Here is a 143374-nt window from a genome sequence, read left to right as displayed (position 1 = left end):
TGTTGAATTTAACAGAATATTTTTAAAAATGTGTAAGTGGTGTGGTATCAATTGCCAATGAATGTCCATCACATTAAATGATCATAGAATAAGGTAGATTTGGTAATTATTTTTGTCCGACAGTATAAAGGACTGAACTTTTATTGTTTGAGGGGTAGAGGACCTGATATCAAGCTTGAAAAAATGTTAATAAAAAATATGATACATCATAAATTACGCTTAAAATTAGTAAATATCAGCAGAATATCAGCGTAATATAATATAGAGACACATTTTATTAGCATTTCATTTTCTCAATTTTTTTAATCATAAGACAATAAGAGAGTGTAAAAATTTTGACTTTTTTATTAGGCTGCTTTATAACTCTGGGACCAGCAGGCATGTTCACGAAGCTGTATTAGGACTATGGTGTGTCCTAAGTACATCTTAGGATACGTCTTAGTCTTAAGTCTGTTTCTCAAAGCTCTCCTAAATTTAGGAAACGTCATAACTTTGTCCTAACTTTAGGACAACACCTACCTTGTCCTAAGACCATCCTAAAGCTATAAAATCACGTTTTTAGGGATATTGGGATGTTGTGAAGCCTTTTCTTAAGACCGGTAGAATAAAGCAATATTTTCCACAGTTCCAGCATTTTCGACAAACTTCAAATTCCTTATCCGGGAGGGGGGGGGGGGGGGCATAGTCAATTATTCTATCATGTATGTTCATTTTAACAAAATGATGTGGAGGGGGACCCCGAACTCTCACCACTTCCCCGTTGCTACATGTACATGCCTGCCTTGGAGCTGACAAATTAAGATTTTTTTTTCGCAAATACTATAACTGTTTGACGAATGAAAGTTATTCACTTATTTTTTTATATACATTGTACACTAAATGAGTTACATTCACTGTTTTGATTATAATAATTTTTGATAACAATTATTTAAATGTCCTTTGCTATAAAAAGTAAATTTACATCGGATTACATATACCATGCGTAATCATTCCTAATGTTTATCACTTTATTAAAAAAAAAATCTTTAAAAGATTTGTTATGTTGAATGAACTGTATTTATATATTTTCGAGATATATTAAAACTTATTTCTTATTTAATATGTTCGTGTATTCTATATATCGCAGATTAAAGGAAAATTGGTTGTGTTTGTACGAGTACAGTGTTTCCTCATGTAACGTTTCAAATTCTATGAAAATCGCGTGTTTATGTATCACATTTACTTGAATGACAAGATTCTAAAAATGTTAATTATGAAATGACAATACACACGTGTTGTTTACATAATTATCTGCTTGTAAGCCAATTCTGTCCTGATACATATTTTCTTTTTTTTTTTTTAAAAGAACAGTTATTTGAATTTTTTGGGCCTTGTAATATTTTTTATTTTAATATTTTTTTAGGGGTGGGGGGGGGGGGGGGTGGGGTGGGGGTTCATTTAAAGAAAAACAAACTAATTTGTTAGTGGTAACTGATATATATTTAGGTAAATGTAAAATTATTAAAATGCATACATTAAAATTACTGGTTTTAGGCCTTTTGTGTTAACTACCGAGACGTACAATTTTCTCTGGCAAAATGTTTAATGATTCATCCCTACATAAGTCTCTCAAATTCGATCTGAATGAATAAGAATGGTTGTATAAGGTTAGGATATCCTAACTTAAGATGTTCCTAAGTAACCGTCGAGCTACATCTTAAGACGTGTCCTAAGTTGATCTTAGGATGTTCCTAACTTTTTTCCTAAGTCATATCTTAGGAACACACTTAGGTCATATCTTAGGAAAGTTTCGTGAACATGCCTGCAGGTCTTCTTATGATGGGTTAAAATTAAATAACATCCCAAATAACAATCCCACAAAAACAAGTTATGATATCTTTATTAATATTTGGGATAACTTTTTTATACCGGTAGTTTATGTTTATATTCATATGTGGTTTTCGCAGGTTGAGATCCCCGGGGGAAAGGGTAACCTAACACCTCATTTTTCCTTTACAACCATATTTAAATTTTTAAAAAAGGTACAAACTTTAATTTTTTCCAAGAGGAGATCAACTGCTAATAGAGAGGTAGGGAGTAGACCTCTCTATTAATTTCAGATGTACTTACTGTGTTACATTCTCAAGAACTTAAAAAACCCCGGCCCCCTCCCCGTCATTTCAAGATTCCATGAAGTCTAACCTTAACATCTAAAGGGTAGTTTTTAGATGGCCAGTGAAATGTACACGTATAGAAATGTGATGTCTATTGCAACAGACTCCGATGATAACGATGAAAAATTGCACGAGGCATTCCTAGTGAATTCCGAATTATTTCAACATAGAAAGAATAATCTTAGCGTGACCAGGCTACGCTCAGGTCATACCCCATTATAAATTAAATCTTTGTAAGAAATCAGTTCTCGTTTTTGTGGATTTTTTCGAGTAAAATATGATAATCTGTGAATGAGATTATCTTGGAAAATTTCCCCTTCATCTATTTTAATTGTACTTCTATCACAAGTTTGTATATTTTGATTAAAATTTCGTCCAAATGTGCTGCTTAATTATATCGGGACAGGAAATAGCAGTTTATAGACTAGATACAAGTCTCCATCAAACTTCAATATGTGATTTAGTGAATAACACTAACAAGATGGGGCAATTTTTGTGCAATTAAAAGCATTCAATATCATAACACATATTAAATTAACAACACTCACAGCATTTCTCAATACTTACACATGTAGCCTGAACTTGAACTTGTATAGCTATGTCAACATTCTGATTAGTTTACCTTCTCTACAGAAGAGCGCAACAGGGGAGACAATTCTAACAGTAGAAATGAAATGCTAATTTTTTTTAATTAAAAGCAAAATAGGGTGGGTTTTTTCATGTTTAATTACAAATATTGACTTCAGTGGATTAAAATCGCTTGTAAAATAAAATTTCAAAAACCAACAAATTTTTATTTTATTTGAAAATGGGATGTTTTTGTTAATTTATTACCTTTTAGTCCTTGAGAGTCCAAAGATGGATTTTATATATTTGTAACAATACATCAAACAGTTTCTTATTAACACAAAATTTCAAAACATAATGTGCCATTTTCTGAGAAATTCTTTCTGAAAAATTGACAAAAATGTATAATTATCATTTCTTGGCATCCTGCCAACATTTACACCCTTAGGACGTCATGGTGTAAATAGATATATGGAAAAAAATATGCAACGATTAAAGGTTTGAACTTCCTCTTTAAGAATATAGTCTTATTTTTTTCAAACATTGTTTATACATTTTGAAATTAATAACTGAATTTGACAATTTTAATCTTAACTTTTCTGGATTTTAGAGGCTAATTAACCAGAATGCAATACTGGCCGTTACTATAAATAGAAACATCCAGTGCAAAAACAAACATCATATATCTGACTCTAGATGGGTATCCTTCTAAATCTATGATAAAATTTTGTTCAGTCTTGACACTTGCTGCCGCAGCTTTTTTCCATATTTGCATGGTTTTCTCGTAGACATGCTCTTAATAACACATTTCTCCATGAACATAAATAAACATACGCTATCTATCTAACGCATGTACTTTAACCAATTTCTATAGAATTTCCGTTATGATACTATCAGCAAATTAGAAATTCAATTCGAGAATTTGTGATTTATGCATATTTTTTTCAAAGTGCGTAAAGAGTCTCGATACTAAAAAATGTTGATATACCTTCTTAACGCACTTTGAAAAGAATTTTCAAAGTGAGTTTACTTGGTCCAAAATTTAACTCACTTTGAATTTTTTTTTCAAAGTGCGTTAATTTAACCACAAATTTAATTTTTTAAAGTTCGTTGCCACAGTGCACGCACGGGTCAAATGTCTAGTGTACTTGTTGAACTATACATGTAGAATACCGGTATATTTTAATTTGTCGTTATTGATTTCTGTCGTATGAACACTATTTTCTGTCCTTATTACTAGTTTATTATGATATACATTAAAACAAAATTTAAAATATTCACTTCATGAACAGTTCCAGTATAATTATTTATCGGCTTACCCATCATTCGCCTTTGTCAGAAAGCTTGTGATTTTTTTTATAATATCCGGAAAAGACATGTACTTCAACCCTCAACATAATATAGCTGGTTAAACCTGTCAAAGAAAACATTTCTTTCATATTCATAGAAAATGAACGATGAGCTCATAGGCGTCGGAACCGGGGGGGGGGGGGGGCATAATAACCAAAGACCATTTGTTTGGTCAAGATTTTTTATCAGTCTAGCCCTCCCCCCCCCCCCCCCCCGACTTTTAATTTGCATCCGACGCCACTGGAGCCTAATACCTTTATCCTGTACCAAGCCAGCAATGGTTAGTTCTTGCTTGTTTTTGATGTCTGTTTTCTGTGCAAAAATGTAAATAAATTACTAGAATATTTCGTTCTTATCGCTATCTCGGAAATGTAATGCTTGTCTGTGGTGAACGTGTCGGGTTTTGTTCTGTCCCGGGTATATGGTATTCGGTCATGACATTAATTATTGATACTATATGTAATTGTCTAACTTGTACTAATATTTTAAGTACTAAAACTTACACGTAAATAGCCCCCCAAAAATTGTTCAGTTTATTTTACTCAAAACCACATAGAATATATATATTTAACATTGGGTAAATGAACAGAAATAGCATATTACATTGTGCATACAATATCATTGTGAGTGTCAAAAAAGTATGTGTGTTGAGCAAACAATTGAATTAGCTTTTGTAATAAGATACACATTTTTTTGAATGTCGCATATTCATTTGATGTCATAATTTCACAAATTTTTGTACTATTATAAAGGAGAAGAACAGTTAACTGAAATCCTTAGCTAAAAATTTAACTCACGACGTATTAAGACCGCGCGGAATATTAACTGGCAAGATTTGAAATATACAGCGTACGTCAATTTCACTTGTTGTAGTCAAAACATTTGAAATGGGCGGGAACAAATTGACACGGACGTCTGAGAAAACATTGGATCGAAACTGTACATGTAGTTAGAGGAAATGTATTTTCAATCCACCTCAGCATTTCTAACTTGCTATATACATGTTAGTTAAAGCGATCGAAAACATTATATTTAGTATCAGCAAAGTGATTAAAAAAATTATTTCACCAAATAAGTATATATAATCAGCAAATATAATACGCAAGGCAAGGCTTTGTCCGGTGACTTCAGAGAATCAGTCGTCACAAGTCTGAAATCAAGTGGAGCCATAGCTGAAACGGGGTTTATTCACAGAGAACAATCAAAGTTCCCATTTATAAGTTTAAAATTATATCCAATAATAGAATCTATAAAATGTTTCATAAATGAAGTCATCGGACAATGCTTTGCCCTGCGTATTGTATCTCCGAATTGGTATCTTTTCACATTTGCTGATTATTTGTTAGAAATGCCGAGGTGGATTGAAAATACATTTCCTATAAATACAGTTTCGATCCAATGTTTTCTCAGACGTCCGTGTCAATTTGTTCCCGCCTATTTCAAATGTTTTGACTGTAACAAGTGAAACTGACGTAAGCTGTATATTTCCTATCTTGCCATTTAATGTTCCGCGGTCTTAAATGCCTTACATATATAATACATTGTAAAATGAAATGAAATTCATTACCAGTTTTGTAACAATAACATAAGTTACAATACCGTTCACTTATTTGAACACTGCTTCTCCTGCTTTCTCCAACAGGAAGGTGGTTATTTGTAGTTCAAAATTTTACTTATATTTTTCCTAATTTACTTGGCAACTGTAATAAATAGCGTTCAAATTCAAAACAGAAATTTAAATGTTTTTAAATAAATTCTGTCTATAGTCCCTTTATAGACGATTCTTGAATATCATATACACACAAGTTATAATTCAAATTTACAATTTTAAAAAAATTGACCCCTATTGTGGTCCTATCCTACCCCTGGGGATCAGGATTTGAGCAAACTTGCTCCACACATACATACAAGCTACAGTTTCCCTAGCAACTTGGTTTTTGAGAAGAAGATTTTGTAGATTTTTTCCCTATATATTCCAATATAAGAATTCGACCCCCCCCCCCCCCATTGTGGACCCAGTCTATCCCCAGAATCGTGATTTAAACAAACTTGATTTTACACTACCAACGCATGCTTCCACATAAATTTTAGTTTTTCTGAATAATTTTTGAGAAGATTTTTAAAAAAATATCAACAATATTCAATAGTTCTTAATTACCCCCCCCCCCCTTTTAAAAGAGGGCGTGATTGTTCATTTTAACAAACTTGGATCCCCTTTCCCCAATAATGCTTCAAGGTAGGTCTATTTGAAATCGGCCCATGCAGTAGTTCTGGAGAAGTCAAAAATGTAAAAAAAAAGTTTACAGCTAGACGGGATGACAGACGGACGGACGCTGGACAAAAAGTGATTATAAAGCTCATTTGAGCTTTCAGCTCAAGTGAGCTAAAAATTAAAATCATCCAGGAAAAGGCGGCTTATAAATTTCCTCGGATGGTGTTTGAACTTTGCGTAAATCTACTGACCCGATTTATTTATTTATTTTTTATTTTTTTTTTTTTTTGGGGGGGGGGGGGGTTAATTGATGAACATAAAGTTTACTTTTAAGTTCTATGATCAATAATTTAGCAAGGGATTTCCGGGTATTTCGGGGCACTAATTCGATCATCGATATCTACAAGCATTTCAAACGAAAAATTATTAAGAAGTATTTTTTCCTTTGTTAACATATATTTGTGCTCCCGTTTTAGACGGAGGCTGTTCAACAGCCTCCGTATATTGTGATTGTCTTGCCCGTGACGTCAAATAATGAGGATTCCTTATGCACCATCTAGCGGTGGACGAAATAATGAATAATTATGAGATTCGATGAATAAACATGGTGTGCTTCTTTGTCTCTGTCCTATATCGTTCGCATATTATCAATTAAATTCCCGCGGAGACGTATCTCTCTTTACCCAAAAGTGATTTGGGAAGTCAGTGTATCTTACAAGCTGATAAGAGTGTCGCACGTGAAAAAAAAATAGATAGAATTGACAAAAAAATCTTTTATATGATGCAAACAATAGCCATAATGAAACTGGTACCATATAACTGAACTTGAGTTCTCTGCAAATTCAAAATAAATAGCAAAATAAAGTACATGTGTTTATTGTGTCCATAGTCATAAAGAACGAGAGAGAGAGAGAGAGAGAGAGAGAGAGAGAGAGAGAGAGAGAGAGAGAGAGAGAGAGAGAGAGAGAGAGTTTTAAATCAAATATCACGAACAGTGTATAATACTTCATTGTTAAGTATGCATCCCTTCTCTTTATTTGAATCTAAACATCACAAACAGCGTAGAATACATGTACTTCATTGTTATACATACTTTTTTTTCTCTTTGCTAGAAATCAAACATCACAAACAGTGTTCGTAGAGTACCTACATACTCCATTGCTAGGCATGCTTCCTTTCTCTTTACTTGAAATCAAACATCACAAACAGTGTAGAATACTTTATTTTTAGGCATACTTCTGTTCTCCTTACTTGAAATGAAAACTATTAAAACGAAACTTTTTTCCCGTTTCTTGGAAGGAACACGTGGTGCACCTCGCGCGTTGATTTGATTAACAGGGGTAACACGTGGACTCGGGCTGAAACTGCATGCTGGATTAAATCACATTGTACTATATTCTTTTGTGGATACTAATTTTATGAATATATAATATAAGTACTAGTATATTTCAAATGAATGTACGTAAAATTACGCCTTAAACGCTTTCTCTCTCTCTCTCTCTCTCACACACACACACACACACACACACACACACACATTCATGTGTACGGTGTCAAACGGGGACAGGTGTTGGAGGTTACCTAATTGGGGACTTCTTTAATTTTCATGTTATTCTACAGCAGAGCCAAAAAACGTCTTTCTAAACGGTTTCCTATCAACAATTTAAGTAGAATGTATTGCTTTTCCTACATTTAAGCCACGCACTTTTTGCAACGCAAACGGGGACAGTTCTTCACACTCATTAATATTCACACATTTGTTTTATCGTCTCGTCCAAACGGGGACACAATTGAACTGCGTTTTAAAAATAATAAAATTCCGATTTTAGTAAACGTCTTCCTTTCAATATTTTATTCGATTCTGCAATTTAAAAAAATCACCAGAAAAAAGGTGTTATATCCAGTTTAAAGAAGAAAAAACTGGAAATCTTGCACATAATATACCAATAATATATACATCAATAATCTATGAATAAATATGAAATGTGCATCTTGGTCACAAAAGGGCTTATTTGCAAGTCGTAACTCCGATAGAGGAAGGTGCCCCTTTCAATATTGTAAAACAAAGTATGTGTAAACACTGAAATTATCAGAAGATAAAATTAAATCCTTAATTACGCTAGTTCGTTTATTTTTATTAAAAAAAAAGTGTGCGACTTTCAAAAGTAAATAAATCGGCTTGTTTATAACAGTACGACCCCAAAAGTAAAACTAAAAAGGAAACTTATGGAACTGATCAAATTCTGTCCTCTTGATTTTCTCCCCCCAAAAAACAAAAATGTTATTGTACATACACTCCGAAGGATTTTGATTCATATAAGTTGAGTCGCCCCGTGAAGATACCTTTGCTCATAAGGTAATATTAGATATACATCTACACATTAATTTTACATTGTAGCAGAACGTAAAATGGAACGTTTCGTTATATTTTGTAATAGATTGCATTTTAAATCCAAAATTATATAAAAAAATTTGAAGCCTTTAAAGTATTTTCGTGTTGCTAATGTATAAAACCAATCTTGAGCGTACATCTTCTTGGGAAGATACCCGCCGAATTAATATTTCTAGTTTGAATACGAATACGAAACGTACATATATAGCCGAGGTAAAATGCTGATTTCACGCTATATAAAAGGGCTATCCTCATTGCTGTGACTCCTTGAAACAAAATTAATTTAATCTTAACTTTTAGAGTCAGACATTTTCCTGAAAACTGCAATTCCGATTTTTGTTCCAAAGATGCATATTTTTGAAAAATCTAACTTTTGGAAAAAATCATAACTGAAATCTAATCTGTTAAATTTCCCCGTAATAAATCTTGTCTATATTAGTAGTTAGAGTAGGTTGTAAACGCATCTGACTTTTTTGATTAGGTTCGAATCCCGGAACAGTTGAAATTTTTAATTGAATAAATCTTATGCTGGCTCTTCAAAACCATCAGAGTTGTAATCACATGTTTCTATAGTATCTAGGTAAACGCCTAGTCCAGATAAAAAGGAAGAACGTATTTGTACATATTTTCATACAACATATTGCTTCATCACCAAATCATACTTTTTTAATAATTTGTTTGCTTTTAGCAGCCTGTACATGTTCCTTTGAAATCGGCATACCCGGTCATCTCATACACATGGGAAAAAAACTTTTTACATTGCTGCGTACATCGTATTGAAATTCCTTGTCCATTTGAAAACTTTCTTCTGACATTCTTAAATTATCTAATAAAGAAATATGCATATTAAAACTTTCATATCCATTTTTCAATATATCATGTCAGTGCGTACTATCTATAAATCCAATATAAATTTAAATATATGCATGTACCATTATCAAATGTCCTACAATTGCTGTAAAATTTACGTTTACATTGTTGAACAGTTACAAATATAATCATGGAGGTGTTTCATTAACACGGTAATTGAAATAAAAACCAAAACCTCATCCAAAGCAATACCAATATCTTCCATCTTAATGGGGCATGGTAACGGTTTTGGTCAAATTTTTTTTTTCTGTTTTTAATATCTACAATGCTTTAGAAATGCATTTCTAGTAAACAAATGAAATCTGAGGGTCAGTCGTAGAGTTATAAGCAAGATACATTGTTGAGAATTCTTTGTAATGTGAACAAGGCTCGTGTCCTGTTTTCCTTTAAATAGTTTTAATATACTAGTAAAAATCTTTTTCAAGCTGATTTGTCTATCTTCTTATTCATTTAAAGCATAAATAAACAGTTCCTAACGTTTAACCCATTCATTCTAGGTCTAAAACTGGAATTGCCCCTTCATTCAAAATGTAAACAAATGCTTTGTTTTCGCTTACAACTCAAGGAATGACACTCAAATTTTGGTTGCCCATACAAAGTACTCAACACGAAAGCACTGTAAACATTAAAATCGGAAGAAGATGGGGGGATAAGATGGCGCAACTGCCCATTTGGTTTAGTCGTAAAATACAATTTCAAATCTAACATTTTTTAAATTAAATATATTTGATATGTTATAATACAAGTTTACCAAAAGGTAATTTCCGACTATATTTAGTTTGAAATATTTCAAAAAACGATAAGAATAAAATAAAACCTTAGGTTTTGGTGGTATCGAACCAACAAACTAAAAACCCATGTTCTATAAAGTTATCTAATGTCTGGTGCTCTAACCACTGTGCCATTTTATTCACAACAAAGTGCGATGTCTAAATGCTATATGAGACGCTGACCACGAATTTACGGACTTGTATTATTTTTTTTAAAACGTTCAGTTGTTGGACTACAAAACGATATTAATTTTTTAAAGTATAGTGGGTCATCTCTCCACATTTTTGTTGATTAGAATAGGTTTAAATTCCATTAAACCGCATTTAGAATATGACAAAAATAAGGAGCTCAGATCCACTCTATGAAAGAAAAGGCATTGAAGTTATAAAAATTACACTATTTGGAGGTTTTTGACACGCATACGCCAGTTTAAACCTATTGCAAGTATTTAAAATATTTGAGGGTTACAAACCGATGTTACGTTAAATATACATTGTTTTTTAATTAATTTTTAAAAAAGTATCAGATTTAATGATATTTTAATTTAGCAGTATCTAATCATTCCTCATATAGGCATTTTACACGCCTTATTCACCCATCTTCTTTTTTTATACCAAAATCGTGACCAGGCCCTTTTAAATCCCCTATGCGAGTTGAAGAATTTTAGCGTTGCAAAACAAGACTTATAGCCTTATTATTAGAAACACAGAATGTACATCAAGAGAAGAAATAGTTCAGGTCCTTATTTTTTTCTTCACATATAATGCAGCGAAACTAAAGAAGAATCAAAACACTGAAAAAAAGTATCAATACATTTTATTATGAAAATTATTGACATGCATTTATTTAACCTGATTCAATACAAATAGAAACGCAATGCTATCGACAGACAACATCTGCGAAAAAATAATTTGACACTCCACCTCTTTCATTTACCAAAATATAAAATCTCTTCTATGTCATTGTCGAGGATTAAAGTTGCTTTCTAAAGTAAACAATAGTTTAGACATTTTGGCTACTTGAAGGGACTCTTCAGGTAGTCTGTAATATTCTCTATGGGTTCTTATATCATGACCAAGAAAGTTGGCTAGGATGTCCAACTCATTGTCTTTTAAATTCAATATTTGAGACAGGGTTGCTATATGCTTCTTTAACTTTGGTGATCTTAGTAATTCCGGATGTTTTGCCCCACATTTGAGAGAACACTCTCTTAGGACATCACAGCCTCGGATGGACGTTCATATGGGTTGTCTGTGCGTACGCCAACATTGTCTCTTGTCTCTAAAAGGACATTGATGCTTATATTGACTTTGCTTGTTAAAAGAATTGGGACCGTTCTTCCTATTTTTTTTTTATGGTGGTTTTTCTTGCCCGCCTTTGACATGACAAGTGGAAAGACATCCGACCCACTGTCCGAGTCTGAGGAGGATGGAATGAAATCCTCATTAAAGGAATCATCATTGATGTCAGATTCATTCTCTGAAAAAAAACATATTTACAATATATTTCATAACATATCCTTTTTACTGTACACAGGGAAATATTCAACCCCGTTTTTTTTTTTTGCCTCTTTCAAACTCATTGTCCGTGCTGTACAAATTCCAGTGTCTCAAATTATCTCTCTTTCAAAACAAATCTTTAATTATCTAGCTTTGGACCAATCAACCAAATGGGACATAATAGCCTGTTTGAATTACAATATTCCATTTGTTTTTTTTTTTATTTTGCTAAAATATGTTAAACAAGAGACCCATGGGGCTTCATCGCTCACCTGAGCAACAATGGGCGTTTAAAGGATATTGTGCCATATGTGCCATCAGTAGAATAACAAAAAATAAATACCATAAAGTATCCAAATTTTACACTTATTTTTGCATACACTTAATCTTTGACATTGTATCTTTATGAAATACCATTTTACCGCAAGAAGATCCTATGCAAGATATTAAACTACAGTACACTGTTAACTTCCAATTCCCTTTATTTTAGTTCTGCCCCCCCCCCCCCCCCCTACACACACACTTTATAAAGTGATCAAAATATGAGAGCATATAGGTACATTTTCTTCTTCAACTTCTTACTAGTTATTGTATTTTATTTTAAAAAAATCCTATATGTTAAAGAAGAAAATTGTACCTCAATGCACTCAAATAATTTATTTGGTCTTCCTCATCATAAACGATTGTTGTTTACCAGGCGTAAACTCATGTGACATTTAAAACGCTACTCACTTAAGTGATAAATACGAGAATGAAAAATGTTGTTACGTAATATGTCGAAGAGCTATTCTAATCAATGTATTGACAGGCATATCACTCTATTTTACTAAGGCTCATCCATTATTTTCATCTTTATTTTAAAACAACAAATGGCTACAAACCAAGAAGAATTTCCGCTGTGATATTTTCTTAAGAACAGTGATAATGCATTTAATAACCCAATAACAATATTGTGTAAGAACTATGGGAGCTGTTTAAGAATTGTCGTTTTAATTTAATCGTGTCTGGAATCCTATCAATATTGGTCTAAATCTCATATAACTTATCGTATAAGAAGGGGTCCAGAAAGAAGTTACAGCATATATCATCCTTTTAATTATTCTGTAGAAGTCTTTAATATTTAGCAAACCATTTCTAATGATCAACCAAGATTTTAACGTCAATCGTAGGATTATAAGCAAGATAAAGCACTCACAATTCTGTTAGGTTGGAGTAATGTTTTTGTTCACATGAGTTTATTACATTCAACTTCAGATTTTTAAACTTGGTATTTCCTTTTCAGCATTTAAAATGTAAACGAACAAAAGCATCAGCTCTGTGTGCAAACATAGATTTGTGAGCAAAGCTCTATATCTTGCTTATAACTGGAAACTTGACACTCAAATATGGTTAATAAATCAGGTGAGCTAAAAAGGGGGGTACATTTTGCACACACATTTCACATTGCACAATAGGGGACCCTCATTACATGAAGATGACAGATAGCCCCCTGAGTTGACGTTGATCATAGATGTTATCACACTCCCACGGAAATAACCAAATCTATTTTATATACATACTGTATTCCTACTGTATAAACCTGCCACAGCATACTTACCAATATTATCACCTTCTTCTGTGCATTCTTCCTTGTCATCATCTTTTTCGCCCGACTCTGTGCTACATGTAAGCATATCCGTCATACTGTTCGCTACAAGTCACAAAATAAGTTACATGTAGTTGAGTTATTAACTTCACTATGTTCTGCAATACACTGTAAAATCAAGCCTGATCTAGGTCTTGTTTATTTCTATACACACCTAAATCAACAGGTGTCTGTTTGTCTTTCCTCCTGTGGTTAGAAGTGGCCATCTCTTTTGAGGAGGAGGAGGAGAGAGAGAGGAAGATGAAGACGAGGAGTCATTCTTTCCAGCTCATCCCTGTCATCGTCGTTGTTTCACTGAAATTCAATCATTAAGTTTGAAATCATTACATCTTATAAGCATATTGTGTATGAATTATGTTATCAAATGACAAGACCTGTATTTATATGTATCATTAAAGAACAGGCGTTTTGAGTGTACGTATTTTGCATGGTACAATTGGTGACATTTTGTGTACACATTTTAGATAAAAGAGCATTTGGGACATTTTGTGTACATATTTTATCATGGTACAATTGGGGACATTTTGTGTACACATTTCACATGGCACAATAGGGGACACTCATTACATGAAGATGACAGATAGCACCCTGAGTTGACGTTAATTATCAATGTTAACAAACTCCTACGTAAAAAATGAAATCTATTTCATATAGACACTGTATCCTACTGTATAAACCTACCGCACAAAATATCGCCAATTGTAACATATTAATTTTGTACACAAAATGCCCGTTGTTGATTGATAACCCACCACACTACACTAATTAAACAATCAATCAACAAAGGGCATTTTGTGTACACCTTTAACATGGTACATTTGGGACTCTTTGTGTATACATTTTACAGTGTACAATTGGGGACATTTTGTGTACACATTTCACATGGCACAATAGGGGACACTCATTACATGAAGATGACAGATAGCACAAAAGATAAAACAGCATTCAGGACATTTTGTGTACTCATTTTACAGGGTACAATTGGGGACATTTTGTGTACACATTTCACATGACACAATAAGGGACAATCATAACATGAAGATGACAGATAGCAACAAAGATAAAACAGCATTCAGGACATTTTGTGTACTCATTTTACAGGGTACAATTGGGGACATTTTGTGTACACATTTCACATGACACAATAAGGGACACTCATTACATGAAGATGACAGATAGCACAAAAGATAAAACAGCATTCAGGACATTTTGTGTATACATTTTACAGTGTACAATTGGGGACATTTTGTGTACACGTCATTTCACATGGCACAATAGGGGACACTCATTACATGAAGATGACAGATAGCACAAAAGATAAAACAGTGTACAATTGGGGACATTTTGTGTACACGTCATTTCACATGGCACAATAGGGGACACTCATTACATGAAGATGACAGATAGCACAAAAGATAAAACAGCATTCGAGATATTTTGTGTACACATTTCACATGGCACAATAGGGGACACTCATTAAATGAAGATGACAGATAGCACCCTGAGTTGACGTTAATTATCAATGTTAACAAACTCCTATGTAAAAAATGAAATTTATTTCCAATAGACACTGTATCCTACTGTATAAACCTACCGCACAAAATATCGCCAATTGTAACATATAAATTTTGTACACAAAATGCCCGTTGTTGATTGATAACCCACCACACTACACTAATTAAACAATCAATCAACAAAAGGCATTTTGTGTACACCTTTAACATGGTACATTTGGGACTCTTTGTGTATACATTTTACAGTGTACAATTGGGGACATTTTGTGTACACATTTCACATGGCACAATAGGGGACACTCATTACATGAAGATGACAGATAGCACAAAAGATAAAACAGCATTCAGGACATTTTGTGTACTCATTTTACAGGGTACAATTGGGGACATTTTGTGTACACATTTCACATGACACAATAAGGGACAATCATTACATGAAGATGACAGATAGCACAAAAGATAAAACAGCATTCAGGACATTTTGTGTACTCATTTTACAGGGTACAATTGGGGACATTTTGTGTACACATTTCACATGACACAATAAGGGACACTCATTACATGAAGATGACAGATAGCACAAAAGATAAAACACCATTCGGGACATTTTGTGTACACATTTTACAGGGTACAAGTGGGGACATTTTGTGTACACATTTCACATGGCACAATAGGGAACACTCATTACTTGAAGATGACAGATAGCCCCCTGAGTTGACGTTGATCATCAATGTTATCACACTCCTACGTAAATAATGAAATCCATTTCATATACACACTTTATTCCTACAGTATAAACCTGCCACAGCATACTTACCAATATTATCACCTTCTTCTGTGCATTCTTCCTTGTCATCATCTTTTTCGCCCGACTCTGTGCTACATGTAAGCATATCCGTCATACTGTTCGCTACAAGTCACAAAATAAGTTACATGTAGTTGAGTTATTAACTTCACTATGTTCTGCAATACACTGTAAAATCAAGCCTGATCTAGGTCTTGTTTATTTCTATACACACCTAAATCAACAGGTGTCTGTTTGTCTTTCCTCCTGTGGTTAGTAGTGGCCATCTCTTTTGAGGAGGAGGAGAAGGAGGAGAGAGGAAGAGGAAGACGAGGAGTCATTTTTGCCAGATCTTCCCTGTCGTCGTCGTCGTCGTTGTTTCACTGAAATTCAATCATCGAGTTTGAAATCATTACATCTTATGAGCATATTGTGTATCAATTATGTTATCAAATGACAGAACCTGTATTTATTTGTATCATTAAAGAACAGGCATTTTGTGTGTACATATTTTCCATGGTACAATTGGTAATATTTTGTGTACACATTTTAGACAAAACAGCATTTGGGACATTTTGTGTACACATTTTGTCATGGTACAATTGGGGACATTTTGTGTACACATTTCACATGGCACAATAGGGGACACTTATTACATGAAGATGACAGATAGCACCCTAAGTTGACGTTAATTATCAATGTTAACAAACTCCTACGTAAAAAATGAAATCTATTTCATATAGACACTGTATCCTACTGTATAAACCTACCGCACAAAATATCGCCAATTGTACCGTGCAAATTTTGTACACAAAATGCCCGTTGTTGATTGATAACCCACCACACTATACTAAATAAACAATCAATCAACAAAAGGCATTTTGTGTATACCTTTAACATGGTACATTTGGGACTCTTTGTGTATACATTTTACAGTGTACAATTGGGGACATTTTGTGTACACATTTCACATGGCACAATAGGGGACACTAATTACTTGAAGATGACAGTTAGCACAAAAGATAAAACAGCATTTGGGACATTTTGTGTACACATTTTACAGGGTACAATTGGGGACATTTTGTGCACACATTTCACATGACACAATAAGGGACACTCATTACATGAAGATGACAGATAGCACAAAAGATAAAACAGCATTTGGGACATTTTGTGTATACATTTTACAGGGTACAATTGGGGACATTTTGTGTACACATTTCACATGGCACAATAGGGGACACTCATTAAATGAAGATGACAGATAGCACCCTGAGTTGACGTTAATTATCAATGTTAACAAACTCCTACATAAAAAATGAAATCTATTTCATATAGACACTGTATCTTACTGTATAAACCTACCGCACAAAATATCGCCAATTGTACCATGCAAATTTTGTACACAAAATGCCCGTTGTTGATTGATTACCCACCACATTATACTAATTAAACAATCAATCAACAAAAGGCATTTTGTGTACACCTTTAACATGGTACATTTGGGACTCTTTGTGTATACATTTTACAGTGTACAATTGGGGACATTTTGTGTACACATTTCACATGGCACAATAGGGGACACACATTACATGAAGATGACAGATAGCACAAAAGATAAAACAGCATTCGGGACATTTTGTGTATACATTTTACAGGGTACAATTGGGGACATTTTGTGTGCACATTTCACATGGCACAATAGGGGACACTCATTACATGAAGATGACAGATAGCACAAAAGATAAAACACCATTCGGGACATTTTGTGTATGCATTTTACAGGGTACAATTGGGGACATTTTGTGTACACATTTCATATGGCACAATAGGGGACACTCATTACATGAAGATGACAGATACTAGTAGCACAAAAGATAAAACAGCATTCGGGACATTTTGTTTACACATTTTACAGGGTACAATTGGGGACATTTTGTGTACACATTTCACATAACACATTAGGGGACACTCAATATATGAAGATGACAGATAGCACAAAAGATAAAACACCATTCGGGACATTTTGCGTATACATTTTACAGGGTACAATTGGGGACATTTTGTGTACACATTTCACATGACACAATAAGGGACACTCATTACATGAAGATGACAGATAGCACAAAAGATAAAACAGCATTCGGGACATTTTGTGTATACATTTTACAGGGTACAATTGGGGACATTTTGTGTACACATTTCACATTGCACAATAGGGGACCCTCATTACATGAAGATGACAGATAGCCCCCTGAGTTGACGTTGATCATCAATGTTATCACACTCCAACGTAAATAATGAAATCCATTTCAATTACACACTGTATTCCTACTGTATAAACCTGCCACAGCATACCTACCAATATTATCACCTTCTTCTGTGCATTCTTCCTTGTCATCATCTTTTTCGCCCGACTCTGTGCTACACGTAAGCATATCCGTCATACTGTTCGCTACAAGTCACAAAATAAGTTACATGTAGTTGAGTTATTAACTTCACTATGTTCTGCAATACACTGTAAAATCAAGCCTGATCTAGGTCTTGTTTATTTCTATACACACCTAAATCAACAGGTGTCTGTTTGTCTTTCCTCCTGTGGTTAGTAGTGGCTATCTCTTTTGAGGAGGAGGAGAAGGAGGAGAGAGGAAGAGGAAGACGAGGAGTCATTTTTGCCAGATCTTCCCTGTCGTCGTCGTCGTCGTTGTTTCACTGAAATTCACTCATCAAGTTTGAAATCATTACATCTTATGAGCATATTGTGTATCAATTATGTTATCAAATGACAGAACCTGTATTTATTTGTATCATTAAAGAACAGGCATTTTGTGAGTACATATTTTCCATGGTACAATTGGTGATATTTTGTGTACACATTTTAGATAAAACAGCATTTGGGACATTTTGTGTACACATTTTGTCATGGTACAATTGGGGACATTTTGTGTACACATTTCACATGGCACAATAGGGGACACTCATTACTTGAAGATGACAGATAGCACAAAAGATAAAACAGCATTCGGGACATTTTGTTTACACATTTTACAGGGTACAATTGGGGACATTTTGTGTACACATTTCACATGACACAATAAGGGACACTCATTACATGAAGATGACAGATAGCACAAAAGATAAAACAGCATTTGGGACATTTTGTGTACACATTTTACAGGGTTTAATTGGGGACATTTTGTGTACACATTTCACATGGCACAATAGGGGACACTCATTAAATGAAGATGACAGATAGCACCCTGAGTTGACGTTAATTATCAATGTTAACAAACTCCTACATAAAAAATGAAATCTATTTCATATAGACACTGTACTTACTGTATAAACCTACCGCACAAAATATCGCCAATTGTACCATGCAAATTTTGTACACAAAATGCCCGTTGTTGATTGATTACCCACCACATTATACTAAATAAACAATCAATCAACAAAGGGCATATTGTGTATACCTTTAACATGGTACATTTGGGACTCTTTGTGTATACATTTTACAGTGTACAATTGGGGACATTTTGTGTACACATTTCACATGGCACAATAGGGGACACTAATTACTTGAAGATGACAGTTAGCACAAAAGATAAAACAGCATTTGGGACATTTTGTGTATACATTTTACAGGGTACAATTGGGGACATTTTGTGTGCACATTTCACATGGCACAATAGGGGACACTCATTACATGAAGATGACAGATAGCACAAAAGATAAAACACCATTCGGGACATTTTGTGTATGCATTTTACAGGGTACAATTGGGGACATTTTGTGTACACATTTCACATGGCACAATAGGGAACACTCATTACATGAAGATGACAGATACTAGTAGCACAAAAGATAAAACAGCATTCGGGACATTTTGTTTACACATTTTACAGGGTACAATTGGGGACATTTTGTGTACACATTTCACATGGCACATTAGGGGACACTCAATATATGAAGATGACAGATAGCACAAAAGATAAAACACCATTCGGGACATTTTGCGTATACATTTTACAGGGTACAATTGGGAACATTTTGTGTACACGTTTCGCATGACACAATAAGGGACACTCATTACATGAAGATGACAGATAGCCCCCTGAGTTGACGTTGATCATCAATGTTATCACACTCCTACGTAAATAATGAAATCCATTTCATATACACACTGTATTCCTACTGTATAAACCTGCCACAGCATACTTACAAATATTATCACCTTCTTCTGTGCATTCTTCCTTGTCATCATCTTTTTCGCCCGACTCTGTGCTACACGTAAGCATATCCGTCATACTGTTCGCTATAAGTCACAAAATAAGTTACATGTAGTTGAGTTATTAACTTCACTATGTTCTGCAATACACAGTAAAATCAAGCCTGATCTAGGTCTTGTTTATTTCTATACACACCTAAATCAACAGGTGTCTGTTTGTCTTTCCTCCTGTGGTTAGTAGTGGCTATCTCTTTTGAGGAGGAGGAGAAGGAGGAGAGAGGAAGACGAGGAGTCATTTTTGCCAGATCTTCCCTGTCGTCGTCGTCATCGTTGTTTCACTGAAATTCAATCATCAAGTTTGAAATCATTACATCTTATGAGCATATTGTGTATCAATTATTTTATCAAATGACAGAACCTGTATTTATTTGTATCATTAAAGAACAGGCATTTTGTGTGTACATATTTTCCATGGTACAATTGGTGATATTTTGTGTACACATTTTAGACAAAACAGCATTTGGGACATTTTGTGTACACATTTTGTCATGGTACAATTGGGGACATTTTGTGTACACATTTCACATGGCACAATAGGGGACACTCATTACTTGAAGATGACAGATAGCACCCTAAGTTGACGTTAATTATCAATGTTAACAAACTCCTACGTAAAAAATGAAATCTATTTCATATAGACACTGTATCCTACTGTATAAACCTACCGCACAAAATATCGCCAATTGTACCGTGCAAATTTTGTACACAAAATGCCCGTTGTTGATTGATAACCCACCACACCATACTAAATAAACAATCAATCAACAAAGGGCATTTTGTGTACACCTTTAACATGGTAAATTTGGGACTCTTTGCGTATACATTTTACAGTGTACAATTGGGGACATTTTGTGTACACATTTCACATGGCACAATAGGGGACACTAATTACTTGAAGATGACAGATAGCACAAAAGATAAAACAGCATTTGGGACATTTTGTGTACACATTTTACAGGGTACAATTGGGGACATTTTGTGTACACATTTCACATGACACAATAAGGGACACTCATTACATGAAGATGACAGATAGCACAAAAGATAAAACAGCATTCGGGACATTTTGTGTATACATTTTACAGGGTACAATTGGGGACATTTTGTGTACACATTTCACATGGCACAATAGGGGACACTCATTAAATGAAGATGACAGATAGCACCCTGAGTTGACGTTAATTATCAATGTTAACAAACTCCTACATAAAAAATGAAATCTATTTCATATAGACACTGTATCTTACTGTATAAACCTACCGCACAAAATATCGCCAATTGTACCATGCAAATTTTGTACACAAAATGCCCGTTGTTGATTGATTACCCACCACATTATACTAAATAAACAATCAATCAACAAAAGGCATTTTGTGTACACCTTTAACATGGTACATTTGGGACTCTTTGTGTATACATTTTACAGTGTACAATTGGGGACATTTTGTGTACACATTTCACATGGCACAATAGGGGACACACATTACATGAAGATGACAGATAGCACAAAAGATAAAACAGCATTCGGGACATTTTGTGTATACATTTTACAGGGTACAATTGGGGACATTTTGTGTACACATTTCACATGGCACAATAGGGGACACTCATTACATGAAGATGACAGATAGCACAAAAGATAAAACACCATTCGGGACATTTTGTGTATGCATTTTACAGGGTACAATTGGGGACATTTTGTGTACACATTTCATATGGCACAATAGGGGACACTCATTACATGAAGATGACAGATACTAGTAGCACAAAAGATAAAACAGCATTCGGGACATTTTGTTTACACATTTTACAGGGTACAATTGGGGACATTTTGTGTACACATTTCACATGGCACATTAGGGGACACTCAATATATGAAGATGACAGATAGCACAAAAGATAAAACACCATTCGGGACATTTTGCGTATACATTTTACAGGGTACAATTGGGGACATTTTGTGTACACATTTCACATGACACAATAAGGGACACTCATTACATGAAGATGACAGATAGCACAAAAGATAAAACACCATTCGGGACATTCTGTGTATACATTTTACAGGGTACAATTGGGGACATTTTGTGTACACATTTCACATTGCACAATAGGGGACCCTCATTACATGAAGATGACAGATAGCCCCCTGAGTTGACGTTGATCATCAATGTTATCACACTCCTACGTAAATAATGAAATCCATTTCATATACACACTGTATTCCTACTGTATAAACCTGCCACAGCATACTTACCAATATTATCACCTTCTTCTGTGCATTCTTCCTTGTCATCATCTTTTTCGCCCGACTCTGTGCTACACGTAAGCATTTCCGTCATACTGTTCGCTACAAGTCACAAAATAAGTTACATGTAGTTGAGTTATTAACTTCACTATGTTCTGCAATACACTGTAAAATCAAGCCTGATCTAGGTCTTGTTTATTTCTATACACACCTAAATCAACAGGTGTCTGTTTGTCTTTCCTCCTGTGGTTAGTAGTGGCTATCTCTTTTGAGGAGGAGGAGAAGGAGGAGAGAGGAAGACGAGGAGTCATTTTTGCCAGATCTTCCCTGTCGTCGTCGTCGTTTCACTGAAATTCAATCATCAAGTTTGAAATCATTACATCTTATGAGCATATTGTGTATCAATTATGTTATCAAATGACAGAACCTGTATTTATTTGTATCATTAAAGAACAGGCATTTTGTGTGTACATATTTTCCATGGTACAATTGGTGATATTTTGTGTACACATTTTAGATAAAACAGCATTTGGGACATTTTGTGTACACATTTTGTCATGGTACAATTGGGGACATTTTGTGTACACATTTCACATGGCACAATAGGGGACACTCATTACTTGAAGATGACAGATAGCACAAAAGATAAAACAGCATTTGGGACATTTTGTGTACACATTTTACAGGGTACAATTGGGGACATTTTGTGCACACATTTTACATGACACAATAAGGGACACTCATTACATGAAGATGACAGATAGCACAAAAGATAAAACAGCATTTGGGACATTTTGTGTACACATTTTACAGGGTACAATTGGGGACATTTTGTGTACACATTTCACATGGCACAATAGGGGACACTCATTAAATGAAGATGACAGATAGCACCCTGAGTTGACGTTAATTATCAATGTTAACCAACTCCTACATAAAAAATGAAATCTATTTCATATAGACACTGTATCTTACTGTATAAACCTACCGCACAAAATATAGCCAATTGTACGATGCAAATTTTGTACACAAAATGCCCGTTGTTGATTGATTACCCACCACATTATACTAAATAAACAATCAATCAACAAAGGGCATTTTGTGTACACCTTTAACATGGTACATTTGGGACTCTTTGTGTATACATTTTACAGTGTACAATTGGGGACATTTTGTGTACACATTTCACATGGCACAATAGGGGACACACATTACATGAAGATGACAGATAGCACAAAAGATAAAACAGCATTCGGGACATTTTGTGTATACATTTTACAGGGTACAATTGGGGACATTTTGTGTACACATTTCACATGGCACAATAGGGGACACTCATTACATGAAGATGACAGATAGCACAAAAGATAAAACACCATTCGGGACATTTTGTGTATCTATTTTACAGGGTACAATTGGGGACATTTTGTGTACACATTTCACATGACACAATAAGGGACACTCATTACATGAAGATGACAGATAGCACAAAAGATAAAACACCATTCGGGACATTTTGTGTATACATTTTACAGGGTACAATTGGGGACATTTTGTGTACACATTTCACATTGCACAATAGGGGACCCTCATTACATGAAGATGACAGATAGCCCCCTGAGTTGACGTTGATCATCAATGTTATCACACTCCTACGTAAATAATGAAATCCATTTCATATACACACTGTATTCCTACTGTATAAACCTGCCACAGCATACTTACCAATATTATCACCTTCTTCTGTGCATTCTTCCTTGTCATCATCTTTTTCGCTCGATTCTGTGCTACACGTAAGCATATCCGTCATACTGTTCGCTACAAGTCACAAAATAAGTTACATGTAGTTGAGTTATTAACTTCACTATGTTCTGCAATACACTGTAAAATCAAGCCTGATCTAGGTCTTGTTTATTTCTATACACACCTAAATCAACAGGTGTCTGTTTGTCTTTCCTCCTGTGGTTAGTAGTGGCTATCTCTTTTGAGGAGGAGGAGAAGGAGGAGAGAGGAAGAGGAAGACGAGGAGTCATTTTTGCCAGATCTTCCCTGTCGTCGTCGTCGTCGTTGTTTCACTGAAATTCAATCATCAAGTTTGAAATCATTACATCTTATGAGCATATTGTGTATCAATTATGTTATCAATTGACAGAACCTGTATTTATTTGTATCATTAAAGAACTGGCATTTTGTGTGTACATATTTTCCATGGTACGATTGTTGACATTTTCTGTACACATTTTAGATAAAACTGTAACGTTATCCATACATGCCGATTAGATACTGACACTGCTGAATGGTATAAAATGAAAAACACTTTTAATATCTCTCCTGACTATTAAGCTGGTCTAAAGAAAACACAAAAATGATATTATATATCAGATACTTCCCCTGCCAGCGATGAGAGCATTAGTTCAATATCTACAACACATGGAAACATACATCCATTTTGAATCAAACTGTTTGAGTTACACTGATTTGAAAAGAGTAACTGCAACAAGCATATTTGTGACCAACATTTTGAATAAATTTTCCATCGGATAAAACGGAAATGAACAATTTTCCATCATAAATCCTTTTAAAAAAGTTTTGAGTTGGCAGTAAAGCCTAGGGTCGGTCGGGAAAGCGGAAAAAAACCATTTTTTTAAAGCCTTTAGTTAATATGTTTTACGGTGCTACCGTTCTGGCGAACGCAGCAAGAATTGCACATACCTTGCATCACTGTCAACTTAATATAGTTTTATTTAGGAATCAACGAACGTCAAAGGATTTTTGAGAGAGTATTGCTCTACAATAAGTATGCCAAAGGTACTAATTTTAATGGTTATGATACATACAGCGCAACCCCCTACCCCGAAAGAGAGAGAGAGAGCCCGGTTCCTGTTTGTAGGTGTGTAATTTCCCACAAATTTGATGGTCTGACTATATGCAATATCTACATAATTTTTTTTAATTTTTATATTTTTTCATTTTATTCTTTTTTATTTAGTTCAAAATATCCTATTGTTTATTTCCTCCCTACTCATATATACTTACCAGTTACCTGCCTACTGTACACATGGTACATGCATGCACAATTGGCTTAAAAATGGATCGATATGACAGCAAAGTATGGCTCTTGCTAGTATATATACATAAAATCTCTATATTAAAAAAAAAATTAAAAACAAATCATATGTCAATGAGGCAGGTATCGCAGTACTGAAATAGCCAGTACAGATGTTTGATCCACCTCTAAATTTATCGCGGGAAATGTAGCGCGAGTGCACTGTGACGTCATCCATGACTTTGTTCGTCTTTGTTTACGTTTATTGACTCAATACGGAGGTATGGAAGCATGTAACAAATCTTTTGAATCTCGCCAAAGCATATGCGGTACTCAAAACGTGTCTTCAAACTTTAAGTCACTGTAAATTACGAGTTAAAAGTCGGCCATTTTTGGCAGAGCACCACGGGTGAAAACATTAGAGAGCATTATGGGACGTAGACAAAAAATTTTGTTTGATGAACTATAGTTTTAGCTCGTTCTTTTTCCCGCGCACACTGGTTCTTAGAGCTCGCTTCGCTCGCTCGCCGGCGAGCTGCGCTCGCTATAAATACAAGTATAACAAGATGTAATTATAATCTGGAACGATTACTGTTGATTGGCAACTAATCACGATGGTTTTAATTTCACTATGTTCACAATTTATCATATTTTCGCCAAATCAGACCCATTGTAAATATCAATATAAGCTTTTTAAAATGTGTTAATTAATGCTTATACTTTGATCAACTGGTTTTCTTGGAGAGTGAAATTAAAACAATCGTCATTGGTACTTTTTGAGAAATGATCAAATCGTTAAATTCTAACACCGTGGAATTAAAACAACTTACAGTATAAAGTCTCCCACACATGTATACAAGGCTATCATTGGGGGTATAGGGATGACCCACATGGGTCAACCCCTTAACAAAAGGAACAAGAATATGTATAGATTAAGGGTGGGGATCTCAACCGTTTTCAAGTATTTGGGCAGTTCCTGTTCGAGGGGAGTCAGGACCATCCCCGGGGCTCATGAACTACATACCATTTGATGCCCCTTGACCCAAGGAACAAGAATAAATATGTTTTAGAGTTGGAATCTCAATTGTTTTCAAGATATTTGGTCATTTTCTGTTTCAGTCCATCAAACTCTCATGAATGTAAATAGTGTATTTACCTTAACTGGTGGCCCACCACTTTTATCCAACCCAATCTTCAGCTAGCAAACAAAAAAGGGAAAACAATTGAGCATTAATAAGTTTGTAACAGATTATTTAAGATGCATTACTAATTATATCTCTCCCTCACTCTTCCAAAACACCAACATTTTAATACTTTTAGTTGTAGATCTAGGGCAAAAACTTTCTTTCTCTCTCTCCTACTCTCTCTTTCTCACCTGGTTAATTTGCTAATTATTATGCAATTTTGTTCTCTCTCTCTCTTTCTTTCTCTCTCTCTCTGGGATGGCAACTGCTAACCAGTTAACCGATTAATCGGTTGGAGCGATAAGTTCAGCAAGTACCTAATACATTTCAACATGATGCTTTTATTTATTATTATGCAACACACAGATGTGGTCAGATGATTAGGATAAGTCTCTGGTCGTACAATTTTTCATCCAAAATTTAATTCATTTCAAATAAAAATGTAGTTCATTGGTTTTCTCTCATCATTTTTGATTTGGAATTGAGATTTTTCTTTCAAAAACAAAATCTATTTAATTTTGATGTGAAAAGGTGAAAATATTATTGCTGGCACCAGTGTTTTTAAAATCATCAAACAACTAGCTAGACACTTGTGGCTGATAGCCAATAAAAGTCTTCAGCCCTGTAAAAATTCCACCAGCCGAAAGAAAATAGTCGACATTTGTTAATTTTTTTCATTTGCAAGTAATTAATAAAAACATTCAAAAATCTGTTTTTCAATTTTGTTTCATCATAGACTTGTTGTTTTTGGTTGTAAAGTTATTTTCCACTAATCTCAGCAAGATTCATCAAAACTGAATAAAATTTCTAAAAAGTCTCTTCCGAATCTCCGACCGTGGAAATGAATTAAAAAATAAGCAAGTTCATATTTTGTGGGAATTAAACCACCTAACGGTAGGAAAGTAACATTTTATGTTGATAGGGAATTAAAATGATGTTCAAAGTAAAAAGTTGATTTAATTCAGCATATTGCTATCGTAAAATTGGCCGAAGTTGGGGCAAATTTAACCAAATCGCTGTTCGTCGCACTGGTCTGACATTCATAAGACGTACATGTATGTAAAAAAATATCAGTCTCGACGTATCTCGCTGAGATTACCCTACATTATTCTGTAGCATGACTTGAGACTCTACCTCCCCATGCTCATGTCAAGCATAGTCTACGTGAATTAAACGCTTGTTTTGACTGTTATTAAATGACCACACAAGGAAAGCGATAGTGTGACAAGAATCAGTTAAAAATTCTCAAAACTCTGATCCCGATATTATATACACTTGGCTTAAAAAATATCTATGTCCAGTTGGGCGCTCGTATAAACAAATTTGTTCACCCGTGCCAAAAGTTATGCGTCTCGGGTGGTCAGGCGGACGGTTTTTTCAAACACTGCTGGTACAAACTTCTGTAGTTTTCATGGATATGCTGAGATCAAAATATAAAAGCAACCAATAATTGTTGCATGTTATTTAATTTCTTTAGCAAGGTCAAAAACAGTGATTCATTATGATGTGCTTCCTGCATAAAATGAGCATAAATTTTGCTCAGGACACATTAAATCATTATATGTGCATCTCAAAAGTCGCATTAAATTTAGAAATACATATACACATTTTCCGGCTAAGAAATTCCAGATCATCGATTGTTCCTTTCTTAACCTTCTTACTAGACGTCCGAAATGTCCGAATAAAAAAAAACACACTACAAAAGCCGAAATCTTATTGGCCAACACTTAGTGATTAATCAGTTAGGTTCAATGATACAAAATATGAACTTGTGGGATATAGGCCTAGTCACGGGCCCTGGAAGTTATTGTAAATATATTGAATGTGCATGTATGAAAAATTACTTTTTTATACATGCAATATGAAGTTATTGTAAATATATTGAATGTGCATGTATAAAAAAGTACTTTTTTATACATGCACATGCAATATATTTACAATAACTTACAGGGCCCGTGGGCCTAGTAGTCAAAATGGGATATAAATTTAAGGTATAAAAAATTTAATGGATTTTTTTTTATTATTTAATAATTCATATTGTAAAGAGGGATGATCTCGCTTCAGTGAGACTATCTCTCCATAGGAGAGGTGTTTCCAAAATGTCCTAAATCAAACTAGTTCTACAGTACTCATAAAACCATTTAGGAAATAAAAAATCTTATCACTTACAGCACGTTTAACGCGTTTTCCTCTTGACAAATCAAAGTTATATAGGCGCCATTTTGTTCGAACTTCCTCAAGCCAGTCAGTCAGTCAAGGTACATGTAGGCCTAGTAAGGTAAAGGAATGCCTTGGCCACATTCTCCAGAATAATTCATCAAACTCGAAACATATTGAATAATCCTTCACGATTTAATTCAATTTGATAAGACATCACCATTCAGCTGCTCATCCGCCGCTTCCTACCCGAGGGGAGAGTTTTAATGTCCTGATAAGTACCCTGATGACCTTATGGTGTGTATTTTGTAAAAAAAAAAAAACAAACAAAAAAACAAAAAAACACGACGATTTGTGCAATAAAATAAGAAAAATATTTCGACGTATCTATACGGGTAATACTATTTTCTATCAGAAACACACAAAAAATAAATTGTAAATCCCTACAAATAATTTTACAGAGCATTTTAATTTTTTTAGGGGTAGGCCTATAATGTCCTGATTTTTGGTATAATGACCTATAATAAGTTTTAAAAGTTTATAACTATGGATTTTTAGGCACAAAAAACATTGCCTACATTGAAAATAAGCCATTTATGAAAGAGTTTACTTTTAAATCTCAGTTAATTAATCAATTTAATTCAGTCAATTAACTTTTAACCATCTCTCTCTCTCTCTCTCTCTCTCTCTCTCTCTCTCTCTCTCTCTCTCTCTCCTGCGTTCATCCGTTAATTGTTAAATAATTACATTAACTCTATCAGTGTCAAACACGAATATAAGCTGAAACCATCCCCAGTGCCTTTCTGATATGTATATTTCTAAAGCTACACCTAATTACTTTGATGTTCTATTTTTTTTTGTTACAGTTAAAGCGTTTGATAAACATTAATTTACATTCTATCACATCACAGTCAGAAGAAATTTCACGAGAATTAAGAACAGTAAATATAATGTTCATTTACCAACCACCTAAAGCTATAGAAAATGTTCCAGTATGTAAAATATACATTTTACATGTGATAAAATTAGTTCAAAAACGGTGCTACCTGTAGGTTTTTGGGGTGATTTCCGAATATTATAAAATTGCTACATTTCGACAGTGGCCAATTGACATTATTTTCCGGTACTTGATACATACAGGTATGTGTATGTGAGGCAATGTTGTTTGGATGTGGAGAGGGGGTGTATTGAAATATGGTGCGATGTGTATTCTCGGGAGCAAGGGGTAGGTGAGATGTTGGCAAAAAACGCAGTGGATGACAGAAGTTTAGTAGTTATCTCATGCACTATCTAACAAATTATTAAGTGATTTTTTAAATAAAGTTATAACGAGTATTTAAGTGTCTATAATGCATGGATAAATTTTTCAAGTAATAGGAATACCTAGCATGCGGGGGCTGTAAGAAAAGTTCGCGGACACATGATTTACAGAAAAATTACTGTGTACTTTGAAGAATGACGTATATTTTAATAAATGATTATCATTTGAAAAAAAAGTGTGCAAAAATTCATGATTTCAGATTTTTTTTTCTTCAAAATATACAGTGGTTTTTACTTTGCTAGACGACGGTCTATTATTTGGAATATATGTATTTTTTCGAAACTGCATCTTAAGCGGGTGCAGAAATGCCACCTTGGTGCAAGCATAATTATCCAGCACAGTGTTATGAATTAGATTTACGGAGCACAATTTCATGTTTCCAAGACGTCAGGAAACGTCAAACAACTGGCAACCTATCACTCTTTTCCAAAGTAAAAACTTTTCTATGGTGTTCCGATGGGGCCACTTCGACCTTCGCGCTTTCACCTTTAGGTCGAAGATGCGAGAGTGCGAAGTTGCGAAGGCGAAAGTGCGAGAATGCGACGGCGAAGGAGCGAAAGTGCGAAGATGCGACGGCGAAGCGCGAAGTTTCGATGGCGAAAGTGCGAAGGTGCGAAGGCGAAGGAGCGATACTACTATCGCTCTTTCGCCTTCGCAACTTTGCACTCTCGCCTTCGCAACTTCGCACTTTCGCCTTCGCCTTTTTTTTATAGCATTCAGAAAGTCTCAGTCGATTACATAGAATTTGATGCAGGCACCGTACTCGCCAATGTTTTCCGATTAATCCATGATATTATTGGTACGCATGCACTAGGCCATTGTGCTTACAATGAATATTTATAACTATTTTAATGTGTATGTGACATATATGTTTATACCAGTGCTGGTTATGCATAATCATTACACTCCACATAAAATGTAATGTCCGCCATAATGTATACATATGCACTTCCAGACTCCTGTCACTTACCAGCTGTCTGTTTACCGTGGACCAAACACAATATTATTCTAATTTCATTATGCGACACTCCTTGCTCATGTATGGATCTAGAGGGGGAGAAGGGCCCCCAGGAAAATTCAATATTAATAACTTCACACATGCAGTAAAGGAAGAGAGGTTCCGGATCCCATCCCCCGGAAAATTTAATTTTATCAATTATATATAATTAAAACTCTCCAAAATATGCCACACCCCCCACCCCGGCAAATTTAATTATCCATCGACCCCCCCCCCCCCCCAAAGAAAAAGTTATGGATCTGCGAAGGCTGTTGAAAATAAATTCTAAAAAGTTCATCGTCTGCCTCAGATGTCCTTTTGTACAGCTAAAATTGTCTTTAAGCGATAGAGAGCTCCACAATTATAAAAAGGCGAAGGCGAAAGTGCGAAGATGCGAAGGCGAAGGTGCGAAGTAGCGATGGCGAAGGTGCGATAATGGTATCACTTCTTCGCCTTCGCAATTTCGCACTTTCGCCTTCGCATCTTCGCACTTTCGCCTTCGCATCTTCGCACTTTCGCTCCTTCGCCGTCGCACCTTCGCACCTTCGCCGTCGCAACTTCGCAGTCTCGCACCTCGACCTAAAGGCGAAAGTGCGAAGGTCGAAGTGGCCCCATCGGAAAACCTTTCAGTTCCACACACTTTTCATGTCTTTTAACTATGGTGTTCCGATGGGGCCACTTCGACCTTCGCACTTTCGCCTTTAGGTCGAGGTGCGAGACTGCGAAGTTGCGACGGCGAAGGTGCGACGGCGAAGGAGCGAAAGTGCGAAGATGCGACGGCGAAGCGCGAAGATGCGAAGGCGAAAGTGCGAAGGTGCGAAGGCGAAGGAGCGATACTACTATCGCTCCCTCGCCTTCGCAACTTTGCACTCTCGCCTTCGCAACTTCGCACTTTCGCCTTCGCCTTTTTTATAGCATTCAGAAAGTCTCGGTCGATTACATAGACTTTGATGCAGGTACCGTACTCGCCAAGGTTTTCCGATTAATCCATGATATTATTGGTACGCATGCACTAGGCCATTGTGCTTACAATGAATATTTATAATTATTTTAATGTGTATGTGACATATATGTTTACCAGTGCTGGTTATGCATAATCATTACACTCCACATAAAATGTAATGTCCGCCATAATGTATACATATGCACTTCCAGACTCCTGTCACTTACCAGCTGTCTGTTTACCGTGGACCAAACACACTATTATTCTAATTTCATTATGCGACACTCCTTGCTCATGTATGGATCTAGAGGGGGAGAAGGGCCCCCAGGAAAATTCAATATTAATAACTTCACACATGCAGTAAAGGAAGAGAGGTTCCGGATCCCATCCCCCGGAAAATTTAATTTTATCAATTATATATAATTAAAACTCTCCAAAATATGCCACACCCCCCACCCCGGCAAATTTAATTATCCATCGACCCCCCCCCCCCAAGAAAAAGTTATGGATCTGCGAAGGCTGTTGAAAATAAATTCTAAAAAGTTCATCGTCTGCCTCAGATGTCCTTTTGTACAGCTAAAATTGTCTTTAAGCGATAGAGAGCTCCACAATTATAAAAAGGCGAAGGCGAAAGTGCGAAGATGCGAAGATGCGAAGGCGAAGGTGCGAAGTTGCGATGGCGAAGGTGCGATAATGGTATCACTTCTTCGCCTTCGCAATTTCGCACTTTCGCCTTCGCATCTTCGCGCTTCGCCGTCGCATCTTCGCACTTTCGCTCCTTCGCCGTCGCACCTTCGCACCTTCGCCGTCGCAACTTCGCAGTCTCGCACCTCGACCTAAAGGCGAAAGTGCGAAGGTCGAAGTGGCCCCATCGGAAAACCTTTCAGTTCCACACACTTTTCATGTCTTTTAACTATGGTGTTCCGATGGGGCCACTTCGACCTTCGCACTTTCGCCTTTAGGTCGAGGTGCGAGACTGCGAAGTTGCGACGGCGAAGGTGCGACGGCGAAGGAGCGAAAGTGCGAAGATGCGACGGCGAAGCGCGAAGATGCGAAGGCGAAAGTGCGAAGGTGCGAAGGCGAAGGAGCGATACTACTATCGCTCCCTCGCCTTCGCAACTTTGCACTCTCGCCTTCGCAACTTCGCACTTTCGCCTTCGCCTTTTTTATAGCATTCAGAAAGTCTCGGTCGATTACATAGACTTTGATGCAGGTACCGTACTCGCCAAGGTTTTCCGATTAATCCATGATATCATTGGTACGCATGCGCTAAGCCATTGTGCTTACTATGAATGTTTATAAATATTTTAATGTGTATATGTGACATTTATGTTTAGCAGTGCTGGCTATGCCTAATCGTTAAATACTCCATATAAAATGTAATGTCCGCCATAATGTATACATATGCACTTTAGACTCCTGTCAATTACCAGCTGTCTGTTTACCGTAGATCAAACACAGTAACATTCTAATTACATTATGCGACACTCCTAGCTGATATATGGATCTAGAGGTGGAGAGGGGGTCCGCCCCCCCCCCCGGAAAATTCAATACTAATAACTTCACACATGCAGTAAAGGGGGAGAGAGGGTCCGGATCTCAACCCCCCCCCCCCCCCTTCAGGAAAATGTAATTTTATTAATTATACATAATAAAATCTAAGATGTCTCGGAACCCTCCCCCATCCTTAACAAATATAATTATTTATCGACCCCACCCCCTAGAAAAAGTAATGGATCTGCGAAGGCGGTTGAAAATAAATTCTAAAAAGTTTATCGTCTGCCTCAGATGTCCTTTTATACAGCTGAAATTGTCCTAAAACGATAGAGAGCTCCACAATTATAACAAGAGGCCCATGGGGCCACATCGCTCACCTGAGCAACAATGGGCGTTCAAAAGATATTGTGCCATATGGTCCCTCGGTAGAAAAACAAAAAATAAATATTGTAAAGTATTCGAATTTTACACTTTTTTTGTATACATGTAATCTTTGACATTGTACCTTCATGAAATACTATTTTTTACCAGAATAAGAAAATTCTACGCAAGATATAAAACTAAACATTTGGTAGAGGTATACTGTTAAGTTGTTAACTTCCAAATCCCTATATTTTCGTTCTGCCCCCCCCCCCCCCCCACTTTGTAAAGCGATCAAAATATATGAGTGCATATAGTTACATTTTTTTCATCAACTACTCACTACTTACTAGTTATTGTTTTAAAAAAAATAATAGTTATTGTTTTTTATTTTAAAAACCCTACATGTATAGATGTGAAGAAGAAAATTGTACCTCAATGTGCTCAATTTCTCAAATTAAAAACATTCAAAAATTTTATTTGTCTTCTCCATTACAATTAAATGACTGTTATTTACTTCGCGTACAAACCAGGATAATTTTCCGCCGTGATATTCTTTGGAATAGCGATAATTACTTTATCCCCGCAACAGAAATGTGTCAGAAATATGGAAACTGTTTTAAAGATGTCGTTTTTATTTACTCGTGTCTGAAAAACTATCAAAATTGATGTAGATTTCACATTATTTATTGTATAAAGAGAGGGAGAGTAGATATATACAGAATACTGTGGAATCATTAAATTTCGTGGGGGCCAATTTTCGTGGATGACTTAAATTTTACAGATTCGTGGGGACGTAATTTCGTGTTTTCATGTATATCTACAAAAGGGAATATGACTTTATTACCCTAATTCATCAATTCGTGAAGGATGTTATTTCGTGGATGAGAGGTACCCAAGAATTCCACGAAAAATGAGCCACCACGAAATCTAATGATTTCACAGTATCATTATTTTATTTTGTTTGTACAAGTATTTAACATATTCTAATTCATAGAGATTTTCTAATGTTCAACCAAAATTTCAGCGTCAATTGTAGAATTATAAGCAAGATACAGAGCTCACAGTTCGCCTAGGTTTGATTCATATTTTGTTCACATGAGTTTATTACATTCAGCTTATGATTTTTAACTTGGTATTTCCTATTCAGCATTTAAAATGGAAAAAAAGAATGGCCTAAGATTTTATATTCTTTTATTCACTCAATACCAGTTCACTGGTATTTGAGGTTCAAAATCAGTTTATACAAATGTACACAAACACAGTGAAGGATCACATGTACAGTAGGAGTAATAATGACGAAAAAATGTTAAGTTTACAATACAATAAGATGTTAAAGTTGGTTTCTGAACGAACAGACTTTGAAAATTTTCTCAATAAATATTGACAAATTTTTTATTTTTTTAATCTTTAGTTTTTAAGATCTGTGTACAAACATAGAATTGTGAGCAAATCTCTGTATCTTGCTTATAATTTGAAGCTTAACACTCAAATATGGTTAGTTATTAGAAATTGAAAACAATTAAACACAAGAAACATTCACTATAACAAATAAAGAACACAATTTATTTTTTCGAAATGAATCATATAGATACATGTATATACCTACATATTTCCGTCAGCAATGTCAAACTTTATTTAAATTGAATAAACTCGAGAAAATGCCGAGCATCGCAACAAAACCTATTGCATTAATCTACCATTACGCAAAAGATAATGCCGATCGAATTACCGGTAGAATGAATTGTATTTCATTATTTTTTAATACATCAGATTTTGCTTAATTTGCGCAGGTAAACAGTTAACTGTTTGATTTACCAAAGTCTCTGTTTGATTTGATACGTAAAAATCACGAAATAATACAGACGATTGTTCCCAGGTTACAAGCAGAAATAATGAAAACGAAACGAAAATCGGAACAAGCTAACACCAACGTCATGTGTGAAAACTGTCAACGCATTGAAATATTTAGCCTCAATTTACTTCACAAAATCGGCAACGATATATTTTGCATGTTTCAAAAATTTCCCTTCATACGCGAACTGTTGCACAACAAGCAAATTCATCATAGTCAGATCGACCCTTTTTCTTATAATGTCATGGCTGCTTTAAACAAAGAACCTCGTTTTAGATGTATGGAATACGAGTCTAGGTAAAATGGGTATGCAAACCCGGGCCGTGGCAAAATAAAAGCCAAGGCAGACCGACAATCGTCAATTCCAAATACGCATTATTTTGCAGCAATATTTACAGCGAATACAAATATACTAGTCCATCAAATATCCTGATATTTTAATGAGATTGGCAGATTAATATCTGCCAATCTTTGTTTTGCCCAGACAAAGTCTTGCCTACCCATTTTACCGGATGCCGGATTACCGGATGCCGAGCCCGAAGCTATTAAAATGATTGAAACACCCATTTCCTTTATTATTATTTTCGTAATAACTCAAATTTGACACAGAATTAGCACTTAATTTTTGCAATTTATATTTTCCTTCCCATAAGGATAATTTATGCTAAACTACGTTGAATTGGAATCAGTAGTTCTTGAGAAGAAGATTTTTAAAAATGCACCCCCCTTTTTCTACAGTTTCAAGGTTTTCTCCGCTTTGAATACAGATCGGACTTTTATTTTTGCAATTTATATTCGCCCTCACATAAGGATGCTTTGTGCCAAATTTGGTTGAAATTGGATAAGCAGTTTTAGAGAAGAAGTTCAAAATGTAAAAAGTTTACAGACGGACAGACAGACGGACAGACAGACGGACGACGGACAAAATGTGATCAGAATAGCTCACTTGAGCTTTCAGCTCAGGTGAGCTAAAAAGGCGAAGGCGAAAGTGCGAAGATGCGAAGGCGGGAGTGCGAAGATGTGAAGGCGAGAGTGCGAAGATGCGAAGGCGATAGTGCAATAGTAGTATCGCGTCTTCGCCTTCGCAACTTCGCACTTTCGCCTTCGCATCCTCGCGCTTCGCCGTCGCATCTTCGCACTTTCGCTTCTCCGCCGTCGCACCTTCGCACTTTCACCGTCGCAACTTCGCACTCTCGCACCTCGACCTAAAGGCGAAAGTGCGAAGGTCGAAGTGGCCCCATCGGAACACCATATTTAACCCATTTATAAAAAGTATCTTCATACCAAGGTATGTCAAGTTTTTGTATATACATGTATAATGTCTTTTGTGGTATATCGTAGATTATTTAGGTCCAAAAATCTCTGTCCACGCAGTTTTGACTTAATTAGATAAGGAAATTACTTAATAAGCAAAATCCATAGGTGCAAGATCCGGGATGTATAGGAAGTCCGTTCATCATCAAAAATATCAGTCCTTCAATCTGCAACCTCTGATGTCATTTGTTTCAAGTTGTAAATTTTTACCGGGTGGCAGTAAATACAAAATATACATGACTGTGGGCCATCTCCAGCAGCTTCTAAGAACCTTCTGGTCTCCATAAGAGATTTTCCTGCGTGCACGCAAAAGTTAATGACGACCCGGTGCTCCAAAATGTACATTGATATTAAAGTTTTTAACACTATTTCCTAGCGTTGATCGTCCATATTTGGCGATAAAGCAGTCAGAAATGCTTCAATTGAATTATTGCATTGACGTTTATAAGTTATTTTAATGTGATATGAAATATCGTGCATTTTTTTGCACTTAAACGATAAATGCGTACAAAATATAAAATGGTTATGAAAAAAAAGACATGCTCCGTGAAGCATATCTAATCACAATAATTAAGCAGTATATTTTTTTTACGGTGCGTTTAAAAAAAGCATTACATATTAATTAGAAAATAAGTCAAGTTTAAATCTGAAGAGTTTCGCTGGTGTCATGCAAAAAGCCCGATCACAATCGAACTTGTCCGCGAACAACCCTCGTATATGTACTATCCATCTTAATAACTTGTTTCAGTTACTGAATGGAAAAAAAGGTTTGCTGTAATTTTCAAGTTTCAGCAATGTGTGTGTAATTCGATGAATCCATTGATCACATTTATTCTCTCGTTATTTACAAAGTACACAGGTAACTTCAGTTTAACAGATATCCAAACCATCAAAAAAGGTTGAATATGCATATTATGCTTAAATACACGGAGAGAGAGAGAGAGAGAGAGAGAGAGAGAGAGAGATCCTCAATTAACAACAAAGGGTATCGTATATCCCTCTCCTTTTTAAGTTTGGGATACCCCTTGTACATATTAGGATGCTTTCATTTAACTGGCCGAGTATACACGAGAGCTACTGTTAGCGTTTTTATACTAACAACAATACACAAGGGGTGTAATATGTTAAACAATCTTCTAGATGACCATGTATCGACTGTCGACCCTTTTTTTACTCCTTATTCTATAGTGATATTGATAGTTGATCCCTTCTGTTTGCTTGGACCCCCCTTGGATAGATTAGAATGAGCGTTTAACAGTTCCGTTATACTTAAAGCACACAAATGTTATCTTATTTACCAGTTAATCAAACATTTTCAAATGTCATGTATGATTTCTTTAAAAGTCCAACGATACGACGACTAAGCTAATTTTATTGATCTCTAAATACTATTTTTTATGATATGGTACATATCATTTACCATATATATATATATATATATATATATATATATATATATATATATATATATATATATATATATATATATATATATATATATATATATATATATATATATATATATATATATTTTCATTCATGCTTTACACATTCATAATATATCTCTATCTGAAGGTTATTTAATTCTAAATGAATGAAATATGACGTGCACATGAACATACATATAATAATAGATAATTAAAGCTGTAACTCTAAAATTCAAATGCATTACTTTATTCTTTTTGGATTTGGAGTTGGGATAATTTGAATTTTTGTTTTAATAGCATGCTAAATGCAATTGAATGCTTATTGATAATGTCATTATTTTCAATTGAATCTATCTATAGAAAAATATTAAATATTTTGTTAATTTAATAATCAATTGACAAGCTAATTAAAGAGGTCACGTTCCTTCTGTAAACCGATGTCTAAATAATATACCCGAGCTACTGGTAAATTTCAACAACTTTTTAACACTAATAATAAAAAAATTGTTGATTAATCTGTGTAAATTCATTAAAGTTATATTTGAGAGAGTTAGCTCTTAAGGTTAATTGCCAATCATACTTTTTTCCTTTTTCTTTTTTTTCACTTTTGTATTGTCACTTCAATGCAATCAATGTATGTTTTATATGTATTATTGTTCAAATTTTTTGTGATTTTTCTCAAAACTGTAATTCATGCAATTCAGAGAATAAAGAAATTGTCATTGGTACATGATCATGATTGTTTGCGTCTCGGTTAATAATTGTTGGTAAATATGTTATCAACATGCGTGTCATATAATATTTTGAACCCCACGATATATTGAACCCGGGTTCAAAATATTGATGCGTGTTTTTGTCTGGAGGGGGGTGAAAAGACCCGAGCTTGATTTTCGTCGTAAATAAATCGAAAGTAGAATTTTGAGGTGTGGATCTCGGAGTCGGTTAACGACAATTAGGGGAAGTAAAGTCCAAAAACAATGACTGATGCATTTTACACCTGTATTTCTGTGTTGAGATTTTTTTTCGTGTCGTTTACTATTGTGTTTGACTGTTTTATTTCAACAGGATTGATAAATTCATTATAAATGTATAAATAACGAAATCAGTAACACGTAAATTTATTCGGTAAAAATTTGATGACAGTAATTTCCACGGTTCTAACATTGATAAGTAGTTCACACGCTATCGTAGATCTATACAGACTAAACGGAAAACAAGAAATATACATGCAACAGGAATATTACGCGGCTGCTTACATCCCTTGTACTGTGTAAATTTTAAGTCCTTGTACAGGCTATACTCGCCGCTTGATCTCAGGAATTTCTTCTTTATTGTTCAATCCGCTGCATATTTGGCAGACAATAAGAATGGGGTCCGAGGTACATTTACACGAATATCCATTAGAACTGAGTGAAGGACTCGGGAGTTAGAATTTTTTTCTACAGTACATGTCAAGCACGCCAATTGAAACTCAAATGCCAAATAATTCATAACTCTGTTAATTATGAACGAATTGGGTCTGATAATGAGTACAGTAATCTAAATTGGGAAAGAGTTGAAATTAAAGGTATATTGAACCCGGGTTCAAAATATTGCTGCGATATGTTGCTATAGGAAAGGAGGTTCAAAATGTTATGGCCACGATTGAACCCCCTACCTATTTCCAATTCCTTTTGGAGAGAGGTCTCAAAATAACGCGGCCATAATATTTGGAACCTCCTCTCCAATGGAAATTAGAAATAGGAGGGGGGGGGGGTCAATATATCGCTGCCATAATATTTTAAACCCCCTCTCCAATAGCACTGAAAATTAGACGGGGGTTCAAAATATCGCGGCCATAATATTTTGAACCCCCTCTCCAATGGAAATTGGAAACAGGTAGGGGGTTCAATATATCGCAGCCATATTTTGAATATTTTGAACCCTCTCTCTAATGAGAATTGGAAATAGGAGGGGGTTCAAAATATCTCAGCCATAATATTTTGAACCCTCTCTCCTATGGGAATTGGAAATAGAAGGGGGTTCAAGCAATTGCAGCCATAATATTTTGAACCCCCTCTCTAATAGCACTGAAAAATAGAGGGGGAGGCTCAATATATCGCGACCATAATATTTTGAACCCCCTCTCCAATAGCACTGAAAAATAGAGGGGGTTCAAAATATCGCAGCCATAATATTTTGAACCCCCTCTCCAATAGCAATTGGAACTAGTAAGGGGGTTCAATATATCACAACCATAATATTTTGAACCCCCTCTCCAATAGCACTGAAAAATAGAGGGGGTTCAAAATATTGCGGCAATAATATTTTGAACTTCCTCTCCTCCAATAGGAATTTGAAATAGGTAGGGGGTTCAATATATCGCGGCCATAATATATTTAACCCAGGGTTCAATATTTTATAGGGGGTTCAATGTTTCGCAGCGATATATTGAACCCGGGTTCATAATATCGCATAATATATTGAACCCGGGTTCAATATTTCGCGGTATCAAAATATTATTTGACACCGGGTAGTCTACCGAACCGGTAAAAAGTAGCGTCTTCTTTCCAGTGGTGCACTTCCTGACACAGCCATAAATGAATTTGTATATATTTTTTTAGAATTGTATTATTGTCGGAGCATTTTCATTTTGATGTACCCTTTTTTAGGCCCATTTAAAAAGTGAGGGTTGGTTTTGTTGTCCCGGGGATGTGCTTTTACTACCCATGCACTACCCGAGCGTTAACAACAAAACACAGATTGAACCTATGCTATGAAGCGCGAAGCAAAAAGGGGAAATATTATTAATTAGGTACACAGTGCGTACTCATGTAAGTATTGGACAACGCTTTTGTTGATATTTTTGTATTCGACATCAAGACTTTACATCATCGCCTTCCTCTTTCGCCGAAAACCAGAAAATCTTGCGCTCTACAAGCGGGGCTGACTTTGAAACACGTTATTTTCGTTTTGACTCGTACATATAATAAATACATCTATTAATCATCCTAGGTGAGACTCGATGTTGTTCTACTGGTCTAACCCAATAATAAAGAACGATATACATGTATCCTGTTATTACCCGCATTACTCAATTTTACATTAAAATAAACTGTGTAGCATGGTGTTTAGGGGTATTTCAGTCTAACAATTTCATGGTATATTCTTAAAATCCTATAAAAAAAAAAGAGATTGATATGTTTGCACGTCTTCACTGCTCGAAAACTAGGATATTCTGAATTCTGCTTTCGATTTACACGTGAGTGTAATGGGGACACAAAGTCTATAAAATTTTCCAACCTTTCCAACTAATATGCGGTTTAAAAAAGTTCACATATGGATTAATTTTAATTCGAAATCTGATAACTGAATCTAGCACTGAACTATCGTTGCTAGTTCTGTGTACAGATATTGATCGCTGTTCTTTTTTTTGTGTGATGCTGAATTTTCATTTAAAGTATTTAGAGATGGTATGGCATTGTGCAAGTATTTCAATTTAGCATGACTTTCTGAAATGTGCAAGCATAAAGAATTTTGAGAAAATATCACAGTTCCCATAAAACAAGTGAGTAGCAATGAACTTTGCGAGCAAAACTATAAACCCCTACCTTAAACCTTTTTTTTTTTTTTTTTTTTTTTTTTTTACCAGAATACGGTTCTATACCCAATGATCAAAAAGGTGATAAACTACCCGTTGTTCTATAACAATTTGCAAATCAGACTTAAGAACTTTAAAATATTTTTAAATTTCATCATTTTGGAATTTTTGAACAGGACTTATAAAATTTCCGTAGAAATTTGATATTGAAAGATACATGTACGGTAGATATTACACAAGACAAGTTAGCTTTGTCTGTATTAAACATGGATAATTACTTTCTAGGATATGATCTTTCCAATGTCATGTGTCCCTTTCCCTCTCGCATATTTATTCGAGAAACTGTTTAGATCTATCAATATACGTGGAATTATTTAACACAATTTTTTTTAATACTTATACTAAAAGAAAGAGAAATAAAATATCTTATCTTGAGTGACAATTTTGACTTGTAAATACATGTATTAATTCTAAAATGTGCTATAATCAAACAAGAGGAAGACATACTCCAGAGAAAATAGATTCCGGTTCCTTAAAACATAATAAATTCAAATTCTTTTAATGCGTTATTCAAAGTAAAGTTAAAATAATATAATAAAATATATCAATTAAATGACATACTGTGTGACGTGGAATCACGTGATATAATTGTTTACCATACAAACGGGGACTTGTGTGTAAAGCGTATATACGGTTTACTGAGCGTGGGAAAAAGTTCACACACACACACGCACTTTATTCTAACTAACAGGGGACTTTTCATCAATGAGTTCGATTTTCAATTTTTTCGACCTAATCTAATAATTTAAGGCTACTGATGTTGAATTTTGCATTTATTGACGATGAAAACAAACGGGGACGTCCCCGGTTGGGAGGTCGTCCCCGTTTGGAAGGTGTGTTAAGACACATTTGTCCCCGTTTGACACCATTCACGCACTCACACACACACACACACACACACACACACACACACACACACACACACACACACACACACACACACACACACACACACACATAACGATCATAATAAGAGAATATCTAGATCGACGACATTCATTAATCAAGAAATCCCTTCTGTGAGATAGAAAAGGAGAGGGGGTGTTGTACAGTTAGACAAAGTAGTTTGCAATTTAGAATTTATCTTTTGTCTTGAACAGGTGTGGAAACCTCTAGGATATGGCGTTTTCTACCTTGGGTTTGCAAATCACTATACACAGGAAATAATATCGACTTAAACTAAATATACACAAGAAAAGAAATGTGTACATAAATAGTTTGCATTGTATTTTTCAAGTTCGAGTTGTATGCATTTAATAACATGTACAGTTTCCCATGTTGTTTTGTGATACAAAATAATTTCCTCCTTCCTTTTTTGTAAAGAATAAACACCTTTTAGTTGTAATATAACAATAGGGTTATAATAAGAGAACAACACTAATTATTTTAATATTATCTACCTAACTCTGATGTCAACCTGGAAAATATCCTCGCGACCTTAATTGCCATAATTCTAAACCGCTTCGCGAATATTCCAACATGATAAGTGGTTTGCGCGCTGTTTTTCCTTTAAAAAAAAAAAACATATAAATTTTCATTAGTTTATGCCTCCGTCTATCAATACTTTCAGTACTTTGATTAAAGTCGGTGTTACAGATTATTTTTCTCAATAGTTTTATTATATAAAGACAAAAAACAACAACAAAAACGACAACAACAAAAAAAAAACCAAAAAAAAAACAAAAAAACAAACAAACAAAAAAAAACATTCAGCAATTCAATTAAAATGAAATATAACATTTAAAAGTTAATTATAATCATCCATCATGTGAACGGCAGGGGATTTCCTTGGCGGGTGTATGGATTATATGTAAGAGTTATCTATCTTTACGAACATTGAACTTTTTTCTTTTTTGTGCTAATTACTTAATTAAAGGTAAAATTCTTTACCTCTGTGATAATTAATTTAGTTAATTAGAATAAAATATCAAAGAAAACCTTCAAATTATCCATCAGGTAAAAGGCAGGCGTACTGATTTTCTCGACAGCCTTGTATTCCCAGCCATGCGTGTTTTAGACCTAGCATAACACCGAGGAACCTCGCCATGGTTGATTTGTAAAGGTTTGTAGTTTGTATTTGAATATATTTGTAAGGACAGTGTTATCAATATTAATTAATACCGTAATCAAGGTTGTAGACTGGATATCATGCACGTTATTTCACTTTATCACTGCGAGTTACGAAACAAACTAGACCAGTGTGGTGGGGGCGGGGGGTCACGTAGATAGGGTGCGTCGATTTACCCAAATGGACCCAAATGTAACGTAAAATAACCCAAATGGAAACAAACGGACCAAAGTGGAAACCTAAATGGAAGCAAATGGAAATTGAATGGCATAATTGAAGATTTTATTCAATAATTTCAATTATATGATGAAGAATAAATAGATACGAATTCTAAAACAACAATTTTCTTGTGTTGTTAATGAATTTTTATTCATATATGAATTTATATATAACTGTTAATATAACTGTTGATATATAATCATTTCGAGATACCTTTTTTTATTATAACAATATACAATATTCATATATTTATTTTCGATATTGGAAAATGAAGTACCATAGCTGTCTTCTTCAAAAAGATGTATATAAGTTAGTTAAATGGCACATTCTTGTAATGCATGTTAAATAATTTAGGTGTTGTAAATACAGTGCTGTTCGGTTGTTTCTTCTAATAGTGCATTTAGTAAAATAGTAGCTCACAGGTACGTAGCATCGGGGGGGGGGGGGGGGGGGGGGGGGGGCTGCCCCCCCCCCCCCCGCCCCCCACTTTTTCTCGCAGCAAATAATTTTTTAAAAAAATTTACATATAAAAAATTGAATTGTCATGGAGTTGCCCCCTCCCCCCACTCTTTTGAAAATGTGTACAAAATTGACATGTAAATAAGGAAATTAGGAGTGAAATTGAAGTTATATTGAAGTTATAGATATATTACGCAAGCCCCCCCCCCTTTCAAAAACGATGCTAATTTCCTGGCTCAAACCAATCCTGTAGTGCATGTTTTGATATGATGTTTTTTGTTTGCTGATACATGTACAGTATGTGGTTCATATTTCATGCATCAAATTTTTAATTACTTTTTGATTTCTAAATCGATTTTTGGGCTGAAATTTTCTTTAAGGTCATATCAAATTCTAAGTAACCATTTATTACATGTATTTGAAAATACATATTTTATTTTTAAACATAAAAATCTTTTTTTGCTTATTCTGCTCGGAAATTATAATTTTAACGTTTGATTTTTCAATTTGTTCTTTTGGCTTTAAATATTTTTATTTGAAAATTATTTCAATTTGATCTTTTGGCTTGCAATATTTTTATTTCAAAATTATGGCTCTTATTGGGATGGCCTCAACGTGGCAAGAGCTGGACAACGATATACTACTTATAACGGCTAACAATCCCATTAATAGATTCGAAAAAAAATATTTAAATCATGTATTTAAATCATGAAACTAATTGATAAGACTACATTATCAAATTCTTTTTCTTTTTGGTCAGAAATTGTTGTTTTATGTTTTCTTTGAAATTTTTCAATTAAAAAAACTCATTTTATTTAAAATAATGATTGAAATTATTTTTAAAAGTCTTCAATTATGCCATTCAATTTCCATTTGTTTCCATATAGGTTTCCATTTGGGTTCATTTGGGTCCCTTTGGGTTGATTTGGGTCCATTTGGGTCATTTTATGTTCCATTTGGGTCCATTTGGGTATATTGACGCACCGCGAAGATACGGACAGACCAAGTTATGCGCAGATCCCACTGAGGGGGAGGGGGTCAACGTAAGATATTATTCAAGTTAAAATTGACAAAAACAGGGTTTGGACTCCCAACAAAACAAAATCACCCCCATTGAAAGTTTTAGGACTTGTGCATGTGAGATGGGGAATGTATGTTCGTTCGCCCTAAAATGTGTTCGCCCATGACGCCTTCCATTTGTTATCCTCTTGCCCTAGGCCTGTACGCCCTTGATTCAGTTTGCTTTATACTCTGTCCAAAGATATCATGGATTTACATTTTGCTTAAGGTCAGACGACACCTTCCTCAATTTTATATAACTTTTTCCAGGAATTTGTTGATGGTTTACTACTATTTTGACAGGCTTTCTTGCAAAAAATTAGGGAACCTTACCAAGCATTTCTGCAAAATACTAGAGTATGCAATTTCCTTGAATCTTCTTGAAATACACTTGAATTGCTGATATAAAAATAAATACATATACAGCACAGAAAAATTCACTATATTGGAACTCTTTTTCGGCCGGGGCGGGGTTTCGAACTCACGACCTCTAGAGCCCATACGCTTCTGGCAATGAGCGGCTACAGTTCTAACCACTCGGCCATGTAGACACATGACCACATTGAATTAAATTTTAATCACTTTTAAAATAATTATAAAATTAATATTTTTTATTGGAACTCTTTTTTACGTGGAGATCCAAAAAATATTCTCGAGGAACGTGTCGTCTGACCTTAATTGCATGATTTTTATAAATACCTCAGGGTACGGGATGTTTTTGCACCTAAACATGTTTCGCGCTGAGATGTTTCGCACCTATTCTGTTTCGCGCTGAGAGAGTTCGCACCTATTCTGTTTTGCGCTGAGATGGTTCACACCGCTATATTTCGCATCGAATACATTCATAATAATGAATGATTTATGAAACACATACATGTAAATAATAAGTTAATATTCCCAATTATTTATGAAATAAAAACACTTAATGGTTTTTTTATTTATTAAAAGCATTAGGCCTATTGAAGCCTGCACATGGCACAATATAATAAAATAATTATTCAATTAACAGATTAATGTTATGATTAGTAATACCAGTGATTATTCGAAGACCATGCTAATTATTCTCTAAAATACATTGTAACACCAGAATTAGTTCATATAATTGATTGCACAACCAATTAACTCATTATGAATTATCAATTACCAATGCTGCTTGGACGACACCGTCTAAATTTGGAGACGTGGGCAGATAATGGTGAGACAGGTGATAATTATGACACCATGTTTAATAGTATTTATATTGGCAATTTAAAGGGGCATGGTCACGATTTTGGTCAAAAAAGTGAAATTTCCAGTTTTAGACCTAAAATGAATATGTTAATCGTTAGGAACTGTTTATTTATGCTTAAAATGAATAATAAGATAGACAAACCAGCTTTAAAAAGATTTTTTACTGGTATATTGAAAATATGTAAACAAAAACAGGACACGAGCCTTGTTTACATGACGAAAACTTGTAAGCCCTGTATCTTGCTTAAAACTTCATTTGATCATTTAGAAATGCATTCCTAAAGCATTGCAAATAATAAAAACAGAAAAATAAAATTTGACCAAAATCTTGACTATGCCCCTTTAATCTTAAATTACAAACATTCTCTATAATGAAGAATACTAGAAGCGCAACTATAAAAAAAATAGTATTATTTTGCATATACGTAATTATACAAACAATCGATTTTAGAAGATAATTTATGAATTTCTTCTAAACTTACCACTATATATACAAGATTCATAATAAGTGTGTCTCTGAATATTTATCTCAGATAATTCCTTATACTAGGAGTAACGATTCTGCATATAAAACTATTTATGTGTTATTTTTGTGTGTATTTTTCAGTAATTTGTATGTCATTCTGCAATGACGTAATTATGAATTTATAAAATTATATATGGGAATGGATATTATCAAACACTAGCACACATTACTTTTATTAAAAAAGCAGTACAAAAATTGTAGTTGAATGGATGCAGAGGCGCCGATGTAAAGTTTGAAGCAGAAAAGTTATGCTATTAAATTATCCTCACCTTTACATCTCTTGTAATTAATTACCTGCACTAACACCCCTAATTTTTCATAAAAATAAAGGTAAATCTCAAGTGAAAGACATCCTATAATTGTTATCACAACACAATTAATACCTCTTGTTCTGAACCTATGCGATAACACCATGGCTTCAAAGCCTGGGGCTCAACCAAAAAAAAACAACAACGAAAGCGAAAAAAACGTTATACTACACGTAGCAGTGTATATACAAATGCAAAAACCGTTTCAATGTTTTTTATAACTTATTTCAATTCTTATACAGGTTATAATTAATTTCAGAACAATAATAACACTAGAAAAGTATCTTAATACAGTGAGATGTTTCGCTCCAAGGAAGGGGCGAAACATCGAGGTGCGAATCATCTCAGCGCGAAACAGTATAGGTGCGAACCACCCCGGATTCATACCTCAGGGTTCAAACGATGTTTAATATTTGTATTAAACTGAGCCATGGGAGATGAAGAGAGGAATGACGCCCGCGACACTCCAAATAAATTGTTCATGTTTCATTCACATAGCATTCACTGTTAACTTTGCACTCACAATTGTGCTCCGTTTGCGCCCTGCGTTCGCTCACCATTCAAAAGTGCTCACCAAATTCCATTCAGCGTGTGCTCACTGTTCGCTCAAAGTGCATTCACCGTGTGCTCACCATTCAGTCATGGTTCAAGTGGCAAAGTAGAACGTTTCAGGGACTATATCTTAAATGATGTGGCTTATGAACGAGGTTTAGATGGAGCGAACAAGGTTTAGGACGAACGATAATTGGAACGAACAGGCTCTGGGCAAGTGGACTTATGTGAACTGATAGATAGGGCGAACAAACATTAATGGAGAAGGGTCACAAACTGAAAAAAAAAATTGATCAGCAAAGTAACTAAAACCTCTATTAGGAAGCACATTTCGTTGATATATTCTTGGGCCTGTATGCTATATTACTGGATATATCTATTTGTAGGGGGGGGGGGGGGGGGCTCTAGACTCTTCCTTCCTCCCTGTGACTACGATTTTGACTATTCACTTACAGAAATGGTATTTTAAGAATAAGTAAAACAAGCTTACCAATTATCTTATTATAATATATGTTTAGAACTGTACTTTTGTTTTTCCAGAATTCCTTTAAAAATTCATCAACTGAAGGTGTTGACCATGTACCCCCACACTTGGGCCCAGGATGTGTTACGGTGTCATCTCTGTGAGGCTCCTGTTCCCCCGTTATACTGTGATATTTGTCACATACATCTGTGTAAAACCTGTGTTGGGGAACATCTCTTAGATGAATCTACAGACCACAAAGTGGTGCCATTTAAAAAGCGAGGACTTAATCCTAAATGTTCAAAACATTCCACACAATTATGTGACCTTCATTGTGAACAATGTGACATTCCTATTTGTGTGGAGTGTGTTTCCTCTGATGAACATTTAGGACACAAGCAAGTTGGCATTTTAAAAATACAAGATACCAATAGGGAAGCATTAAAAAAAGATCTAAAAGAATTAGAAAATTCCATTTATCCTAAATACCAAGAGATTGCATCTAATATCCCAGTTCAGAAGGCTGACCTGATTAAAAACTCCAAGAAATTGTCAACAGCTCTAGACAAACAAGGAGAATACTTGCACAGAGAAATAGACATTGCCATTCAAAAACTGAAATCTGATGTGCATGAAATGGAATCCAAACACCTGGTTGTCTTTGATAAGCAGGAAAATGAAATCAAACGCAGTATTTCTGAAATTGAACAGAGTATTGATGATTTGAAGAAATTACTTAACTCCAATGATGTCAGCCTTGTCACTGCCTACAAATCCAAGAATGACGAATTCAGAAAATTGACTCCTAAATTCACAGTTTCCTTACCAAGTTTCACCCCTCAGAAGATAAACAAAGAAGAGATTTATCAGCAGATTGGTTCTCTCTCAGCATTATCAATCCCGATAGAAGAACAAGGCTACAAAATGGATTCTCCTGGTGCTGAGTCCTCTCCCCTGGATAGATTGCTCATTGATGTACCATGGATCATCACAGAAATAAACACAGAGTATGGAGAACCTAATAGATTATGCAGTGTGTCCTGTCTGAGTGATGATGAAGTGTGGTTGAGTGGTCATGACAACATAATGAGACTCTACAACCTCCACGGTAAACTGGTGAAGTCAATCCGAACAAAGTCAGGGAAGATACCATTTGACATAGCAGTGACACAGAGTGGTGAACTAGTTTATACTGATCCCGATGATAGAACTGTGAACATAATGAAGAATACACAGATACAGACAGTGATCAGACTAAAGGGGTGGATACCTCTCAATGTCTGTAGTACCTCCTATGGTGACCTCCTGGTTGTCATGGTCACTTATGATAATAAACAAACAAAAGTTGTGCGTTACTCTGGCTCTACAGAGAAACAATCGATTCAATATGATGTCAAAGGACAACCTCTTTATTCATCTGAATTTAATGCTAAATACATCAGTGAGAACAAGAACCTAGATATCTGTGTAGCTGACCATGACGCCAATGCAGTAGTGTTGGTCAATCAGGCCGGCAAACTCCGGTTTACCTACACCGGTCCTCCCTCTACTACCAAGGAACCATTTTTTCCAGTCGGCATCACTACAGACAGCCAGGGTCGGATCCTAACAGCAGACTGTGTCAACCAACGTATCCACATCCTGGATCAGGACGGACAGTTCCTCCGCTACATTGACAACTGTCATTTACAGCTTCCTTGTGGTTTATGTGTGGACACCAGAAACAACCTCTTTGTGGGTGAAAATAAAACAGGTAAAGTGAAGAAAATCCAATATAGCATGTAAACAAACTGTGATCATAGTAGTACATGACATTGTGTAATTTTGTGTACATTTACAAAGTAAATATCAAATATCAAAGTAAAATATTTACATTTGAAAATATGTTTCCTTATACATGTATGAACTTGCAGAATAGCGAAAATATTTAAACAATAAAAAGATTTCTTTGGTGATTCATGGGGGGATATGAAGGTGGCGATATTGAAGGAAAAAAATTAAAAACATAAGTTAGCGGGTTACGGGTTATGTAATTTTTTTCTGCACTGATCGCTTTCTTCATAACCCCCATGTATCGCCAAAGAACCAAAGAAAGCATTTCATTGTTCATATTTATATCTTTCTTTCACAAATTGCTTGAAAAAGGTAAGTAAAATTAATTATACATCAGTACGTTACCTAAAAGAAATAGCCAAATCGTCTAGCTCCTATGAGAATTTGAGTCTGATATCATCGTGATTATTTCGTGCATACCATGACTTTTCTTGGGTGGCTGTAGGTTTCGACCAATCGATTAACAGGGCCTGTATATTTCAATTCTGCAGTTTCTATATATAGAGCTATGACTTAACTAGTGTTTCGGTCAGAAATAGTGGTAATCATACTCGGTAGATGTACATGTAAATATTCAATTTTGTGTGATCTTTCTCGTGACGTCATAATGATCAAAGATTAGCACGCGCTTCTCGCTTGTAGGTTGGATTATTGTAAACTTAATATCTCGGTAGTTTTATCAGTTCTAAACTGTTTGCCTTTTTCAATGTAATTATAAGTAATAAACAGCAATGTGAACTTTTTAACTTGCTGTTTATTTCTTTATAAATTGATTCTGTTTAAGGAGGCTGGATGGTCAACAAATTAACCATCAGATCTTCTCTACATTTTTAGATATGATTTGTTTGGTCATAAACTATCATTTAGTAAAGAAAAATCCAAATATTTTCGATTTAAAATTTGAATATCCTTATACATACAGAACTCTTCTTCCTATAGGAGATTGATATTCCATGTATCCAAAGATGGCCAACACCACCAAGCATTCTTAAATGATATTTTATAAATACATCAACAAATTGTAAAGAAATATGATATTATAATATATATCAAATAATACTTAGTACCAAACTGTGTTTATATTTATATATTATGTGTTATCATGATTCATTTAACTGTGGTGACGGTGTATTTTTCATGTATGAATAATAATATTTCTCACTATCAGTTGTACTGTAGCTATATATTTTACATGTAAATAAAGTGGCTAGGTGTACTTGTTAATGAAATTAATGTAAATGATCAGTATGTTGTTGCTTATTAATGTGTTTGCTATATTAGCATAAAGGCTTATGCCATTGTAAACATTTCTTATTCTTTGGTAGATAGTAGCTGAGGGTCGGTAGCTCCAAGTCGAAAAAAAACCTCGGATTGACGACCAGGGAGCTACAGTTTCATGCGTGTTAAGAAGTTGCAAATTACGGCGCACAAAACGTTAATTGCACTTGTTTTGCACTGATTAAGCTAATTTTCTTTATTTTTATTTTTTTGCTAATACTTTTTTTTTTCAGCGGTGGGTATTTCAATGAGGCGGGAGGCAATTCAAAACAAACAGTTATTATATTTTGACCTATCTGGTATCGTTACTTTATTTGCCTCAGACTTTCTCTTAAAAACGCTTACATGTATCGACCACGGAAAATGAAGATTGTCAGGGACGTATAATAATACAAACCCCCGTGTATAAGAGAGTCGCCATTCTCACTTTAAACACACTACACCACTTCAATTCACAGTTCTGGTGATGATGTTTAAAAGAATATCAGAGGCAAGTACAGTGACAATATAAGTAGTAAGATGTCCGAGAATATTTTTTTTGAATCAAATATTTGTACAGAATGTGTTTGGAAAGAAGATTAATCTGTAGCGCAATTTTTGTGTGCTGTAAATTTCAACTTTTTATCACGCACAAAACTGTAGCTCTCGGGTCGTCCAGACCGTGAGCTACAGACCTGAAGCTAATAGCGCTAAAATACAGTGAATAAATTACGTGATCATTGCACATGTTTATATATGATTGATATGATTTTCAGTATTTAGAAGAACTTGATCTTCCTCTGTTCTTGGAAGAAATGTTTACATGAAAAGAGCCTTGTTTTGTCAGCATTACTAGAAGTTTCTAGAGAATTTTGCAATTTTTTAAATAAAATTTATTATTAACGAGGTACTAGTCATAATTGAAAGATGAATAAAGGCGATTCATCTTCATGTTTGCATTTTCATTTACGTTTGAGGTGGATTTGTGCATGTGCACGGGAATAGTACATGTAATTCAGAAAGTAGCGTGCAGAACGAGGTAATACGACAGGTTTGTTTACGGTTGTTTGAATTCATATAAACAGGTTGTTTTTTTTTAACAGAAAAACTAGATGCTGTTATATGCGTGATTGTATGCTTTTTTCATATGATACTATTTCATGGCGTTCTTTAAAAAATGATTTTATAATAATTGCTGCGATAGTTTTACAATTGTAGAGTGCAGGAAAAGAACCCACGAGTTCGAGAAATATTGTTTTAAGATTTAAATAACCAATATGTTTTCGTAACATATTCTTGTTTTAAGTTTTAGGTAATAAAATACGACTCCTACTATAACTCTATTTTTTATTGCATTCACACGCAGTGAAAAATTAAGTTTTATTACTTAAACATAAGCCAGCATGAATCATTTTTGGAAGACAATTCTTTCTTGGACCACGTCAATATCCATGTCTCCGACTTTGACCAGACGGAAGCCATGTTTTTCGATCTTCTCCCTCCGCTTTTCGTAGCCCCAGCCCACGCCGTATCCCTCGCCGTAAGGACCAGAGAGGCTCATGGGAAGACAGGAAAACAAGCTCAGGGGCAGGTACAGCTGGGCAATGTCGGTATCGGTCAGCTTGGCGGAGTACGATGAAACTGGCGGATCGTAGGCCGCTCCGAATCCGTTTGATTTCAAAACACGGCGGACTTCCGTCAAAATTCCGTCTACCGCATATGCGTCATGTAGGACATCGTTTAAAATTACAAAATCGAAATTTTCCGTCCAGTCTTGGGGAAGCTGTTCTCCCGGCACACACAGGAAGTTGACATTGATCAGCGCTTCCTTTTGCAGCTGCGCGTTGGCTTCGTCGATGGATTTCCTGACCGGGTCGATACCATACACGGTGCTATAAGGATAACGCTTGGCGATTATAAGTGTGTACCTTCCGTATCCACAGCCAAGATCAAGCAGCTTAAAGTCGGAACCTGTACACATACGTGTAATATACTTTTTTTATTCAGTTTATGGGTCGAGTGTTAAATAAATTAATAACAATGCTTGATTTCCCAGACTAGTATATGCAATGTAATCTACATACTTGGTTTAAGGTCAAGCACCGGTAAAAGTAGTTCCTTGATCCAGATCTGAATGTCCTCTGGTTTGTGGTATCCGCCCCACCACTCTAAGAAGGGATTGTAGTATCCATAACCTGTAAACAAATAACAGAGATACCATTTACATAAGGAGAATTAGATACAGGTGTTAGGTGTCTGTGTTTTGTTTTCTCAACTCTGGTCATTCATTATTGTTCAGGGATTTGGTACATTTCAAGTCATAGTTTTGCAACTTCTAAAAATAGTTTTGCTGCTCCGAAAAATTTCAGCATTTGATTTTAAATTTTGTAAATATCCTTTTTCATCACGTATTGTGATATTTATAAATACCAAAAATAGAAAACTGGCTGATTTTAACGAAATAAAACAGCCACGGCAGTTTACATACGTTTTTCTTTTTAAATTCTTTCACCTTTTCTGTACTTTTTATAGCAGAGACAATAAGATGACTTGACATTTCAATAATGTGAGCTGTGAGTTAGAACCATTTTAACAAGAGCTTGGACTTTTGGTAGTTGTGTCAATCGGCAATGTGATGTAGGCCTGTCTATTTCATTGCTGACCACTCAGTAATGGCTCTTTGAAATCAACAAGATTTGTTCGGCTTTTGAGCGAAGGCTACGCAATCGGTGTATATTTTGCCTGAAACCAGCGTCATTTTAATTTGTTTTGACGCAAGAAGTAGATATTTACATCCTACTGAAAGTCCAAGGCCTTGTTAAAATGGTGCTAATACATTTTATAAATACCTGACCTATTGGTCCATTATTAGGGAGAACTGATTCCAGTTTTGGTAACATGGCGCTCAGAATACGAAGGACCGTGGCGCCATGTCCATGAGTCTTTAGCTCAGAGTCCGGATAGGGCAGGGAGAATCTGTCGTCTGCGTGTGACGTCACGATTCCCGAGGCCACCATACTGTTCAGTCATTCCTGAATGTAACTAAATGGAGATAGCAAGAGATTGTGTCATCTCTAAATATTGATAGAATTCATTTACTCTTGCACTTTGATTAACTGAAACCTGTTTTAACAAGAGCTTTGATTCTGGGCAGTATGTGACAAATTTCAATTTGATGAAGGCGGGGTCTACTCATCGTTAACTTTTCAGTCATGACTGATACACAGGAATACATTCAATGACATGTAATGATATTAGTTCAATCTTATCCTGGGATGTATTTTTCAGTTTCACACAAGAGAGCAGATCTATATTTTGGCAAAGAGAAACTTTATACAGTCTATGAATATTGATGAGCTTCTGTTAGCGAATAAGAATAAAGGAATGTAAAACAAGAGCTTTCACAGCATAGGTGCATGTACATGTATTTCAAATCATGTAGATCATTTTTTTTGTTGGAAATCATAATTTTGAATATATCTTCATATATGAAAATGAAATTTGATTGTATTGTTATCTCCAGAATATGACCTTAATAAATAAATTAAAAGTCGTCTTCTCTTACAAAATGATGTAATTATAAGATTCATGTACACGTAATATTTTTTGGTAGAAAATATTAGGCGTAACCTGCTTCAGTAAGCCTATTACATGTATCTCAAAGACCAATAATAAGTAAAATAATACATTTTTTTATTCCATGTTTTCGGAATAATTGCTACTTTTATTGACGTCATAGAAAGCAGTGTGATAATGATTTATTTGAACAAATTGAACAATCATGACAAAATTATACGAATCTGTAAATGTCATAATTTTGTTTTATTTATTATCCATATGTGAATGATTTATTTATAATAAATATTTACCATTGGGGCAGAAATTGCACTTTTTAGATAAAGTCCTTTAGCTGCAATGTTCTACATTCTTATATCATCGTCGGTTTCAATTCGTTAGCTAATAAATCTCTACAGCATTAAAAGTTATAATTATAGCTAGATGCGATTGAACGCGGTTAAATATCAGAATACACAACAAGCATTAAAACATTAATTAATAGAAGAAAAATACAAATTTACACTTTCATGTATGTACAAATAACTTAATAATTAGACACTTGAATATCTGTATGATATGGTCGAACAATGTCTGCCACTTTCACATAATTATTCCCTAGTACGCAATAATAACTTGTTTCACATATACTAATTAGTAGAACTGATGCATCTTGTAATAGATTATTACTATCAACTGTTTAGTTATAAAAACACTGCCAGGCAGTGGAAAATCTGTAACTTGTACAGCCAAATTTAAGCAAAGTATGCAGAACAAAAAATCATGCAGGTAAAACAAAATATAAAATATACAACCATGGTCAATGGTGATTTGTACAATCAGTAGGTAGTTGAATCACCAAAATATTTTTAAAAAATGTGGGTATATCTATGAAGATTCATTTTATATTTTTTCTTTTATTGCCCATATCACATAATCCTCTAAAATCTCTCTGCTTAGATACATGAATGATCATGACATACTAAACGATGTTAACATTGTATTCATAACTATTACATGGTTATGATTGTCTATCTCTATCAAAGAGTACGTCATGTTTTTTGACCAAGTACATTTCCAAAAAAAGTTAAAGTTTTTAGAATATAACTTTACGCCAATAAGTAACTATGTGCTAAATAGATTCTACTAAATCCATTGTTTATCTATGTATTGACTATCTTTCATCATCTTCATATAATGTATCAACCTGCGGCTAATTTGATCAAAGACACTACATCGTTAATTTTGTATATACCTTGTGTATTTTATTTCCATCAAAATCTTAGCCAAGTAAGAAAAAACCCCGATTAATGCAAACGTAAGTAGTGCCAAACAAATAACATGTTAAATGCCATAACGCAAATGTCTGCTGTTGATAAACACTTTAATTTGAATGGATTTAGATTTACATGTATTCTTATTACATCTGTAGAAGCTTTTACATATGTGTACGCTCCAAGGTTCACTCTAAATTTGATAGTTATTTTAGAAAAAAAGACAGTATCGAACTACTAGTTTCCAGATTTGGCATGCATGATATGCAAACAGAAGTGAACATTTTCTATTTTATCTTTTTTATTTACAACCTTATGGTGTTAAATTATTAGGATGCACTACACACAATCTGTGATGTTTTACAGTAACTGTTTTGAGGCTAAATAGAGGCATCGACATTGTTTTAGTTTCTTTATTAAATTTCTCTTAATTATAATTAGACAAGGTATTATGTCTCTTAGTTCTAAAATTAATTTTTACAAACAATATTGGGCGTATTCTTATCAAATTGAATATTTTTTTGCCTACCAAAGGACTATAAATAGTTTGTGCCTAAAATGGTCCCCTTACATGAACATTGTCATTTTACTGTAATTCTTTGTTTTATTTGTACAAATATACATTTGAAGTTTTCCCATAATTTCATTCTGATTTTAGTGCCCACAATCATAAATTTTACTTCTCCCGCCATTTTTGCATTTTTAGCATAAAACAGCTTGTTTTAGAGGGAGTTTTTCTTTAAGGAAACATTGAGTGACTGCTTGAGCAAACAAAAAGATTTTACCAAAGATGTATCTCTCCAGTACTTATTAGTGACAAAAAGTTCGTTCTTGTTCAAAGAGTCGCTCTGTATTCCCATTCAAAAAAAATAAGATATGAAAAATGTCCATTTTTGACTGATTTTGAGTGAATTATAAAATAGCGTCATTTCTGACGTCATATACTGAAAGTGAGTGCATATGAATTAAATAAATAGGTGAAAAACATATTTCATGTCAACTATTTTATAAAATAATACTACATATTAATGTACCTGTATCACTTTAAAAATAGCGAATTCTGGGGGCCAAATTTGACTTATATCATATATAGTTCTTTTTGCAAGGAATTGGGAGTCATAAGGTTATTAATCCTTTCTCTGGCATCTTTTCTTGCATTGAGAAGTATTTTTAAAAAGAAAATGTACACAGTGTATGTAATGCATCTTAATAATTTGACATTGTAACTTATTACTAGTCTTGTCAACCAACTTTAGAAACAAATTTAAACACGATGTAAAAACTCCGCCATTATAGTTGTCAGCTGTTAGATCTAAAAAGATTTTATGGCAAAGTAGTTATATTCAATTACTATTCAGTTAGCTTCATTTAGTCTTATGTCAGTTGAATATTCAATAAATTGTTCAACTTGGTCTGTATTAAATTAATTTCCAAAAATTTTAGTAACATCAATTAATTCAATATTACTGATAAGTATTTTAAGTCTTCGTGAGAAAGATACCGTTTGTGTGACACCGCTTTCTAAATTAAGGCTTTACCTTTCTTTCATTCCAGTCTTTTCAGCAAGCTCCCGTGCAGTTGTTTGATTTTAATGAAGTGGTCAATGATGCCGACTTTGTAACCAACCCCAAACACCAGAGCACTGAGGCCATCCTTCACAAGCTTGTCCAAATCTCGACGTCCACCGTGCTCTGCCATAGCTGTGCAATGTGAAGATCGCTTGCATCAAGTTGCACAACTTAAAAAACAAACTGGCCTTGAGTGGCAATCGGTTGGATGTGTCTATGCAATGCGGGTCACGTAAATAAAAAAATGCACATTTTTTTGTATCGATTTTACTTTTAATGACTTTGCTAAACAAATACATGTCGCTATAAAGGCATGTATGGAATAGGAATATATGAAATAACTGGGTGCATATTCTTGCACGAAAAAACTTTTCAACATCTCGTGTTCTATATAAAAGGTGGATGGGGGAGTAGGGTAGAAAGGAAGGTTATCGGGAGGTATGAAGTCTATAAATGTCACGTCTTTAACTCATGCAGGCCACACCTTGGATCACATAGGTGTCGTTACTCATTTCGTGACGATGCACGTAGCATCATTTTAGTGGTAGAGGGGGCGGGGTGGGGTGGGGGGGGGGCAGACTACTCAAAAAATATTCTTAACTGGCAAGAAATTTTTTTTCGCAACTTTCATAATAATGAAAACTCTTATCCTGGAGAGGGGGTGGGTGGGAGTAGACATACCTTCAATTTCACTCTTTGGTTTCATTTTTTATTTACATGGCCCCAAAATAGTGGGAAGGGGGAACTTCATATTAATTTACTTTTTTATGTGTAAATTTTATATAAAAAAAGGTCTCCTACGCGAAAAAATATTTGAAGGGGGGGGGGGGGGAAGGCCACCCCTCCCCACTGCTCCCCCCCCCCCCCACCGATGCTACATGCCTGTCACGAAACATTTGTTCGAGACTTATCTATACCAGTCTCTCTGCTGATTGGATGTAAAAGTGGGTTATGTTCTACACAAAAGTGGAAGACATCCCATTACTTGTACTTACGTCAGTGGCCCTATTTTTATGAAATTTTTAAACGATAAATAATGATAAAAAATTCTCGAACAAAGTAATCGATAATTTCTTAATGATGTCTATAGTCTGAATAGTTTCAAATTTATAATAAGACATTACGCTGACGTTCAGTAGCAAAACTATTCCTGGTTGGAAATCTTCCACAGTGTGTGTTTATGAATGAAGGAAGAAGGTGGAAAGAATCGGTGTGTTTAAAACTATGCGACAAAATGGGTACAGCAAGTCAAATTTTATCAAATCAAATTGGGAATTGATAAAATAATTCGCAGCAAAACCTAATATGAGAAACTTGAATCAAGTTTGCGGCTAGGACCTTCTCGCTAACCCTTATCTAAATTCTAGCGCAAAAGAAACGTCTGTTTACTCTAATAACAAACTGCTACTACAAAAAGCACCAATGAACTAGTTTATGCGATGTTTTCGGGATTTGAAATTAGTGCCATGTTCTTGCAAACCTCTCGGAATAATGTTCACGCGCTAAAAAACAAAAAGTTTGTTAACAATATGATGAAAATGCTTTGAAAGTGGATTGTCTGATTTAATCGTTAAAGATATTTATTAATCTATAAACATATTTTATTCTAATAACATGTAGCTATTGTCACAAAAAAGTTACTCTGTCACATATATGTCATAAGGCGCTTGTGGACTGGACTGTGTACTACCCCCCCCCCCCCCTTTTTCTATTTTTTTTTTTGCTTATTTTATTTTTAAATAAATTATCGTTAACAACTCCTTATATTTGTCTCCAGTCGAGAAGTAATATATATATATATATATATATATATATATATATATATATATATATATATATATATATATATATATATATATATAGGGAAACGAGTGAGAATATAAAATGCTACCGAGTCCTGATATTTCTATTATTTTTCAAGTGAACACATATTTAAGGGGTTATTAACGAAAAAAAAATAGAAAAAGGGGGGGGGGGGGGTAGTGAACAGTTCAGTTCACAAGCACCTGTGATATGTCATTGATTCTAGGAGAAGTTACATATGAATGTAACGGTATTAACTACTTCTTATAGTACTCAACTTAGGTTTTTAAATACATCGATTGTATTTATTTTACAATAATCTGCCTTTACTCTTTGTTAATTTTAAAACCATGGTTTGATTTTTTAAGATTACGATCAACCAATTACTGCTTCTGGGTGCAAGTGTTGTACATGTATTTATAATAGCCGAGCTGAATACTGAGAAATTGTTTCAAAAAGGAATGCCTTATGTTAAATAAATGCACATAAATGCTTGAGGACAAGACCCCCCCCCCCCCCCCCCCCCGATTTAGACCCGATTTAGACCCCCGAGGTAATTGACTCTCTTTCTGATAGAAATTCCTTGAAAGTCAATAAAGAACGTGTCGTTTTCCAAATACATAAACATTAACGGAGAATGATGGAAAGTAATAAACACTTTTGTTGGACAACAGTTTTTTTTGCGCACCAGTGCATTTAATTTTCTCGGATTTTATCGAACCATTGTGACCGAAATATATATTTTGCCTAGCGGAGTGGCATATCTTTCCTTATTGTATAAATTTATGCAAATTTGGGGCGTTTAACATAACTTATTATTTTAAGTGTTTTCCCTCGATATTTCGAATACTCAAAGTTTCTAAACAGTCCTATCTAGATATATTGAAGTTTGACTGTAAATTAACATAAAAACTAAACTGCATATATACGTGTACATGCCGCAGCATTGCCGCCAGTAGTTTTTGAAATCTTTGCCACCTCGAATGAAATCTCACAAATGATAAGCTGAGGAAATAAACATGTGTTTTGCTTGATGTTTGATGATCGTTAACTAATGCATTTCCTCGTTATAAATAGCAACCACAACAAAAGGTACATGTAATACGGTCTGCAGTTTTTTTTATCAAAACCATCTTGGGTGTTACTGTAAGTGAACGGCATTTCAATTGTTAGACTTTTTATCACATACAAGATGAAATGTAGATTAGGTGATGCCACATTTTCAGAGAAAAACCTCATACCTTTGCTAAAATGTATCCTTCATAAATAAGACTGCATGATATCTTACGCATAAGCCTGTTGTTACATGTACGTATAGACCCTATACATGTATATTACTGTCTTTCAACTTTATGGCGGTCTGGAAAGACTATTACCTTTTAACTTTTTTAAAAGCCATAAATATTTTTGATTCATTTTGATTTTTATAGAAATTTAATTTTACATCTTGATAGCAATAATTTTAAAAAACTTTCAAATTCTATTCTACGAGCTATAGAGACGGAGTCATTTTTTTTTCTCACCGGTATTTATTATTTCATTGGTTCAACGTATAAAAAAATGTGCAACGGGGGACCTTTTTCTACAATAAATAAAACTTCTATATTTTTGTATTGAAAGACGGGTACTTTTGGAAAAAAAATCGGTAAAGTTATAAGGTCAATTAATGCTATTATGTCTCATAAAACTTGGTAAGATTTACATGTAGTACCGGGAATCAACTTATATGAAGCCAGCATAAATCATTTTTGGAAGACAATTCTTTCTTGGACCACGTCAATATCCATGTCTCCGACTTTGACCAGACGGAAGCCATGTTTTTCGATCTTCTCCCTCCGCTTTTCGTAGCCCCAGCCCACGCCGTATCCCTCGCCGTAAGGACCAGAGAGGCTCATTGGAAGACAGGAAAACAAGCTCAGGGGCAGGTACAGCTGGGCAATGTCGGTATCGGTCAGCTTGGCGGAGTACGATGAAACCGGCGGATCGTAGGCCGCTCCGAATCTGTCGGATTTCAAAACACGACGGACTTCCGTCAGAATACCGTCTTCCGCATATGCGTCATGGAGAACATCGTTGAGAATGACGAAATCAAACTTTTCCGTCCAGTCTTGAGGACGCTGTTCTCCCGGCATACCCAAAAAGTTGACATTGCCCAGCGCTTCCTTTTGCAGCTGCGCGTTGGTTTCGTCGATGGATTTCCTGTCCGTGTCAATGCCATACACGGTGCTATTAGAAAAACGCTTGGCGATCATAAGTGTGTACCTTCCGTATCCACAGCAAAAATCGAGCAGCTTAAAGTCGGAACCTGAACACATACATGTATACTTTTTTTTAATTCAGTTTATAGGTCAACAGTTAGATAAATTAATTACAATTGCTTGATTTCTCAGACTAGTACATGTATATGCAATGTAATCAACATACTTGGTTTAAGGTCAAACACCGGTAAAAGTAGTTCCTTGATCCAGATCTGAATGTCCTCTGGTTTGTGGTATCCGCCCACCACTCTAAAAAAGGGCCTTGGTAGCCATAACCTGTAAACAAACATAAAATATTATTACAGAGATACATAAATGTATCGATTACATTGGAAGCATACGATACAGCTGTTAGGTTTCTGTGTTTTGTTAGTCTTGAGATGTTTTTCTGAACTCTGGTCATTCATTATTGTTCAGGGATTTGGTCCATTTAAAGTTATATTTTAGCAGCTACTAAAATGAATTCAGCATTTGATTGTTAAATTTTGTAAACATCCTTTTTGATCACATATTTTGATATTTGTATATACCAAAAAATAGAAAACAGGTTGATTTTAACGAAATAAAACAGCTACTGAAGAAATTTTGGAATATTTTTAAAAGGTACATGTAACATGGGTTTTTCTTTTAAAATTCTTTTACCATTTCTTAATTTTCTTTACTTTTCATAACAGAGACAATAAGATGATTTGACATCGCAGGACAGATAAGGCAACACATCGTTTTGATATGCTAATGAAGGGATAATGAGTTATGACGTCATAATATACGCCCCGCCTCTGTATTACCATATATAGAATATATACCGAAAACAGCAGTTTAAGCATAAAATACGGCTGATTTAATACTTCATAAGCAAAATATAACTACGAATCACTCATGTGTGTTTTTAAAAGTTTACAACAATCAGAATATACGAAAAATTTCCATAACGCATCTGTCGTATGGGTGTGAATCTGCGTCCCAAAAGCGCTCGTCAGACGATGTAAACACGTGTAGCTGGTATTCCCGATGATGGCGATCTTTTGATGATTTATCAGGTATGTAGATTAGATATACAGTGTATTTGTAACATACCAGATAGCTCAATAACTATTTTATTGTGATTTTATACTGTTGAGGCATTTCTGATCGACTTAATATGTTGTTTCGTTCAAAACATGAGGAGAGACTGCATTGTTTACATTTAGGCCTATACAATGTACATTGTACATGTAGCTTTATTGCCAGTCCGTTAAATTGTTGATCATTTTCACCAATCGACACGAATCAGTTCATAGTCCTTGTACTGACAACATTTAGCTTTACACAGCTGTTTGTTTTTATTTCAATTTGTAAGTAAACAATACAAAGACTGTGTGAAAACAGATGATTTGATTTTCTGAAAATCAGTACAGTGCAGGCTAAAAGAGGCTGATTTCATTTTCTGGAAATTGATGAACAGCTGATCATTAACACCTTTTTACTGTGTTCAAAATTCTTCCATGACAGTTCATTTATATTGTTTATTCATTGATTGTTCATCCAGTTGATATATTAAGATATGCACATTAATTCTTAATTATTACTATATAGTTTGTTTTTAGAACTCAGTATATTAAATCATTACTACCATAACACTGTTTGAAATCTTGTCACCGGGGTTCATACTTATGATGCTGTACTATTGGTAATAAAAAAACCCAAATAATAATAAACAAATGACTGCATGTCTCCATCTGATTTTCTCTAAATGAGGAATCTACATTCATGGTCATATATGGTACTGTTTGTGTAGTCAATGTGCATATGTAACTTTCAAATAAAATTTGAAGTGTTGGTCATTTTACCCATCCATGCATAATATATGTAGACCTTTCACAAAAATGTTCAAATTACTGTTGACATGTCCTTATATGCATGTAAATTAAATTGTATGACTTCTCATAATTATATTTTGTTATTTGCAGAGTAATTTGAAAAGTGTCACACTGATTTGAAAAAAAAGGCTGGAAGAAAATGTAAGTAAATAACATACATGTATAGGTTCAATAATTTATCATTGAAATAATGACCAGTCTGATTAATCTATGAGACAATTCAATTAGAAAAAGTATTTTCAAGTTCGAATGGTTTCATTTAATGTTTTAAAATGATTGATATAAACCTATGTTATTTATAAATCTACAATTTTGAATATTGCTCATCAACAAATCAACAATACATGGTATGTTTTAATTCACACTGACTGCACCAGCATTATATAATATCAATCAATCAAATCAGTTGTGTGTGAGAGAGAGAGAGCACATATCAGGGGTGAGGATGCGAAAAATTTCAAATCGATCAAACTGAAAAGCTGTATTTGAATTTGTGCAAAATTAAATGCACATCTAAACATAATGAAATGTTTATTAAGATATAAATTCGATCAAATTGTAGAAAATCCTCCATTTCAGTCTTTCAGCCATTTTGATAACAAGTTAAACTTACTGAAATATATATAATTTTCATTTTAGCTGGTACCTGCTTTGTCTTGAGATTTACATAAATGATGTTCTTATTGGTGATCATCTACCCGCACCCTTATCCTGGTGTCATATACAAGATGAAATGATGGAAAGAAAAACCTGAACTTTAGAAACAGGAAGACTGTGTTTTTGAAGAGAGAAGAGGACAAGAACTAAGAAGTCATACAATAAACACATTGACATCATAAAAAGAAATTGCAATTTTGAGTTTGCATGCACATGTCAGGTTTAAATGTTGTCACAGATTTTTTTTTCAGAAAGTCCCTTTATCTTCTTGAATTAATAAAACAAATGAACCAAATATAATTGTTTCTATATATATAATTTTGTTTGAGAAGTGGAAAGGGGATGGTATGTAAATGGGCAGGAGAGAGAGTCTCTCACATAGGAGAATTCAGACTTATTTTAATTCAATATATTGATGTGAATCAAAAATGGCTTTTGATCGCCTTGTTGCAGGATTTACACACTCTCTTTCCTTTCTCGGTAATGAGAAATGAGCGTTTAGAATTTATTTTGTGAATGAATAGATATGCTAACCCTCCCCCTCTCCTTAATCTTAATCATTCTGCATGTGTTGAATAAAAATAAAAGTCAATTTTAATGAGTGTTTAAATTACAAGTGTAACGTGTAATACAAAGGTGAATACTGTTGATTGCTTATGGGGGGTAGGAAAAGGCCTCATACATGGGCAGATCTACATGTATAGTCCCCATGGCAAATTCTAATTTAATTCACAATTTACATAGTAAAACACCATGGTACCTGGCCCCTGGCAAACAGAATAAAGTTACCCCTTTGAACCCCCTCCCCAAAATAATATTAACAGACCCAAGCAGTGCTATAGAATATGCAGTCATTGGGCAAAGGCTGCACATATATAATGAAAAAAATACTCCATATCTTATTTTTTAATATATATTATGAGAACAATTTATAGTTAGTTTATTAATATCAGGGGCTTCATTTGTCTCTGTTGACATCTAATCCCTCAAATTATTGTGTACAATTAGCTCTTATATATTTTTTCTCCCATTATTAAAAAAATATTAAGAAACCAATAACTCCGCGAATGCGGTTAACCAAGAGAACTGATACACAACGGTTTTTTGTTTACATCCATGATACAACAGAGGAAATGCGGACGATTCATCGTAACCATCTCGTCTCTTTTAAAATAAATAAAACAGAAGCACTATGTTTAAATAACCATTTACATAATGTACTGTTGAAACATATCTTAAAATTAATTCGGATTATGTGATAAAATAACATCGCGCCTATATCAAAAGAGTTATCGCTCAGAGTTACCTCCCCTTTTGGGATCACTTGTGCGTTTGAAATGTGTATTGATTTGAGAGGACTTCTAGATTGAGAAATGAAATGCAAAAGTTCAAGTGCAAGACGGCTATAGATATTATTAAACTTGGTATGATTTTCTTCCCTTTTACGAGTTCTTTATAAAAACTGATGCTCATTTGTTGAGAGATGAAGGTTTACTTTGTAATGTAATGAAAATATACAAAAATGCACTATTTTAGGAACAAGTAGCCAGTTTTAAAAGAAATTTACATAACTAGTAAACTTTACAACTGAATGAGCACTGATTTCTATGATGTATGGATAATTTTGAATATGTTGCCATATTATTTACTCTTAAATTTCTTTGCTATGCCCTTGAACTTTTTGTCTCATTTTAGCATTGACGATTTCTGTCTAAAAGACGCCCACGTGACCCTAAAAAGTCACGTGACCGACAAATTTAGACATGGTCAAGAAAAGGAGACCCATATCTTTACAATAACACCCAAAATAGTTTAGAGCTATTCATTATGCAGAAATGAATAGACAAAAGCAAAACGACCTCCTTTTACTGCTGTTTAAAAGCAAAATGTTGCCTTAACCGTCCTGCGATTGCAATAATCTGAGGTGGGAGTTTATACATTTTAAAAATGCCTGACCTCTTGGTCCATTATTTGGGAGAACTGCTTCCAGTTTTGGTAACATGGCGCTCAGAATAGGAAGGACCGTGGCGCCATGTCCATGTGTCTTTAGCTCAGAGTCGGGGTAGGGCAGGGAGAATCTGTCGTCTGCGTGTGACGTCACGATTCCTGAGGCCACCATACTGTTCAGCCATTCCTGAATGTACCTGAATGGATATAGCAAGAGAATGTGTCATCTCAAAATATTGAGAGAATTTGTTTACTCTTGCACTTTGATTAACTAAAAGCTGTTTTAACAAGAGCCTTGACTTTGGGCAGTACGTGACAAATTTCAATTTGATGAAGGCGGGGTCTAATCATCGTTAAATGTTCAGTCATGTCTGATACACAGGAATACATTTAACGTAATGACACTTGTCCGACTTTGTCCTGGGATTTCTTTTTCAGTTGAAACGGTGTCAATTTCACACAACAAACAAGATCTATATTTCGGCAAAGAAAAACTTTCCGATTTATACAGTCTATGAATATTGATAAGATTTGTTTGGCGAATTAGAATAAAGGAATGTAAAACCAGAACTTTTACAGCATAGGTACATGTATTTAAAATCATGTAGATCTTTTTTTTTGTTGGAAATCATAATTTTGAATATATCTTCATATAAGAAAATGAAATTTGATTGTATCGTTATCTCCAGAATATGACCTTAATAATTAAAGATCATCTTTTTTTAACAGAATGACGTAGTAGATTCATGTACATGTAATATTTTTTTATCTAATTTTTCGACTAGAAATTGTTAGGCGTAATACTTGCTTCAGTATAAAGCTTATTACATGTATCTCAAAAACCTATAAAAATATCATAATAAAAAAATAATACATTTTTCATTCCATGACAAAATTATAGGAATCTGTAAATGTCATAATTTTGTTTTATTTATTATCAAGGTGTGAATGATTTAATAATAATTACTTTTTGCAATTGGGACAGAATCTTTTTTAAAAAAGTCTTGTAACTGCAATGTTCGACATGCTTATAAAATCATCGGTTTCAATTTGTTAAGTAATAAATGTCTACAGTATTAAAAGCTATAATTATAGCTAGATGCGATTCAACTCGGTTAAATTCCAGAATACACAACAAGCTGGAAAACATTAAATGATAGAAGAAAATCATAAAGTCACACTTGCATGTATGTACAAATAACCTAATAATCATACATCCGAATATCTATTTGATATGGTCGAACAAAGTCTGCCACTTTCACATAATTATTCCCTAATACGCAATAATAACTTGTTTCACACATACTAATTACTAAAACTGTTGCATATTGTAATAAATGTTTACTATCAACACTTTTAAAAGTCATAAAGAACATTTAAGAATAACCAGTTCTATGATTATTTATTTAGTAAAGGAATTCCAGGTAAATTTGGCCAGTAATTCGGTCATCGAAACTACAAGCATTTTAAACGAAAAATTGACCATTACATGTAAGTGGTACTTTTTTTCTTTGTAAAAAAGAGAGAAAGAGAGAAAAATTTGTGCTCCGTTTTTAAGTCGGTATCACAGATTATTTGTCTCTAAAGTTTTAATATGTTTTAGGTGCTATCGTTGTGGCGAGCACAGCAACGTTTTCACATACCTTGCATCATTATCATGCTATCAACTATAAAAAAAATTAAGAGAGAGAGACAGACAGACAGATAGACAGGGAAGAAGGAGGGAGAAAGACAGACAGACACACAGACAGACAGACAGACAGACAGAGAACATACGTAGAGAGAGAGAGTGAGAGTGAGAGAGAGAATATTAAAAGATTTTTATGTTTAAAAAAATTCTTTCAGACAGAGAACAGACGGAGAGAGAGAGAGAGAATATTCTTACAATTTGAAAATATACATAGATTTACCTCCGCCTAAAACCGTTCTTTACTTTTGGAGAGAATTGACCAGTCTGTCTAAACGTTATTTGTGTTTGATTTGGTCAAAACTGTTAACGATAAATACGGTATTATTTTTTTTCCTTGTTGTTATCTGAACTTTATTTTTTTCCTCCTGGTTCATATATTTTATTTGTTTATTTTTGCATGCTAATTAAATACGTTGTATCCGTGCCCCCGGTCCCTGTTTGTAAGTGTGTAATTTCCCAATTTTGAATTTAATGGTTTGACAATATTCAATATCTGTATAAATTTTTCAACTGTTGATTTTTTCTCTTGGTTATTTTTTATTTAGTTCAAAATGACCTATTTTTTTTTATCTTCCCTACTTATATTTACTGAATTAGCTTCAAATTGGATCGACATGACAGTAAAGTATTAAAGTATGGCTCTTTCTTGTATATATTCAATCTCTCTATCAACACCCCCCCCCCCCAAAAAAAAATTAAAAACATCATCTGAGGCAGGTATCGCAGTCTATACTTAAATTGCTAGTACACGCATTACAGATGTTTGATCTACCTCTAATTTATTGCGGGAAATATAGCTCGGGAGCACTGCGACGTCATCCATGACCTTTTTTGTCTTTGTTTACGTGACTCGAATCAATACAAAGGTATAGAAACATGTAACAAATGTACATGTATTGCGTTTCGCGAAAGCTTGTGCTTGTGCAGTACTCAGAACGTGTCTTCAGACCTTAAGACACCGACTATAACGAGTACCATTTTTGGCACAGCACCACGGGTGAAAATATTAGAGAGCATTATCGGACGTAGACAAAAAAAATTGTTTGATAAATCTATATGTTTAGCTTGTTCTCTTTCACATGCACACTAGTTCTTAGAGTTCGCTTCGCTCGCTATTATATACAGACAAAAATAAAACAAAACAAAAAACAAATAAACTTCAGCACCTCAACTGAAATAAAATATAACAGTTAAAAGTTAATTAAAATCATCCATCATGTGAACGGCAGGGGATTTCCTTGGCTGGTGTATGGATTCTATGTAAGAGTTATCTATCTTTACGAACTTTGAACGTTTTTCTTTTTTGTGCTAATTACCTAATTAAAAGTAAAATATTTCTTTCTATGATAATTAATTTAGTTAATTAGAATAAAATATCAAAGAAAAATTTTTAATTATCCATCAAGTAAAAGGCAGGCGTACTGATTTTCTACACAGCCTTGTTTTCCCCGCCAGGCGTGTTTTAGACCTAGCATAACACCGAGAAATACCAGCCTCGCCATGTTTGATTGTGATGGTTTGTAGCTTGTTTATGAATATTTTTTTTGTAAGGACTGTGTTATCAATATTAATGAATACCATAATCAAGGTTGTACACTGGATATAATGCACGTTATTTCACCTTATCACCGCGAGTCACGAAACAGACTAGACCAGTGTCCGGGGGAGGGGGTCACGGAAATATCCTATGCTAATTAGGGGAGAGGGGGTGTTGCTAAAGCGCAGAATGGAAAGCGGAACGGAAAGCAAAACGGAATGGAATCGGAAAATGTTATGTACTGTTATTTGCTCGATAGATGTGTCAAACAAGCTATAAACAATATACTTAATGTAAATTTTTGATATTGTAAAACAGTTATTCATAATAAATTTTATTTATTTAGAGAATGTATGATTTTCTCTAAATTAAAATTACATGCTTTGACCACTAGTCCCGGTTTATCAAACTAAACAACATATCCAGCGCTCTATTTGGATCAGGTTGCAGGACTGTACAATCACACTGGAAAACGTAAAGAAACTGTCATGCCTAAAATACATAGAATAAGTAATCTGTTTTCGATTAAGTGAGACGAAAAGGTTAACAAACAGATGTTGCAGCAAAACCTCTTGACAATGATGGTGGATGTTGTTCGTCGGTCACGTTTTTGATATCAGTATCTATTAATGAATTTTTTAAATAGTATGGATCACTAAAAATTCAATGTTTGAAATTTATAAAACAAGTTTAAAATCCCCAGCAAGGTTCAAAGTCATGAAAAACGCAACAAAACGCTCAGTTAACTGCCCTATACTCTTATTCCAACAATGCTACAAATGGAAAATAATTAATAAGTTATTTTAATAGCTTATTTAATCACAATTTGTTTTTATTTCATTTTTCCGTTTCGTACTTTTAAAAGCAAATTGAATGCAACGATATAGTTGATAGACATTCGTAGGAATGATATCAAATAGTTAAGCTACCTTTTGATAGTAATCATTCATAAAATGTGAAAAGAAGATACAAAGTACATATTTGTGTCCAATCTATACAATATTTAGGCATTAAACGTCATAATATTTTTTCCGTTTTCAGTTCCGATTTCTGTTCTGCGTTTAAGCAACACCGGAGGGGGGGGGGGGGGGGTCAACATAAGATATTATTCAAATTAAAATTGACTAAAACAGGGTTTGGATTCCCAACAAAACAAAATCACCCCGATTGAAAGTTTAAGGACATGTGCATATGAGATGCGGAATGTATGTTCGTTCGCCCTAAAATGTGCTCTCCCTTGACGCCTTTCGCCCTAGAGTTTCCTTTTGCCTTAGTATCCTTTTGTCCTAGGTCCGAAAGCCCTCGATTTAGTTCGCTTTAGGCCCGTTCGCCCTATTTTAATACAGGATTATATTAATAATATAATAGTTTATTTTTGTGTTCTGAGCATTTTTTACATTATGAAGAAATATATATATAATTATACAAATCAGCACAATTATAGCACAATAGTATAAAAATAAAACCAATTACGTTTTAAAGTTTTTGAAGAAATGAAATCATTAAATGTAAGAAAAGGTTATTGGAACAAGTGGAAGTACCTAAAAGTAAGTTTATAATAAAAAGTAGAATGTAATTTATTATTTAAAAAATTTAAAAAGTTCAAAGAGATAGTGAAATAAAAATTCTTACAGTATCTGAAACGTTTTACTTTCCCATTTTTCCATGTGTTCATTTTGCGCTAACTGTGCGCTCACTGTGCATTTAATGTTGTAAGCCTTCCGTCTTATGTTTATGTACGGCTTATTAGTATCTGGATATGCTAGTAAAGGCACTACCGTTAAACTTTCTTTAATAAAGTCAAACGCTTTTTGACAACATGATGTCCATTTAAACCTTGCATACTTTCTGGTTAAGTCAATCAATGGTTCTGCAATCTTAGAGAAGTTCGGTATGAATCTCCTGTAATAACTACACATGCCTATAAAGCCACGAACTTCTCGGACTGTTGTGGGAGCTGGTAACTTTCTTATAGCTTCGACTTTCTTTGGATCAGGTGTAACGCCATGTTCATCAATGATGAAACCAAGATATTCTGTCTGTTCCTTGAAGAAACTACATTTCTTTAGCTTCATTTTAAGTCCATGCTTCCTTAGGCGGTTGAAAACGTCTTGAATATGGCGAAGATGATCTTCCGGTGTCTCTGAGAATATAAGAATGTCATCCAGGTATGCGATAGCAAACTCCTATTGTCCTTGAAGAACTATGTTCATCAGCTCCTGAAAAACTGCTGGTGCATTACTCAACCCAAATGGCATACGGTTGAATTGAAATAGTCCTTTGTGACATGCAAAGGCCGTTATTTCTTTACTTGAATCTTCTAATTTCACTTGCCAATATCCACTCTTTAAGTCTAGTGCAGTGAAATATTTTGCCTTACCTAGTAAACATAGGATGTCATCAATCAACGGTGGCCGGAATGATACGGGTTTCACTATCTTATTCAAGCTTCTAAAGTCAACGCAAATCCGGTCTGATCCGTCCTTTTTCTTCACCACTACTAAGGGAAATGACCAAGGCGATTGTGATCTCTCAATAATCTTTGCGTCCATCATTTCCAGTATGGCCTTGTCAATTATCTGTCTTTTATTTAAGGGTACACGGTAGGGTCTGTTCTTTATTGGGTGGTGATCTCCAGTTTCTATCTTCATTTTAACAGTATCAGTCACTCCAAGATCACTGTCTTTCTTTGCAAATAAATCATTGTTTTTGCTCACAAGTCTTTTGATTGAGTGTTCAAATCTTTTAGGTACATCAGTTTCTTCTTTTGTGTCTTGAGTAGTCTGAGATTCTGAGATTTCCTTCTGTTTTAATGCGGTAATTCGTCCTACTATGTAGCCTCTTGGAATTTTATAATTTTTTTTAGTTTGGTTAACGAAGATCATTGGAACTTTCTTATCTTTCCGAACTATACAAACGGCGTCTTTTAAATATAATCCTGGGTCTTCCATAATGCAGTTATTGTCTACGCTGTTCACTTCAACCAAGTCATTTTTTCCCAGAGGAAAATTGTTATTTATTTTTCCATAGAATACAGTCACCGTGTTTGGTCTCATAATAAGTTTCTTAGGAGTTCTTACAATAGTTGAGATGTGTAAATCTTCTTTAAGTTCCGCGTATACTTTGCCATCAATACGCATGAGTCCAAGATCAAAGTATAAACGAACATTGTTTTTCTTGAGCCAATCACGACCGAGAATCATGTTTCGGTTGAGTCCCTTTGTCACATAAAGTTTGTGGTCTAAAGTTAACCCTGAAATCTTAAAGGAAATATTTACAAACCCTTTCGCAATTAAAGAATTGCCATTTGCTGCTTGTAAAGAGGGGATGTCATTATTAAACAACTTGGGGCGGGGAAATACATTATCATACATTTTCTTACTAATTAGAGATACAGCTGCACCTGTATCTACCAAAGCTCTAAATTTATGTTTTCCTACTCTTAATAAACAGCTACTGGGGTTGTTAGTAAAATTAAATATGTAGGTCGTTGTTTAAAGTTCTTTCCTCGGGTTTCAACGAAGGAAGAACGTCTTAGTTTTCCTGTTTTTGTTTGTCAAAATAAGAGCGAGGTTTGAAATTTTGAGATGATCCCCTATTTACTTGGTCGCTAGATTCATATGTTCGGCCTTGACGATTTGATGGTCTGCCCCGATTTTGCTGCGCTCTTTGATACATATGCGAGCTCCAACAATCTGCACGCACATGACCTACTATACCACAATTCCAACATTCCACAGGCGAACTGGGTTTCTGCTCTATATTATGGACGGGTTTGTTTTGACTGGGTCGTTTATTTATTTGAGGACGGGACCTGACTTGGGGTTTATTTTGAGTACAAAATCGAGCCCTATGACCCGCTTGTTTGCATTTAAAACACCTACTATTACGCGCATAGTCAATTTCAATTAGTTCTACATGCCTTGTTTCTACTGAGGTAAGATTATCTGCTCTATCCTTTAATAAGGGAAGAGTAGTATCAAAATTTGAAAGAGTTCGTCTGTTGTCATTACTTTGTACAATTTCTGTCATATTTGACCCTCTTGTCGCTAGCCTCTGTCTCAGATTTTGTTCTCGCATTGCTATTTGAATTGCAGATTCTAAATCTTTAGGGTTTTCTCGCAAAATTTTCATTCTGAGATAGTCGAATGTCAACCCGTCACAAAAGATATCTACTAACGGTTGTTGTATCAAAGGAGCTTTTAGTCTTTCATTACTGTAGGCGTCTTCCGCGATTTGTAATAGTCTCTCGGCGAACAACTGAACACTTTCATTTGAATTTTGTCGAGTCTTACGCATTACTGCTAACGCGTGTTGGGGGTCTGTTATTTCTGCAAATCTATTTTTAAGGGATTCCTTAAGATCGTTCCAAGATGGGATTTCTTCAGACGCATCTGTTTCATCTAAATACCTTTTAATATAACCCCCCACTGAACCCTTACTCGTTATGTATGCAAGCATGGGGATCTCATGACCTTGTTTCCCAGACATAACACTGTACTTTTCAACTTCTTTTATCCACTGTTTAAATTTTTGAGCATCTCCCTCAAAAGGAGTTATCACAGAAGATAGGGGCACCGAGAGTGCGGCTGTTATAGCTTTAACTTGACCAATGAAAAAATCTTTATCATCATCCTGATTTGGGACTCGGTGTCGAGGTTCACGAGTTTCATACGGCCTAGCATCACGATATGTTTCAAAAGTATTTTGTTTAATCTGTTCTTTTTCTGAAGATTTTTGACCTGTTGCTTGCCCTTTATTTTCTTTGTTCTGACCCAACCCTGCGAATTGTTTTTCTAATTGCTCCATTTGATTTTTAAATTCTTTTTTATCAAACCCATCACCTGTCGTCATATTGGTTGCTTCGACAAAGTTGTTTACTTCGAGATAGCTATAAGAGACATATAGAAATGGTTCTTACCTTACTCTGTATTGAACTTCGCTCAGTCCTGGTCACTGGCACCAAGAAAGTTCATGTAAACCTTCCGTCTTACGGATCCAATTGAGGGTCAGCTCAAACTTAGTGATGACAAGTCCAGTATTTCTTTCTCAAGCGGTTTTATTAAGCGTGATCGTATAGTTACAATTACATCAGCTAATACCAGCCCAAATCAGGAGTCTCGGAATCTCTATAAGCGGAATCTATCTATATGCGGGGTCTATCTATATCAATCTCTCTTCAACATCATTTTACAGGGGTATATATAAGGTTTTACTTATGATGGACAGTTCTGACTAGTTCGGCCCATTTACGACGATCATGAATGAACATTTAGTGTTCAAAATTAAGATTAATATGTTATTTCTAAATAAAGTAACAAAACCGTCAAAACTGCCAATCAAAGAGTCTGGATGCCGGATGTGAGTCTCCGAGTCCTGGGTCTCGGAGTCCCCCACCTAGTATGAGGCATCACTTACTCATAATACGTTCATTCATACATGGCATAAAAGGTTACGAAGGTTAATATATAGAATACACAATACATGACTCAATATAAAGTACCAGAGCAATTGTTGCAGACACAGATTCGCCAAATATGACACTTGTTTTTAAAACTCTCAATTTGGATATTATTATGCCCGTAATATGTACCTGGTTTTATAACATCATTTAGGAATACTACACAGTGCTACAAGATTCACAGACTTCATTCTATTAATTATCCTTAGCACCATTCAGTGCGCAGCACCTAGGTACACTCAAATATCATAGTGACCATTATTTAATACGAGCAATTTAAGGTCATAGCATGGCTATCTGTTTACAATGTGCATTCACTTGCGCTCTCTGCTCCGCTCCATTCCCGCTCACTGTTCACAATGTGCTCACTGTGCGGTCATCTTGCTCTCACCTTACGTTTAGCATTTACTTATCTTTCAGTCAGAAAATATAATACAAGGATTTTCCTGGCTTACTTTTGGTTCCGTTTACCAGACCCATTCCCGATCGAAAAAATCGTTTCCCAATTTAAAGGGGCATAGTCACGATTTTGGTCAAAAATTATTTTTCCGATTTTAATATTTATAATGTTTCAGAAAGGCATTTTTAACAGGCAATGGAAATTTGAATGGCATTTGTTGAGTAATAAGCGAGTTACAGAGCTTGAAATTCTTCTCAATGTAAACAAAGCGTTTGTTTTTTTTTCATTTTGAACGTTGAAGTTTTAAACCTTTAATGAATGTGATTGACGTTAGGAACTGTTTATCTATGCTTAAAAAAATGGACAAATAAGCTGGAAAAGATTTTTTACTGGTATATTGAACCTATGTAAACAAAAACAGGGCACGAGCCTTGTTTACATGAAAAAGAATTCAGAGCCCTGCATCTCGCTTATAACTCTACGAATGACTCTCAAATTAAATTTGATCATTAGAAATGCATTTATAAAGCATTGTTAAAGCATTGTTATTAATAAAAACATAAAACTTTCAAAATAAAATTTGACCAAAATCGTGACCATGCCCTTTTAAGACCTTATTTTCCTAATCAGGTGTCCATAATTTAGGCTGATAACAATACGCATCCTCGGAAATCCTGGCCAGGGTTGATTACACATCGTTCCTCTCTCCATCACCCGTGGGTCCGTTCAAACGTTGATCCTCTTACTGAAGCACGCAAGTTGATTGGTGGCTCATATAGCACCCCGAGTAAATTGATCTAATGAACAAGTCGCTTTTAAGCGCTCGTTTGTTTGTGTGATTCATTGAAACTACTAGATTTTGTGATTCTGTATAACTTGGCATACTTAATTAGTTGTCTGATTACTTTTATTGACAGACCAATCGGGTGAATGAGTTGCAAGGCATTGTTGGCTACTAAAATTTTCAGTGAATACAAAGCGTATTAAAAATAAATACATGTTCTATTTAGAATTGTCCTTTGGAAACTCATTTTCAAATTTGTTAAGATAAAAGGAAAATTATGTCTAATCTTACATTTTCAAAAGACATTGCTTACTAGGCCTTTTATCAACCTATTTTAATACTCCATTGTCAAAGTTCAAAAGAGAAATATTTCTTATCGCTTATTGAAAGCAGTGAGTACGTTTTACAAATGATACCACTTGTTTGAGACAACAGAATGGGCTTGGAATTTTCTTCAGGGAAAATCCCCAGAATGCTTAACGTACAACAATTTTTTTTTTGGCACTAGTATTCGTTATATTTCTAATGCCATTTTAAAAGCGATGTCCATTCACTGCTTAGTGTTATGCAGACAACGATTGTATGAAAATAGAAAATTAATACCCTAGTCCACTGAAATTCAATAAAATACAGTTTCACAAGAGGAAGAAATTAAGTGTAATAAAGACGAAAATCAACCAAAATCTCAACTTTTGGCTCTAGCAGATGACAATATTTCAACGGACTATGTGCGGTATGGTCAAATATCTGCCCCCGATTTCAACCAATTTTTAAATAGTATCTTATAAAAAAAATTTCACAAATAATTGTATACAGGATGCCTATAACTTTAATCTTGATTTTAGTTACCATTGTTCATTCACTGTTAATCTATGGCGTCACCTAAATGACTTAATTCCCGCAAATTTGCAAAAAAAAGGAAAATATTCTCCTTTTTGCTCTATATTTTGCATTCGGAAGTATAGAGCGCAGGTCTGCTCAAGTGCGATTTTAACATGTTTTTTTTTTCAGATAGTTACATGTATACAGATTATACTGAAAAATGGTACTTGAGCAAGCCTGCGCTCGATGTTTCCTAGTCGAAAAACCATCAGAAAACACCCATATTTTGCTACAATACAAAACACCAATTTATCAAAATAATACAATCTTTATGAAGTCATTTCTACATTATGGCGTCACTGTGGTGATATTCTTTTACACCTTTATTTCCAATATCTTTTACCTTATTTTGAAAGCTCTTTTTAATTTTGGGGGCAAAAAATGCATAAAACCGCACATAGTCCTTTATCCGAGGAATTACTTCAATATTGTGGGGTCGAGAAAAAGAAATTGCTACAACTGCTAAAAAATCGTTTTGTACTTGTATGCGTATGGTTGCCAGTCTTTTGATACCGACCGATTAAAAAAAAATAAAACAACAATATGTTTAAAAATGAGCATGGAACAAAGTCCATGGTACATAATCTATCCTTTTTCTATTTAGTTTTTACCTTTTAAAGTAAAAAACAAATTGAACAAATTTTCCGGCAAATAATTAAATGTGTATAAAATCGACAAAAACCACATGTGTCTATTAAATCGTAAAGACTTAGTAGACCGTCATGCTTTGTGTAAACAGATAGCCATGCTATGACCTTGAATTGCTAGTATTACATAATGGTCACTATGATATTTATGTGTACCTAAATACTGCGCACTGAATGGTATTAATGATAATTAACAGAATGAACTCTGTGACTCTTGTAGCAATGCGTAGTATTCCTAAATGATGTTATGAAACCAGGTGCATAATACGGGCATAATAATATCCAAATTGAGAGTTTAACAACAAGTGACATATTTGGCGATTCTGTGTCTGCAACGATAGCTCTAGTACTCTATATTGAGTCATGTATTGTGTATTCTATATATTAACCTTTGTAGCCTTTTATGCCGTACATGAATGAACGTATTGTGAGTAAGTGATGCCTCATACTAGGTGGGGGACTCCGAGACCCAGGACTCGGAGACTCACATCTTGCATCCAGACTCTTTGATTGACAGTTTTGACGGTTTTGTTACTTTATTTAGAAATAAACTATTAATCTTAATTTCGAACACTAAATGTTCACTCATGATCGTCGTATATGGGCCGAACTAGTCAAAACTGTCCATCATAAGTAAAACCTTATATATACCCATATGAAATGAGATTGTGAAGACTCCTGATTTGGGCTGCTATTAGCTGATGTAATTGTAACTATACGATCACGCTTAATAAAACCGAAGAAAAAGAATTACTGGACTTGTCATCACTAAGTTTGAGCTGACCCTCAATTGGATCCGTAAGACGGAAGGCTTACCTTTGTGACTCATTTTCTTGATTAAATAATCTATTTGACGCAAATATTGTCAAATTATATTGTTTAATAATGCTTGTACCCGAACCAGAAGAGCTCCACTCCTGTAACGAATATTTTGATTGGATGATATTTAGGGTTTTCCGTTTTCAACGGAAAACCCTTCTGTTATTCTACGGTTTCTTTTTCTTTATTATTAGGGTTTTCCGTTTTCAACGGAAAACCCTTCTGTTATTCTACGGTTTCTTTTCCTTTATTATTAGGGTTTTCCGTTTTCAACGGAAAACCCTTCTGTTATTCTACGGTTTCTTTTTCTTTATTAGGGTCTTCCGTTTCCAACGGAAGACCCTCTTGTTATTCTTCGGTTTCTTTTTATTATTATTTTTTTTCTTTTTCTTTTTTTTCTGACTCCTTTTCGGCTTCATAACTCAAAAAGTTTTCAACTTATTTAAAGGAAACTTTCAGGGATTATGTGCAATTATATTGCCTCAAAGATATTAAAGTTTCCATAACAACATCACTTCCGTTTTGACGTTACGTCATTTTTAAACTTCAAAAAAAGTCATTTTGTCCGCGACATTTTTCAAAAACGCTTTAAGATAGAGTCTCGAAATTTTCTGTGGTTATGAATTTGGCAATTTACATGTGCAATAAGGCTGGAAATAAAAATCCGTCACTTCCGGTCGAAACCGGAAGTGAAACAAATTTTTCGAAAAAATGAATTTGCTGATCAAATCAAAAATGAATATGTGTTTTATCAAGCTTATCAAGCTGAATCTAACACTGAAATCCGTTTTAAAATCGGACGATGCATGAAAGAGATATACGAGTTCAAAAAATGATTTTTCCGGAAAATTTGATTCCGCGTTTTTGGTTAAGAAATTAGTATCAAGTTCTTGGTTAAATTAACTTGTACCTAAAAATTAATTGTTAAGTCGTACTGTAACACATTCGGATTTTTTTTTAAGTCGTTCTTGAAATCGGAAAGGTTTTTGTTAAGTCGTACGTAAAATTATTCGGTTTTTGTTAAGTCGTACCAGGAATAATTCGATTTTTTCATCTTTTTATTTAAGGTACTCTTGTTATTGGTTTAAGAGCTCTGCTTCTTACAGGAACTTCCAGCTTTACTTCCGACATTAACGGAAGACCCACTCGTTGCTTTGCAACGAGCTTTGCTCTAGTTATACTTTTTTTTCTTTTTCTGACTTTTTTGGAGCGTTATTTCTCAAAAACTATTCAATCGATTTACACCAAATTTTCAGGAGTTATAAAGCATCAATGTCGCTACTGATTATTAAAATTTCAAATGATTACGTCACTTCCGGTTTCAGATATGGACGATTTTGTAAATTTTTAAGGGTCATTTTGTCCACGCATCTCCTCTGAAACTAATCATGATAAAAGCTTGAAATTTGCAGAGATTTTAGATGAATGTCTGTAGATTTCCCTCCATGCTTCCAATTGCGAAAAATGCGCAAGGCTTGGAAGCTCGCCTGAACCTGAAAATTAGCACCAATTTTTTTCACAAAATTTTCGCACATTTTCCGTAATATCTTTTGACATATAAATATTTTGTTAAAACATGTAATGCAAAAGCTGTTTCAATTTGCACGGGCTTTTATTTGATATCAAGAAAAAGGGGCTGGTCCCTCAAATTAGGGGTCAAGAGGGCTCTAAAGTCTATTTGCAATAACTTTTTAGTGAACAATAATTTGTTATCAATTATTGAAGCAAAAATGTTCATTGTACAGCTGTCTATCTATACAGTACCATACTTAAGTCATATGTTACGTAATTAGTGGTTTCAAGGGGCCAGAAGTTCAAAATTTGATCATTAATATCTGAAAAAGGAGAAATATTTTTAAAAGCAATGTAGAACAAAAGTTGTTCAAAATAATGTTTTGTACAATATGCTACCTTAAATGTTTTTGTTTATGACCCCATTTAGGAGTTAAAGGGTCAGCCCCTAAAACACATTTGTACAGATATCTCAAGAACGGTAAACATTTTGTGAACACTTGTTAAACAAAATATGTTTATATTTACAAGACCTTTAATTTGATGTCAAGAAAAAGGGGCTGGCCCCTCAAATTAGGGGTCAAGAGGGCTCTAATGTATTCTTACAATAACTCTTTACTGAACAATATTTTGTTATTAATTATAGAAGCAAAAATGTTCATTGTACAGCTGTTCATCTATACATTACCATACCTAAGTCATATATTACGTAATTGGGGGTTTCAAGGGGCCAGAACTCAAAACTCTGATCATTAATATCTGAAAAAGGAGAAATATTTTTAAAAGCAATGTAGAATAAAAGTTGTTCAAAATAATGTTCTTAACAATATGATACCAAAAATGTTGTTGTTAGTGGCCCTGGTAAGGGGTTAAAGGGTCGGCCCCTAAAACGCATTTGTACAGATATTTCGAGAACGGTTTACAATTCATGAACACTTGTAGAACAAAATATGTTTATATTAGCGAGACCTTTTATTTGATATCAAGAGAAAGGGACTGACCCCTCAAATTAGGGGCCAGAAGGGCTACTAAGTCTTTTCATAATAACTCTTTTCTGACCAATAATTTGATATTAATCATAAAGCAGCAAAGAAGCTTTTATTAAGCTTAATTTAAAAACCGAAACCCGTTTTAAAATCGGACGATGCATTACAGAGATATCGGGGTTTAAAAATTGATTTTTCCGGAAATTTTGATTCCGCGTCCTTGGTTTAAAAAATAGCGTAATGTTTAAAGTGAAATTAACTCGTACCAAAAATAATTGTTAAGTCGTACTTGAACACATTCGGATTTTTTTTTTGTTAAGTCGTTCTTGCAATCGGAAAGGTGTTTGTTAAGTCATACTTAAAATCATTCGTATTTTGTTAAGTCGTACCAGGAATAATTCGATTTTTTTCATCTTTTATATTTTAGTTACTCTTGTAATTGGTTAAAGAGCTCTGCTTCTTACAGGAACTTCCAGCTTTACTTCCGACATTAACGGAAGACCCACTCGTTGCTTTGCAACGAGCTTTGCTCTAGTTATACTTTTTTTTCTTTTTCTGACTTTTTTGGAGCGTTATTTCTCAGAAACTATTCAACCGATTTACACCAAATTTTTAGGAGTTATAAAGCATCAATGTCGCTGCTGATTACTAAAATTTCAAATGATTACGTCACTTCCGGTTTCAGATATGAACGATTTTGCAAATTTTTCAGGGTCATTTTGTCCACGCATCTTCTCTGAAACTAATCATGATAAAAGCTTGAAATTTGCAGGGATTGTAGATGAATGTCTGTAGATTTCCCTCCATGCTTCCAATTGCGAAAAATGCGCAAGGCCTAGAAGCTCGCCTGAACCTGAAAATGAGCACCAAATTTTTTCACAAAATTTTGCACTTTTTCCGTAATATCTTTTGACGTATAAATATTTTGTTAAAACATGTAATGCAAAAGTTGTTTCAATTTGCACGGGCTTTTATTTGATATCAAGAAAAAGGGCTGGCCCCTCAAATTAGGGGCCAAGAGGGCTCTAAAGTCTATTTGCAATAACCTTTTAGTGAACAATAATTTGTTATCAATTATAGAAGCAAAAATGTTCATTGTTTAGCTGTTTATCTATACAGTACCATACTTAAGTCATATATTACGTAATTAGGGGCTTCAAGGGGCCAGAAGTTCAAAACTTTGATCATTAATATCTGAAAAAGGAGAAATATTTTGAAAAGCAATGTAGAACAAAAGTTGTTCAAAATAATGTTTTGTACAATATGCTACCTTAAATGTTTTTGTTTATGATCCCATTTAGGAGTTAAAGGGTCGGCCCCTAAGACACATTTGTACAGATATCTCAAGAACGGTAAACATTTTGTGAACACTTGTTAAACAAAATATGTTTATATTTACAAGACCTTTCATTTGATGTCAAGAAAAAGGGGCTGGCCCCTCAAATTAGGGGTCAAGAGGGCTCAAATGTCTTCTTACAATAACTCTTTACTGAACAATATTTTAATTTTAATTATAGAAGCAAAAATGTTCATTGTACAGCTGTATATCTATACATTACCATACCTAAGTCATATATTACGTAATTAGGGGCTTTAAGGGACCAGAAGTTCAAAACTTTGATCATTAATATCTGAAAAAGGAGAAATATTTTGAAAAGCAATGTAGAACAAAAGTTCTTCAAAATAATGTTCTTAACAATATGATACCAAAAAATTTGTTGTTAGTGGACCACGTAAGGGGTTAAAGGGTCGGCCCCTAAAACGCATTTGTACAGATATCTCGAGAACAGTTTACAATTCATGAACACTTGTAAAACAAAATATGTTTATATTAGCGAGACCTTTTATTTGATATCAAGAAAAAGGGGCTGACCCCTCAAATTAGGGGCCAGAAGGGCTACTAAGTCTTTTAATGATAACTCTTTTCTGACCAATGATTTGATATTAATCATAAAGCAGCAAAGAAGCTTTTATTAAGCTTAATTTAAAACCGAAACCCGTTTTAAAATCGGACGATGCATTACAGAGATATCCGGGTTTAAAAATTGATTTTTCCGGAAATTTTGATTCCGCATCCTTGGTTTAAAAAATAGCGTAATGTTTAAAGTAAAATTAACTCGTACCAAAAATAATTGTTAAGTCGTACTTGAACACATTCGGATTTTTTTTTTGTTAAGTCGTTCTTTAAATCGGAAAGGTGTTTGTTAAGTCGTACTTAAAACCATTCGTATTTTGTTAAGTCGTACCAGGAATAATTCCATTTTTTTCATCTTTTATATTTTAGTTACTCTTGTTATTGGTTTTAGAGCTCTGCTTCTTACAGGAACTTCCAGCCGACATTAACGGAAGACCCACTCGTTGCTTTGCAACGAGCTTTGCTCTAGTTATACTTTTTTTTCTTTTTCTGACTTTTTTGAAGCGTTATTTCTCAGAAACTATTCAACCGATTAACACCAATTTTTTAGGAGTTTTAAAGCATCACTGGCGCTACTAATTATTCAAATTTCAAATGATTACGTCACTTCCGGTTTTAGATATGGACGATATTGTAAATTTTTAAGAGTCATTTTGTCCACGCATCTCCTCTGAAACTAATCATAATAAAAGCTTGAAATTTGCAGGGATTGTAGATGAATGTCTGTAGATTTCCCTCCATGCTTCCAATTGCGAAAAATGCGCAAGGCCTAGAAGCTCGCCTGAACCTGAAAATTAGCACCAAATTTTTTCACAAAATTTTCGAACTTTTTCCGTAATATCTTTTGACCTATAAATATTTTGTTAAGACATGTAATGCAAAAGCTGTTTCAATTTGCACGGGCTTTTATTTAATATCAAGAAAAAGGGGCTGACCCCTCAAATTAGGGGCCAAGAGGGCTCTAAAGTCTATTTGCAATAACTTTTTAGTGAATAATAATTTGTTATCAATTATAGAAGCAAAAATGTTCATTGTACAGCTGTTTATCTATACAGTACCATACTTAAGTCATATATTACGTAATTAGGGGTTTCAAGGGGCTAGAAGTTCAAAACTTTGATCATTAATATCTGAAAAAGGAGAAATATTTTGAAAAGCAATATAGAACAAAAGTTGTTCAAAATAATGTTTTGTACAATATGCTACCTTAAATGTTTTTGTTTATGACCCCATTTAGGAGTTAAAGGGTCGGCCCCTAAAACACATTTGTACAGATATCTCAAGAACGGTTAACATTTCATGAACACTTGTTGAACAAAATATGTTTATATTTACAAGACCTTTCATTTGATGTCAAGAAAAAGGGGCTGGCCCCTCAAATTAGGGGTCAAGAGGGCTCTAATGTCTTCTTACAATAACTCTTTACAGAACAATATTTTGTTATTAATTATAGAAGCAAAATACTCATTGTACAGCTGTTCATCTATACATTACCATACCTAAGTCATATATTACGTAATTAGGGGTTTCAAGGGGCCAGAACTCAAAACTCTGATCATTAATATCTGAAAAAGGAAAAATATTTTAAAATGCAATGTAGAACAAACATTGTTCAAAATATTGTTCTGAACAATATTAAACCAAAAATTTTGTTGTTAGTGGCCCCGGTAAGGGGTTAAAGGGTCGGCCCCTAAAACACATTTGTACAGATATCTCGAGAACGGTTTACAATTCATAAACACTTGTAAAACAAAATATGTTTATATTAACGATACCTTTTATTTGATATCAAGAAAAAGGGGCTGGCCTCACAAATTAGGGGCCAGAAGGGCTACTAAGTCTTTTAATGATAACTCTTTTCTGACCAATAATTTGATGTTAATCATAAAGCAGCAAAGAAGCTTTTATTAAGCTTAATTTAAAACCGAAACCCGTTTTAAAATCGGACGATGCATTACAGAGATATCGGGGTTTAAAAATTGATTTTTCCGGAAATTTTGATTCCGCGTCCTTGGTTTAAAAAATAGCGTAATGTTTAAAGTAAAATTAACTCGTACCAAAAATAATTGTTAAGTCGTACTTTAACCGATTCGATTTTTTTTGTTTAGTCGTTCTTGAAATCGGAAAGGTGTTTGTTAAGTCGTACTTAAAATCATTCGTATTTTGTTAAGTCGTACCAGGAATAATTCGATTTTTTTCATCTTTTTTATTTTAGTTACTCTTGTTATTGGTTTTAGAGCTCTGCTTCTTTCAGGAACTTCCAGGTTTACTTCCGACATTAACGGAAGACCCACTCGTTGCTTTGCAACGAGCTTTGCTCTAGTTATATATATTTTTTCACTAAAACGAGCGTTGAAGTTTTAACTGATCCACGGGTGATGAAGAGAGGAATGACGCATATTAAACCGTGGGTCACAAACCAAAAACAAAAATTGATTAGCAAAGTGAACAAAAGAACCTCTCTAATAAGACTGTTAGGAAATACCTTCAATGTATGGGTTATATACTCATTGACATGCATGCTATATTACCAGGTATATCTATTTGTTGAACAAGCGTTGAAGTTTAAACTGACCCACGGGTGATGAAGAGAGGAATGACGCATATTAAACCGTGTGTTTCCAAGGATGAACAATATTTGTAGTTTATTTGTTATATTTTCCTGATTAGCGAAGAAACACGATGTAGGGAAGAATCGTTCACATCACCTTCACAGTGCGTTCACTGTTAACTTTGCACTCATCTTTGCGCTCCGTTTGTGTTCTGCATTTGCTCCATACTCACTCATCGTGCTCACCAAGTTTCGTTCAGCCTGTGCTCACTGTTTGCCCAAAGTGCGCTCACCGTGTGCTCACCATTCATGCACGGTTCAAGTGGCAAAGTAAAACATTTTAGGGACTGTATTCTAAAATGATATGGTTTAAGATTTAGGTGGACAAACAAGGTTTAGGGCGAAAGATAATTGGAACGAACAGACTCTGGGTGAATAGACTCAGGTGAACAGGTAGATAGGACAAACAAAAATTAAATGGAGAAGGGTCACAAACCAAAAACAAAAATTGATTAGCAAAGTGAACAAAAGAACCTCTCTAATAAGACTGTTAGGAAATACCTACAATGTATGGGTGATATACCCATTGACATGTATGCTATATTACCAGGTATATCTATTTGTAGTTGGGGGGGGGGGGGGGGCTCAAGACTCTACCTTCCTGTGACTGCGATTTTGACTATTCACTTACAGAAATGGTATTTAAAGAATTAGTAAAACAAGTTTGCCATTTATCTTATTATATGTGTTTACAACTGTACTTTTGTTTTTACAGAAATCAATTAAAAACCCATCAACTGAAGATGTTGACCATGGACCCCCGTACTTGGGCCCAGGATGTGTTACGGTGTCATCTCTGTGACACTCCTGTTCCCCCGTTATACTGTGACATCTGTCACATACATCTGTGTAAAACCTGTGTTGGGGAACATATCTTAGATGAATCTACAGACCACAAAGTGGTGCCATTTAAAAAGCGAGGACTTAATCCTAAGTGTTCCAAACATTCCACACAATTATGTGACCTTCATTGTGAACAATGTAACATTCCTATTTGTGTGGAGTGTATTTCCTTTGATGAACATCTAGGGCACAAGCAAGTTGGTATTTTAAAAATATTAGATACCAATATGGAAGCATTAAAAAAAGATCTAAAAGAATTAGAAAATTCCATACATCCTAACTACCAAGAGATTGCATCTATTATCCCAGTTCAGAAGGCTGACCTGATTAAAAACTGCAAGAAATTGTCAACAGCTCTAGACAAACAAGGAGAATACTTGCACAGAGAAATAGACATCGCCATTCAAAAACTGAAATCTGATGTGCATGAAATGGAATCCAAACACCTGGTTGTCCTCGTTAAGCAGGAAAATGAAATCAAACGCAGTATTTCTGAAATTGAAATGAATATTGATAATTTGAAGAAATTACTTAACTCCAATGATGTCAGCCTTGTCACTGCCTACAAATCCAAGAATGCCGAATTCAGAAAATTGCCTCCTAAATTCACAGTTTTCTTACCAAGTTTCACCCCTCAGAAGATTAACAAAGAAGAGATTTATCAGCAGATTGGTTCTCTCTCAGCATTATCGATCCCGATAGAAGAACAAGGCTACAAAACGGATTCTCCCGGTGCTGAGTCCTCTCCCCTGGATAGATCGCTCATTGATGTACCACTGATCATCACAGAAATAAACACAAAGTATGTAAAATCTAATAAATTAGGCAGTGTGTCCTTTCTGAGTGATGATGAGGTGTGGATGTGTGGTACAGACAACATAATGAGACTCTACAACCTCCACGGTAAACTAGTGAAGTCAATCCGAACAAAGTCAGGAAAGATACCATTTGACATAGCAGTGACACAGAGTGGTGAACTAGTTTATACTGATCCCGATGATAAAACTGTGAACATAATGAAGAATACACAGATACAGACAGTGATCAGACTACAGGGGTGGTATCCTCTTCAAGTCTGTAGTACCTCCTCTGGTGACCTCCTGGTTGTCATGGTCACTTATGATAATAAACGAACAAAAGTTGTGCGTTACTCTGGCTCCACAGAGAAACAATCGATTCAATATGATGACAAAGGACAACCTCTTTATTCATCTGAATTTAATGCTAAATACATCAGTGAGAACAAGAACCTAGATATCTGTGTAGCTGACTGTGAAGCCCGTGCAGTAGTGGTGGTCAATCAGGCCGGCAAACTCCGGTTTACCTACACCGGTCCTCCCTCTACTACAAAGGAACCATTTCTTCCTGTCGGCATCACTATAGACAGCCAGGGTCGGATCCTTACGGCAGACTTTTTAAACCAACGTATCCACATCATTGATCAGGACGGACAGTTCCTCCGCTACATTGACAACTGTCATTTACAGTATCCAACAGGTTTATGTGTGGACACCAGAGACAACCTCTTAGTGGGTGAAAATGAAACAGGTAAAGTGAAGAAAATCCAATATAGCATGTAAACAAACTGTGATCATAGTAGTACATGACATTGTGTAATTTTGTGTACATTTACATAGTAAATATCAAATATTAAAGTCAAATATTTACATTTGAAAATATGTTTCCTTATACATGTATGAACTTGCAGAATAGCGAAAATATTTAACTAATAAAATGATTTCTTTGGTGATTCAGGGGGGATATGAAGGTGGCGATATTGAAGGGAAAAAATTAAAAAACATAAGTTAGCGGGTTACGGGTTATGTAATTTTTCTCTGCACTGATCGTTTTCTTCATAACCCCCATGAATCGCCAAAGAAAGCATTTTATTGTTCATATTATATCTTTCTTTAAGATCGAATTGATCGTAAAAGGTAAGTAAAAATAACTATAAATCAGTACGTTAGCTTAAAGAAACAGCCAAATCGTCTCCTATGGAAATTTCGTGCAGATTATGATTTTCTTGGGTGGCTGTAGGTCTCGACCAATCGAATAACGGGGCCTGTATATTTCAATTCTGCAGTTTCTATATAGCTATGACTTAACGAGTGTTTCGGTAAGAAAAAGTGGTGATCATACTCGGTACACGTAGATGTACATGTAAATACACAATTTTGTGAGATCTTAATTTACAAATGTAATTATAAGTAATAAACAGCAATGTGAACTTTTTAACTTGCTGTTTATTTCTTTATAAATTGATTCTGTTTAAGGAGGCTGGATGGTCAACAACTTAACCATCAGATCTAAATTTTCAGATATGATTTGTTTTGTCATAAACCATCATTTAGTAAAGAAAAAATCCAAATATTTTCGACTTTAAAATTTGAATATTTTGCTGTATCCTTATACAGAGCTCTTCTTCCTGTAGGAGATTGATATTACATAAAGATGGCCAACCCCATCCAGCCCTCTTAAATGATATTTTATTAATAGTTAATACATCAACAAACTGTATATAAATATGACTTTTATATATATCAAATAATCCCAAACTGTGTTTATATTTATATATTAAGTGTTATCATGGTAAATATGTTTCATTAAACTGTGGCGACGGTGTATATTTTATGTATAAATAATATTATTTCTTACTATCAGTATCTATATATTTTACATGTAAATGAAGTGGCTAGGTGTACTTGTTAATAAATGTAAATGATCAGTATGTTGTTGCTTATTAATTTGTTTCTTATATTATCAGAAATGCTATTGACATTGCAAACATTTCCTATTCTTTGGTAGATAGTCATCTAGCTGCAGGTAGGTAGCTCCAAGTCTATAAACCTCGGATAAACGACCTTGGAGCTACAGCTCCGTGCGTGTTCAAATGTTGCAATTTACGGCGCACAAAAAGTTGCGCCTGTTGTGCACTAATTAAGCTTATTTTATTTATTTTTTGCCAATGATATTTTTTAGCGGCGAGTATTTCAATGAGGCGGGAGGCAATTCAAAACAAACAATAATTTTATTGCCTAGCTGATATCGTTACTTTATTTGCCTCAGAATTTTTCTTTAAAGCGCTTTCATGCACCGACCACGGAAAATGGAGATAATAATACTATCCCTCGTGTATAGGAGAGTCGCCATAATCACTTTAAACACACTACACCTCTTCACTTTACGGTTCTGGTGATGATATTAAAAATAATATCAGGCAAGTACAGTGACAATAAGAAGTACGTGTATGTAAGATGTCCGAGGATATTTTTTGGAATCAAATATTTGTACAGAATGTGTTCGGAAATAAGATTTATCAGTCCAAATTAAAACTACATGTAGCGCAATTTTTGTGCGCTTCATATTTCAACTTTTTATCACGCATAGAACTGTAGGTCGTCCACCCGAGTTTTTTGTTAAGACCGGTAGCTACAGGTCTGAAGTTTATATAATAGCGCTGAAAATATAGTGAATAAATTACGTGTACAATGTACATTGTACATGTACATGTATATATAATTGATATGATTTTCAGTATTTAGAAGAACTTGATCTACCTCTGCCCATGAAGAATTGTTTACATTGCAAGTGCCTTGATATCGACATTTCATACTCAAATTATAAAATATGAATATTAAAAATTTCCGATTTATTAATAACCGCCGGTAATTAATGTCTTCTTTGACACTGATTCAAGGAATAATTGCCGTTTTTAACAGCAATTTGCGATGGTGAAAACCAGACCAAAACTTTGTCAGCATGATTAGATATATGAAAGTTTCTAGAAAATTTTGCAATTTCTAAAATAAATATTAACGAGGTACCAGTCATAATTGAAAGATGAAAAACGGCGATTCAGCTACATCTAACGTTTGAGGTGGATTTGTGCATGTGCGCGGGAACAGTAATTTAGAAAAGCAGCTTGTAGAACGAGGTAATATGACAGGTTTGTTTACAGTTGTTCGAATTCTTATAAACAGGTTTGAGGTTTTTTGAACAGAAAAACTAGATGCTGTCATACGCATGTATTCTTTTACATATGATGCTATTATATGGCGTTCTTAATTAATTGATTATAATTGCTGCGATAATTTTACAATTAATTGTAATTATTTAATAAATATTTTCGCAGATACACATTCCGCGTACTATTTGTTAATATTGTTTTCTTTACCACACACCCTAGCCGATTGCCTAGAACATTTCAGCCCGAAATCAAATATCAAACGAAAAATAACGGCTCTAATTGAAATACAACTCTGATTTAATTAAATGAAAATTATTTCATAAATACTTTTGTTTCTGTAAAATATGATGCATATAAAATGAATTACATGGCATAAAAGTTAATGTTTACGCTCCGCGTACGATTTAATATATTCGATATACAGGTTAATATGTTACCTTGTTCCTAAGAACTTTGATTGTTTACATTAATTGTGATCGGCTTCGGCCAATCACTGTTGTGTCCATATGAGGCATCCGGCAAATGCTTCCACGTGCGCACACATTCCGCTTGCATAAGTAGTTCTTATTAAAACTTGAAGTTTGGTTTAGTATTTATACATTTATCTTAAGAAATGCAAACATACATAAAATACAGTTTGACCTGTTAATTCAAGAATGCACATTTTGTCTCACGCGTAAGAATTTCGATCGAAAGATTCATTCAGTAAATAAATGCAGTTGACCTCAATGAACTAACCTCAATCATACGAAGATGCTCCATGACCTGACCTCGATCTATTGATGTTGCATATAATAGTTGCTAGGAAGACGGCTTGATTTATAATCAAGGTTACGTAATAATGCGACCTCAATAGCAATTTATGATGACATTCAATGTTTTTCAGTCGCATTAAATTATTTTAATACAACTCTTTCTTTGTATACATGTACGTGTTAATGCTCTTTGAAGAGCCCTACTCAGTATTCTGAATAAGAAGAAGATACATTAACATTTAATAATTAAAAATATAAGACTAGACAAGGAGTTTAATTTCAAAATTAAATTTGTTGACGGTTTATAATGATGAAATTATGGTGTACAGATTCAAAATATTCTATATTTTGTAAGAATACAGTATTTTTAATTATTTTACATCAAACTGATCATGTTGATTGCTTCTAGCTTTCAATATATCATTATTGCCGATCATTCCTTTAAAAGGAATACTTGTTTTTCATTTTCAATGCTAGCAGATATGATTTACATGTAATATTGGTTAATTTCAATTTAGAAAATTAAGAAATTAGTATCATGATATAATGCTGGATAGGATTCTACAATTCTTGTTCGATAAATTTCCGTATACGGCGCACTGATCGGGTTGCAACTTTGAAATGAATTTACTGGCTTATGAAAAGGCACGAAATGATTATCACGATAGAATCGCATATGAGGAACGTGTCAGATTTGATACATGTGTTCAAAGACACTAAAATAGCTGGGTATTTTGACTGTGAGTAACTACCTATTTTGTATTGTAGTTGTTGAGAAAAATGCGACACAGAAAGCAACTTATGATTTACATGTACGTTTTTTGAGTATGCCTGATTTTCATGATACTTCAGTTTTTGTTAACAATTTCGGCAGCTTGGTATTTAAAACGAAAATATTCAGGCAGCTACAAAATGCTAATGACAATTGCAAACGTTCACTATTATACCTGTAACTACTACTTACCAGTTATTAATTCTTCTCGTTTTCTTTAGTTAGTCTTTCAAATGAATGGTAATTCTACAAAAACTCAAAAGTATAAACTAAGTGCATTTAATCATTCTCCTAAATAGGTGCTTAACACATTATAATGTAGCATGGAAAGGTATCCGATGCAAGTTGTTTTATGGTTTTCCATGTTTTGAATATATTCTTTGCATGAACATGCTGAGCAGCTATTTGACATATGGAACTAATAGTAACAATAATATTATAAGCTCTCTTTTGACTTAATGTTTGACGACTTAATTACATTGGATTTTCACTAAGAAACACATGGCGTAACATTTTTTATGACTCGAACAGCTTTGTCATTCATTGTAAAAAAAATGAAAGCTTGCCTTTTTACTTTAACAAAATATCATATAACAATACAATTGGTAGTGTTAGATTAGCATCTGGTTCAACTATACAATTAGAATAAACTTTTCATAATCAAAAAAGTTGGGGAGGAGATGTTTTAAATCTTGATACAAAATAATGTTTCTATACCAAGAAATAACAATATTAATATGGAAAGTAAAAGAGAATCTGAATACGAAAAAAAATCTTTATGCTATGCTGTCAACAGAAATTTACATCCTAAATAGGGTGTCTTGACATGGCAAAGATGAATAAAGTGGTATGGGACACTTCCGTATCGTGACGTATCTCTGATCGAAATAAACAATAATATCAAGTATAATTCTGTAAATATTTTCTTTCCCCAAATTGTTATTTAAGAGCATAGTGCAGTGGTTAAGAACGTAACCTACGAATCTGTAAATCATGAGTTCGAATCCCGCTAAAATAATAGTTAAGAAGCTTTTCTGTTTCCAGCACTTTTCGGTTAATATTATTTTAATCATAATTGTGCCCTTTAATATCTATAACTATAAACTATTTGAAATTCAATTTGAAAAACAGTGGGAAATAAGAAGTCAATCAGTGCCAAGTTTCTGTAGTAAAACATAACACCTGTATTAAATTCTGGAATACGTCCTTCTGGTACTCAAGTTAAATCTAGTGATGAAAGTAAAATCTGTTTTATAAATCTTCCATGAAACTGAAAGTTTATAAGTGGAAAGGCACTGAAAGGAACTATTAAGATGTAAAAAACATTAAGCCAAACTTATTAACCTAATATTTTTTTTAGTTCTAGAACAGTGTCAAAAATGCCTTACGTGTATTATTCAAGTTTTATAACATCTGTTAGATTCATTGAAAAACTGAATGGTGATATTATTTCCCTACAATTTATCTCATAAGAGTGGCAACTATACCACTGAGTGCTTAGCCAATTAATTATTATAATTAATAAGAAAGAATCATTAAAAAACCCATAGTAGAGGTACACGAACATGTAATTAGTGTTTTTTGCAATAAATTATTACAGTTTTGCAAGCTTAAATAGGTTTCGATGCAATTGATATCGTACATAAAAATAAATACGCTAATAAATTTTATTAACAAGGATAAATAAAATTTTGGGGAAATACAAATAAACTTAGAAAATAGTATTGATTTCCTTGGTCATTTTTAAAATAATAAGGATGCATCATGAAAAATCCCAATTAGAGGTCCATAGTTTCTTTTACTGAATTACAGTTTTGCAAGCTTAAATAGATTTCGCCGCAATTAATATCGTACAGTCACATGGTTAAACTATTAATTAGCACTATAACCAAGGATACAATAAACAGCTTCACTTTGAAACATCAATAAAACATTGGTTTTTATTCTATTCAATTATTTGTACATGTAAAGAAACTCATAATCTTAACTAAACAAAAAAAGTAAAAACAAAACAAAACATAATACAGTGCATACATGCAAGACTAAATGAGTAAATTCTCACACTTATGAAAAAGGTGCAGTGGACTTATCTACACGAGTACTTAACAGTCTACTCTGATATGTTTTTCGTTTCAGCTATGATATCAGATGGTGCAAGTTTGGGTTGACGTTTATACGTGGTCTATGTTCAAAGGTTTTGATTTAATGCATCTTCCCTCTTGAATACTTATTCATACTGTAAGTATTTACCTTTTTATTTAAAAAAATGTGCTTGTCCCCATAGACCCCATAGATACTTACAAAGGCAATATATCAAGGAAAAAATAACATTTACATTTGCTAACAAAATCTTCTTAAGTGACGTCATAAATGGACAGCCAGGTCATGGACAATGGTGACTAATGTTGAGTATAATATGTTAGACAACCTCTGTATAATGTTGGATAATTAAAGATTTGATTTTGATACGATACTACATAAGAATTGGTAAAATGGGGGGGGGGGGGGCAGTTATTTGATCATACATGTATATATAGTCCTTTATTGTAATATACACCATTCTGACATTGCCCCTGACATTTTGCCGGGTTACTTGAAATGAAATAGTCGCATACAGACAAAAAACATACAATTTATGACTTCGTTTGTTTACTTTAAAATCCAAATTGATTTTCATTAAACAAAAATGAGTTGTGCTAGATATTTTTAGTAGATGAAACATTTGAAGAAAAGCAATTTTACGATATTAAAAAATTATTGTCAAACTTTGAGAGGGATTTCATTAACAGAAAAAGGCCCAATTAGACTATCAGATAAGACTATTTGCTATTGTGGTCTGTAATACAACTGAATCACAAATCTGTTGATAAGTTGAATATGTAGGTTTGTTAATTATTGATTAGAACAACAAAGAATATCAATTCAAGTTGGTTCAATTAAAACTACTTAAACAATAGTGATCATGTGATAGTCGGTGTAACAAAGAATATTGACCCGGGTTGTAAATTGACCCGGTATAAAATTATATTATTAGTGGTCAACATCCTGGCCACTAATGCAACATTATATCATTAGTGGACAGTGCATCATTAGAGGTGAAACATACAACGTTTTCAGTCTCATGAAAAATTAAATGATTGAAATCAGAAAAATGAACCTTTCAAATGTCAAATCACCAAAGTCGGCAAATATAGCGGACAGTATGAAAGAGTTATATTTTTGAAACTGAAATTTTTAAGTACATACATGTACAGTGAGACCGTGAAGGGCAAGTTTCACTTCTGTTCAAAGACCGATTAAAACTCGGAGTCAGTTTTCAACAAGGTAAATTTTCAACGTGTCGATGTCATTAGAGGTTTGAAATATAATTTTTGAAACTGTTGAAAAATAACCCCGGGTATAAGTTTTACGACTTTTGGTCTTAATTTTCAAAGATTTACAATAATTTTTTTATATTGTAAAATTGCTTTTCTTCAAATTTTTCATCAACTAAAAATATCTAGCACAACTCCATTTTGTTTAATAATGATCATTTTGGATTTTGAAATAAACAGTCATAAATTGTATGTATTATGTCTGTATGCGAATATTCCATCTCAAGTAAAACGGCAAAATGTCAGGGGCGATGTCAGAATAATGTATATTACAATAAAGGACTATATATAAAAACAAATAACTGTCCCCCCCCCCCCAATTCTAACCAAATCTTATGTTGTATCGTATCAATATCAAATCTTTATCCAACATTATACAGAGGTTATCTAACATATTAGACTCAACATTAGTCATCATTGTCCATGAACTGTCCATCTATGACATCTCTTAAGTAGATGTTGTTTACAAGTGCAAATGTTGTCATTTTTTCCTTGATGTTTTGCCTTTGTAAGTATAGAGCGCAGGTATACTCAAGTATGATTTTAAAATTCGACACTAAATATCTTCCCTGCTACACAATGCGTATAAAGAAACTATTTATTCAATCTTAGTCTGTCCAATGTTAACTCTTGGTACAAAAGCGAAGTCTATTTTAGTAAGAAAATTAACATTTCACACTCTATATGTAATAAGTACAAAACCACATGTTTTAAACAACAAGTTAAGAGAATTTTAAGAAAACATTTTTTAAATTACTGAACATTGAAACGTGAAGAGGGCTTAAACTCTGGAAAACTTGATACTTATTTTTGGTATAAAGAAATTTGTACAATGGAATCATATATGTTTATCCAATCTTATAAAATAAGAAAAACACTTTGTAGATTCAGAATAAGTGCACACGACTTACGAGTTGAAAGAGGTAGATATGAATTTGCAAAAAATAATACTGGTCAAAGAATTGCTTTAGAAAGAAACAAAAGGACATGTTTATTATGTAACAAAAATTGTGTAAAAGATGAATGTCACTTTCTTACTGAATGTCTACTATATAAAGAAGACAGAAATTCATTTTTCCATTATGTCTAAATAATTTAATTCTGGTTGTAACGTGGCATTTGATTGGATAGAAAAAAAATAGTAAAATTTGTATAACCTGGTTTTCACGTCACAAGACACGTCACAATGCACCAACGTCAAAAACGTACTAATCTGCTTGACGTTACATTTGAATTTGGAACAGATTAATATCATTTTTAAAAGTAAAACGGACTCAATTTGTACAGCAAATCACAGAAAATTAATCCGCTTCGCGGATTATAAAGTGTAAATTGATCCAACCTAAGTTATACTCGTTTAACTTGGGTAGACATTGAGTTTATTTCTTAAAGGGGCATGGTCACGATTTTGGTCAAATTTTATTTTTCTGTTTTTATTATTTACAACGCTTTATGAATGCATTTTTAATGATCAAATGAAATCTGGGTGCCTATCGATGAATTTTAAGCAAGATACAGGGCTCACAATTCTTCGTCATGTAAACAAGGCTCGTGCCCTGTTTTTGTTTACATAGGTTCAATATACCTGTAAAAAATCTTTTTCAAGATGATTTGTCTATATTCTTATTCTTTTTAAGCATAAATAAACAGTTACTAACAATTAACACATTCATTTTAGGTCTAAAACTGGAATTTCTACTTCAACGTTCAAAATGTAAACAAAAGCTTTGTTTACATAGCGAGAAATTGTAAGCTCTGTAACTTGCTTATAACTCAACAAATGCCACTCAAAGTTTGGTTGCCTATTAAAAATGCCTTCATGCAGCATTATAAACATCAAAATCGAAAAAATAATTTTTGACCAAAATCGTGACCATGCCCCTTTAATTACTCAACAAAAACTTTATACTTTTAACAAAGAAAGACAAATTTATCTGATTAATGTCCAATGTGGTGAAATACTTTTACAAATCATGGTACTATCTTTATATTTGTATAAACTACTTTTTGACTACACATAATATGCATTTTGTTAATATGTTTTGACATACTGATGTACATTTGCCCGACTGTTACAAATACATGTATGTGACTTTTTTTTATATGTAGAATCTCTCTTTTAGGCATTTCTGTCTAATATCTGTAATCTTGTATGCCCTCTGGGCCCAAAATTGGAAATAAACTATTATCATATTATTATGAAACATATTATGAAACATAACACGTGATTGCCTAATATACCTCTATATTTGTTCGGTGACAAAATAATAATAGGCAATATGGCCGTCATTGGCCGACGCTTTGCTTACTCATTTAGACATTTCATAGAATTTAATACATAAACCGCATGCCGTAAGTTTTTAATTTATATGGAGTAGTTGCCCTTTGAAATTCTTTAAAATTAGAGTAGTTGCCCTTAGAATATTGACGTCACAGTGTTTTGTCTGGAGGAAAACAAAATGGCAGCGTCGAAATTTCCTAAAATCTCTGCAGAGGAAAGGGAGAAAACATTTAAAATTGAATAGCAACAAAACATTGTAAGTACATGTAAACATGGGTGAAGCAAAGATTTTCAAAGAGTATTTGAAAGGTGAGATTGAAATTTTTTAAGAGTTTAAATGAGTTAAATTGGACGAGATGTTAGACATCTTGTACGTGGCTTTGCGTAGATCATCGCTATTTGTGAATTAACATGTCGCTTGATAGTCCTCGGGAAAACGAAACACTTATTAGGTTAGTTACTGACTCACTACGGAAATATATTGGGTTTACCAATCTCATAGACGACTCGGCTTCGCCTCGCCATCTATGAGATTGATCAACCCAATATATCCGCGAAGCGGATCATAAAAAAGCGTAAATTTCTCAAACCTAGTTTACTAGTATTCGAGCAAAACTTGGGTAGACATTGAGTTTATTCTTTATAATTTAATTTTTTGTAACTTACTGTACAAGTTGAGAGCGTTTAATTTTAAAAAGGTCAAGCGGATTAGTACGTGTTTGACGTTGGTGCATTGTTACGTGTCTTGTGGGGTGCAAACATGGGGTGCTTGCCAATTAACCGGCTTCACCGGATTTGCCGGTGTTGCCTTTGTCGCTGATTGCTGGAACGCGCGTCGCCGGCGTGCGATTGTGGCAACGCAATGTACCGTTGCCGACTAGGAAACAATATGGTGTCGAGGTTACTGTATTCTACAAATTCAGTATTCCAAGATGTCCTACTACATTGAAATATATTAAAACTGCAATTAGCCAAAATTTCTGGATCAAATTTTATTTAAAGTTTCAGATTTATTAATAACTACAGGTAAAGTCTTCTTTGACACTGATTCAAGATTTGACACAGATGGCAGAGTTTGACACTGGGTATTTTAAAAGGTATAACTGCCGTTTTTAACGGCAATCTGCGATGTTGAAAACCAGACCCAAATTTTGTCAGCATGACTAGATATATGAAAAAAAAGTTTCTAAAATTTTTGCATTTTTTTAGATATATATTAACGAGGTACTATACTCTGTCCCGAATTTTTGCTTCCACCACTTTTTGCTTAATATTTCAATAATAGTAAATATCTTTGTGCTCAAACTACATGTACGTGCACGTTCATCCACTAATATGAAAAATGATTGTCCAGATTATCTGTTTTGAAACGCCACTCTACCGCTTCAGGTTTCAATATAAATCCCAAAATTGAAAGCCTACGGAGATTTGGCATTGTAGCAGCCGTTAATAAGCCCGGATGATAACGTTAAAAAATTGCGCGAGGTGTCCCATGTACTTCCGAATGGAGAAAAGATGTAAACATTTCCCAATATAAATCTCCGTAAGAAATTTGTTTTCGTTCCTGTGAAATTTTATGAGTGAAAAGGGATAATTGTTCAATAAAGATATCTTGGATATATTCCCTTTCATCGATTTCAATTGTATTTCTTTCACAGGTATGTGTATTTTTATTAAAAATCATCAAATATTGATGGAAGCAATAACTTGAGACAGACTATAGTCATAATTGAAAGATGAATAACGGCGACTCAGCTACATCTATGCATTTTATTAACGTTTGAGGTGGATTTGCGCATGTGCGCGCGAGTAGTAACTAAGAAAAGCAGCCTGCAAAACGAGGTAATATGACATGTTTGTTTACATTTCTTTGAATTCTTATAAACAGGTTTGTGGTTTATTTAACAGAAAAAACTAGATGCTGTCATACGCATGTATGCTTTTTCATATAATACTATTTCATAGCGTTCTTAAGAAATTGATTTTATAATAACTTCTGCGATAACTTTACAATTGTAGAATGCATGATAAGAACCCACGAGTTCTAGAAATATTGTTTTAAGACTTAAATAACCAATTTGTTTTCGTAACATATTCCTGTTTTAAGTATACAGTAATAAAATACTACTCATATACTTTAACTCTATATTTTTTTATTGCATTCATACATGTAAGCAGTGAAAAGTTAAGTTTACTTAAGCATAAGCCAGCATGAATAATTTTTGGAAGACAATTCTTTCGTGGACCACGTCGATATCCATGTCTCCGACTTTGACCAGACGGAGGCCATGTTTTTCGATCTTCTCCTTCCGCCCACGCCGTATCCCTCGCCGTATGGACCAGAGGGGCTCATGGGAAGACAGGAAAACAAGCTTGCATTGGCAATGTCGTTATCGTTCAGCTTTGCGGAGTACGATGAAATTGGCGGATCGTAGGCGGCTCCGAATCCGTCGGATTTCAAAACACAGCGGACTTCCGTCAAAATTCCGTCTACTGCATATGCGTCATGAAGGACATCGTTTAAAATTACAAAATCGAAATTTTCCTTCCAGTCTTTGGGAAGCAGTTCTCCCGGCACACACAGGAAGTTGACATTACACAGCACTTCCTTTTTTTCAGCTGCGTGTTGGCTTCGTCGATGGATTTCCTGTCCGGGTCAATGCCATACACGGTGCTGTTTGGATAACGCTTGGCGATCATAAGTGTGTACCTTCCGTATCCACAGCCAAGGTCGAGCAGCTTGAAGTAGGAACCTGTACACATACATGTATACTTTTTTAAATTCAGTTTTTGGGTCAACAGTTAAATAAATTCATTACAATGCTTGATTTCTGAGACTAGTATATGCTTTATAATCAACATACTTGGTTTAAGGTCAAGCACCGGTAAAAGTTTTTCTTTGATCCAGATCTGAATGTCCTCTGGTTTGTGGTATCCGCGCCACTACTCTAAGAAAGGGCCGTAGTAGCCTCAACCTGTAAACAAATATAGAATATTACCGTATATCAGGTTTTTTTTCCGCGTGTATCCAATTTCCGCTTTGTTTGCGACGATTTCCGAATCGCAGAATATAAATCAGAGTAAATTTGATACAAAGTTTTGTTTTTGTAATAGATTTTTCTCTTCCCTGATTTAGTAAATAGGTAAGTAAAATTTCTGTGAACTATGTTCAGTTAGTTTAGTCGAGGTACAAATTGCGAGATTGGAGGACAAGCGCCAGATTTGTAAGCCTCGTTGTTTTTTAATAATTCATTGACAAGCTAATTAAAACGGGCACTTTCCTTGTGTAAACCGATATCTAATTATACATGAGCTACTGGTATGTGTAACGGTACATGATCTATTTATTCATGAATCTTCGCGTCTCTGAGAATAATTATCGGTCATTATTTTACATTCAGGAAATCGTGTAAATGGTTTCATTGTCCGAATTTTTCATTAAGAAGATTAGCAATTTAAATACTTTTCCCCTCTTACCTCACAGGTTTAAACAATCGTGAATTATATTTTCTACGTGACTTTGAAATAGTGAAAATTTGATTCGCGTAAATTTTATATACCGTTTTAGGCTCTGATTCGCGGAAAAAACTTGACGCGGAAAAAAACCTGATGTACGGTATTACAGTGATACATGTATCGATTTCATTGGAAGAATACGATAGAGCTGTTAGGTTTCTGTGTTTTGCTAGTCTTGAGATGCTTTTCTGAACTCTGGTCATTCAATACTGTTCAGGGATTTGGTCCATTTCAAGTTAGTTTTGCAGCTGCAGAAATTTTGGAATATATCTTTTAAAAAAGGGTTACATGGGTTTTTCTTTTAAAATTCTTTTACCATTTCTTAATTTTCTTCACTTTTTATAGCAGAGACAATAAGATGATTTGACATTTCAATAATGTGAGGTGTGAGTTTCTACATTTTATAAACGCCTGACCTCTTGGTGCATTATTAGGGAGAACTGCCTCCAGTTTTGGTAACATGGCGCCCAGAATGGGGAGGACCGTGGCGCTATATCCATGTGTCTTTAGCTCAGACTCTGGATAATCCAGGGAGAATCTGTCGTCTGCGTGTGACGTCACGATTCCCGAGGCCACCATACTGTTCAGCCATTCCTGAATGTACCTGAATGGAGATAGCAAGATAATGTATCATCTCAAAATATTGGTAGAATTCATTTACTCTTGCACTTTGATTAAATTAAACCTATTTTAACAGGACCTTTTACTTTGGATAGTATATGACAATTTTAATTTGATGAAGGCGGGGTCTACTCATCGTTAACTGTTCAGTCATGACTGATAGACAGGAATACATTCAACACTATGACACTTGTCCGACTTAATGCTGGGATTTTTTTTCAGTTTAAGCGGCGTCAATTTCACACAAGAGAGCAGATCTAGATTTTGGCAAAGAAAGACTTTTGGATTTATACAGTCTATAAATATAAATGAGCTTCTGTTAGCGAATTAGAATAAAGAAATGTAAAACCAGAACTTTCACAGCATAGGTATATGTATTTCAAATCACGTAGATCATTCTTTTGTTGTTGGAAATCATAATTTTGAATATATGTTCATATATATGAAAATGAAATTTGATTGTATCGTTATCTCAAGAATATGACCGTAATAATTAAAGATCATCTTCTTTAACAGAATAATGTAATAGATTCATGTATATGTAATATTTTTTAATCTTTTTTTTGACTAGAAATTGTTAGGCGTAATACTTGCTTCAGTATAGAGCTAATAACATGTATCTCAAAGACCTCTAATACTATAATAATGAAATAATACATTTTTCATTCCATGTTTTCGGAATAATTGCTCCTTCTATTTTAAATAAAGTCCTGTAACTGCAATGTTCGACATGGTTATATATTCATCGGTTTCAATTTGTCAAGTAATAAATATCTACAGTATTAAAAGCTATAATTATAGCTAGATGCGATTCAACTCGGTTAAATTCCAGAATACACAACAAGCATTAAAACATTAATTGATAGAAGAAAATCACAAAGTCACACTAGCATGTATGTACAAATAACTTAATAATCAGACACTTGAATATCTGTATGATATGGTCGAACAATGTCTACCACTTTCACATAATTATTTCATACACAATAATAACATGCTTCACACATACTAATTACTAAAACAGTTGCATATTGTAACAAATTTTTACTATCATCAGTTAAAATGTAAGTTATAAAAATAAGAATAAACAGCTCTATGATCATTTATTTAGTAAAGGATTTCCGTGTAGTTTTGGCCAGTAATTCGGTCATCGAAATCTACAAGCATTTTAAAGAAAAATTGACCATTACATGTAAGTGGTATTTTTTTTTCTTTGTAAACATGTATTTGTGCTCCCTTTTTAAGTCACTCTGTATCACCGATTATTTTTCTCAATAGTTTTAATATGTTTTACGGTGCTACCGTTGTAGCGAGCACAGCAATGTTTACACATACCTTGCATCATTGTCATGTTCTTTAATTATCAACTATTAAAAACAATTGAGAGACAGACAGTTAGACAGATAGACAGACAGAGGAGAGAAGGAGGGAGACAGACGGACAGAGAACAGACGGAGATAGATAGAGAGAGAGAGAGAAAGAGAGAGAGAGAATACCATATGATTTTTAAGTTTAAAAAATCTTACTAAATGCATACTGTAGATTTGCTTCCACATAAAACCGTTCTTTACTTTTGGAGAGAATTGATCAGTCTGTCATAAAGTAATTTGTGTTTGATTTGGTCAAAACTGTTAACGATAAATACAGTATTATTATTTTTTTTTTTGTTCCTTGTTGCTATCTGAATTTTTTTTTTCTGATTCATATATTTTTTATTTGTTTATTTTTGTTAACGATAAATACAGCATTATTTTATTTTGTTCCTTGTTGTTATCTGAACTTTATTTTTTTCTTCCTGATTCATACATTTTTTATTTACTTATTTTTGCATTCTAATTAAATACGTTGTATCCGTGCCCCCGGTCTCTGTTTGTAGGTGTGTAATTTCCTATTTTTCTAATTTAATGGTTTGGCAATATGCAATATCTGTATAGATTTTTTAACTGTTTATTTTTTCTCTTGGTTATTTTTTATTTAGTTCAAACTAACCTATTGTTTTTATCTTCCCTACTTATATTTACTTAATTAGCTTAAAATTGGATCGATATGACAGTAAAGTATTAAAGTTTGGCTCCTGCTAGGATATATTTAATCTCTCTATCATCCCCTCCCTCCCAAAAAAAATAAAAAATAAAAAAAATGAATGAAAACATTATCTGAAGCAGTAATCGCAGTCTATACTTAAATTGCTGGTACACGCATTACAGATGTTTGATCCACCTCTAATTTATCGCAGGAAAGATAGTACGTGAGCACTGTGACGTCATCCATGACCATTTTTGTCTTTGTTTACGTAACTCGACTAAATACAAAGCAAATCTACATGTATTGGGTTTCGAAAAAGCTTGTGCAGTACTCAGAACGTGTCTTCAAATCTCAAAACACCGAAAATTAAGAGTTAAATGTCGGCCATTTTTGGCACAGCACCACCGGTGAAAACATTAGAGAGAATTATGGGACGTAGACAAAAAATTCGTATGATGAATCTATAGGTTTAGCTCGTTCTCTTTCCCGCGCACACTGGTTCTTAGAGCTCGCTTCGCTTGCTATTATATACAGACAAAAATAAAACAAAAACAAAAACAAAACAAAAACAAAACTTCAGCACCTCAACTGAAATAAACTTTGAACGTTTTTCATTTTTGTGCTTATTACTTAATTAAAAGTAAAATCTTTCCTTCTATGATAATTAATTTAGTTAATTAGAATAAAATATTAATGAAAACATTCAAATTATCCATCAGGTAAAAGGCAGGCGTACTGATTTTCAACCTTGTTTTCCCCGCCAGGCGTGTTTTAGGCCTAGCATAACACCGAGAAATACCAGCCTCGCCATGTTTGATTGTAATGGTTTGTAGTTTGTTTATGAATATTTTTTATAAGGACAATGTTATCAATATTAATTAATACCGTAATCAGTTGTACACTGGATATCATGCACGTTATTTCACTTTATTACTGCGAGTCACGAAACAGACTAGACCAGTGTCCGGGGGGGAGGGGGTCACAGAGATATCCAATGCTAATGAGGGGAAAAGGGGGTGTTGCTAAAACGCGGAACGGAAAGCGGAAAGGAAAGCGGAAAGGAATGGGATACGGAAAATTTTATGTAATGTTATTTGCTCGATAGATGTGTCAAACAAGCTGTGAACGGTATACTTAACGTAAGTTTTTAATATTGTTAAAACTGTTATTTATATTCAATTTTATTTTTGGAGAAAATGTATGATTTTCTCTCAATTAAAATTACATGCTTTGACCACTAGTCCCGGTTTATCAAACTAAACAACATATCCAGCGCTCTATTTAGATTCAGTTGCAGGACTTACAATCACTTAGGAAAACGTAAAGAAACTATCACACTAGGAATAGGTAATCTGTTTTCGATTAAGTGAGACAAAAAAGGTTAGCAAACAGATGTTGCAGCAAAACCCCTTGACAATGATGGTGGATGTTGTTCGTTGGTCACGTTTTTGATATCAGTATCTATTAATGATTTTTTGAAATAGTATGGATCACTAAAAATTCAATGTTTAAATTGTTTAAAACAAGTTTAAAATCCCAAGCAAGGTTCGAAGTCATGAAAAACACAACAAAACACTCAATTATCTGCCCTACATTATTATTCCAACAATGTTACAAATGGAAAATAATTAATAAGTTATTTTAATACCTTATTTAATCAAAATGCGTTTTTATTTCATTTTTCCGTTTCCTACTTTTTAAATCAAACTAAATGCAATGATATAGTTGATAGACATTCGTTAGAATGATATCAAATAGTTAAGCTACCTTTTGATAGTAATCATTCATAAAATATGAATAAAAGATACAAAGTACATATTTGTGTCCAATCTATACAATATTTTTCGGGCTCAACGTAGGATATTATTCAAATAAAAATTGCCAAAAACAGGGTTTGGACTCCCAACAAAACAGAATCATCCCCATTGAAAGTTTAAGGATCTGTGTATATGAGATGGGTAATGTATGTTCGTTCGCCCTAAAATGTGTTCGCCCTTGACGCCTTTCGCCCTTTAGTTTCCTTTTGCCTTAGTTTCCTTTTGTCCTAGGTCTGTACGCCCTCGATTTAGTTCGCTGTAGGCCTGTTCGCCCTATTTTAATACAGGAATTTATTAATAATATAATAGTATATTTTTGTGTCCTGAGCATTTTTTACATTGTGAAGAAATATATATAATTTTACAAATCAGCAGAATTATAGCACGATAATATAAAAATTAAACCAATTACGTTTTAAAGTTTTTGAAGAAATGAAATCATAAAATGTAAGAAAAGGTTATTGGAACAAGTGGAAGTAACTAAAAGCAAGTTTATAATAAAAAAGTAGAATGTAATTTATCATTTGAAAAGTTTAAAAAGTTTAGAGTTAGTGAAATAAAACTTCTTATAGTACCTGAAACGTTCTACTTTCCAATTTTTCCATGTGTTCATTTTGCGCTTACTGTGCGCTCACTGTGCGTTCAATGTGCATTCACTTGCGCTCTCTGCTCCGCTTCATTGGCGCTCACTGTTCACAATATGCTCACTGTGCTTTCACCGTTCGTTTAGCATTTACTTATCGCTCAGTCAGAAAATATAATACAGGTATTTTCCTGGCTTATTTTTGGGTCCGTTTACCAGACCCATTCCCGATCGAAAAATCGTTTCCCAATTTAAGACCTTAATTTCCTAATCAGGTGTCCATAATTTAGGCTGATAACAATACGCAACCTCGGAAATCCTGGCCAGGGTTGATTACGTGTCGTTCCTCTCTCCATCATCTGGGGTCCATTCAAACGTTGATGCTCTTATTGAAGCACGCAAGTTGATTGGTGGCTCATATAGCATCCCGAGTACATTGGTCTAATGAACAAGTCGTTTTTATGCGCTCGTTTGTTATAGGATTCATTGAAACTACTGAATTTTGTGATTATGCATAACTTTGCATACTGAATTAGTTATCTGTTTACTTTTATTGACAGACTAATTGGGTAAATGAGTTGCAAGGCATTGTAGGCTACTAAGTTTCAGTGAATACAAAGCGTATTGAAAATATAATTATACATGTTCTATTTTGAATTGTTCTTTAGAGACTCATTTTCAAATGTTTTCAGATAAATGAAAAATTATGTCTAAGCAACCATTTCTGTGCTCACATTTTAAAAAGATATTGCTTACCAGCCCTTATATCAACCTATTTTGATACTCCATTGTCCAAGTTCAAAAGAGAAATATGTCTTATCGCTTATTATCCCCTCACGCAACTTGTTGCGAAGGGGATATCGCATCACTACCGTGCGTGTGTGTGTATGTATGTATGTATGTATGTATGTATGTATGTATGTTCACTACATTTCAATTTTCTAGTAAATAAAAAAAAACTTCCAATAGAATTTCCTCAACCTTTGCACAAATATGCCTCATTGTAAAAGATTAAAACAAATGCAATTTCATATTAATTGGTCAAATTTTTATGCAAAAACTAAGATAATGATTATGACAAAAATCGTTCAAAACTAAAAATATTTATCATAGATTGCACACTTTTGTAAAATAACAAATAAAAAAATGCATGTGCCTTTCTTAACCATTAATACTATTACGAATTATTATTTAATTAAATCAATGTCATAATCAACTTTGTATACGAGTTATCAATTAAAATTTCTGAGTAAGAGTTATCAATCACCCAGAGCGAAAATAGTGTGGCAAAACAACGTTACGGTGAGTTAAAATAGCTTAATGTGTGTTTGAATGTTTGTTATTATCCCCTCGCGCAACTTATTGCGAAGGGGATATAGCAGCGCTGCTGTGCGTGTATGTTTGAAGCAAGTTTAAAGAAAAACCATTGCACGGATATTTATCAAACTTCGTAAAAGTATTAGTCATGGTAAAAGAATAAAGCATGATAATTTTCAAGTCAATTAGTTGAGTACTTTTTAATATATCGTAAAAATAACACAGTTTTATACAGAAATTTTATGTACGACTTGACAATAACTACTTCCGCTTCACTTCTGTGAAACCAAAGTGAAAGTAAGCAGTTCAAATCTTTGGATTTAGATCTAGTACAGGTAAAGAAACAGTAGTTTTTGTAGTAATGGAGGATTAGTAGAATGTGATCTCCTCATGTACATAACTATATATTCCTAAATAATGCATTCATCACACAATAACTCATGTCGCGAAGGGATGCTCCGCTTAGCGATGCACCCTTGTTAAATTAAAAGCAGTGACTACCTTTTTCACGGGATATCCCTGGTTTGAGACAACATTAATAGAATGGGCTTGGAAATTTTCTTCAGGGAAAATCCTCAGAATGCTTAGCGTACAACAGAAAAAAATTTCTGGCACTAGTATTCGTTATATTTCCAATGCCATTTCAAAAGCGATGTTCATTCACTGCTACATGTGTAAATGTTATGCAGACAATGACGATTTTATGAAGATAAAAAATTAAGACCCTAGCCCACTGAAATTCAATAAAATACAGTTTCACAAGACGAAGAAATTGAGCTAAATAAAGACGAAAATCAAACAAAGTCTCAACTTTTGACTCTAACAGATAAAAATATTTCAAATTTACCCGTGGATTTACTTCAATATCGTGGAGTCGAGAAAAAGAAATTGCTACAACTGCTAAAAAGATCTGTTTGTACTTTTATGCGTAAAATTGTCAGTCTTTTGTTACCGATCAATATTTTAAAAAAAATTAAAAATTAGAACTACAGTATGTTTAAAAATGAGCATAGAACAAAGTCTATGGTACATAATCTATCCAAATTGTACAAATTTTCCGAAATTAAGAATTAGTAAAACAAGCTTGCCAATTATCTTATTATATGTGTTTACAACTGTACTTTTGTTTTTACAGAAATCCTTTAAAAATTCATCAACTGAAGGTATAAACCATGGACCCCCGCACTTGGGCCCAGGATGTGTTACGTTGTCAGCTCTGTGAGACTCCTGTCCCCCCGTTATACTGTGACATTTGTCACATACATCTGTGTAAAACCTGTGTGGGGGAACATCTCTTAGATGAATCTAAAGAACACAAAGTGGTGCCATTTAAAAAGCGGGGACTTAATCCTAAATGTTCAAAACATTCCACACAATTATGTGACCTTTATTGTGAACAATGTAACATTCCTATTTGTGTGGAGTGTGTTTCCTCTGATGAACATCTAGGACACAAGCTAGTTGGTATTTTAAAAATATTAGATACCAATAGGGAAGCCTTAAAAAAAGATCTACAAGAATTAGAAAATTCCATTTATCCTAACTACAAAGAGATTGCATTTAATATCCCAGTTCAAAAGGCTGACCTGATTGAAAACTCCAAGAAATTGACAACAGTTCTAGACAAACATGGAGAAGACTTGCACAGAGAAATAGACATCGCCATTCAAAAACTGAAATCTGATGTGGATGAAATGGAATCCAAACACTTGGTTGTTCTTGATAAGCAGGAAAATGAAATCAAACGCAGTATTTCTGAAATTGAACAGAGCATTGATGATTTGAAGAAATTACTGAACTCCAATGATGTCAGCCTTATCACTGCCTACAAATCTAAGAATGCTGAATTCAGAAGATTGCCGCCTAAACTCACAGTTTCCTTACCAAGATTTACCCCCTCCGGAGATTAACAAAGAACACGTTTATCAGCAGATAGGCTCTCTGTCAGCGTTATCGATCAAGACAGAAGAACATGGCTACACAATGGATTCTCCTGGTGCGGAGTCCCCTCCCCAGGACAGATCGCTCATTGCTATACCACAAATCATCACAGAAATAAACACAGAGTATGGAGAATCTAATAAATTATACAGTGTGTCCTGTCTGAGTGATGATAAAGTATGGACAAATGGCCAGGACAACATGATGAAACTCTATAACCTCCATGGTAAACTAGTGAAGTCAATCCAAACCAAGTCGGGGAAGAGACCATGGGACATATCAGTGACACAGAGTGGTGAACTAGTTTATACTGATGCTAATGATAGAACTGTGAACATAGTGATGAATACACAGATACAGACTGTGATCAGACCATGGGGGTGGAGGCCTATTTATGTCTGCTGTACCTCCACTGGTGACCTCCTGGTTGTCATGATCACTGATGATAGAAAACAAGCAAAAGTCATGCGTTACTCTGGCTCCACAGAGAAACAAACGATTCAATACAATGACAAAGGACAACCTCTTTATTCATCTGAACTTAATGCTAAATGCATCACCGAGAATAAGAACCTAGATATCTGTGTAGCTGACTCTGAAGCAGGTGCGGTAGTGGTGGTCAATCAGGCCGGAAAACACCGGTTTACCTTCACTGGTCCTCCCTCTACTACCAAGGAATCATTTATTCCAGCCGGCATCACTACAGACTGCCAGAGTCGGATCCTGACAACAGACTATAGAAACCACCTTATCCACATCCTGGATCAAGACGGACAGTTTATCCGCTACATTGACAACTGTCATTTACAGTATCCAACAGGTTTATGTGTGGACACCAGAGACAACCTCTTTGTGGCTGAATTTAAATCTAGTAAAGTGAAGAAAATCCAATACAGTATGTAAACAAACTGTAATCATAATAGCGCATGACATTGTGTAATTTTGTGTACATTTACAAAGCAAATATCAAATATCAAAGTAAAATATTTACATTTGAAAATATGTTTCCTTAAATGAACTTACAGAATAGCGAAAACATTTGAACAATAAAATGCTGTTTTTGGTGATTTATGGGGCGATATGAAGGTGGCGATATTGCAGGAAAAAAAGTTAGTGGGTTATGTAATTTTTTTGCCGCAATGATCGTTATCTTCATAACCCGCATGAATCGACAAAGAAAGCATTTTATTTTACATATTTATATCTTTCTTTAACAAATTGATCGTGATTATTTCGTGCAGATTACGATTTTTCTTGGGTGGCTGTAGGTTTCGACCAATCGATTAACGGGGCCTGTATATTTCAATGCTGCAGTTTCTATATAGCTATGACTTAACTAGTGTTTCATTAAGCAAAAGTGGCGATCATACTCGGTAGATGTACCTGTAAATATTCAATTTTGTGTGATCTTTCTCATGATGTCATAATGATCAAAGATTAGCACGCGCTTCTTGCTTGTTGTTTGGATTATTGTAAACTTAAAATCTCGATAATATATTATCAGTTCTTAATGGTTTGCCTTTTTCAAATGTAATTATAAGTAATAAACAGCAATGTGGACTTTTAAACTTGTTGTTTATTTCTTCATAAATTGATTCTGTTGAAGGAGGCTAGATGGTCAGCAAGTTAACCATCAGATCTTCTCTAAATTTTCAGATATGATTTGTTTGGTCATAAACTATCATTTAGTAAAGAAAAAATCCAAATATGTTCGACTTTAAAATTTGAATATTTTGCTGTATCCTTATACAGAACTCTTCTTCCTATAGGAGATTGATATTACATGTATCTTAAGATGGACAACACCACCCAGCCTTTTTAAATGATATTTTATGAATATATCAACAAACTGTATACAAATATGATTTTAATATACATGTATATCAAATAATCCCAAATTGTGTTTATATTTATATATTATGTGTTATCATGGTAAATATGTTTCATTAAACTGTGGTGACGGTGTATATTTCATGTATAAATAATATTATTTCTTACTATCAGTATCTATATATTTTACATGTAAATAAAGTGGCTAGGTGTTCTTGTTAATAAAATTAATGTAAATGGTCAGTATGTTTTTGCTTATTTATTTGTTTCTTACATTTTTATCAGAAAGGCTTTTGACATTGCAAACATTTTTTATTCTTTGGTAGATAGTCATCTAGCTGCAGGACGGTAGCTTCCCAATCTAATTAAAATGAGATCTTTGATCCTTTCCTAATAGATCGCTTCACAAACTATTGATTGTGTATCGATCTATTAAGAGTGGTTCAAAGATTGGTAGCTTCCAGTCTAAAAACCTCGGATAAACGACTTGGGAGCTGCAGTTCGGTACGTGTAATTTACGGCGTACAAAAAGATGCGCTTGTTTTGCACTAATTAAGCTTATTTTCTTTATTTTTTGCTACTGATTTTTTTTTCAGCGGTGGGTATTTCAATGAAGCGGGAGGCAATTCAAAACAAACAATAATTTTATTTTGCCCTAGCTGATATCGTTACTTTATTTGCCTCATACTTTCTATTAAATACGCTTACATGTATCGACCACGGAAAATGAAGATTGTCAGGGACGTATAATTATACTAACCCCGTGTATACATGTACGTCCCTGAGGATTTTAATCTTGCGTGAGAGTCGCCAATTTTATATTAAACAAACTACACTACTTCACTTTACGGTTCTTGTGATGATGTTAAAAAAGAATATCAGAGGCAAGTGCAGTGACAATATAACTAGTAAGATGTCCAGAGATATTTTTTGGAATAAAATATTTGTACAGAATGTGTTTGGAAATAAGATTAATCAGTCCAAAACTACATGTACAATTTTTTGTGCGCTTTAAATTTCAACTTTTTATCACGCATAGAACTGTAGCTTTCAGGTCGTCCATACGAGTTTTTGTTCAGACCGGGAGCTAAAGACCCAGGCACGTAGAATCGTTTTTGAAAATGTGAGGGGGGGGGGGGCAGAATCATCCCCAGAAAAAACAAAAAAAAAACAAAAAAAAAAGAAAGGAAAGGAAAACGACGAGCATACTTTTAATTTCAATTCAACTGTTTATTTCATTATTTTCAATTCAATTTTCTTACATGGTCCCATAAAAGGGGGGGGGGAACTCTATGTTAATTTAAGTTTTTGTATGTTAAATTAAGAAAAATATTTGCTGCGCCAAAAAGGGGGAGCAGGCCCCCCTGCCCCCCCCCCCCCCTCCTCCCCGTTGCTACGTGTTTGAGACCTGAAGCTATTAGCACTGAAAATATAGTAAATAAATTGCGTGAACATTGTATATGATATAATTAATATGATTTTCATGCAGTATTTAGAAGAAGTTGATCTACCTCTGCCCGTGGAAGAAATGTTTACAGGGCAAGTGCTTTGATATCGACATTTCAAGATCAGATTATATATGAATATTAAAAGTTTCAGATTTATTAATTACTACAGGTAAAGTCTTCTTTGACACTGATTCATGAATTGACACAGATGGCAGAGTTTGACACTGGGTATTTTAAAAGGTAAAATGCCGTGTTTAACTGCAATTTGCGATGATCAACCAGACCCAAATTTTGTCAGCATGACTAGATATATAAAAAAGAAGTTTCTAGAAAATTTCGCAATTTTTTAAATAAATAAATATTAACGCATGTATGCTTTTTCATATGATGCTATTCCATGGCGTTCTTAATAAATTGATTATAATTGCTGCGATAATTTTACAATTGTAGAATGCAGGATTAGAACCCACAATTTCCAAAATATTGTTTTAAGATTTAAATAACCAATATGTTTTCGTAACCTATTCTTGTTTTAAAATACGACTCATACTATAACTTTTTTTTATTGCATTCATAAGCAGTGAAAAATTAAGTTTTATTATTTAAACATAAACCAGCTTGAATCATTTTTGGAAGACAATTCTTTCTTGGACCACATCGATATCCATGTCTCCGACTTTGACCAGACGGAAGCCATGTTTTTCGATCTTCTCCCTCCGCTTTTCGTAGCCCCAGCCCACGCCGTATCCCTCGCCGTAAGGACCAGAGAGGCTCATGGGAAGACAGGAAAACAAGCTCAGGGGCAGGTACAGCTGGGCAATGTCAGTATCGGTCAGCTTGGCGGAGTACGATGAAACCGGCGGATCGTAGGCCGCTCCGAATCCGTCGGATTTCAAAACACGACGGACTTCCGTCAAAATTCCGTCTACCGCATATGCGTCATGAAGGACGTCGTTTAAAATTACAAAATCGAAATTTTCCGTCCAGTCTTGGGGAAGCTGTTCTCCCGGCACACACAGGAAGTTGACATTGCTCAGTGCTTCCTTTTGCAGTTGCATGTTGGCTTCGTCGATGGATTTCCTGTCCGGGTCAATGCCATACACGGTGCTGTTTGGAAAACGCTTGGCGATCATAAGTGTGTACCTCCCGTATCCACAGCCAAGGTCGAGCAGCTTGAAGTCGGAACCTGAATATATACTTTTTTTTAAATTAGTTTATAGGTCAACGGTTAAATAAATTAATTACAATGCTTGATTTCTCAGACTAGTATATGCAATGTAATCAACATACTTGGTTTAAGGTCAAACACCGGTAAAAGTAGTTCGTTGATCCAGATCTGAATGTCCTCTGGTTTGTGGTATCCGCCCCACCACTCTAAGAAAGGGCCGTGGTAGCCATAACCTGTAAACAAACATAAAATATTATTACAGAGATACATGTATGGATTACATTGGAAGCATACGATACAGCTGTTAGGTTTCTGTGTTTTGTAAGTCTTGAGATGTTTTTCTGAACTCTGGTCATTCATTATTGTTCAGGGATTTGGTCCATCTCAAGTTATAATTTAGCAGGTACTAAAATAAATTCAGCATTTGATTGTTAAATTTTGTAAACATCCTTTTGATCACATATTTTGATATTTGTATATACCAGAAAAAAGAAAACAGGTTGATTTTAACGAAATAAAACAGCCACTGAAGAAATTTTGAAATATATTTAAAAAAAAAAGGTAACATGTGTTTTTCTTTTAAAATTCTTTTATTATTTCTTAATTTTCTTTACTTTTCATAGCAGAGACAATAAGATGATTTGACATTTCAATAATCTGAGGTGTAAGTTTATTCATTTTATAAATGCCTGACCTCTTGGTCCATTATTTGGGAGAACTGCCTCCAGTTTTGGTAACATGGCGCTCAGAATAGGAAGGACTGTGGCGCCATGCCCATGTGTCTTTAGCTCAGAGTCCGAATAGGGCAGGGAGAATCTGTCGTCTGCGTGTGACTTCACGATTCCTGAGGCCACCATACTGTTCAGCCATTCCTGAATGTACCTGAATGGAGATAGCAAAAAAAATATGTCATCTCAAAATATTGATAGAATTCATTTACTCTTACACTTTGATTAACTTAAACCTGTTTTAACAAGAGCGTTGACTTTGGGCAGTATGTGAATAATTTCAATTTGATGAAGGCGGGGTCTACTCATCGTTAACTGTTCAGTCATGACTTATAGACAGGAATACATTCAATGACACTCGTCCGACTTTATCCTGGGATGTTTTTTTCCAGTTTAAGCGGCGTCAATTTCACACAACAAAGCAAATCTATTTTTCGGCAAAGAATTTTTTTTTCGATTTATACAGTCTATAAATATTGACGAGCTTCTGGTAGCAAATCAGAATAAAGGAATGTAAAACCAGAACTTTCACAGCATAGGTACATGTATTTCAAATCATGTAGATCATTTTTTTTTTTGGAAATCATAATTTTGAACATATCTTCATATATAGGATTCATGTACATGTAATATTTTTTGGTCTTATTTTCAGACTAGTAAATATTAGGCGTATCCTGCTTCAGTCAGCTTATTACATGAATCTCAAAGACCAATACAAAAGAAAATAATACATTTTTCATTCCATGTTTTCGAAATAATTGCTACTTTTATTGACGTCATAGAAAGCAGTGTGATAATGATTTTATTTGAAAAAAAATGAGCAATAATGACAAAATTATAGGAATCTGTAAATGTCATAATTTCGTTTTATTTATTATCCAGATGTGAATGATGTATTAATAATGAATATTTACAATTGGGGCAGAAATTGCACTTTTTAAAGAAAGTCCTTTAGCTGCAATATTCGACATACTTATATCATCATCGGTTTCAATTTGTTAGCTAACAAATCTCTACAGCATTAAAAGTTATAATTATAGCTGGATGCGATTAAACGGGGTAATACATATCAGAATACACAACAATCATTAAAACATTAATTAATAGAAGAAAAACATAAATTTACACTTTCATGTATGTACAAATAACTTAATAATCAGACACTTGAATATCTGTATGATATGGTCGAACAATGTCTACCACTTTCACATAATTATTTCCTAGTACACAATAATAACTTGTTTCACACATACTAATTACTAAAACTGTTGCATCTTGTAATAGATTTTTACTATCAACAGTTTAGTTATAAAAACACTCCCAGACAGTGGAAAATCTGAAACATGTACAACCAAAAAGCAAAGTATGCAGAACAAAAATCATGCAGGTAAAACAAAATATAAAATATACAGCCATGGTCAATGGTGATTTGTACAACCAGTAGGTAGTTGAATTACCAAAATATTTAAAAAGATGTGGGTATATCTATGAGGATTTATTTCATTTTTTCTTTTATTGCCCATATCACCTACTCCTCTGAGAATCTCTCTGCTTAGATACATGAATGATCATGACATACTAAACGATGTTAACATTGTATTCATAACTATTACATGGTTACAATTGTCTATCTCTATCAAAGAGTACTTCATGTTTTTTGACCAAGTTCATTTACAATAAAATGTTAAAGTTTTTAGAATGTAACTTTACGACAAAAAGTAACTATGTGCTAAATAGATTCTACTAAATCTATCGTTTATCTATGTATTGACTATTGTCCTTTCTGATATATTTCATTTTATCAAATCAAATAAACAACATGACTAATATTTTAAACTAAATAAGAATTTTTGAAAACGTCTCTAATGTCCCTCAATTAGATCATTTATATTTTAAACAATACTTTTTTTTTGTCTTTATAAGCATACTATAGAGTACCCAGTGCTTTGGTATGTAGAGTTTTAGTTTGCTTGTAATAAAATCTTTCAAAATGTATCTACCTGCAGCCAATTTGATCCAAGACACTACATCGTTAATTTTGCATATTCCTTGTGTATATTATTTCCATCAAAATCTTGGTCCAGTAAGAAAAAAAAACCGATTAATGCAAACGAAAGAAGTGGCAAACAAATAACATGTAAAACGCCATAATGCAAATATCTGCTGCTGACAAACTCTTTAATTTGAATGAATTTAGATTTATTCTTATTACATCTTATTACATATGCAAATAGGAGTGGAGTGAACATTTTTTGTTCAATCTTTTTCATTTACATCTTTATGGTGTTAAATTACTAGGATGCACTACACACAATGTGTGATGTTTTACAGTAACTGTTTTGAGGCTAAATAGAGGCATTGGCATTGTTTTAGTTTCTTTATTAAATTTTTCTTAATAATAATTCGACAAGGTATATTGTCTCTTAGTTCTATCATTGATTTTTACAAGCAATATTAAAATATTTGGCGTAATCTTATCAAATTGAATTTTTTTGCCTACCAAATGTTTGCAAGGAATTGGGAGTCATGGGGCTATTAATCTTTAAATTTCTTTGACATCTTTTCTTGAATTGAGAAGTATTTTTTAAAAGAAATTTTACACAGTGCATGTAATGCATCTTAATAATTTGACATTATAACTTATTACTAGTGTTGTCAACCAACTTTAGAAACAAATATAAAACACGATGTAAAAACTCCGCCATTATAGTAGTCACCTGATAGATCTAAAAAGATGACTTAAAGGCAAAGCAGTTATATTCATTTACTATTCAGTTAGCTTCATTTAGTCTCATGTCAGTTGAATATTCAATAAATTGTTCAATTTGGTCTGTATTAAATTAATTTCCCAAAATTTTAGTAACATAAATCAATTCAATATTACTGATAATAATTTTAAGTCTTCGTAAGAAGGATACCGTTTGTGTGACACTGCTATCTAAATGAAGGCCTTACCTTTCTTTCATTCCAGTTTTTTCAGCAAGCTCCTGTGCAGTGCACGGTTGTTTGATTTTAATGAAGTGTTCAATAATTCCGACTTTGTAACCAACCCCAAACACAAGAGCACTGAGGCCATCCTTGACAAGCTTGTCCAAATCTCGACGTCCACCCTGCTCTGCCATGGTTGTGCAATGTGAAAATCACTTGCATCAAGTTGCACAACTTGAAAAAAACAAACTGGCCTTGAGTGGCAATCGGTTGCATGTGTCTATGCAATGTGGGTCACGTAAAAAAGCTGCACATTTTTTTCTTATTGATTTTACTTTTAACGACTTTGCTTAACAAATACATGTCGCTATAAAGGCATGTAAGAGATAGGAATTTATGAAATAAGTGGGTGCATATTCTTGCACGTAAAAACTTTTCAACATCTCGAGTTCTATATAAAAGGTGAGGTGGGGGAGTGGGGTAGAAAAGAAAGTTATCAGGAGGTATAAAAAACGTGAGTGGTAAAGTCTATAAATGTCACGTCTTTAACTCATGCAGGTCAAACCTTGCAACTCATAGGTGTCGTTACTCATTTCGTGACGATGCACGTAGCACTGTTTTTAGTGGTAGAGGGGGTGGGGGGGGGGGTGGCAGACTACTGCAAAAAAAATTCTTAACGACAAAAAAAAAAAAAAATAGGCAACTTCCATAATTATAAAAATCCTTATCCGTGGAATGGGGGGGGGGGGGGGACCAGAGGGAGGGGGAATAGACATACCTTCAATGTCTCTCTTTATTTTCAATTCAATTTTTTTATAATGGTGATGGGGAACTCCATATTACTTTACTTTTTTGTGTAAATTTTAAAAAAAGGTCTCATACGGGAAAAAAAAATATTTGTGGGGAGAGGGCAACCCTTCCTCCTGCCGCCTCCGCAGATTCTACGTGCCTGTCACAATACCTATTTTCGATACTTACATGTATCCATACCATTCACTCTGCTGATTAGATAAAAAAAAAAAAGAGGGTTATGTTCTACACAAAATTTGAAGATATCCCGTTACTTGTACATACCTCAGTGGCCCAATTTCTATGACATTTTTAAACGATAAATTATGATAAAAAATTCTCGAACAAGAGTAATCGATAATTTTTTAATGATGTCTATAGTCTAAATAGTTTCAAATTAATAATAAGACATTACGTTGACTTTCAGTAGCAAAAATCTTCCCGGGTGGAAACCTTTATTTATGAATGACGGTGGAAAGAATAGGCGTGTATAAAGTTATGCGACAAAATGGTAACAGCAATCAACTTTTATCATGGGAAATGATAAAATGGTTCGCAGCAAAACCTAATATGAGAATATTTATTCACGTTTGCGGCTAAGACCTTCTCGCTAACCCTTTATATCTAAATTCTAAAGCAAAACAAACGTTTGTTTACACTATAATAACAAACTGCTTATTACGAAAAACACCAAGGACCAAGGAACTAGTTGTGCGAAGTTTTCGGGATTCGAACTTAGTGCGAAGTTCTCGCAAACCTCTTGGAATAATGTTCACGCGCTAAAAAACAAAAAGTTTGTTAACAGTATGAAGAAATTGCTTTGAAAGGTTCAAGTGGATTGTCTAATTTAATCATTAAAAATGTGTTTATTAATCTGTAACAATTATTTACAAATAAACAACATGTAGCTATGGTCACAAAGATGTTACTCTGTTACACATGTCACACAGGTGCATGTGGGCTGGACTGTGCACTCCCCCCCCCCCCCCCCCCCCTTAATATATGTCTCCAGTCGAAAAATAACAGAAAAATCACGACTCTGTGACATTTTATATTTACACTCGTTTCAAACGAGTGTGAATATAAAATGATACCGAGTCGTGAGATATGTCATTGCTTTTAGGGGAAGTTACAAAATGAGTGTAATGGTATGAAGTACTTACTTATAGTACTCAACCTAGATTTTTAAATACATGAATATCGATTGTATTTATTCAAACACTAAAATGCTTCCTTTGGTGATTTATTTGGGATATCATATGAAAGTAGCGAAATTGCAGTAACTTTTTTCTGCAATGATTGCTACCTTATAACCCGCATGAATCATCAAAGAAAGCATTTTATTATTTATATTAACATCTTTCTTTTAACTATTCAATAAACTGATTATGAAAAGTAAGTCAAATTGACTTAATTACTGTTAATGTACAGTAAGTACGTTAGCTAAAAGAAACAGCCAAATCGTCTCCTGTGAGACATTAAGTCTGACATCATCATGATTATTTCGTGCAGTCCGTAATTTTTCTTAGGTCGCTGTTGGCTTCGACCAATCGATAAACAGGGCGTGTCAATTTCAATCTTGTCAATTTCTTGTCAGTTTCAGCCGCTGTAGATTTCGACCAATCGATTTCTATAGAGGTATGAATTAACTATAAGAAAAAGAGGAAAAAATACTTGGTAGATGTAAATATTTTAAAGTAATATGCCTTTACTCTATGTTACTTTTAATCGATTTCGATCAACTAATTACTGCTTCTGAGTGCGGATGTTGTACATGTATTTTTAATAGCCGAGCTGAATACAGACAAATTGTTTCAAAAAGGAATGCCTTATGTTAAATAAATGCACACAGATGCTTGAGGACAGGACCCCCTCCCCCCCCCCCCCCTCTTCCCACCCGAGGTAATTGACTCTCTTTCTTATAGAAGTTCCTCAATTAACAAAAAACATGTCGTTTTCCAAATAAATCAAAATCAACGGAGAATAATCGAAAGTAATAAACCCTTTTGTTTGATAACAGTTTCTTTTGCGTGTAAATTCATTTAATTTTCTTGGATGTTATCGAACCATGGTGACTGAAAAATATTTTGCATAGCGTAGTGGCATATCTTTGATGATCGTTAATTAATGCATTTCCTCGTTATAAATAGCAAAAGGTACATGTAATACGGTCTGCAGTTGTTGTTTTTTTTTCCATTAAAACCATCCTGGGTGTTACTGTAAGTGAACGGCATTTCATTGCTAGATTTTTTTTATCACATACAAGATGAAATAAAGATTAGATGATGCCACAATTTCAGAGAAAAACCTCCTACCTTTGCTAAGATGTATCATTCATAAATAAGACTGCATGCTATCTTACGCTCTAGCCTGTTGTTACGTATAGACCGTATGCATGTATAATACTGTCTTTCAACTTTATGCTAGTCTGGAGCCATTATGATTACTTATTAAAAATCCATCAATAATTTTGATTAATTTTTATTTTTAGGAATTGAATTTTACATCTTGATATCAATAAAACACTTTCAAATTCTATTCTACGAGCTCTAGAGACAGAGTCATTTTTTTTTTCTCACCGGTATTTATTATTTCATTGGTTCAACGTGTAAAAAAATGTGCAACAGGGACCTTTATCCTACAATAAATAAAACGTCTATATTTTCGTATTGAAAGAGGGGTACTTTTGGAAAAATTTGGTAAAGTTATATGGTCAATTTATGCTTTTCAACTTGTTGTCTCATAAAACTTTGTAAGATTTACATGTAGTACCGGGAATCAACTTGTATGAAGCCAAAAATGACTCATTTTTGGAAGACAATTCTTTCTTGGACCACGTCGATATCCATGTCTCCGACTTTGACAAGACGGAAGCCATGTTTTTCGATCTCCTCCCTCCGCTTTTCGTAGCCCCAGCCCACACCATATCCCTCGCCGTAAGGACCCGAGAGGCTCATGGGAAGACAGGAAAACAAGCTCAGGGGCAGGTACAACTGGGCAATGTCGGTATCGGTCAGCTTGGCGGAGTACGATGAAACCGGTGGATCGTAAGCCGCTCCGAATCCGTCGGATTTTAAAACACGACGGACTTCCGTCAAAATTCCGTCTACCGCATATGCGTCATGAAGGACATCGTTGAGAATTACAAACTCGAACTTTTCCGTCCAGTCTTGGGGAAGCTGTTCTCCCGGCATACACAGGAAGTTGACATTCCTCAGCGCTTCCTTTTGCAGTTGCGCATTGGCTTCGTCGATGGATTTCCTGTCCGGGTCAATGCCATACACGGTGCTGTTTGGATAACGCTTGGCGATCATAAGAGTGTATCTCCCATATCCACAGCCAAGATCAAGCAGTTTGAAGTCAGAACCTAAACCAATATGGACAAAATTCAAAACACTAAAATCAACAATTAATTTACACTTTAAACACTTTCAATATTAAGACGTATATTCAAGTATACATGTATGTTTTGTTTTTAACTGACTTACTAGATTTGAGGTCAAGCACGGGTAAAAGAAGGTCATTGATCCACATCTGAATGTCCTCTGGTTTGTGGTAACCGCCCCACCACTCAAGGAAAGGATCCCAGTACCCATAACCTATAAACAACAGTTAATTTGAATCCAAAATATACATGTATTGCATTGATGACTGTAAACCTACTTTTAACTGTGACTATTTTTTCGCAATTCAAAAAAGAAAAAACTTGTCCTTGACAAATAGGTTTCGAGATTAAGGTAACGATTTTCGTTAAAATATACTAAAGTATTCTAAATACTTGTTAGCGACGACGAGAAATTAAAGCAACGATGAGGCCCTCGCGAACTTCTTGAAAATTCATCGCACGCGAATAAAGTTGGTTAGATTTACAGTATCAAAAGTATCGGGGTAGATTCTAAACCTTTCATTGCGACTTTGATTTTCCTTTGTCCAGCCAGAACCAGTAATTTGATACGGCTGTTATTACGAAAACACAAACAGATGTTTAATTTATGCAGATTGGGGATAACAACGCAAATAATGAGTAATCACAAAAACTTGAAATTAACAATTTCATGTTTTAAAATTCTTCTGCTGCAGGTCGTTAATGGACAGTACCCCTTTTCCCTCTACACAGATTTCTCTAGATTGCTGCGGTATATTCAGTATTCGTTGCTTTTTTACAATTTAATCAAAGCAAGATTATTTACGTTCCTATATTTTAAAATTTTAAATACATGTAAATACATTTTCATATGATTAACATTTTGTGACCACTGAAAATATTTTTAATTCAAAATTAAATGTTAATTAAAGGATGAATTGTTAAAATTGTTCAATAATTTCAACCTTGTGGTCAACTGACAGAAAGTGCTTAAAAAATAAATGTTTACGAATAACTCACCCTTTGGTCCTTTACTCGACAGGACTGCCTCCAGTTTTGGTAACATTGCGCTTAGAATCGGAAGGACCGTGGCGCCATGTCCATGCGTCTTCAGCTCAGACTCCGGATAATCCAAGGAGAATCTGTCGTCTGCGTGTGACGTCACGATTCCTGCGGCCACCATACTGTTTAGCCATTCCTGAATGTATCTAAGTAGAGAGAGCAAGAGTATGTTACGTATTAAAATCATATTCCACCAATTTTGCAAACGGTTTGTCATTTGCACAGCTCGTTGCAAACTTAAAGATGCTGAGAGTATTCACGATTGAAAAAATAAAGATTTATTTTCATAAACTGTGAGGAGTGACGCTGTATATTTTGAAGTAGTCACTGTATTATTAAATGGGCATGTTTACGATATTTGTCATGATGTGGACCAACATTGAATTGTTCACGATGTCGAGGATGTAAACATGATATAGGGAGTACGATTCAAATACAATGTAAACAATACGTAGACTCAATATCGGTCAACTTTGCGATGTCAACGATATTGATAAAAAAAATCGTATGTTGGACACACCTCATAATTTTGAAAGTCGACATTTTTAATTCCTTTTAATATTAAGGGAAATGCGACACCTCCATATTGGGACATACCTCCGATTAAAATAAACATTAAAATCAAGTTTTATTCAATGTTATCATTCCCGATATTGTTACCTACCAGAGTGAGCGCAATGTGTATTTACAAGCGTTAAGTTCGAATCCCACTGGGGCTTTGATCCTTTTTACCTTATCAACAGTTTTTTTAAACAAATGTTTTCGACAAATACTGTAAAATTTGCAAATTCAAAACCAGTGAGAGTATTTAAATGATTATGTATTGTTATACACGTTATTATCGACAACTGTACCGTATAACCTTTTAATTTTATTGTGTTTTCTTCTATCTGCTATATAAAAATGTCATCAAAAGTATTTCTAAATGTGTAAGTATTTCTAATGTTTTCCTAATGCGCAGAACTAGTCATTTACTCAACATATAATAGATGACAGTTCAGGCACGTATACACGTATACGTAGATTCGGTATATTGAAAGAGTGTGTGAGTGGGGGGGGGGGGGGGGCTCATCCAATATTTTACATGGCACATCCAAAAAGTGGAGGTAGGGGTAAAATCCTTGATATTTCACTTCTTTAGATGCAAATTTAACAAAAATCTTTGCTGCGACAAAAAGTGAGAGGGGTGGGGGGGGGGGGGGGTACCCGCTCCCCCCCCCCCCCTCAAACCACGATTGAACGTGCTACCATTTACAATGTACGTACTCAAGTGATATCAGTAAATATGATACATAAAGGATTTTCCATATACATATCTCTTACCTTTGTTTCATTCCAGTCTGTTGAGCAAGCTCCTGTGCAGTGCACGGTTGTTTGATTTTAATGAAGTGGTCAATAATACCTACTTTGTAACCAACCCCAAACACCAGAGCACTGAGGCCATCTTTGACAAGCTTGTCCAAATCTCGACGTTTTCCTTGTTCTGCCATTGTTGTGCAATGAGGAAAATAAATTGCGCACTAAAATTTCGGCATGTCGCAAAAAAGGAAAGAAGAGAAGAATAAACAAGATGGCCTTGAACGACTTTTGCAATAGAGTAAAGTGAGTCAATATTACTGAAAAGAATACAGCAACCAAAAACTTGCACAATGTTTTGTCGATTTTTTTTTACATTTCTTAGTCAGCTGTTCATGTGTTTAACAAACTGCAAATCGAGGAATTTTCGTTATCTGCATTAAGATATGTGTGTTCACGGGCATAGCTTCACGTGTAAAGTTTAAACGTTTTGCTCTAGATACATGACTAAAATGTAGGTAAAAAGAGGATGTGTGGGAGCTGTTAATTAATTAATATAATTAAGCACAGTGTAACGGCTACTTTATATTCATAACATTCGTACAGTTCACCTCTAGTATAGAACATGGCTGTCGTTAGTCAGATAGCGTTATTATATGTGACTGTTTTGTTATGTATGTGTAATTTACAAACTTTAGAGCTGCACACATCTAACGTACGCAATAAAAATTATGAAAACTCAGTCTGTATTATATAACGATGCAGGTTATGAGCTAACTTTTTTCATACATTATACATAATGTACGGATCTAGAAAAAAAGGGGGTGCCAGAGGGATCATGTATATGAGAAAGAGAAATTTTGATTTTAAATACTAAAAACATGTTTTGGTATTTGTAATTAATGTCCAAAAAACACATTATTTTTTTTCGTAAAAATGTTCTAAACAAATATACAGCAGAATGCAATGAAGTAATTGAAATTCATATCTTCATGTAATCGTAAATCTTGTCAAATATAAACTAAAATTTTTGTTTCATCATAATGATTATACATTAATTTCCTTTACCAGATTTTATCATAAATATATTACATGTACATGTGTTACAATACATATATAAACAACATTTATCAATGCAAGTTATGGCTGTTCGCTTAACCATTGACGATATCTTTAAAAAAAAAAAATTGGGAAAAAAGAGAATTTTTCTCGCGAGAATTTTACCTACAAAAACGACATCTACATCTATAACCATACCATCCTTCCATAAAAGGCAGTCTCTTTGTTTACATGTCTAGAACATAACGTATTTATGCAATTATAAACAATCATCTACTAAAGTCTTCTGTAGTATTACTTTGGTACATGTATCTACAATCTGGATTTCATCAATGAAGGATATAAATGGGCTACGAATATGTAGTGGGGTCGGGTGGATATAGTTATATATTTACACTTTGTAAACAGGCTGAGTACACCAGTACTCTTACCAATTCTGTACTGGATAGCGGACAGTCTACGGTGGCCCAATGGCGGCGTAATTCAATAATCATAAAAGAGTATTTAGTTAATCATTTTAAATTTACAATATTTAAATAATTAAAATAAATAGAAATAATATTGTTTCATCTGCAATATAATTAAATACAAGATAAACAATTATTGAAGATTAATCAATATTTATAATATTTCACTTTTTTGATAGTATATGCATGTACTGTGCTCCAGCCCCTTGCATTGGGGTGTATTTTTAATGGGGAATTCCTTTGAATTGAATTTAATATATTCGTTAAACAAATGGTTTTTAAAATTCAAAACTCCAACGCCTTTGGTGTTGTTTTCTTGTAGTTTTACAATGAACGTTTTACCCTTTAAATGACAACCCTGATTACCCCAATACACCTTTCTGCTGCATCTTGTTAAAATTTAATGAGGGACACTTCGCAGTTAATGTATACAGGTAATAAAAGAATGAAATATGATAATATATTCATGAGCCACATTTTTACCGTTATATGACATTATTTTTTAAAGACTATTCTATCTTGAACCGTGTTGATGTCAATATCGCCGCACGGGACGACATGGAAGCCATGTTGTTCTATTTTTGTCTTGCGGTTTTCGTACCCCCACCCAACCCCAAGTCCGTCGCCTGTTTCGGTAGGATCCGAAAGGCTCATGGGAAGGCAAGAGAAAAAGCTGAACGGCAGGGCCTGTTGGGCCCATTTATCGTTGACCTGGTTTTTGGGATAAGATGACACGGGTGGGTCATAAGCGGCCCCGAATCCATCTGATTTCATGACACGCTTGACTTCCTTCAAGATGGCGTCAACGCCAGGTGCGTCATGGAGAACTTGGTTAATGATGACAAAATCAAATTTTTCCGTCCAATCAGATGGAAGATTTCCGCCCACGTTACAAAGAAATTGGACATTTTTGAGACCGTCCTTTTGCGTTCCTTCGTTTGCTCTATCTATGGAAATTTTGTCCATATCAACCCCATACACTGAACTTTTTGGATAAACTTGGGCCACTCGTCTAGCATGATTACCGTACCCACAGCCTAGATCTAATAGCGTGAACTGGTCCCCTATACAAAAGATATTACAAAAACAATTTTTTAAAGTAATATATCATGATAGCACTGTTAAACTGAATCGCATAAACAATACAGTATTCAATGCCTTAGTTTCCGATAAAATATTTTTACAGCCATGTAGTTTTACCTTCTTTCAGTTGTAAGACTGGCACAAGAGAGGCTTTCACCCAATTTTCAATAGATGCTGGTGTTGAGAATCCCTCCACAAATTTTAGGAATGGTTCTGTATACTTGTAGCCTACAGATTCAAAGAGGAAAATAATAAATAACAAAATTCTATTACATGTGATAATGAAAAAATGTACATGTATAATAGCATAGCTTCCTACACGTAGGCTGATGTTACCCAACATGCATAAATTTTAAGCAATTATAACATTGTATGGATGTTATTCTTGACTTGCAAAATCACAATTCTTACAGCTACTGAATGTTTATTTTATTGATATGGGGGTGTTAAGGGTAGGGTGGGTGTTGAGTGGGGTTATCTTTACGTTTATAAAAACAGATGATAGCGCGATAAACTTACAGTTTCGAGAAACATAGAAAAGTATTATTAATTGTAAAAAATAAAAATAAATTGAAGGTAAGGTTTAGCATAAAGAACACACTTTCATCTGTTTGAAGATCAGTGGGACTTATACAATCTCTTTATCAAAAGGTTTATCAAACCTATACCCAGCCACAATCTAACTCTCTCTATCCAAAACACGTCCGTTTTCACCAACCTCTTGGTCCGTCAGTACGAATGACTTGTTCCAGTAATGGCATTGATTCACTTAATGTTGGAAGGACGCCAGCAACGTGTCCTTGCAACCTCAACTTAGCTTCGTCGTAGGGCAGAGAAAACCTGTCACCGTCATGAACTCGGACAATTCCTGCGGCCGCCAGACAGCTCAGCCATTCTTCTATGTACCTAAATATGTTAAATGCAGATTTTCCCTGGTTTTCAAATTGATTTTAATGATTGACTTCAACATTTCTAAACAAAGATGATGATGAGAGAGAGAGAGAGAGAGAGAGAGAGAGAGAGAGAGAGAGAGAGAGAGAGAGAGTATTCAATGTTATTGAAAACAATTTCATTATTAAACACACTTTCATGATTGTAGTTTTTGCCGTATTCAATTTACATTAATATTTGTAAACAATATCATACATTTGGCAATCTATAAACGTAATTCGTACATGTACAATGTACATTCACTTAATACATCTATATCACTTACGTGCACTGTTTTTTCTAACACTAACGCCTCACCTTCTTTTCATGCCTACTTTCTGAGCTAGTTCCTCTGCTGTACACGGTTGCTTAATTTTAATGAAGCCGTCCACTATACCCACCCTGTATCCAAAGCCGAATACAAGTGTACTTAGTCCATCTCTAACAACCTGTTCTAAATCACGGGGCTCTGAGGACGCCATGATAGGTAATTTAACAGCGAAGCGCCTAGGTGAACTACACGTATCTACGGGACTACGGTAGCCCAGTAGTTTAAATTATCTTTTAAAAATCCGATATATACCGAGCAGTGATGTATTTTCAGTTTGATGAAAATGAAATAATTTTTATATTTTGTGTTGTTCACATAATTTTTGTAAAATGCTTTTGAAAGAGTTTTGTAGTAATGTTAAGATAGGCTCTCTGTGCTGATTTAATATAATTTATTGAATAATGAAATGATTTGCGCAAAAAAGCAAGACGTGACGAGTGAGATACCTTAAATAAAGACAGCATTATAATAAAAAATCATTTTCTGTTTCTCTTTTATTCTGGTTTTTAAAAATAAGATTTTTTTTATTTCATTTTTTAATTATTATTATTTTTTTCTGGGGGGTGGGGGGGGGGGGGTGATGGGTGGTGGTGTTTTAACAGCTTTTGCTATTCTTATTTCATTTAATCTTAATGTGACATAGTCCATTTTATATCAATTTTGCATATAAAACCAAACTGCAATTAAATGCTTAAAGGGTATACGTCCTGCTGTCACTGATAAGATAATAGCCAACCGAGAAGCATCCAGCATTTTCATTGAAAGAAATTAAAACTGGCCAAAGAAGAGGTTGAGAGAATAAAGAATAAAATTGAAACAAACTTTAGTGTATGACTACTACTTAGTACCAGGCTTGGGGCAAACAACATTGTAAAGTAATGCATTACATTTCCATTACATGAGTAAAGTAATGCATTACTATTACCATTACTTTGTGAAAAGTCAATAATAAGTTTTAAAAAGTAAAGCTATTAAAAAAATTGCAAATATTTTGAATATACCGGTATAAAGCACTTTAACATATCTGAAGGTTGATGTTCACTATCGGGTTCAAAGGACTATATATGATAAGGGCCTAAAATGGCCCCCTAAAATGAACATCATCATTTTACTATCATTCTTTGTTTTCCTAGTACAGATATGTATGTGATGTGTTTACGTAATATTCATTTTGGTTCAAGTGCCCACAATTTAGAAATATGACATTGTAAAGACAACCTTTTCCCGCCATTTTTGCATTTTTAGCGTAAAACAGCTTGTTTTCAAGCAGTTTTTCCTTCCGAAAACACAGAGCGCACTCTTGAACAAATAAAATATTTTAATCAGAGATGTATCTAGCCAAGACTAATAAGTGACAAAAAAAGTTTCCTTGTTCAAGCATGCGCTCTATATTTCCCATTCGTAAATAGATAAGAAAAATGTCAATTTTTGGCTGATTTTGATTGAATTATAGAAATGGTGTCACTTCTGACGTCATTTACTGCCAGTGAGTGCAAATAAATCAAATAAATAGATGAAAAATATATTTTATATCAACTCTTCTAAAAAATTAGATAACATTTTATTGTACCCGAAACACTTAAAAAATGGCGAATTATGGGGGCCAAATTTAACTCTTATCATATATAGTTCTTTTATGACTTATACAAATACAAGTTTTAACTGAATCCAGTTGGGTTTGAAATCTTCCAAGCTATATTAAATTGACATTCAACAAGAGCAGTGGAAGCTGGGACTGAAAGACGCCAAAAATAAATGAATCTTGTAATTTCTGTCAGTCCAAACAAATGCATGAGAGAGAGAGAGAGAGAGAGAGAGAGAGAGAGAGAGAGAGAGAGAGAGAGAGAGAGTCTCAGAGTAATTACTTTCAAATGGGTTATAATATAGGAAGTGATTTTCAAGCTTCCAGAGATCATGGCTGAACAGTGCATTCATTTTTGCTTTTAAAGGCACATGTCTGTCCTCTATTCTACTGGAACACAGCCAAGAGAAGGGGGTTGGGGTGTTTAGCAATTATTAAAACAATAGATTGTTTTGATATGTCGGATTATGTGTTGTTGACACATTCTTCACAGTAAAGAATATATTGAATGCACAACTACATCAGTCATCATATGGACAAAAAGGTGCCTAATTCCATATACAGGTTATAAATGATGCGAATATGTTTTTTACCGTTCTCTTATATTAAACGTAACATCGCATACAGTTACTTTTTAAATACAATTCTCTCTTGAACTGTGTTGATATCAATATCGCCACAAGGAATCACGCGAAATCCATGTTCTTCTATTTTTGCTTTACGGCGCTCATATCCCCAACCCTCTCCTAACCCGACATCCGCCCAAGACGGACCCGAGAGGCTCATTGGAAGACATAGAAAGAAACCAAAAGGCAGTTCTTGTTGTGCAATTTTGTCATTGGCCTGGTTTTTGAAACATGAGGATACGGGCGGGTCATATGCAGCCCCTATGCCACCAAACTTAAGGACGCGCTTGACTTCCGATAAGAGGGCGTCAATCCCCGGTGCGACATGAAGAACTTGGTTTATCACGACGAAATCAAACTTTTCTGTCCAATCAGTTGGTAGATTTCCTCCCATAGTACACGAAAAATTGACGGTATTTACTCCCTCTGCATGTCTCTCGACATTTGCTTGGTCAATTGATGGTTGGTCCATATCTACGCCATACACAGAGCTCGTTGGATATAGCTTTGCAATCCGTATGGCGTGCTTTCCGCGGCCACATCCTAAGTCTAATAGTGTAAATCGGTCCCCTAAACGGAAGAACAAAAATGCACAGAAAGTTTAAAGAATGCTAGCGATTTGATTTAACAAGACAAATTTAAAGATTAGTCATAACTTTTCCTTTGTTTTAGTACACACTGCTTATAATTACCATCATTCAGATTTAGGACTGGTTCAAGAGATGTTTTCACCCAGTTCTCAATGGCTACCGGAGTTGACCATCCTTCCACAAATTTTAGGAATGACGCCGTAAAAGTGTAGCCTAGGTAATAAAGGAATTCGTCTCAGCACAATGCATTTCTTGCAAAATCTATAAAACCACTTTGTAAGTTCAAATATAATCAAAGTGCTGAAGAACTGACGGGAGCTGATTTTGTTAAATGTTTATTTATTTTAAAATCAATGATATGTTATTTTGCGTGATGACAAGTACATGTAGATTATTTGTATTTGAATTACGCACGTTTTTATAATATGAATTTTTGGACTTGTTCGACAAGAATGTCGAGAAACCCCCATATGAATCATGTTAAATATTTAAAGATAAAATTAGTTTAATCAAACTATATATCAATAATATAAATATTTCTCGAAAATTGTATGGATCCAAGCAATATTGAACTCTAGTCTCGTTCAACCAAACGCTCGGCTGACACCGTAAAATTAAATCTCCGACAAGCCAGAGAGACTCTGTGCTTGTCGGAGATTTACGCAGACAGCCGAACGTCGAATTGAACGAGACTATATCGATCTCTGGCGTAGAAATACATACGACTACAAAAATTATCTAAATTGTTCGTACCATTTAAAATCTGACTTATCAAGGTATTTATAAATAGTTTCCTTGAAAAACAATGCTTTAGCATACATTACATTTTGTGACTTTCATTCCCTTTTAAGCAATAATAATACATTCGTGTTTAAATAAGTTAATTTCCTGTCGTTATTAAGAACAAACGTTCATTTTTGTTTTTCTCCTGATCAATATGATTTTTTTTCACTTTGTAGTTCCGACAATGGAGTTGAATATGAACACTGAGAGATTGCTGAGCAAATGAGCGTTCAAACTGAACGCAATGTGAGGGAACGCTCTGTGAATGATGTTCGCAAACGGAGAAATGAACGGACGATGAGAGAACGGTCGAACGCACGATGAACGCAAGTTGAGCTAACGCAAAAATCGTAGACTATTTTTATGTACATGTAACAATTTGACCCCCACCCCCAAACACACATATTAATTATGGCCTTGATGTTCGCCCGGGGATCATACTTTGATCAAACTAGCATCTACTCTACCTGAAGATGCTTCCACACAAGTTTCAGTTTTTATGGGCCAATTGATTTGAGAAGAAGATAAAAGATTGTTCTCCATAAATATTCCTATGTAACAAAAAAACAACAGCAAGGACTGCCCATTGTTGCCCCATAATTTGAACGAACTTGAATCATTTTTGTACAAATGGTTTTGAAGAATAATTTTTTTAAATGCATGAACCAACAAATGTTCAGTAATTCTTAGTTAATATGTCTTGTGAAAGAATTCACTTCTCACATTATTGTACCGAGTTTGCCCTGATGGTTCTGGAAAAGAAGGCGAAAACGTGAAAACTTTACAGATAGACGGACGCTGGACAACAAGTGATCAGGAAAGCTCACTTGAGATTTCGGTTCAGGTGAGCTAAAAAGTGTGTTCTTTATCATACTTTGAGCCTCAATTTTATGTTCTAGAAATCAAAAATTCATAGCATAGAAGAAAACCACATAACTTGTATACAGATCTCAATCAGGACCTTGAAGTTTCAAACAGACGAAAAAGCCTCTTGTATCCAATACAATGATAGTATTCAGTTCAGAGAACACAGCAGAACAATGTATAAAATACACAATACAACAAGGGAAGTTTGTGAAACACTTATGCCCCTACCCCTGAACGTTGGAGACCTAAATAACATCGTTGAATGATTAACTGACCATTGTACATTTGACTTGATAACATTGTTTGAATACATTAGAATAACTTTTTGGCTAATTAAATTGCAGTTGGAATTATTTGTGTGTCATGGTTTATAGCTCTTCTTCCATCAAGTCATTTTAGTCAATTGAAGGCACTAGTCTATTTATTTTAGAGAACATGTTAGTAAAAGTCTCATTCTTATGACCTTTGACCGCAGTTTTCTTTAACTAAATGAAGAAATGTGCATTATATGGGTCATTATCAAAATATGCAGACTTTTAAAATATGTAAAACATGAGAAAATTATTGGTGAAAAAATTACTTTGATTGCAAAAAACACATTTAACAAACAATGAAGTATAACATCTAAAAATTTGCAAACATTGGAATCTACCATTTGGTTGATAATTAGACTATAATTAAATGAACTGTGAAAATTTTGTCAGTGGTGTAACAGGCATATAGTATAGGAAAAAATTCTTAAATAAAATAAAATAATTCTTTTAAAATGATGGACATAAAGTTTATATCAACAAACTTCATTTAAAGTTATTAGAATTAGATAACAGAAAATATTTGACACATTTACATAGTGACCAACATAACATTTGAGACAAAGTCTTGATGTTACTCAACAAATTTTTAATTTGAGCATTAAAAAGAACACAACTGGATTTTTCTTTTAATGGAGCATAAAAAGACATTATTGTAAATGCACTGGTGTTTTCAAATATACATGAATCATTGTCATTTAATTTTATTTGGAGAAAAATGTACACGTTACACCACTGATTATTATGTTTTACCACTGACTAAAAGTTACACCACTGACCTAGCGATAATAGATAAGAGATAAGCGTGTTAAATTTTGTAAAATAAACTAATTTCTTTTTTTGATTGCATTTAAAACATGACAAATTTGATCTTAAATAAAAGTTTTTGTGCCTCCTTCTTTCATAATCTGAAGATAGACACACTGTTACACCACTTATAATCAGTGTTACACCACTGACACAAAAATGGCATGTAGATGTTTTTTTACATGAATTCACTCCGCAGGACAGTTAAGGCAACATTTTGCTTTTAAACAGCAGTAAAAGGAGGTCGTTTTGCTTTTGTTTATTCATTTCTGCATAATGAATAGTTCTAAACTATTTTGGATATTTTTGTAAAGATATGGGTCACCTTTACTTGACCATGTCTAAATTTGACGGTCACGTGACTTTTTAGGGTCACGTGGGCGTCTTTTTGACAAAAATCGTCAATGCTAAATTGAGACAAAAAGATCATAGGCAAAGACAATCATGGGCAAGGCAAAGAAAGTTTAGAGTAAGTAATATGGCAACATATTCAAAATTCTCCATACATCATAGAAATCAATGCTCATTCAGTTGTAAAGCTTACTAGTTATGTAAATTTCTTAAAAAACTGGCTACTTGTTCCTAAAATAGTGCATTTTTGTATATTTTGATTAAAATTACAAAGTAAACCTTCATCTCTCAACAAATGAGCATCAGTTTTCATAAAGAACTCATAAAAGGGAAGAAAATCACACCAAGTTTAATAATATCTATAGCCGTCTTGCACTTGAACTTTTGCATTTAATTTCTCAATCTAGAAGGTCTCTCAAATCAATACACTTTTCAAACGCACGAGTGATCCCAAAAGGGGAGGTAACTCTTTGATCGATAACTCTTCCGATATAGGCGCGATGTCATTTTATCACCTAATCCGAATTAATTTTAAGATATGTTTCAACAGTACATTATGTAAATGGTTATTTAAACATAGTGCTTTTGTTTTATTTATTCTAAAAGAGACAAGAGGGTTATGATGAATCGTCCGCATTTCCTCTGTCGTATCATGGATGTAAACAAAAAACCGCTGTGTATCAGTTTTCTTGGTAAACTGCATTCGCGGAGTTATTGAGTTCTTAATATTTTTCAGGAATTAGAAACAAATATATAAATGCTAATTGAACACAATTATTTGAGGGATTGGATGTCAATGAAGCCCCTGATATTAATATTACTATAGTAAATTGTTCTCATAATATTAAAAATAAGATATGGAGTATTTTTTCATTATTTATGATTTAGTGTCAGATGAATGCATGTGCTGCCTTTGCCCAATGACTGCATATGCTATAGCACTGTTTTGGTCTGTTAATATTATTCTGAGGAGGGGAGTTCAAAGGGGTAACTTTATTCTGTTTGCCAGCTAGGGCCGGCCAGGTACCATGGTGTTTTACTATATGTAAATTGTGACTTAAATTAGAATTTGCCACGGGGACTATACATGTAGATCTGCCCATGTATGAGGCCTTTTTCCATCCCCCATAAGCAATCAACAGTGTTCACCTAGCTTTGTATTACATGTTACAGTTTTAATTTAAACACTCATTAATTTTTACTTTTATTTTTATTCAACACATACAGAATGATTATGATCAAGGAGAGGGAGAGGGTAAGCATATTTATTCATTCACAAAATAAATTCTAATCGCTCATTTCTCATTACTGAGAAAGTAAAGAGGGTGTGTAATTCCTGCGACAAGGCGATCAAAAGTAATTTTTGGTTCACATCAATATATAGAATTCAAATAAGTCTGAATTATCCTATGTGAAAGACTCTCTCTCCCGCCTATTTACATCCTCAATATATGCAGCATATAGCTACAAGTGTATTTAATATATTAACTTAAGTAAATATCCTTTCCCTTCAACTTCTCAAACAAAATTATGAATATAAAAACAAGTATATTTGGTTCATTTGTTTTACTAATTCAAAAAGATAAAGGGACTTTCTGAAAAAAAGTTATGTGACAACATTTAAACCTGACTAATGCATGCAAACTTAAAATTGCAGTTTCTTTTTATGATGTCAATGTGTTTATTGTATGACTTCTTAGTTCTGCTCCTCTTCTCTCGATCTTCAAAAACACAGTCTGCCTGTTCCTAAAGTTCAGGTTTTTCTTTTCATCATTTCATCTTATATATATAACCCCAGGAATAAGGGTGCGGGTAAATTGCCACCAATAAGTACTCTCAAAACAAAGCAGGTACCAGCTAAAATGAAAATTATATATATTTGAGTAAGTTTAACTTGTTATCAAAATGTCTGAAAGACTGAAATAAAGTATTTTCTACAATGGAATTTATTTATCTTAATAATAAAAAGCTTTAAACAATTTACTTAATGAAATTATTACTTTTAAATTATATGAAATCAATTTCACATATCGTATCTTGAATTTATTTTATTGGAAAACCTCTGCTCGCATACGTTTTGGGCCAACTCACTGCATAATTATCTCTCTTATGTTAAATAATTCACACAATATTTTGAGTGGGTCCTTCACAATTACATAAACAATTCTCATTATGGTAATTGCATTAATGCATACACACATCAATCTTTGATCAACCATTTATGAATTTAGAAATAATGAAAGTCTGAGTTAACTCCCTGTAGCCACAGAGCTTACCTTAAAACACCCTCTCTCTCTCTCTCTCTCAACTGATTTTATACAAGATTGATATTATTATGATGCTGGTGCAGTCAGTGTGAATTAAAACATACCATGAATTGTTGATGAGCAATTTTCAAAATTGTACATTTATAAATAACATACATGTAGGTTTATATCAATCATTTTAAAACATGAAATGAAACCATTGTTTATGAAAATGCTTTTTCTAATTGAATTGTCTCATAGAATAATCAGATTTGTCATTATTTCAATGATAAATTATTGAATGTGACGCTTTTCAAATTACTCTGCAAATATAAAAAAATAATAATGGGAAGTCATACAATTTAATTTACATGCACATAAGGACATGTCAACAGTAATTTGAACATTTTTGTGAAAGGTCTACATATATTTTGCATGGATGGTTAAAATGACCAATTGATACTTCAAATATTATTTGAAAGTTACACATGCATACACATTCTACACAAACAATACCATATATGACCATGAATGTATAGATTCCTCATTTAGAGAAGATCAGATGGAGACATGCAGTAATTACTTTATTATTATTTGGGGTTTTTGATTGCCAATAGTACAGCAACATAAGTATGTACCCAGGTGACAAGATTTCAAACAGTGTTATGATAGTAATATACTGATCGAGTTCTAAAAACTTATAACTAGTAATAATTAAGAATTAATGTGCAAAAGCATCTTTTATCAACTGGATGAATGTGTAAAAAATATAAATGAACTGTCATGGAAGAATTTTGAACACAGCAGAAAGATGTTATAGATCAGCTGTTCATCAATTTCCAGAAAATGAAATCAGCATCTTTTAGCCTGTACTGTACCGATTTTCAGAAAATGAAATCAGCTGTTATCGCACAGTTTTTGTATTGTTTACTTACAAACTGAAAAAAACAACCAACAGTTGTGTAAAGCTAAATATTCTCAGTACAAGTACTATGAACTGATTCGTGTCGACCGGTAAAAATGATCAACAATTTAACGGACTGGCAATAAAGCTACATGTACATTGTATAAAATGTAAACAATGCGTGCAGTCTCTCCTCATGTTTCAAAACAACACATTAAGTCGATCAGAAATGCATCAACAGTATAAAATCACAATAAAATAGTTATTAAGCTATCTGGTACATAACAAATACACCGTATATCTATTCTACATACCTGATAAATCATCAAAAGATCGCCATCATCGGGAATACCAGCTACACGTGTTTACATCGTCTGACGAGCGCTTTTGGGACGCAGATTCACACCCATACGACAGATGTGTTATGGAAATTCTTAGTATATTCTGATTGTTGTAAACTTATAAAAACACACATGAGTGATTCGTAGTTATATTTTTCTTATGAAAAAATAAATCAGCCGTATTTTTTGCTTAAACTGCTGTTTTCGGTATATTTTCTATATATGGAAATACAGAGGCGGGGCGTATATTATGACGTCATAACTCATTATCCCTTCATTAGCATATCAAAACGATGTGTAGCCTTATCTGTCCTGCGTCATTTTTTGATGTTATATTTTTTACTATTGGCATCCACACACTTTTATCCACCTTGTACCGAGTTCGAACTTTCTTTGGCTCATCAATCTCACAAACAACATCTTCAATACTATACCAGCTCATATCAATCATACACTTTGGATAATAAAATTGAAATTTCTCCAATTTTCTCCAAAATCTATGCATACAATGCATATACACTTCCTCTTTGTCTATATATGTTTTTTGAAGCTCAGCTAGCATTTGTTACCTTTAAGTATTTGAAAGATTTTAGTATAACATAATAGGGAATGTGAAATGTCAGTGGAATAACATATATTATTGTACACTATAAGTCATTAAAAAATTTGATTTTTTAATAAAAATATGATGTGGATAATTTCATTTCTTTATTAGAATAAATTTGTTTTTACTTTTATCTTTTAATCAAGTATCTAAATGGGTAAAACATAATTAGAGAATACAAAATGTCAATGGTGTTTCAAATAATGTCAATGGTGTAACAGGTCTCATTTTCCAGATTAAGAAAACACAATTGCAATTAAATAGTCAAGCTTTCTTTATTGTGACAGTGTCTAACTTGTAAAATTGATAAATAACAATTGTTCAAAATGCTCAAAATATAAATGAAATTGAAGAAAAAGTAAAATAATTAAATAATGTCATGTGGTGTAACAGTTTTTTCAGTGGTGTAACAACAATTTTTGGTTACACCACTGACCGTTATACCACTGATGTATCCAAAGTAAATGTAGCAGTATGACCCAAGAGAACAGATACTACACGAAGCTACATAGCCTATGTTATAATGTGATAAACATTCATCATTTATGTGAAAAACTTTTTTGTTCTTTCATAACAGAAAACCTTAAATAGCACGTTATCCCACTGACACAGTTTACATTGTATTTTTCGGAGCATACTAACATTTTCTGCCATATTTTCTATCACAATGATGTCATCACTGATACATTTATCTTTTTAGTAGCAGGGAATGATGTCACTATGATCTGGGGGATTCCATCTGTAGTGCAATATTATTTACTTGATGTATTTTAAGATATTTTTATATAATTTGCCTTGTAACACCAATGACAAAAATTTTCTGCACAAGCATATATCTCATCAAATTCATTGTTTTTAAAAGAGAACTTGTTAAGGAGCACAGCAGAAATTAAAATATGAATGTTGTTTTGAAAATTAACGGCGATTTTTGGAATAAAACATCAATATTATTGAAGATATTGTAGGTTAAAGACGTTGGAAAAATTTAATGACAACATAAATTCACTGAAATCTCATAACAAATAATATTTTTTTATACTTTAAGCAGTAAAATTGTCGATTTATTTGTTCAACAATATGGGTTTAAGTTTCTAAAATCCAATGGTACTGTATATATTCCCCAGAACATTATTTTACCCCCTTTAAATTGACACTGACACAAAAGGCTGCATATTTTGATAATGACCCATATACCAAAATTAATTCTGCAACATATTCTTAAAAGTATGAAACATGTTGTGCCCGAAAATTTTGTCCTTGCCAAGGTAGTATTTTTGCACACTCTTAAGATGCAGTTTCGTGACAATCCATATCAACCAAAGATAGACCATTACTGAGAGATTTATTCCCCAACAAAATTTTTTTCCCCAAGGGCTTCCCAAGGGAAATTTGATCTTGGAGATGAAATTTTTATGTTTTGAATTTTAAACATTCGTGCAATGAACTTTTTATTATACCGAACAACATATGAGTGTCTTTCATTAATTTATAAAGAGAATTCAAATGATTAAATATTTTTTATTTCAGTTGACAGTCGAGATACATCAATAACAGTAGTAGTTATAAACTTTTTGAGTCGTGGTCTATCATAAATTATTGATAACTTGAATTTTTCTACATGAACCGTACACAGGTGCAGAAATACCACCTTTCCACTTGCAAAATTTTCAATTATAACCTACAGTACCGATCAGACCAAACCTAACAGAAAGTAAACCCCAAGTAAACCCAAAAAGTAAACACAGGGTTTAGTTGTGGTTTACTCTGGTGTTAGGTTGAGTCTGATCGGTACTGTAAACCACACTTTTTTTTAAAATAAGCTGATCCATTGACGATTAACAAAGCATCCGATTTATACAATTACCTCGAGGCCCGTCTGCACAAATAACCTTTTCCAGTTTTGGAATCGATTCACAAAATATTGGAAGGATGCTGGCTAAATGACCCTGGGTCGTTAGAACAGATTCATCGTAGGGGAGAGAAAATCTATCATTCTCATGAACTCGGACAATTCCGGCAGCCGCAAGACAACTCAACCATTCTTCGATGTACCTTTAGAAAATAAACATTACATTACAATGTCTTTTTATTTATGTTTGAGAAAAAATTCAAAAGTTTTTTTCGTCAGAGACAATTTTTAATAAAAGATAAACTTTGTTAAGGCTCTCGTAGACTTCAATATGTGCACGCACAACAGATATCTATTATTGTCGAATATTTTTTTCTCTATAACAAAAGAAAAAAAACAACAACAAAAAATACCGACTTAAATTAAAATTTAGGTATAATGTTTATTTTATATACCCCCCCCCCCTTATTTACTCAGTAGTACCCAAATTAATGCACGATAAACCTACACCTGTAGTACATACAGTAATGGTAGTATGTATATATTGTCTGAAAAATATCAAATTTATGTTTTGGAAAGAATTTAGAAATCGTTTTATTTTTCCTATTTGCATTATCACCTTTGGTTACAAAATATCAAGCAATATCTACCATTTTAAGTTAATAATGACCTGAATGTATAAAATTCTGATATTGTAAATATCAATCATTTGCTGAAATTTAAAAGATTATAGTTAATTATTATAAATTCTTTATTAAAGGGACATGGTTACGATTTCGGTTCAATTCTGTTTTTATACGATGCTTTAGAAGAACCAAAAGAATTGTAAGTTCTGTAACTTGCTTAAAATCCAACGAATGACACTCAAATTTCGGTTGCCTATTAAAATGCCATACTGAAGCATTGTAAACATGAAAATCAGAAAAATAATTTTTGACCTAAATCGTGACCATGCCCCTTCAAAAGCACCAACAATTTAAAATCTTTTTTAAAATTTTTATTCAAAGCTTTTTTTAGGTGACCTGATGATATTTTACATGACGTCAACCTTAAAATTTAATGATATTCTCACCTTTTTTTCATGTTTATTTTCTGAGCCAGTTCCTCCGCTGTACATGGCTGTTTAATTTTAATAAAGCCATCCACTATACCCACCCTGTACCCAAAGCCGAATACAAGTGTACTTAGTCCATCTCTAACAACCTGTTCTAAATCACGGGGCTCTGAGGACGCCATGATAGGTAATTTCACTCGATTAAATAAAGCGCACCGGTGAACTATAAAAGGTAAGATTATATATTAACAAACAAGTTTGCAAATCTGTTTTCAGTCTAGACAAGAATATTTGTAAGGTAAGTTAATCGTGCATCGGACACATACCTTGGATCGTGTAAGCCAATAAGACAAATCAAACGTCTTTTCCAATAGTTTATTTGGTACAGGTTCAGATCGTATGGAGGATCGTATAGTGGCTCTCTCGCAAAGAGTGCCGTGAAGTATATTTATATGATAACATACATAACACACATTTACGTACAAAATAAACAAATTAATATTCAAGTAAACTAATTCCACAATTGTTTGTACTATAAAATTCTATAATATAGCATGATAAAATCCTGGAAACTCACAAAATAATTTATAATATGATATAAATTTCTGCTGTCTTTAGTTTAACGTCAGAGTCGTATTTCAAAGTTAATATAATATTAACATAAATTTTAGTAATGTTCAATTATTGTTCCTTTATCGGCTCCTCTAAATAGATGTACATCCTGGTTTTGTTTACACTGTCCTTAATTCGATTAACAGTTTGTTTACTACTTCGGAAATGTCTCGGAAAAGTCTTGCACTTTCACACCCTGATCAGATTCCAGGTCAATGTACTTAATAGTAAGTACATTGTAAAAGGTCAATATATTCTATCGTAAATATATTATAAAAAATAATCAATATGTTTATTATTATTAAATTAAAATATTTATCTCAAACCCTATAGGTTTACAATCGGACTACTTTAGTTAAGAATTTACAAATAAATGCATGCGCTCAGAGGTTGTTTTATATGGTCCTTTTCGTGCTAATTTTCGCGCATGCGTATAAATACTTCGGCGAGTCAAGCTTCATTAATAACAATATGGTTTCGCGCGACAATTTGAAGAAAATAAACAAAAGAACGCTCCATAAAATGTGTATAGACGAAGTAAAGTTTGCTCTTGTAAGAAGTTTTTTAAGGTGAGGGGGCTGTCTTCTTCTTAAAAAAATCTTATCTACAGCAGAAGACAGCCCCCTCACCTTAAAAAAATTTCTTACAAGAGCAAATTTACTTCGACAAAAGAAATTTTTCGGGTTTCTAAATGCGAGGATTCTCAATGTGGGACTTGCGCCTATATTCAGACAGGACAAACAATTTCATTCAAAAACGGTACAGTTTTCAAAGTCAACTCTAGTATGAACTGCAAATCCAAAAGCATCATTTATTGCATGACCTGCGATGGATGAGAAAATTACATTGGCTAAACAGGGACCAAATTAGCCGACCGTGTGAGGGTACATAAGCAGCAGATAAGGGATCCTTCGGTTTGTTAACAATGGCATATATTTGGCCATTTTTTTAACGTGAACCCTACATGTACGATGTACATTAACTAAATACCTTTATCTCTCGTAGATACATGTGCACTTTTTTATAACACTAACACCTCACCTTCTTTTCATACCTATACTATCTGAACTAGTTCCTTTGCTGTACATGGCTGTTCAATTTAAATGAAGCAATCCACTATACCCACCCTGCACCCAAAGCCAAATAAGGGACTACGTACGAAGCTCAGTCGTATAAATTATCTTTTAAATTCCAATTCATACATACAGTGGTAACAACGTTATTGTTGACAAGCCAATCGTGTTAAATCGTTCGTGTAACGTGGGTGATCGTTCGTGTAACGTGCGGGATCGTGCGTGTATCAGGAAAATTGGTTTGCGTTTTTTACCGTGCGTGTTCGTGCGTGATCGTGCGGTTTTTTCGTTTTGTAACTTTTTTTA

The 143374-nt window shown here is 34.1% G+C and overlaps 6 protein-coding genes, 1 long non-coding RNA gene and 5 pseudogenes across 9 annotated transcripts; 4 read left to right on the top strand and 8 right to left on the bottom strand.

The window, feature by feature from the left end:
* Positions 1-13575: 13575 nt before the first annotated feature.
* LOC128183422 (protein FAM133B-like) lies at positions 13576-22388 on the bottom strand (annotated as a pseudogene).
* Positions 20310-29437, bottom strand: LOC128185189 (uncharacterized; annotated as a pseudogene).
* A 14566-nt stretch (positions 29438-44003) lies between these two features.
* Positions 44004-52959, top strand: LOC128183413 (uncharacterized). The gene is made up of 2 exons (XM_052852402.1): positions 44004-44096; positions 48996-52959. The coding sequence occupies exon 2, from the start codon at positions 49033-49035 to the stop codon at positions 50701-50703; it is 1671 nt and encodes a 556-aa protein (XP_052708362.1). The 5' UTR covers positions 44004-44096; positions 48996-49032; the 3' UTR covers positions 50704-52959.
* Positions 52960-53341: 382 nt separating this feature from the next.
* LOC128183426 (uncharacterized) lies at positions 53342-53992 on the bottom strand. Its single transcript, XM_052852416.1, has one exon. It carries the CDS (start codon positions 53987-53989, stop codon positions 53417-53419), a length of 573 nt encoding a protein of 190 aa, XP_052708376.1. The 5' UTR covers positions 53990-53992; the 3' UTR covers positions 53342-53416.
* A 7731-nt stretch (positions 53993-61723) lies between these two features.
* LOC128185188 (uncharacterized) lies at positions 61724-68588 on the bottom strand (annotated as a pseudogene).
* On the top strand, positions 63168-65607 carry LOC128183430 (uncharacterized). Its single transcript, XR_008243598.1, has 3 exons — positions 63168-63506; positions 64416-64466; positions 64965-65607. It is a non-coding gene; the product is annotated as an uncharacterized LOC128183430 (long non-coding RNA).
* Positions 68589-70099: 1511 nt separating the features above from the next.
* On the top strand, positions 70100-89013 carry LOC128183412 (tripartite motif-containing protein 2-like). The gene is made up of 2 exons (XM_052852401.1): positions 70100-70135; positions 86889-89013. Exon 2 carries the CDS (start codon positions 86917-86919, stop codon positions 88594-88596), a length of 1680 nt encoding a protein of 559 aa, XP_052708361.1. The 5' UTR covers positions 70100-70135; positions 86889-86916; the 3' UTR covers positions 88597-89013.
* Positions 89014-100255: 11242 nt separating this feature from the next.
* On the bottom strand, positions 100256-102299 carry LOC128183427 (uncharacterized; annotated as a pseudogene).
* Positions 102300-109183: 6884 nt separating this feature from the next.
* Positions 109184-112040, top strand: LOC128183414 (uncharacterized; annotated as a pseudogene).
* A 1205-nt stretch (positions 112041-113245) lies between these two features.
* On the bottom strand, positions 113246-124961 carry LOC128183420 (S-adenosylmethionine-dependent methyltransferase Rv2258c-like). Of its 3 annotated transcripts, none has more exons than XM_052852410.1 (4): positions 118115-118353; positions 115126-115313; positions 114554-114664; positions 113246-114449 (listed from the first exon to the last, which is right to left on the bottom strand). In XM_052852410.1, exons 1-4 carry the CDS (start codon positions 118279-118281, stop codon positions 113887-113889), a joined length of 1029 nt encoding a protein of 342 aa, XP_052708370.1. In that variant the 5' UTR covers positions 118282-118353; the 3' UTR covers positions 113246-113886. The 3 variants fall into 3 exon arrangements, with proteins under 3 accessions (XP_052708370.1, XP_052708369.1, XP_052708368.1); XM_052852409.1 differs by lacking the exons at positions 114554-114664; positions 115126-115313; positions 118115-118353 and adding exons at positions 122365-122475; positions 123261-123448; positions 124626-124961 and having other exon boundaries at positions 113849-114449; XM_052852408.1 differs by lacking the exons at positions 113246-114449; positions 114554-114664; positions 115126-115313; positions 118115-118353 and adding exons at positions 121342-122243; positions 122365-122475; positions 123261-123448; positions 124626-124934.
* A 1647-nt stretch (positions 124962-126608) lies between these two features.
* LOC128183418 (S-adenosylmethionine-dependent methyltransferase Rv2258c-like) lies at positions 126609-128964 on the bottom strand. Its single transcript, XM_052852405.1, has 4 exons — positions 128456-128964; positions 127926-128113; positions 127325-127435; positions 126609-127188 (listed from the first exon to the last, which is right to left on the bottom strand). The coding sequence occupies exons 1-4, from the start codon at positions 128617-128619 to the stop codon at positions 126620-126622; spliced, it is 1032 nt and encodes a 343-aa protein (XP_052708365.1). The 5' UTR covers positions 128620-128964; the 3' UTR covers positions 126609-126619.
* Positions 128965-130106: 1142 nt separating this feature from the next.
* On the bottom strand, positions 130107-141797 carry LOC128183419 (uncharacterized). Its single transcript, XM_052852407.1, has 5 exons — positions 141710-141797; positions 141402-141606; positions 140345-140532; positions 131369-131479; positions 130107-131246 (listed from the first exon to the last, which is right to left on the bottom strand). The coding sequence occupies exons 2-5, from the start codon at positions 141563-141565 to the stop codon at positions 130678-130680; spliced, it is 1032 nt and encodes a 343-aa protein (XP_052708367.1). The 5' UTR covers positions 141566-141606; positions 141710-141797; the 3' UTR covers positions 130107-130677.
* Positions 141798-143374: the final 1577 nt, after the last annotated feature.

Source organism: Crassostrea angulata, chromosome 5 (assembly GCF_025612915.1).
Source record: "Crassostrea angulata isolate pt1a10 chromosome 5, ASM2561291v2, whole genome shotgun sequence".
NCBI classification, from domain to species: Eukaryota; Metazoa; Mollusca; class Bivalvia; order Ostreida; family Ostreidae; genus Magallana; species Magallana angulata.
Note: the sequence above shows the minus strand (reverse complement) of the source record. Positions and strands in the feature narration are given on the sequence as shown.

Bases quoted from the DNA above. Each gene is read 5' to 3' on its own strand.
- LOC128183413 (XM_052852402.1), top strand. From the start codon at position 49,033: ATGTACCCCCACACTTGGGCCCAGGATGTGTTACGGTGTCATCTCTGT.
- LOC128183426 (XM_052852416.1), bottom strand. From the start codon at position 53,989: ATGTGTACAGGTTCCGACTTTAAGCTGCTTGATCTTGGCTGTGGATAC.
- LOC128183412 (XM_052852401.1), top strand. From the start codon at position 86,917: ATGTTGACCATGGACCCCCGTACTTGGGCCCAGGATGTGTTACGGTGT.
- LOC128183420 (XM_052852409.1), bottom strand. From the start codon at position 124,792: ATGGCAGAACAAGGAAAACGTCGAGATTTGGACAAGCTTGTCAAAGAT. The intron at 123,449-124,625 runs GTAAGAGATATG...CTCTCTACTTAG, and splicing joins CAGACTGGAATGAAACAAAG to ATACATTCAGGAATGGCTAA. The intron at 122,476-123,260 runs GTGAGTTATTCG...TGTTGTTTATAG, and splicing joins GTCGAGTAAAGGACCAAAGG to GTTATGGGTACTGGGATCCT.
- LOC128183418 (XM_052852405.1), bottom strand. From the start codon at position 128,619: ATGGCGTCCTCAGAGCCCCGTGATTTAGAACAGGTTGTTAGAGATGGA. The intron at 127,436-127,925 runs GTTGGTGAAAAC...TTGAATCTGTAG, and splicing joins TCGTACTGACGGACCAAGAG to GCTACAAGTATACAGAACCA. The intron at 127,189-127,324 runs GTAAAACTACAT...TCTTTTGTATAG, and splicing joins AGTCTTACAACTGAAAGAAG to GGGACCAGTTCACGCTATTA.
- LOC128183419 (XM_052852407.1), bottom strand. From the start codon at position 141,565: ATGGCGTCCTCAGAGCCCCGTGATTTAGAACAGGTTGTTAGAGATGGA. The intron at 140,533-141,401 runs GTGAGAATATCA...TATTTTCTAAAG, and splicing joins AAAATAAACATGAAAAAAAG to GTACATCGAAGAATGGTTGA. The intron at 131,480-140,344 runs GTAATTGTATAA...TTTATTACCTAG, and splicing joins TTGTGCAGACGGGCCTCGAG to GCTACACTTTTACGGCGTCA.